The sequence below is a fragment of the Monodelphis domestica genome, chromosome 4, assembly GCF_027887165.1.
Source record: "Monodelphis domestica isolate mMonDom1 chromosome 4, mMonDom1.pri, whole genome shotgun sequence".
NCBI classification, from domain to species: domain Eukaryota; kingdom Metazoa; phylum Chordata; class Mammalia; order Didelphimorphia; family Didelphidae; genus Monodelphis; species Monodelphis domestica.
The window spans coordinates 454,348,844-454,489,984 of NC_077230.1; the positions used below are offsets into that span (position 1 = coordinate 454,348,844).

General features: G+C 46.9%; 4 protein-coding genes across 9 annotated transcripts in view; 1 reads left to right on the forward strand and 3 right to left on the reverse strand.

Moving 5' to 3' along the window:
- Nucleotides 1–41,560: 41,560 nt before the first annotated feature.
- Nucleotides 41,561–70,495, reverse strand: ATP1A3 (ATPase Na+/K+ transporting subunit alpha 3). 2 transcript variants are annotated; one of them, XM_056797024.1, is made up of 23 exons: nt 70,205–70,495; nt 62,742–62,831; nt 62,331–62,390; nt 61,948–62,151; nt 61,203–61,316; nt 60,763–60,897; nt 60,451–60,568; nt 54,295–54,563; nt 53,538–53,736; nt 53,273–53,382; nt 52,539–52,673; nt 51,773–51,965; nt 48,248–48,423; nt 47,984–48,120; nt 46,938–47,088; nt 46,467–46,635; nt 45,975–46,129; nt 45,591–45,714; nt 44,745–44,890; nt 44,347–44,477; nt 43,372–43,473; nt 42,676–42,767; nt 41,561–42,005 (listed from the first exon to the last, which is right to left on the reverse strand). In XM_056797024.1, the coding sequence occupies exons 1-23, from the start codon at nt 70,208–70,210 to the stop codon at nt 41,977–41,979; spliced, it is 3,045 nt and encodes a 1,014-aa protein (XP_056653002.1). In that variant the 5' UTR covers nt 70,211–70,495; the 3' UTR covers nt 41,561–41,976. The 2 variants fall into 2 exon arrangements, with proteins under 2 accessions (XP_056653002.1, XP_056653001.1); XM_056797023.1 differs by having other exon boundaries at nt 62,742–62,870; nt 70,205–70,412.
- Nucleotides 70,496–76,360: 5,865 nt separating this feature from the next.
- Nucleotides 76,361–110,775, reverse strand: GRIK5 (glutamate ionotropic receptor kainate type subunit 5). 4 transcript variants are annotated; one of them, XM_056797027.1, is made up of 20 exons: nt 109,472–110,768; nt 102,912–103,041; nt 102,426–102,590; nt 101,928–102,025; nt 101,688–101,853; nt 101,230–101,408; nt 97,207–97,260; nt 96,761–96,922; nt 95,465–95,617; nt 94,302–94,406; nt 94,018–94,125; nt 93,325–93,528; nt 92,385–92,501; nt 92,095–92,204; nt 91,127–91,300; nt 90,140–90,305; nt 88,577–88,802; nt 85,468–85,596; nt 85,248–85,369; nt 76,361–77,511 (listed from the first exon to the last, which is right to left on the reverse strand). In XM_056797027.1, exons 2-20 carry the CDS (start codon nt 102,988–102,990, stop codon nt 77,080–77,082), a joined length of 2,949 nt encoding a protein of 982 aa, XP_056653005.1. In that variant the 5' UTR covers nt 102,991–103,041; nt 109,472–110,768; the 3' UTR covers nt 76,361–77,079. The 4 variants fall into 4 exon arrangements, with proteins under 4 accessions (XP_056653005.1, XP_056653006.1, XP_056653003.1 ...); XM_056797028.1 differs by having other exon boundaries at nt 92,385–92,498; nt 109,472–110,765; XM_056797025.1 differs by having other exon boundaries at nt 102,426–103,041; nt 109,472–110,775.
- Nucleotides 110,776–120,509: 9,734 nt separating this feature from the next.
- Nucleotides 120,510–129,284, forward strand: ZNF574 (zinc finger protein 574). Of its 2 annotated transcripts, none has more exons than XM_056797029.1 (2): nt 120,510–120,893; nt 123,431–129,284. In XM_056797029.1, exon 2 carries the CDS (start codon nt 123,443–123,445, stop codon nt 126,077–126,079), a length of 2,637 nt encoding a protein of 878 aa, XP_056653007.1. In that variant the 5' UTR covers nt 120,510–120,893; nt 123,431–123,442; the 3' UTR covers nt 126,080–129,284. The 2 variants fall into 2 exon arrangements, with proteins under 2 accessions (XP_056653007.1, XP_056653009.1); XM_056797031.1 differs by lacking the exon at nt 120,510–120,893 and adding an exon at nt 120,956–123,267.
- An 11,374-nt stretch (nt 129,285–140,658) lies between these two features.
- The window catches only part of POU2F2 (POU class 2 homeobox 2), a 61,345-nt gene continuing 60,862 nt past the window's right edge, over nt 140,659–141,141 (reverse strand). The window contains 4 exon segments of the mRNA XM_056797032.1: nt 140,659–140,839; nt 140,842–140,908; nt 140,911–141,005; nt 141,008–141,141. The exon segment at nt 141,008–141,141 is cut by the window's right edge and continues 10 nt beyond it. Of these exon segments, the coding sequence (XP_056653010.1) occupies nt 140,802–140,839; nt 140,842–140,908; nt 140,911–141,005; nt 141,008–141,141 (334 nt within the window). The 3' untranslated portion in view covers nt 140,659–140,801.

Here is a 141,141-nt window from a genome sequence, read left to right on the forward strand (position 1 = left end):
GAAGATAAAGGTGCTCCTGGAATATGAGTTGCTCCTTTTCCTCCTTTCTGTACATCGAGGGGCATAAGATTCTCAGCCATGTGAAGTCTGGGACTCTCAGACTTGGTGGGTGCCCCAAACCACCTGAGTCATCATATCCTAATGACTTCTGATGTACTTCCAGGGGCCTTCCAAATGGGGGCAAGTGGAAGGTTAGGATCTTGTTCTTCCATTAGGGTGAGGGAATCCCATCGTGAGCTCTCCCTACCATCAACCGTAGATCCAACACTCATGCTATTTAACAGATAAGTCTGAGGGAACTGCTTGAGGCAATTCAAGACATTTGAGTTAAGGTCTTGCCTAGGGTCACATGTGTAGTCATCTGAACTCAGATCTTTTTAACCCAAAGCACTGGCTTATTGTTAATAATACCAATAATGAAATGTTAAAAATAATACTAGATATAATTTTCATAATAGCTAACCTTTATATAACATAATAATAAAATCTTTATGCAATTCACTTATGTAAATAATTATATAATATAACCTTTATACAATATATACATATTATAGAATATATTATATATAATAGCTAACTTTTATATAACATATACAATATATTCTATATATAATAGCTAACCATTATATAATATATAATAACATAACAACTTTATATAATAAAACCTTTATATAATATATAATGTAATTATGTGATATATAATATATAATATATAATAAGACTTTAAGGTTTGCAGAGATTTTTTAAGCCCTTACTTTCTGTCTTCGTAATAACTGTAAGACAGAAGGGCAAGGGATAAGTAAATGAGGTTAAGTGACTTGCCCAGGGTCACACAGCTAGGAAGAATCTGTGGACATATTTGAACCCAGGTCCTTCTGACTCCAGGCTTGATGTTTTATCCACCATGCCACTTAGCCACCCTCCAAAGATCTTTTCAAATATTGTCTCATTAAATCCTTTCAGCAACCCTGAGAGGTGGATGCTATTATCATATCCATTTTACAGATGAGGAAACTGAGGTAAGTAGATTGGATAACTTACCCAAGGTCACACGGCTGAGAGTATTTGAGATTCTCTCTTCCTTATATTCACCATAAATCTACCTCCTAGTTCTGTTTTCTGGAATCAAGATGAACAATAGAACTTTTTTCCTCATACTAGTCCTTTACATCCTTACAGACATTGGCCTGATGGCAGTTAAATAGCACAGTAGCTAGAATACTGGTCCTCAGGTCAGGAAGATCTTGAGTTCAAATCCCATTCAGACACTTCTTAGCAGTTACTTCAAGAATCAGAATCACAGAATCTTTACCTTGCTAACTAGCCAGGAGCAAGATGGATGTGGGAATTTCTTCTTTCTCCCGTGAAAGTTAGAAATCTGGGTGCTGAGAAAGGCTTTCCTAAAAAGTCATTCAGGAGCATCACCTTATGATCCTGGGTATGGACTTTTCTCTGGTTTGCCTTTTCCAATCTCCTTTAATTCTAGTGCTTCCCTTTTGTCATTTCCCATTTATCCTATGTGAGAACCAATTTTTCATACATGGTATTAATTCCTATACACTATGGACAATTACTGTGTATTCCTGTGTCTGGGATCTTGGTTAGAGATACCACCCAGGCTGCTGCTTTTTGCATTTTCTTTGTCCTTGGGAATTCCAAGAAATGTTTTCCTTTTTTAACAGAATTTGATTAATAGATGAAAGGGAGAAGGGTCCTTTTCTGGCCCATGTGACCCTTCTACCTATAGGAATGGGAAAGGATGGATAGGTTGATGAACCACCTCTTAGTTAGCTATTCACCAATTAAAGTTATCTTAGGATAGTCAGGGGAGGGGCTGAACAATGAGATCCTAAAATCTATTTATCAGGCTGCTTGACCCAGCTCAGGTTGTCCCTGGTTATGAAAAATAGTGTGGAGACCTTTGTCACTTTATCATTTATGATGCTGACCTAACCAATAAATCTTATCTAATCAATAGACTTCTATTCTTATCCAAAAACTTTTCATAATATCTATATATAATTTGTTTGTACATAGTACTTGGCATATTATCTTCCCCATTAAATTGCGAACTCCTTGAGGGCAAGGACTATCATTTATCTTTGGAGCTTTAGTGCAACAGCATAGCAATTATATATATAATATTATTTATATATTATATATACGTATATATGGCATTCTTAGCATAGCAATCTGTGTGGCACTTTAAGAAATACTGAGAAGGGGTGTTGGATGAGTCTTCTTAGGTTCCTTCCAGCTCTGGAGCTATCTATGGTCCTGAACTTAAAGTTAGTCCTTTGAGAACTAACATGGAAAACAAGCCAGGCAGAGTTGAAATACAAGTACAATGCAAGTGTTACTTCCTATTTTACTTCTACATTAGCACCAGAAAAGTATTATAATTGCTTGTGAATGAATAATCCTTTTAGGTCAAGGGAAGCTGGGAAGATTAGAAATTCAGTGGAATGGGTGGCAAACTTGAGCTATGAGTTTAAAAAATGATGAGTTTAGTAAATGAAGAGTTATTGTTGGGTGGAAGGTCCCAGGATTCTGTCAGTGTCTGCCTTGACCACCAATCAATATGAGGCCAGTGATCTGACCTGAAGCCTTCTCTTCCCCACTCCAGGCTTCCATTACTCACTTAGAGATGGAGAATCAAACCAATATTGCCATTTCTTCTATGAAAGTCACAAGTGACTTTCTCATTCACTCAAAATCTCTGTAATTCAGCCTAGGCTTCAGCTCCTTTTCCCTCTCCACCCTTCCTTTCTCCCACATAATAATAGCTAGTATTTATATCACATGCTTTCAGTTTTGCAAAGCATTTTACAAATGTCTCATTTGATCCTTACAATAACCCTGGGATGTAGGTGCTAGTATTTGTCCCATCTTACATATGAGAAAACTGAGGCAGAAAGCAGTTAAAGGATTTGCCCAGGGTCATACAGCTGGTAAGTGTCTAAGGCTGAGTTTGAACTCAGTTCTTATTGATTACAACTCCATCCTTCTATCTACTCCTCTACCTGTCAGCTTCCCTCCTGTGTATTTATCCCATACTACTCTTCCATTGTGTCCTCAGGAGCTCTTATTCTGTTGTGAACCCTTTGTAATGAATGAATGTATTTATTTTATTTTTTTAAACCCTTACCTTTTATCTTAGAATCAATACTGTGTATTGGTTCCAAGGCAGAAAACTGGTAAGGGCTAGGCAATGAGGGTTAAGTGACTTGCCCAGGGTCACACATCTAGGAAGATCTGAGGCCAGATTTGAAGCCCAGGACCTCCCATCTCTAGGCCTGGATCTCCATCCATTGAGCTACTTGACTGCCTGAATTAATTTTTAAATGTATTTATTAGGCCATTACAATGCATAAAGCAATCAGTTAAAAAATTGGATGCATGGCCTCAATGAAGATCTAGCCAAAGAGACTGAGAAAGAGGGAAGGAGTCAGAGAGGAAGAGAGCCAGGAGAGAAAGAATTGTGCTAAGCACAGGGGATATCAGTGGAAAATAGGAGAGTCTGCTCTCAAGGAGCTCAAATTCTCAGGGGAGAAAAAACACATACAAGAGATTCAATTGCAAGTCAGATGGAAAGGACTAGTGGTCCTTAGGGCGCAGCAGCAAAGCAGATGGTAATGAATCCTCTTTAATGTCATTTCCAAGGATAAAAAGCTATCTAGCTCTGCTGTTGATTCATTTGTCAGTGTCGAGGACTTTGGTGGTGGGAACTTTCTTTTCCTGGACTCTAGTAGCTGTGACTACTAAGGAAGTGAGGGCTGCAGCATCTGCCCATTGATGGCAATTGGTCAGTAGTTGAAGTTGGTTATTATTTTTTCTTCCCCATTGAAATAATTTTTTATATTGTTGTTCAGTTGTTTCAATAGTGCCTGACTTTTCATGACCCCATTTGGGGTTTTCTTGGCAAAGAGTAATTTGCCATTACTTTCTCCAACTCATTTTACAGAGGAGGAAACCAAAGCCAAGAGAGTTTTTGATTTGTCCAGGATCACCCAACAAAAAGTATCTGAATCTGGATTGAAACTCGGGTTTCCTGACTCCAGGTCTAGAGCTCTATCCACTTTATGTACCCACTTTTCCCCAAATAAAATATAAGCTGCTTCTGTTCAAAGAGTATTTCTTTCTTTTTTTCTTTGAGTCCCTAACAAGTAGCAGTATGGCTAGTACACAGTAGGTTCATCATCCATGTCAAGCCCATTAACCAAAGATGTGTCCTCAGTCCTCTTTTCTTCTCCCTTTATACTTTATCATTTAATGACTTCCTCAGTTCCCATTGGTTCAATGATCATCTTTATGAGCATGCTTCTTAGATCTACCTACCTACCTACCTACCTATCCATCCATCCATCCATCCATCCATCTATCTATCTATCTATCTATCTATCTATCTATCTATCTATCTATCTATCTATCTCTATCCATCCATCTGTCTGTCCATCTATCTATCAATCTTTCTATCTATCCATCCATCCATCCATCTATCTATATCTATCTGTCCATCCATCTTTCCGTCTTTCCATCCATCTATCCAGCTCTGTCTCTCTCTCCATCTATCCATCCATCTACCCATCTATCTATCTCTGTCCATCCATCCATCCATCTATCTATATCTATCCATCCATCCATCTGTCCATCCATCTATCCAGCTCTGTTTCTCTATCCATCTATTCATCTATCTATCTATCTATCTATCTATCTATCTATCTATCTATCTATCTATCTATCTACCTGTCTATCTTTCCATCCATCTGCCCATCTGTCCATCCATCTCTTGCTCTATCTCCATCTATCCATCCATTCATCTATCTATCTATCTATCTATCTATCTATCTATCTACCTGTCTATCTTTCCATCCATCTGCCCATCTGTCCATCCATCTCTTGCTCTATCTCCATCTATCCATCCATTCATCTATCTATCTATCTATCTATCTATCTATCTATCTATCTATCTATCTATCCATCCATCTATCCATCCATTCATCCATTGATCTATCTGTCTATATCCATCCATCCATCTATCCATCTCTCTAGTCTCTTTCCTGAGCTCTAGTACCACATCACCAACTGGCTTTTGGACATCTCAAACTGGATGTCTTCTGTAGCATCTCCAGTTTAAGATATCCAAAATAGAACTTGTATCTCTTCTCCCCCCAGACCTCCAACTCTTCCCTTGTTCCTAACTTGCTTATTATTGTCTGGGGGTGCTACTCCTCTGTCCCCTGATCTCGTCACCCAAGTTCCTGTCCCACGAGTCATCTGTACATCCTTATTCTCATCCATCCCACATATCTAATCTGTTATTAAAGCATGTTGTTTCTGCCCCCACAGCCTCTCTTGGCTCTATCTCCTTTCTCTCCATGCCTACCAGTACTCTTTCAGGTTTTCATCACTTCTTGCCTGAACTCTTGTAATAGTCTCCTAGTTGCCTCCCTGCTCTAAGTCTCTTCCCATTCTAATCCATTCTCCACAAGCTACCAAAGTGACTTCACGAAAGCACATCTGATCTAGCCACATTCCCCTCTCTACTTAACCACCTCCATTCAATAAACATCAATGGCTCCCTGTGACCTCTAGGAACAAAACCAAAACTTCTATCTGAAATTTAAGGTTTTTTAAACTTTCTGTATTTCCAGTCTTCTTATATCTTGCTTCTTTCCACAAACGTTACCTCCAGCCATCCTGATATGTGAATTAAAAAAAAAAAAATTAAAACCTTTACCTTTCATCTTAGAATCAATACTGTGTATTGGTTCCAAGGTGGAAGAGTGGTAAGGGCTAGGCAATAGAGGTTAAATGACTTGTCCAGGATCACCCAGCTAGGAAGTGTCTGAAGCAAGATTTGAACCCAGGACCTTCTGTCTCTGGGCCTGGCTCTCCATCCACTGAGCTACCCATCTGGCTCCCTGATATATGAATTCTTAACACATCCCTCCATCTAGGTGCCTTTGCCCAGGCTGTCCCTTCAAACTAGAATGCTGTCTTTCCTCTCTCCCACCTCCTAGAATCTCCTGCTTCCTTCAAGTCTCAGTTTAAACAGCATCTGTCCTGGGGGGTCTTTTCTTCCAAGGCTGCTTTGTAAGACTTGGATCGGTATATATCCCCGTGTATAAATGCCGCCTGCCCCCTTAGAGCAGAAGCCCCTTGAGACCCAGAGCTGTTCCTCTCTTGTCTCTGCATTCCCAGAACTTTACAAATGCCAGCACATGGCAGGTTGGAAATAAATGAAATTGAATACAGGAGGAGCCCCCGCTGGAGCAATAACAAAAAATAAAAATAAAAATGGTGGTATGTGCAGGACCCATGTAAGTTCTAGCCTCAGACAAACAGAAACTGCTATGTGGTCCTGAAGTCAGAAAGCCCTGAGTTCAAATTCAGACTCAAACAGAAGTCACTTAAGTTTTGTCTACTCAGTTTCCTTATTTGTAAAATTGGAGGTAGCAAGAGAACCTTCCTTCCAGGACTGCTGAATCAAAGGAGGTAATTGTGGTAAAGTGTTTGGTCCAATTCCGGGCACAGAGTAAGCACAACGTAAATATTATTGTTATTACAGAAGAACCTGGGGAACCACTCATGGAAGAGAGGAGCTGGCTCAGCTCAAGCTTGGAGTGCCATCTGGAGGTAGAAGCAGAGATGACACCCTAACTAGATTTTTTTTTCTCCCTCAGGCACTAAAATAGGTAGGCAGGTACCCCTGAGAATGAGAGCTATAAAGTGCATTGACTAGCCCGGCCCAAAGTCCTCAGGTGCGCCACAGGGTAGAGGCTTTGCCAATTGCTTGGAAATTATTTAGGTCAGCCCCGCCCGTCTTCCCGTGGACCAGACTTGCAGGGATACCCCGTGTGGAGATCCCCTCCCAGCGGGCGCCTTCTCTGGCCAGACAGCTGCTCGGAGCCCCGTGAGGTTACTGAGGACCTACTATATGCCGGGCCCTGGGCTAATCAATGGAGATATTGTGGGTTAGAAGGAGGTCTTGAACTCAGGTCTTGCGGATGCTGATCCTCAATGTCTAGCCAGAACACCAAACGGCTCACAACCCATCCGCCCCCCCACCCCTCCACCGATGCGCGTAACGAAATACCCTGGGAGTACGCCCACCCCGCCTGTAGGGGTCGCGCCGCAGCTTCTTTCACCCTCTTCTTTTATCATCCAATCAATAGTAAGGGCTGCCTAGCCGCCCCACTCCCACCCCGCCTCGTGCCACTTCTTGCCAGAGATGTCCTCTGACTCGGGCGAGAACGCGGAAAGACGAAGCTCGCGAGACCCTGGAACCGTCCGGGCATCCAGCATCGTCTGCTGCTTCCTCGAGTCCCAGCGTCCCTAGAACTCGTGCTGCCAGCCCAGAGTCCGCCCTGCTGTGCAAGCGAGTTTTTCCACGTGTCCTGGCGGCGCCGGGATCGCTTTCTGGCAGATCCCCAATGTTGGAAGGTCTAAGAGAATTGGAGTTCAGCCACTCCTACTGCGCAGTCAGAGAAAGCGCCATCTGAAACCTGGGCACGGCTAGGCTCCAGGCAGTCTATTCCTGCCCCTTTCCCTTGTGCCTCCGGGGCATGGGCGTCACCTTCTGGTAAGAAGCTGCGGAGCGGGCTGGCCCCAAGAGCGCCGGGGGAAGTGACTTTCCTCCGGCCCAGGGAAGTCAAGCCAGGCCCCTCCACACCTCTTCTAAAGGGGCATTTGCATGCGGAGACTGAAGGCGTGCCTAGATTAGGAAGTGCGGCACGGCACCCGAGACGTGAGATCTCCCGTACCCTTATGTTTGGAAAGTGCGCCGTCAACCTTCTTGTGGTATTAAAACGTTAGATCTAACGATGATGCAAGAAGTTCTCTCTCTCTCTCTCTCTCTCTCTCTCTCTCCCTCCTTTCCTCTTTTCTTTCTTTCTTTCTTTCTTTCTTTCTTTCTTTCTTTCTTTCTTTCTTTCTTTCTTTCTTTCTTTCTTTCTTTCTTTCTTTCTTCCTTCCTTCCTTCCTTCCTTCCTTCCTTCCTTCCTTCCTTCCTTCCTTCCGCTCATCAATAACTAGGGTGCCTCCTGATTGACTGAAAATTCTGGGAATTCGAATTCCTGAAAGCCCTCAAGTGGAAAGACATACATGAGTGCCACGGTGGGAAGCAAGATGACACGTATCTTTGAAAGTGGTGGGAGGTTCTGGGAGAAATCTAGGCAGTGTTTAAAAAAAGGGGGGGGACAATAGAATCTTTAAAAAACATTTTACCTGGGGACTGCTGCCTTTCCCAATATAGAGCCTATCTCCCTCTCTCAGACAGCAGCAATCCCTTACAACAAAGAATAAGAGAGGAAAAAACTGCTCAACAGAACTTACAAACGACGGGCCAAATGTGACATTAATATGCAGTGAACTTTGTTTCTTAATAGTCGGGCAACTCGCCTGAAAAAAAATAAGAAATGAGACTTCTAGACTTTCCATCTCTACAGCTCCCCCTCGTGGTGATCTGCCGCGTATGCATCAGGAAAATTTTTCCAGGTCTGGATTTTTGTCCGAGTTTGGATGTCCCTGGAAAATATTGACTATTGAAGGTCTTTTTCTTCTTTTCCTATTAAGGATCCTCTTCATACAGTAATAGCTAACCTTTATATACCTTTTATCTCAAGTGAGATAATTGTAAAGCACTTAGCACAGTGTCCAGTGCATAGTGTAAAGGGGAAATTTAGGTCTCTGGGAGAGGGTTATAATATTGTAATGGCTAAAATGTGGCTACAGGATTTATGTAATATTGAACAATGGCCGCCAAGGAATTTACTTATGAAATTCCTAAAATGAACACTCAAGTCAGAATGGAGTTTATGGAGGTTTAATCACACTGGGAGTAGGGAAAAGGAGAGGGAGAGAAGGAGAGAAGAGAAAAGGGAAAAGGGGCTACTCAACCTCTGACCAAGGCAGAGGGAGTTTAGGCCTAAAGGCCCAGGTGGAAAGAACCAGTCCTTAACTCACGTGACCGATCTGAAGGAAAGCTGTCTGCGGGCGTCCTCTCTCTCCAAGCTCCTAACCCCAACTCCCCCTAGCTCTCTCCACAGGAAGTTCCGCGAATTCCAGAGGCTGTTCCCTACCTCACTTCCTGTGTCTCACAAATCCAATGGTTGGTTCTAGCTTGGCTTAGGACAGCCCAGGTGGGCAGTTAATTATTTCTGATTAGTCATTGACTAGCGCATGCCCGTGTAGGTGGGTGTGCACAATTTTTGGGTGCTAGACCAAGATGGAGACTTTTAAAATTCACAATCCCCCCTGATGATGATTGGGAGACTAGTCTCCCCAATTGATCACTAAACATAAGCATACTGCACCCCAAAAATTTCTAACTATAAGTGTATACAAATTTTTTCCACTAAGAGGACAATTATAATAGTTGTAAATATGGGGAAATAGAGGAGAGAGAAAGACAGCAAAAACCAATGTTTTGCTGGGCGCATTGACAAAAGCCAATTAGGGGGCAGTCCCCTTTGGCATAAGAGTGTACATTCAAAAATGTTCAATCAACCACACCCCAAGGTTCATTCTGGATCTTCCTGTAGTGAAAAGGTTTAGATATCTTTCTGCAAACAGTTCATTCTCTGGATTCAGTTAGTTAGCAAGCTTCTTCTCTGAAGATTTCTCTCGAACAAAATTTAAATCTTGGATTTTATGAAATACAATCCCCCCTGAAGAAAGTGTTGAAAAAAACACTGAGTCCAGCTGAGGATTCAAGTTTTAGTTGTGGGGGTGTGTGAGTTAATTCAAAAGAAAAACAAAAAAATATGAAAATAAAATCAAAAATCAAAATCAAAAGAAGAAAAAGGGAAAAAATTAAGGGAAAAATATATAAACCCTTTTTATATGCATATTTATATTAAAGAAGAATTCAAATTCAGTATCAAAATTCAAAAAAAAATCTATGTATACAAAATTTGAGAAAGCAAGAATAAAAAAAAATTTTTTTTTTTTAATTTTTCCACAGGCCCCTGTATTAGGGTCCAGTTAAGTAATTTCTAATCCCACAAGTCTGTAGGACAGAATGTAGCATATTTTACTTCCCCATTTGCAGCCAAGGCTACAGGAAGTTGCCATACTATAGGAGAGAAAAAAGAGGACCAGATTTTTTTTTTTTTTTTAGTATCTAGGGAAGTGTCATTCCCTCGTCTGATTTTACCTTCGTTCTCAGGGATGGATGGAGCCAGGACGGTAGCCAACCTTAGGTACTTGTCTGTAGGTACTTTCACGAAGAGTGTGGATACAGGGAAGGCCTACATCTTAACGTCTGTCAAGTGTCGCAACCCCGAGTCTCACACTAGGTTCAAGTCCTTAGTATTGGCTTAGAAATGCATTAATCCTACCTGGATTGGTCTTTTGATTTTTAGACCTGTGAGCTCTTTTGGCATTATCCAGGTTATCTCTGTGCTCCTTTTTTGATCTCGTTCCAAGAATCAGACACAAACACTAATCATAGTCCCACAACAATTATCAATAAATGGCAGGTTCCCATAGTCTAAAGCTGTTTGGGTGCGTATTAATAATAACAGCAAGTATATATATTTAAACTAATATTGTAGAATAAAAATTAATATTGATCATATGTACCTTAAGTACATAGAAATGAGAAAAAGGGAAAAAATAAAATAATGTAAAAATAATAATAATAATAAAATAAGGAAAAGAGAAAAAAAAAGGAAAAAAGGAAAAAAACTAAATTTAGGAATTCAATGTGTCAAAAGCAGAATAAAACATTTCCACTTGTCAATGGGTAGTTATCTCCAATGCATGTATAGGATAGAGTCAATCAGTCTCAACAGAAGATGCTCTCTTTACATGAGAACAGTGAATCCAAGAGTCCTTTTCTCCAACCTTTATGGATGTTGGAGTAGTTAACAATATTTGGAATGGTCCTTCCCAGGAAGGCTCAGTTGCTCCAGTACGCTTGAAATTCTTTATATACACGTTGTCTCCTGGGTTCAGGTCGTGAAGTGAGAAGTCTAGTGGTCCAGCTTGTACTGCAGCTCCGGATTCATGTAGCTCACGCAGTTTGTGCTGTAATTCCTGTATATAGGAAGCAATAGTAGTATCTCCCCCTAATAGCGATGTATAAGCCGGGGAGAAAGGCTTAGCCTGTATAGGCGGATGTCCAAAAAGCATCTCAAATGGTGAAATATGTAAGTCTCCTCTAGGCCTGCTTCTAAGATAAAATAGGGCCAGAGGGAGAATTTCAGGCCATTTTAAATGGGTCTCAGTGCATAATTTGCCAATCATAGTCTTAAGTTCTTTATTCATCCTCTCCACTTGGCCTGAGCTCTGGGGGTGATATGGAACATGGAATTTGGGAGTTATCCCCAAGCAAGAATATATCTGGTTTAGAACAGAATCAGTAAAATGACTCCCCCTATCGGAGTCAATACGTGCTGGTAGGCCAAAGCGAGGAATAATTTCTTTTAAAAGCACCTTAGCAACAAAATCTGCTGTGGCTCGGGCTGTAGGAAATGCTTCCAGCCATCTGGTCAGTTGGTCTACTATGACCAAACAAAATTTATATTGTCCAGCCTTTGGCATCGTTATAAAATCTATCTGCAGGTGCTCAAAAGGTGTGTAAGCCAGAGGACGTCCACCAAAGGCTTTACCACGAAAGGCATGTTGGTTATATGCCTGGCAGGTAGAGCAGGATGAACACACTTTAGAGGCTATGGTAGTTATGCCAGGGGCTATCCATACTCTCTTAACAGAGTCCACGATGCCCTGGGTGCCAAAATGACCATTATTATGAACAGATTGGCAAATTTGGTGATAGAAACTTCTAGGGAGCAGGGGTTTTCCTTCAGATGACACCCATACTCCATTAATCTGTTTTGCTTTAAATTTTTGTTTCCATTTTTCCACTTCCTTTTCCTTATAGGAGAGTGATAAATTTAAATTATCAGTGGTTGTTAATGTTAAAATTAATCCAGGTCCTTCTATGGCTGCTAGTTTTGCAGCGGCATCTGCTCGGTCATTTCCTCTAGAGACAGGGTCAGAGCCACCTGTATGGGCAGAGCAATGAACTACAGCTAAGGCTTTAGGCAGTTTGAGAGCAGAAAGAACTTCATTAATAATTTCTGCATTAGCTATGGATTTTCCAGCTGAGGTTAAAAATCCTCTTTGGAGCCATAGCATCCCGACTGAGTGACAAATGCCAAAAGCATATCTAGAATCTGTATAAATTGTTGCCTTTTTATCCTTGGCAATTATACAGGCATGTTTCAGAGCTATGAGCTCTGCTCCTTGAGCGCTAATGTTAGAGGGCAGTGAAGCTGACCATTCAGTGGCAAATTCTGAGACTACGGCAGCTCCAGTGTAACGTATGCCATCCCTCATAAAAGAGGAACCATCGGTAAATAAGATCAGATCTGCATTGTCTAAGGGAGTGTCCAAGAGATTATCTCGAGGCTTTTCTGCCATGGACACTAATGTTTCACAGTTATGTAATGGTTCTCCTGAAGTAGGTAAATCTGGAAGCAAGGTGGCAGGGTTAAGAGTTGAACAGCGTTTCAAGGTAATATTTTCACTATTTAATAAGGTTATTTCATACCTTGTAATTCTCTGATCCGAGAATGCCTGTGTTCTATGTTTTACCAATAATGCTTCAATCTCATGTGGGCACATTATTGTTAATGGACATCCCAATACTAAATCAACGGTTTTTGTTACTAGTAAGGCTGTAGCAGCTACTCCTCTAAGGCATGGTGGTGCTCCTGCTGCTACTGGGTCTAGTTGGGCTGAATAATAAGCAATTGGACGCTGAGAAGGTCCCAAAGTCTGAGTTAAAACGCCTGAGGCTACTCCTCTTCGTTCATGTACATACAAAGTAAATGGCTTGTTGTAATCTGGGATGCCTAGAGCAGGGGCAGACATGATAGCCTTTTTTAGCTCTGATAGAGCTGACAGGTGTTCAGGCTCTAATTTGAGGGGTTCAGGGACTGCATCCCTTGTTAGTGCTATAAGAGGTTTAGTAATTTCCCCATAACAAGGAATCCATTGTCTGCAAAACCCTGTTGCTCCCAGAATTGCTCTTAACTGTTTTTTAGTAGTAGGAGCACTCAATTTTTGAATATTCTCAATTCGCTTGGGAGAAATAGAGCGGGCACCAGCTGTCAGAATGAACCCCAAATATTCTACTTTGGGGAGACACCACTGGACTTTGTCCTTCGAGATCTTATGACCTCTTTTGTGCAATTCCAAAAGAAGGTGTTTGCTATCTTCTTGACATGTTTTTGCATCTGTTGAAGCCAAGAGTAGGTCATCTACATATTTGATTAATTTGCTATTTTTAAATGTTATATTGTCTGTGTCTTGGCTCAAAATTTGCTCAAATAAGCTCGGACTTTCGACATAACCCTGTGGCAGCCGACACCAGGTATATTGTGAGCCCTTCCAGGTGAAAGCAAAAATATGTCTGGAGTTTTCATGTATTGGTATGGAAAAAAAGGCTGAACACAAGTCTACTACTGTAAAGTATGTAGCTGTGCTAGGAATAGATGAAATAATAGTATGTATGTTAGAAACTACGGAGTGTCTTTTTATAACGTGATTATTTACTGCCCTTAGATCCTGTATAAATCTATAGATGTGCTTGCCATCGGGCCCTTTTTTTGGTTTTTTAATTGGTAGGATGGGCGTGTTGTATTCAGATTTGCAAGGGATTATTATTCCCTGTTCTATTAATGAGTTAATAACTGGTGTAATACCCTCAATTGCCTCCTTTGAGAGGGGATACTGAGGGATAGAAGGAGGTGGGCTAGATTTAGTTTTTATCTGCACAGGAACAGCAGATTTAAGTAATCCTACATCAGAAGAAGATGTGGCCCAAAGAGACTCAGGTATATCTTTAGGTATTTCGAAAATGGAAGGCTCTTTTGCGTCCTGGTTTTCCGAGAGAAGTACAGGGAGTAATTTTAAAGATTCCTCTGGTATTTCTAATGATAATGAGCCATCTGGGGAGCAGGTTATTGTGGCTCTGAGTTTGCATAGAAGGTCCCTCCCCAGCAAATTTAAAGGGGAGTCAGGCATCAAAAGGAAAGAGTGTTGTACCTCTAGGGGTCCTACAGACACCATTCTAGGAGGAAGTCTTTTAACTCTTTGGGTTATTCCTGATACTCCCATTACATTCTCTGAGCCAATAGAATAACATTGTAAATCAGGTTTTCTCTTTAATACAGACCAGGAAGCTCCGGTGTCTAATAGACAATCATAATAGGTGTTACCCACCTTTAAGGTAACATGGGGTTCATTAGTATGGGGAGGGCAGTGGATAGGGACAACGGGTAGTAGGACATCAGGGTCCGGGAAATCAAAGGTTGTATCCTCTGATTCCTGTGCCCCAGCCCCCCCCGGGCACCATCATTGTTTTTGGGATATTCCTTGGGCACCCCCCTGAAGGGCACCTCTCTGAGGGTCATTAGTACCTCGAGTAGTTTTTGGACGAGCGCCATTTCTCATATATTGTTGAGTATTATCATTAAAATTTTCTTCAATTTGAGCATTGTCATTAATTTCCCAATTCCTATTTCTATAGTTCTGGTTTCTAAAATTCTTATTTCTATATTCATTATAGTTATTATTTCTAAAACTATTATTAAACTGTGTATTCCTCCCAAACATCTTAAGAAAGGTTCTACATTCCATCATTTTGTGGCCCTTCTTCTCACAGAAGTGGCAAGTAATGGATTGATAATTGGATTTCTGGAGAGGGGCAATTGTCGTTGGTTCATTATCATGCCCACTTTCTAATTTAGTTATCCTATCTATTAAATATTTCATTTTTTTCTTCATTTCCTCCATGTCATCATTATTTTCTATCTCCTTTTCTTCGTTTCCCTTTAAAACATATATAGCTGTTTTTCGCAATTCTTCAAGGTCCATATCTGACCATCTTGGGCATTGTGTTTTGAAGTAATTTTTAATTGCTTTGCAAGAATTGTTTACAAAGATTCTTCTAACTTGTCTTATACTACTCTCTTTAGTTAAGTCCCAATCTAAGTATCTGTCCCCAAACTCGATAATTCTGTCCATAAATCTGGAGGGGTTTCTTCGGCCTTTTGCTTAATTTTTTCCAGTTCCATCCACTTATCTGTATTGTCTGCACATTCCTTCATGGACGTGAGGATGGCCTCTCTACAACGGTATAGTTGTAGATAATCCTCAGGATTGTTATAGTCCCATTCGGGATCCTGAGATGGCCAATGTGCTGCATTACGCCCCCTGGTTTTGTTGACATGAGCAATTATTTTATTTTTTTCACGTTCACTTAAAAAAGCCTGTAGTAAGCTCTCAACGTCCTTGTAAGACGGATTATACTGAAAAAATATGTCTCCCATCTTTTTTGTTACTAGAAAAGGATCTTGTTCATATGTGGGGATATTTCGTGTAAATTCATTTATTTCTTGGGGAGTAAACGGTATCCTATGTCTTAAAGTCACCACATCCCCATTTCGTCCTATTTCAGGTACTTCTCTTAGAGGAAACAGGCCTCTAGTTGAATTTTGCACCTGTGGGTCAGTTTGACAAGAACGGGTTTCTCTAGGAGGACAAGATCTCTCTTGCATTGGAATTTGGTTTTCTGTAGGAGAAGGAACATGAGAAGCTGGGATTGCAGGGGAAAGGTTTTGGGGATTAAATTCAGACAAGATTTGCACTGCACGAGAGAAGCAGTCTGTTAACTGGGCTATAGGGAAGGTGCTTTCCATCTCTATTTCAGGGAAGGAAATTTCCTCATTCAAAGGTTCAGAAACAGGTCTGTTTCTGGTAGAGTGGTTGTTTTCCACTTGATCTTGTAAGAGACTTTTTAGATCTTCTAATTGGGCTTGCATTTTATCCTCAATTTTTTTTATTTTTTCATCTCTAAATATAGTATTGAGGATTACAAAAATGACAGTACCTATTAATATAAAAATTTGGAGGTATCCTTCATTCCTCAATGCCCCTACTTCTTCAGCTGCCATATAATTGTCAAAGAATATAGTAGTCATTTTTATATGTATATTTTGTAATTTCACAAAGCAAGTGGGGAGCAGGGCAAAGCAGCAAACTTTCCACAGGCTTTTTCTTTTTACAGTAGGTGGCTCTGAGATACAGGCTAAGGGCCTATTGTATTGTAAATTCTCCTTCTTTACAAAGTGTATGTGGGTGGGTCCCAGCAATCTTCTTTGGCCCTCAGGCTAAAGCCTCTAGGACCATGTGCTATCTTCCTTGAGCAAAGCCCACTTAAATTTTTAAGACTAGAAAGGCCAGGAAACAGAAAAAAAAATGGGTTTTAAGTTAGCTCCCTAGCTGTATTCAGCTGTTTTTTGCGGGCTAGGAGCTCCTAAGAGCTCCTTCTCCTGAGGTTCCTCGTTGCTTAGTTGATTAGGTAAGCCTGGCCTGCCTCTCTCTACTGAGCCACCTCCTTAAAGTAAAAGGAGACGGAAATGAGAGACAAAGAGGAGAAGGAAAAAAAAAATCCTGTTGACCCCAATTTAACTTAAGGGGTAAAGGGAAAAGAGAAAAGGTGTTTTATACTCACCTGTTCTGGCAGCTGTGTCTTTAAGCCAAGGTATTTGGTAACAGGGCTGACGGAGTGAGCAATAAGTGGGTTGAAAAGGCAAGAAAATTCAGGAAATTTATTGAGGTTCTAGAAACCTTCCAAGCACTAAGGCAGGGCCAAGAGCCAGAGGGGGTAGCCGGGGTGGGATTTCTCCCAGGTGATAGTAAGGAGATCAGAAGACTGATAAGGTTCAGGAGCTGGAGAGGCTGCGGGGGTGGGCAAGGCCGGGACCAGGTACCAGGTGAGGATGATCAGGGCTGCAGGCTGCAGGCAGGAAGCGGCGGGGCCGAGCCAGGTGGGGTGGGCAGCAGGTCCGGAGCCTGTAGCAGCTTTGCGAGGGTAGAAAACCTTGGCCAAGAGAGATATGGCTCAAAAAAAAAATTTCTAGGTACTAGCTATTAAAACTGAATTTAAGATCAGAAAAGAAATCAGAAGACTGAAAGTTCTTTTTCCCGTAGTGGTTGCCAAACTGTAAAGGGGAAATTTAGGTCTCTGGGAGAGGGTTATAATATTGTAATGGCTAAAATGTGGCTACAGGATTTATGTAATATTGAACAATGGCCGCCAAGGAATTTACTTATGAAATTCCTAAAATGAACACTCAAGTCAGAATGGAGTTTATGGAGGTTTAATCACACTGGGAGTAGGGAAAAGGAGAGGGAGAGAAGGAGAGAAGAGAAAAGGGAAAAGGGGCTACTCAACCTCTGACCAAGGCAGAGGGAGTTTAGGCCTAAAGGCCCAGGTGGAAAGAACCAGTCCTTAACTCACGTGACCGATCTGAAGGAAAGCTGTCTGCGGGCGTCCTCTCTCTCCAAGCTCCTAACCCCAACTCCCCCTAGCTCTCTCCACAGGAAGTTCCGCGAATTCCAGAGGCTGTTCCCTACCTCACTTCCTGTGTCTCACAAATCCAATGGTTGGTTCTAGCTTGGCTTAGGACAGCCCAGGTGGGCAGTTAATTATTTCTGATTAGTCATTGACTAGCGCATGCCCGTGTAGGTGGGTGTGCACAATTTTTGGGTGCTAGACCAAGATGGAGACTTTTAAAATTCACAATAGTAAGTGTTTAATAAATACTTGTTTCTAGGCAGCTGCGTGGCTCAGTGCATGGAAAGCCAGGCCTGGAGATAGGAGGACCTGGGTTAAAATCTCTTCCTGGCAGATCCCCAATGTTGGGACGTCTGAGAGAATTGGAGTCCAGACACTTCCTAGCTGTGTGACCCTGGGAAAGTCATTTAACCCCATTTACGTAGCCCTTGCCCTTCTGTTCTACAGTTGTTACCAAGATAGGAAGTATGGGTTTTAAATGAATACTTATTTCCTCCCCTCTTTAAAGTTTCCAAAACACTTCACAGATGTCATTAAAAAAAAAAAACCCTCACCTTCCATCTTAGAATTAATACTGTGTAATAGTTCTAAGGCAGAAGAGTGGTAAGGGCTAGGCAATGGGGGTCAAGTGAGGATAGTGTTTGCAAGGTAAAGGAGAAAAGAATCAGCCTAAACTCTGAGAGAGCTCAGTGAAAATGCCTCACCTGAACTAGACTAATGAGCTTCTCCCAGTATAGTATCAAGGAAAATTCACAGGGAACCCTGGACAATAGCTGCCACCACACCAAGATGCCAAAACACTCAGGAAGCTGCCACCAGAGCCACCTCTCCACGGAAAGAGACCGGAGAGAGGAAGAGATGCGAAATATATAAATGGTTTTCACATCACTTTCCTGCCTCTCACATGTACCAATGATAGCTTAAGCTTGACTTAGAACAGCCCAGGGGTCTGTCAGTTGTTTCTGATTTGTCATTTGCTAGCACATGTCTGTCATAGGCCATCTTCCTAAATACTTAATCCTTAAGTATGGGTGTAGACATTCCTGTTTTTGTTAGACTAAGTAGGGTGGAGTAATCTAAAGTTCACACCATCAGGAGAGGAGCCATCTCTATCCAGGACAGGTCATGCCCCAGACCATGCCACAACAGAAACATAACAGGGCAGGGGACTGAGATGGAGAAAAATAAGAGAAGGTGGATGGTAAGTCTCAGAAGCCTGAAGTTTGACATGGTACATGTTCTACAATTAGAGGACCCCTTGGAATGCTTAGAAAATGTAGAGAAGCAATTCACATCTATATCCTTCATTTCTCAGTATATCCCTTGTCCTCTGGCCTCCTCCCTGTGTGTCAAGGAAGTTTATCCCCTCCCTTTCCTGAGTAATTTTACCTGCCTATCAAACATTCCTGACATACCACAGTTGTGCCAGGGTTGTGTCAGTGTACATTCTGTAAGTCAATAAAAGTTAAGGTTTGGGGCAGGATCAGGGGAGACCAATGAGAGGACCATGAGAGAACCATGAGGAGAAGAGACAGTGCAGGAGGTGAGGGGGAATGAGGTAGAGACTGGCAGGCTAGGCCCCACACAGTCAGGTTACTTAGGAATGATTGTCTACCCTGCCTAATAAACTTTAAAAAAAAAAAAAAATATATATATATATATATATATATCTGGGTAGAAATATTATTTTTTTTTAATTATTAGAGATGGCAACCAATGTAGGTTTTTTAGAACTTTAATTTTCTTCTGAGAGAAGTTTTGAGTTTTAGGTAAAGCTTAGGTAAGATAGAAGCTGCTTCAGTTAGCTGGCCTGACTTCATATGCAAAAGGAGAGAGGGAACAGGCTGCAGTTTTCCCCTGATCAGATCTCATTGGACTGGTGAGAAAAACTCCCTTCCCTGGGTTTCCACCCCATTCTCTTATGTTAGAAGCCTAGCCCCAATCCAACTTCCCTGGGCATGTGAAACCGCTGGCCCATACTGCCTCTTTGCTCAGCCAGGCCTTAAATTAATCTTGGGGTATAGTTTAGGGGTTCCCTGGGGCAGTAGAGAAGGGAAAGGAGGCTTTTTGCCCAAAGCAGAACCAGGGACCCAGGCAGGGGAGCAGCTGTTTTATATTAAAGGGCAGGATCCCTCACCCTCCAACTTTGCTCAATAGACTGCCTTCCTTCCTTTGCATATCTAAAGCCACATTTTACTTGGGAGTGCCAGTCTTCATTAGCATTTTAAAAGTCACTCCAAGCTTTCCTGGAAGACTGCCTGTCTTTCTTTAGCATATTAAAAAGACAATTTTTTTTGGCCTTCTCTTTAGCTGACTCCTTGCTTAGATAGGTCCACTCACAGGTGCCTTCCACTCTACATGCAATTATAGCACTACCCACTGTCGATAATTGAAACTACAGGAAAATTAAAAAATTCCTTTGCTACTGCTATTAGTGATCTAAAATAATGCTATTAAATTGAATACATTTAAATAAAAGGATTATTACTAGGAAATATTAATAATATTGAATTTAAATTAAAACCAAATTTCTAAATTTGAACAAAGTCAACATTAAACCAAATTAATTACATGCAATATTAAGGAATAATTTTAGAACACAATAGTATTAATATGATCAATAATAACAATCATTAATTTCCAATAACTATTATTAGTAACTATTATTAATTTCTAATTGTTATTCTTGATTATTGATACTTGTTTATGGTGTATGGTTTATAGTTGTTAGTTATTAATAACAATAATTATAATAAATGCATATTATTAATTATGATAACATCATCAATAATTATAAGTGTATATTATTACTAATAACATAATTAATAATGACAACAAATGCATATTGTTATTAATTATTAATAGCAGCAATTATTAAAGTAAACACACATTCATTATTAATACTATTGCTGTGCAACAATAACTGTTTTCTTACATTAGCCTTTTGTTTTAAACCTCTTATGGCTTTCCACAATAACATTGAAGAACTTTGTGTCTCCCTTTTTTATGTTTTAGGAACTTTTCATTGTTTTAGCTGATCATTTAGCAATACTCAAACTAGCTTAAATAGAACATAAAGACTAGACAATATGAGAAATACTGCAACACATCAAAGGAAATCAGGAAATATTCCTCCTGATTCAGCCCTGTATAAACTTTTAAATTCCTGATGATCTAAATTTGCCTAAGGAGAATTGGATGACAAAGAAAGAAGCTAGAAAGCTTTGTAAGGCATGGATGGACATACCTTTTATCTGGTCAAAAGATGACTCTTTTGACTTCAAGATCTTAAAAGATTTGAAGTTAGCCATTAAAAACAAAGAGTCCAAAGATTATAAATACTGGTAGTTATGGGCATATTTTGTGGATAAATCAACCATTCCCTCCAGTAAGGAAATCTTTCTTTCTTTGGAACCAAACCATTCTACCTTGACTCCTTCAGTAAAATCTAGCAAGAAACATGCTCTGTCATCACCTGACCTGTGAGGAGGTTTCTCCTCATATTGACCAAAATGAGAGAACAATGAGGAGAAGAGACAGTGCAGGAGGTGAGAGGGAATGAGGTAGAGACTGGCAGACTAGGCCCCACACAGTCAGGTTACTTAGGAATGATTGTCTACCCTTCCTAATAAACTTCAAAAAACATATATCTCTGGGTAGAAATATTATTATTATTTTTAATTATTACACCTGAAAGCTAGTCCTCATAATGGAGAATACCAAAGAGACAAAAACTACCCAATTCTGTGAAAATCACCCATATAGCAAACAAGCCTATATGCTCCACACCCATGGCTCTCCATATCTACCAAGAGACCCTCATATCTTAACATGATTGCATGATTCAACTGGAAAATGAAGGGATTAGGCTAGATGACTTCAGTCAGCCACAACGAGCCTACACTCAATTCCTTGACACATCAGTGCCAAGGGTGGAATCCCTTCAATTTTGGGCTACAGGTGGATGGATGTCAGCAGATACTAGTAATCAAAGGACCACAGAGGGCAGGGCAAGTAAATTGTCCCTAATTGTTAGGGGTAACCTGTGGTTTACTAGTTACATCTGAAGATGCTCCTAACTGGGGATGGCCATTAGATTGGGTGATTAAGTGTTTCAGAGAATAAGTGATACTGATGTGGACAAGGCAACTTAGGTCTCATCCAAAGAATTGATGGATGGCTCAGACTGACTCCAAGGTGAGGAGCTTTATTAAAAGAGAATATAGTAACAAGAGTGGCTATAGACAATTAGCTAGGTAGTATAGTAAGTAAGGTAAGCAAAGATAAAGGTGTGTAAAGGGTTGTCAGGAATGCTTTTTATCTGGATTAGTCACTAAGGAAGGGAATTGTTAGCTTTGAAGAGAGCCATCATTGAGATATTCCACAACATCCTGTGTTGAAGGAGTTCAGTTTTAAGTATGTACTAATGTGCTTTGTGGTGGCAAAAAAATTGGAAAATGAGGGGTTGCCCTTCAATTGGGGAATGGCTGAACAGATTATGGTATCTGATGGTGATGGAATACTATTGTGCCCAAAAGAGTAATAAACTGGAGGGATTCCATGTGGACTGGAATGACCTCAATGAACTGATGCAGAGTGAAAGGAGAACCAGGAAAACATTATGCACAGAGACTGATACACAATTGAATGTAATAGACTTCTCCAATAGCAGCAATGCAATGATCCAGGACAGTTCTGAGGGACTTATGAGAAAGAACACCATTCACATTTAGAGGAAGAACTGTGGGAATAGAAACATGGAAGAAAAACAACTATTTGATCACATGGGTCGATGGGGATATGACTGGGTATGTAGACTCTAAACAATCATCCTAGTGCAATTATCAATAATATGGAAATAGGTCATGATCAATGACACATGTAAAACCCAGTGGAATTGTGTGTCAGCTATGAGGGGGTGTGAGGAGGGGAGGGAAAGAACATGAATCATGTAACCATGGAAAATATTCTAAATTAATTAAATTAAAATTTTCAATTCAAAAAGAAATTTAAAAAAATAAATAAAATGACGCACGACATATTAAGTATGGGCTAACAAGCCACATTGATCAGGCATCCTTTGGATGATGTCTGCTAATCTAACACTAGCCAACAATGAATTCAGCATGCCTTATTAGCCAGCAAGGATGAACTTGAATGCTCTATCCCATGGGCATCTTGAATCTGGATCTATAGTAATTCCTAAAGAAAGTTAGATAGAGGAACTACAATTTGTGATTTTACTGGTATAGAGAAATCCCGTGGGAAGAGGATCCTTTCTTTCCATTCAGAGTCACCCTGGGCGTCTGAAAATTAAAGTGATTTGTCTAGGAGTCCATAGCCAGTACATATCATGAGACTTCAATCCAGTTTTTCTTGGCTTTCCATATCAGTTCCCTATGAGCTAGGTCATTCTGCTTCTCCATCACTAAGGAAGACATGGCATCAATCTAAGACATACAGAGAGATGGTTCCCTGGTCCCACAAAAGTGTTACTGGGACCCTGAGATTTTCATCATAGGGTGGCATTAGTATTGGTGCATTTTTTTTGCCACCTCTTCACCTTGTTTGTCCCAGGATGGATGGCAGTTGGGATGCTGAAAGGCAGAGATAAGACAAGAAATGAAAGAATGGTTCCTGGGGAGCAAATGTCATTACCCAGAGGGTACCTTACAGTGAAGAAACAGCAGAGAGTATGAAGCTAGGCCCCACTGATGGGGTGTGCTAAGGAACTGGAACTGATTTCATACATGTGCCCCTAAAGCAACTGGCATTTGGATTGTGGCCATGGCAACTTTACACCATGATTTAAGATACCCTTTTCAAGAGAGAACTCTCAGACCAGTAAGAAAGAAATTCTCTTGGCCTGTCAAATCATTGAATATTGGGAAAAAGTTTGAGATATGCCAAAAGATAGAGACAACACTTGGAATTCTATAGGGTCATTAGAGTTAAAGGGGACCTCAGAGACCATTTGATTCAACTACTTTTTTTGTTGTTTTTTTTACTTTATTTTATTTTATGTTTTTATTACTGAAACATTTTATTTCACTTCAGATAGCCCTTTTTAGACAAGGCAGAATGGCAGACATGGGAGGGGGACCTTCAGGATCATTTAGCAAAGGCCTTTCCTTTTTTTATTGTCAAGATCATTTTCTTTCTTTCTTTTGTTTTGGAATTTTTATTTTTAATTTCAAACATTGTTCCTTGGTTGCAAAAATCATTTTCTTTTCCTCCCTCCCCTTCCCCCACCCCTCCCATAGCCAATGTGCAGTTTGACTGGGTTTCACATGTGTTCTTGATCAGAACCTCTTTCCATGATGTTGGTATTTGCAATAGGATGTTGATTTAGAGTCTATTTCCCCATTCATATCCCCTTCGACCATGTCATTAAGCAGTAGTTTTTCTTTAGTGTTTTTACTCCCACAGTTTTTCCTCTGGATGTGGGTAGTGTTTTTTTCTCCTGTAACCCTCTGGGTTGTTCAGGATCGATGCATTACCACCAATGAAGGAGTCCATTACATTTGATTGTACCACAGTGTATCAGTCTCTGTGTACAATGTTCTCCTGGTTCTGCTCCTCTCACTCTGCATCACTTCCTGGAGGTTGTTCCAGTTCACATGGAATCCCTCCAGTTCATTATTCCTTTGAGCACAATAGTATTCCATCAGCATCATATACCACAATTTGTTCAGCCATTCCCCAATTGAAGGGCATCCCCTCATTTTCCAATTTTTTGCCACTACAAAGAGCACAGCTATGAATATTCTTGTACAAGTCTTTTTCCTAATTATCTCTTTGGGATACAGACCCAGCAATGTTATGGCTGGATCAAAGGGCAGACAGTCTTTTATTGCCCTTTGGGCATAGTTCCAAATTGCCCTCCAGAATGGTTAGATCAGTTCACAACTCCACCAGCAATGAATTAGTGTCCCCACTTTGCCACATCCCCTCCAGCATTCATTACTTTGCATAGCTGTCATGTTAGCCAATCTGCTAGGTGTGAGGTGATACCTCAGCAACTGCTTTGTTTTATATATGAGGAAACTGAGGTCCAGAGAGAGTGACTTGCCCAAAGATACATAGGTAGTAAGCATTAGAGGCAGAATTTGAACCTAGGTCTTCTGATTCCAGATACAGTCCCTTCCCCCTGCACTGTGCCATGTTGCTTCTTCTGTTTAGAGAGTATACACATCAGCAAGCCTTTGGAAGTTGTGGTTTCAGTTTTTTATCATTAGGAATAAAGAGAAAAAGTGGTGACAGGTCATCCCATCCCTAATGGACAGGCAGAATCATCTGGGGGTGAGAAAGCTTTGATAATTGCTCAGAGGTCGTAGAATCAGCATTTCTCCTTCTGTGGCTCCTGGGTCCACTCCAACCAAAGTGGAGATTTGAAGAGGAAGCACAGTGGCATTGACTGTCCTCAAGAAGTCTACAAAGTTGTGAGGGAGACTCATGGCTGGCTCTTTCAAGTTCATGAAGTTGAACATTCTGGAGAACTTGAGACCAAGGAGAAGGCTCCAAGGTCTCCATACCTTGAGTTTCTTATGTATTCATAAATGCATGGAATGCTAGCAGGATTACAAGCTGGTCTTTGGGTGAGAGCCATGTTTGCCGATCAGCAATTTAAAGTCTCATGATCAGCGTGCCTCTTAGTGGAAAGAGCAACCGGAGAAAGACGACCTCCTAATGGCGACCTCAGCTCAGAAGAGTTGAGAGCAACAAGGGACAGATGGATGGCCAAGTTCATTGTTTAGCTTTTCAGCAAGCTAATAGAGTCTTGCTAAGATATTTTAGAATGCAGGGAACACACAAAATTGCAGACCAATAGAAAGCCATCCCATAACAAGTAATTGAAAGACTGGGCAACCTGCCAGTCTAGAAGATGGACCCAGTGTGCTGATAATAGCTCAAAAGTCAATGTTTTGGATGAGAAAGAAATAGAATATTTGGAATCCCTTTGAAGGTCAAGGGAATCAGTTTGGACATGAGCTGAAAGCTGAACCCCCCAGTCGGTCTCTTTTCAACCTAGTACTCTCGATAGAGAGATACCTTGGGATGAGAGCATAGAGGGTGTGAGAGCCACCCTGTGGAATCCTCAAGCTCAGGACTGGGACGACAAGCCATCAGGTTCTGGGATTCTGATCATTCTACATCTGGGCCATAGAATTAGTCAGTCATTAGGTCAACAAAGCAATTACTAAGCATTTATTATGTGCCATTCACAATGGCAGGAGGTCAAAATAGCCCTGGTAGCCCAATGCCCAAGTTTACTTAGTACTCTTTTGACTGATGAGTGATCCAATGGAGCCAGGAAGACCTGAGTTTGAATCCTGCCTTAGGTATTTCCTAGCTATGTATCCATGGAAAAGTTATTTAACCACCGTCTGCCTCAGTTTCCTTATGTATTAAGAGCACTTATTCCATAGGGTTGTCATGAGGCTCAAATGAGGGTGAGTTGTGGGAAGCATCTTGCAGATCCTAAGGCACCATAAAAATGTTAGCCATGATCATCACCATTACTATTTAAGAGAAATGGAAGAAGGGGTTCTGTGGCCACGCAATGCCTTTTATTGGCATGCATGTGATATGTGCTTGGCAGGTCTTGGTCATTACCTGTGTTTCCTATACAATGGACTTTTATTGGCATATTAAAGCTTCTCTGTCATTTCAGTCCTGCTTCTGACATATCCTAGCTCTGTGACAGAGCAACTCACTCACTTTCTCAGTGATCTAGGCCAGCAGTGTTACACAGGGGACTTGTGGGCCAGAGCCATGCCCCCAAATGCCAGGTGGAACCAAGTTAAAATGTATTTTTTTTTGAGTCTTGAAAAAATTTTATTTAATTTAGAATATTTTTTCATGGTTCCATGATTCATGTTAAAATATAATTTTTTGTCTTAAAAACTTTATTTCATTAATTTAGAATATTTTCCCATGGTTACATGATTCATGTTAAAATATATATTTCTTAGTCTTAATTTAGAATATTTTCCCATGGCTATATGATTCATGTTAAAATGTAATTTTTTTTAGTCTTAAAAAATGTATCTAATTAATTTAGAATATTTTCCCATGGTTCCATGATTTATGTTAAAATGTAATTTTTTTTTTGCTGGGGAGGCAGCTGGGTAGTTCAGTGGATTGAGAGCCATGTCCAGAAGATGGTTCCAATTTGACCTCAGACACTTCCTAGCTGTGTGACCCTGGGCAAGTCACTTCATCCCCATTGCCTAGCCCTTACCACACTTCTGCCTTAGAACTAATACTCAGTATTGATTCTAAGATGGAAGATGAGGGTTTAAAAAATAAAATCAAATGTAATTTGTGTTAATGATTAAAAATATTCAAGAGGCTAATTTTGGGGCAAGAATATCAATTTATTGATTAGTCTAGCATTTAGTCAATAAACTGGTGGTCTACAATCCTCTCAAAATCAAAGATAAGGGAAGTTCCCTCCCACAGGTCTAGCTATACCATTTGGGAGCTCATTAGCCAGTCCTTCCCTTGGACATCCCAAGATATCTCTGATTGTGAATCGTGAATGAGAAGGTGGACTTAGCAACCTCCAGTCCTCCCTCAGGAATTCATCATAGGGAAGGTGGGTCTTTGCCTGCATGTGGAAGGTGCTGGCACACCTTCCCTAATCAGGGGACTGACAGGTCCAGCTTATTTTCAATGGGTCAGAGTTCACTATGGCTGATCGGCTCCATTTTTAATCCTTTGAAGGTCCTATCAAAAGCCCAAAGATCCCAGGCCAAGTTGGTAGCGTGCCAGAGCAGTTTGAGAGCATGGAAGCAGGCTCTTTCAGCTTGATCTTGGGAGTTAAGGGGGAAATTATTTCACATAGAAACATCACTAAGAAATACTATAATTCAACGTGAATTTCCTCATTGGAGAATTGTTAACCAAATAATAAAAATAGAAGAAAGCATAGAAAATCGGAATATGTGGTTTGGGGATCCTTCCATTCGGGCAAGTGGGTTTCCATTTGCCTTTGACACCATCCTTCTAGACAACCCTGTGAATTGCAGGGAAGGTGCTAACTGACTTTGGGAAGGGAGTTTCCTCACCTGGGAGATCCCCTCTATCAGGGAAATAGCAGATCACAGTCTACTGAGAGCTCCTCGATGGCAGAGACCATCTCTTTGTCTTTCTCTGTGTCCCCCTAGGCACAGAGCCTATATAATTAATGTTAGCTATTACTGCTCTTCTAATAAGTGCCTAACAAATGCTCGCAGCTTTGACTTAACCCAAAGCCCCCTCTTCAGCAGCCAGAGTTGTTGGGAACCCAGAAGAGAAAGTTCTCAGCATCAAAGACCCTCAGCATTGATGAAGGCTTGCGTCTCAAGAACTAGTCTGCACCTGAGGAGATTTATTTCATAGATTGAATTATTTCTGTTTCTGGGGTTTGAAATTCAGGTTTGCCCCCTCAGACATCTTTACTGGTTCCTCTGTTCTTGGCATATTCAAGGCTCCCCCCCCCCCCAAGTATCTCCCATTATAGGGTAAGCGAAAAGTGAGATGATGGGTTCTAGCTCATCCTGCACATCAAAATCAGCTTAGGCCAGGTGGGTTGGTGAGTAGCAGGACAGAGTCCTTGACTCGCCATTGGTTTCTTATTTATTTTAATTTTTAAATATTTTTCCATGGTTCCATGATTCTTGTTCTCTCCCTTCTCTCTTCCCTTCCTCTTCCTGGAGTTGACAAAGAATTCCATTGGGTTATCCATGTATTATCACTGGAAACCCATTTCCATAGTATTCATTTTTGCAATAGAGCAATATTTTAAAACCAACCCCCAAGTCGTGTACCCATATAAACAAGGGATAAGTCACATGTCTTCATCTGCATTTCTGCTCCCACAGTTCTTTTTCTAGAGGTGGAGGGCATTCTCGGGGTTGTCCTGGGCTGTCGCATTACTATTAGTAGCAACTTGACTCTCAATTGGGGTGAATGGAGAATGCCACACTGAACCGAATGGGGCTTGACCATAGAGTCTGGCCATGGGATTTTCGACCATCAATCAAGGAATTAAGGATGGACTGTGGCATTTAAAAGAGTGGATGCCATAAACTGTAAGAGTTAAAATGGTTGAGGGACTTAAACTGTAGTGATTAAAATAGTGGAAGATATAAATTGTGATAAATATAAGAGTGTGTTAGTAAATTGTGACCACAGAAAATATGTTTTCACTACAGTGTCTTGTTTTAAATCAAATATAAGGTGGTCGCCAGGGAAATATTCCCAATTATGAATATACTCAAGTCAACTGGGTTTTATAGAGAATTTAATTAACAATACAATGAGGAACCAGAGAAAGAGAGAAAGAGAGAAAAAGGAAATAATGAGAAAGGGATAGACCGGCCCAGGGTAGCACTGGCCAACCCAGGCCCAAGTCCTAAAAGAAAAGATCAGTCAGTCAGTTATCACTCACCATAAGATCTTGTCCAAGCGAGGATTCAGAGGGACAGAGTCTCCCCAGAGGGAGTTCCAGCCAGAGTCAGCCTCCCTTGAGAGACCTCCTTAGAGATTGTCCTTCAAGAGATTTTTCTCAAGAGACCCTCCTTAGAGCCTGTCTCTCCAGAGAGATCCCTTCTCAAGAGATCCTTTTTCTTATATAGGGCGTTTTCTCCTATGTTACCTCCCCTAAGTTCTTCCATCTACCAATCACAGTAGACGTTTTCCAAAGGACAGCCCATTCTGAATTCACAGCTGAGTCGACTAATCCCTTTAGTAAGTTTGAACCAGAAAAAACTTCTGAATAAGTTTTCACCTCTTTGCTCCTTGTAAATTCACAAGTTGCCTGACCTTTATAGGTACTTAGCACCCCATTGTATTAATTCTAAAAATAGGCATGGCTTAAAGAACTTTTTGCCTCATTATAAGTATGGGTTTAAGTACTTTCATTGTTTAGCAAGGAGTTTTCTCCCCTAAAGTAGTCTTAAGTATGGGTGGAGTAGAGGTCCTCCCATTTCGGATCCAAGTAGAGTTCTCATATTTCAAATGGGGAATGGTCCCAGTAGGGAATTGTTCCAATGGAGAATTCTCCAAAGGGGAAATTGTTAACATTCACAAGTCTGAGAAATTTCAAGATTCACAGGACCGAGAGAAGGATGGACCACCTCCTCACTGGCTATTCACCAATTAGAGATGTTTTGAGGCGTCTAGGGGAGGGCTGAGTAATGAGCTCCCCAAATTGTATTTAAGGATCCATGGGGCTTTCTTTCAGGGTCTTAATCATGGAGAAAAATCATAGACTGATTAATTTATTAGTTAGTGGTAACCTGATCAACAAATTGATTTTACTTCTGAGAAACAAGTCTCTTGGAATTTTTAATTGCCACACACTCCAAGGACCATGGGATATTTCCATCTGACTTCCTCTATGTCTTGTTTCCCTGCTCCTTAGAGTATATGTTTCTTGAGGGTAAGAATTATCTTTCTTTGCTGTTTGTATCCTCAGGGCTTAACACAGTGCTTTGCACATGAGTGCTTAGTAAGTTTGCATTCATTCATTCATGCTCTATGTCAGGGCTTCTTAACCTTGTTTCTATAAAGGGCCCCTTTGGCAGACTGGCAAATTCTATGGACCCTTCATAAACTCATACTTTCAAGTGCATCAAATAAATGCACAAGATTAAAAAGAAAACCACTATATTGAAATATAGCTATCAAAATATTAAAATAAAAACAATATCATGAATTCAGGTTAAGAACCTCTATCTATCATCTATCCATCCATCCTTCTATTCATCCGTCTATCTATCTATCTGTCTATCTGTGTGAGATAAAAATGAGGACAAATGGGGGCAACTGGGTAACTCAGTGGATTGAGAGCCAGGCCTAGAGATGGGAGGTCTTGGGTTCAAATTTGACCACAGATACTTCCTAGCTGTGTGACCCTGGGCAAGTCACTTAACCCCCATTGCCTAGCCCTTACCACTCTTCTGCCTTGGAACCAATACACAGTGTTGATTCTAAGATGGAAGATGAGGGTTAAAAAAATGATGACAAATGCCCTAATTTTTGAGTGGGTTACTTGTCATCTCTTTTATCTCACACAAATATATCTATCTATTTATTGATCCATCTGTCTGTTTATCTGTCTGTGTGCTTATCTATCTGTCTATCTATCAATAATTCATCCATCTATTGATCTATCTGTCTATTTATCTGTTTATCTATCTGTCTGCCTATTTGTCTGTCTATCTGTTTATCTATTTATCTATCTATCTATCTGTCTATTTATCTGTTTATCTATCTGCCTATCTATCTGTTTATCTATTTCTCTGTCTGTCTACCTATCTATCTGTCTGTCTGTGTATTTATCTGTTTATCTGTCTGTCTGCCTATTTATTTATCTGTTTATCTATTTGTCTTTCTATCTATCTATCTGTCTGTCTGTTTGTCTGTCTGCCTATCCATCTATCTATCTATCTCATTTTGTCATATGAACTTTATTTATGGAATCCTAAAGTGAACACCCTATATTAGGTACATCCATGTGAATTATACTGTGAAACTGGGATGTTTCCTGAGATTACAGAATGTGTCAATTCATGTTGGGGTTTTTTTTTGTCATAAATGTCCACAGGTGTTCAGTTGCACACCAGGTAATTTTCAGGGACTGCATTTTTTCCCCATTGGGGAAATAGTTTAAACTATCCAGGCTGAAACACAGCACTGATCTGGTCAGAGACATGCCCAAACGATTAAAGACGATGATCCTGCTCCCTAAATCTTCTCTTCTACAGGCTAAACACCCCCATTTCCTTCAACTTCTCCTTGTGTGACTCAATCCTGAGACCCCTTCTCAATCTAGTCACTCTCCTCTGGACATGCTCCAATTTCTCAGTGTCCTTCCTGTGCTCTCTCCTGCCATCTCCTTGACAACCACCCTGATCCCTGGACCATGTAAGACCATGCCCTGGAGGATGTAGACCTTTTGTCACCCAGCCAAGACTTACCAGGTTTTCATTGTCCAGTGAAGTGGGAATAAGAATGCTAATTCAGCATGAGCAACTCCATTTAGTTTTTAATTTGTGATTAAGCAGTTGCTGGGTGGGTTGTTTTTCTGCAACAAGCACTTCCATATAGTTTGGGAATAGAGTGGGTGTCCCCGAGTCTGGTCAGCAATTATGAAGGAAATGTATGTGTCCCCCAAGTCTGATAAACAACTGATAAACACTTGTTAATGATGTTAGTTAATTCAAGTTTTAGTGGTGAGATCCTTTCATTGTAGGAACATTTTAGATCTTGGAACTTAGATGTAAACGTTTCAGCTCTCTTAGCCAGAACCATAGGAGGTCCCAGCTATTGATTTTCCTTTGGATGGATATAAGAACTGACTCGTCCATTTTCTGCTTTCCCCAGTTGGTCAAGAGCAGTTGCTGAATGACACCAGAATATCCCCTTGGATGGAGACAAACTGCCCATCCCTGAGCAGAGAAGGAATATTCCAAGTCTCAAGTTCTATGTTCTAAGTTCCTAAAAGTTCTAAGTTTGAGACACACTTACAGGACTAGTTAGTGCTTTGTTCCTCCCAGTTGATGTTTGTACTATTGAATAGATAATTGAATGCTGCTAATTAATAAAGAATTATTGCCTACATTGGTGATTGTGCGCCTGATTTAAAGTTTCTGTCCGCATAAAGGGAAGGACAGACCCATATTTAGCCAAGAATAGAGCTGTCTGAGCTTAGGAAAGGAAATTAGAAGAGAAAATGTCTTGCTAAACCCATCTCTCCAGGGAGGAGAAGCTTATAAGCAGATACAGAGACAGACTATAGGATGGGAAGAGCTCCAAGAAGTGTGGGTGACAAAGATAAGGATTCTAGACCAGTGGTCAGGCTATCCGACTTGGATAAAGTCAAAAGCACCAGAACAAAGATTTAATAACACTCCTTCAAAAGACATTAAGGACTTGATACTTGGGAAATGGGAGAAAAGGATGAACCTGATTTTACAGGGCTATGGAAATGGAAAGTGGGTTAAGTATAAAAACAATGAACAGACGACTTGTGATTTTATTAGACGTTGTTCCAAGTAGCCTTCAGACCTAGGAAGCCGGAACAGACAACAGAAAGCAGAGAGAACGATGATCCATTTGAATGAAGGTGGTTCAAATGGCCCATTGTGGGAGGGAAGAGGGAGATATGAGGATATAGAGGATTTCTTGTACCTCTTTCACCCTTCATCAACTAGCAAGATTGTTAAGGTTAGAGAGGAAACAGCCACTAACTCAGTACCTAGAGCCAATAAGAGAATCAAGCTGGGTGAGACTTTATAAAAGAGACAGAAGCTGCCTAGTTATTAAGCATCTAATAATCAGCTAATGATTCCTTCAGGTTAAATTGAAGTGAGGTTAAACATTTAGGAACAATTAGTGAGGACAAAAAGTTGACCCAAACTATTCAGAAAGAAGTAGCAAAAGCTAGAGGTTAGCAGAAGATCCTCTCCTGCATTGAACTCCTTGGGCTTGGAGGAAGTGATGACCCACCAATTAAAGGACAGCTAAGTCTTAGAAAACTATGCCTGAGGCAGTACAACTGTTATTTTAAATGGCCATCCTAGAATGGGGATATAAGGATTTGAAGTAATATATCAAAAGATCAGGACTAATATATTGCATTGAGTAGATGAAGGGAATCTTGAGTAGAACAGGTCTGAATAATGATAAAACTTGACTCTTTTCCCTTTATAGGGTGAGCAGAAACTGGATAACAAGCCATAAGTGTTGAGTCTAGTTTAGTCTCAAAAACAAAATATGGGTAGCCATGGAAAAATATTCTAAAATCAACTAATTAAATAAAAAATTCCAAAAAAAAATAGATTCCTTTTGCAAAATAGGAAACCCACCCAAGGTAAATAATATCTTTAGGGGAGGGCAAAATAATAGGAACCAAAGCAATCTTGGGAGTTTTGGGAAGAGCTAGATGGGTTATGAAATGAATAACATTCTAGGAGGGGATAGCTATGATACCAGTGAAGACAAAGAAGAGCTCTTTTTTAATCTATTATTATCTTCCATTTATCCTGCCTGTATCTTTTTTTTTTTGTAGCTAGTTTGCATGTTGCCTCCCCCATTAAATTGTGAACTCCTTGAGGGCAGGGACTACCTTCTGCCTTTTGCATCATCTTCTGAGGCAGGAAATAATAGAGTAGTGAGTCTGGAGCCAGGAAGACCTGAGTTTAAATAATTAAATATAGTAAATCATATACTTACTGTGTGACTGTGTGCAAGTCACTTAACCTGTTTTCTCAATCATAAAATGGATAATGATGGCATCTACTCCCCAAAGTTGTTGTGAAGATCAAATAGGATAATATTTATAAAATGAAAATAAAGGGGATTACAAAGTAACAAGAAGGATCTTTAATCAGGGTGGAAGAACTGCAATTCTGCCTGGACACTGGGATATGTTGAAGTGGCCACTAGAATGGGGAAATGATGGTTAAAAATAAATTTCACTGGGGGAAGAGTGATTAAAGGATGCAAGAAGGGGAAATGTGATTAACATTTGAGAGATCAAAGGTTCTAGAATGGGATTAAGTGGCAGCTAGGAAGAGTGATGATAAAAATCTGATTAAATCAAAGGCTCTAGAGTGGTCACTTTCCAGAGCTTTCACAAAGATCTGCTCCAACCATGAGGTCAGTGGGGTGAAGGTAGCCTCTTCTGATAGCTACATTTAACACATAGTAGGTACTTAGTAAATGCCCCATTTCAAGAACTAATTATTTGGCACAATAAAGGATGGGGACTCTCAGTGTTGACAGTTAGATCCTGGCTCACAAGTGACCAGACTCAGTAAGAGAAAATGGAAAACAACAAATGAAAACTGACTTGGATAAATGGTTCGGAGACTCCAAAATCTCAGGTTGGGAAGTATATAGAAAGTTTACAATTGCAGACTGGTCTAAGGACTATCTATAGTTGTGCTATCCTAGGATTAGGAGATGCAATAATCACACTCAATGAATTGTGTAAACATTACTTGATGGATGAAATAAAAAATTAATATTCAGTTATTGATAGGACAAGTCTTAAGGGTTTCTGGAGTCTTGCTGCCTTGAAGCAATTTGCAAATACCCCAAAGCAGAGAATCAAAGGAAGAGATAAAGAAATTATCTTGAAGGAATTGGAAGGGAGCAGTAGAAGTAATCAGATACTCTAGTGAGTTACATGTGACCCATTCACTGCTCCAGCCATACTTGACTACTCATCAGCTGCCATTGTGGACATAGATTTTCCCTCAGCCCACTCCCATTTCCAGTTCTGGAAGTATAATCGATCAATGAGTAAGTTATTAGGCTCTTACTACAAGACAAGGGCCATTGAGTGACACAGTGAGTAGAATGCCATGCCTGGAATCAGGAAGACTTATCTTCCTTAATTCAAATCTGACTTCAAATATTTATTAGTTTTGTGACCCTGGGCAGGTCATTTAACCCTGATTACCTCAGTTTCCTGATCAGTAAAATGGGCTGGAGAAGTAAATGGCAATATCTTTGCCAAGAAAACCCCAAATGGGGTCATGGAGAGTCAGACATGACTGAACAACAAAAAGTTACAGATGAGAGGGGTCAGAGAGACAGAAAAAAAAAAAGATGTAAAGAAAAGGCACCATCAGAAGTGATATAGTCAGTCTATATCTAATAAAAGATCTCAATCTTAAAAGAATCTCATTTGAATACAAAAAAGCCAACAGAAATAACAATATAGTCCCTAGGGTTTAGGTTGACCAACAGAAGAGACAGATTTTTAAGAATGTGGTGAACCCCTTGAACCCCTCTCCCCAGATGTATTTGGTGATATTAGGACAATGTCTATTGCCTACCCTATTGAGATGAAGATTTGGGAAATGAACATTTATTGGTCGACGTATATTAGTGTGAGATCTCTCACTGAAAGAACCTACCTCTGAAATAAGGGAGGGTTATCAAAAGGAAAGTAAAAAAGGGGCACAGTAGAGAGAGGGTGTAAAAAGGGTAAAGGGAGCTCAGCGGAGTCAAGAAAACCTGGATTTAACTCTGGTCTCAGACACTGCCTAACTGTGTGATGCTGGACAAGCCACTTGATGCTGTAAGAGCAGGATGCAAGGGAGAGGATGGAATGTTGAGAAAAAAACTTGATTGACCGTTGGAAGGAGAGGAGCATGGGACAAGAACAATGACCTGGGAGAGTTCCCAGGAGAAGGAAGGGCTTTGGGGACCAAGATCTCAGGGTGGAAGGAGGCTTTTTGCCTTGTTCGAGATTGTCCAAGAGCCAGCAGAGAGATTAGCCAAGAGAATCAGCCTTGGGACTCCTCAAGAAGAGATTCAGTGTTGCCTGATACCATCAACAACATTAGAAGAAAGATTCAGGTCCCGTTGCCTAACCCTTCCTGCTCTTCTGTCTCAGAATTGATACTAAGCCATAAGGTAAGGGTTTAAAAAAAAGGAAAGCTTAAACCTCTTCCAAAGAGATCTTGAAGCTCTAACAAGCTTTATACATAAGCATCAGTGCTAGGCTACAACAGTGCTAGGTATGTTTTTGTCATTCCTAGGGCAAGCTTCTGAAAGGGCATAGAAGTGTCTTAGCTGATGATCACAGTCATGGGGGTCAAAACTCTTCCACCTCATCATCAAAGAACGAGTTTGGTGGTATCTCTAAAAAGGGTATTAAAGCCCTGCAATGCCAAGATTATTGTTATTTTGATTCTCTGGATCCCTTCTATGTGCCTTGCTATCACATTATTTTAAGCTTGTACCTACTTTCACAACTGAAATGTACCTTAGCTTATGAGGAGGATTTTTTTTGTAACTATTCTTCCCATGGCATTCGAAATGCCTTTGCTAAAAGCTAATGAATTCTACTGCCTAGCTATTCATGAGAGGCAACCTAGTGGGGGCTCGGGAGCTGTAGAAAGAGCAGCCATACCCAGGATTATCCCTAGAAATCAAGGTGGCAGCCAGCTCTTTTTTTTTTAAAAGATCTTCTGTCTTGTAATCAATACTGTGCCTTGGTTCCAAGATAGAAGAGTAGTAAGGGCTACATGATAGGGATTAAGTGACAGGGTCACCAAGCTAGGAAGTGTCTGAAACCAAAGTTGAACCCAGGACCTCTCATTCACTAAGCCTGGCTCTCAATGCACTGAGCCCCTTCTTGGGGACCCAACCTATGAATATAAATTGAGGGGAAATCCCAGAAAGCACCACATGTGGATAAGATGACTGAGTCTAGAGAAGGACATTGACTTGCCCTAAGTCAGAGCTGATAGAAGCCAGGATTTAAACTCTGGTACTCTGACCCAATTCAGGGTTCTTTGTTCTTCAATCAGGCCCCCTAGGAAAGGGCCAAGGACCCACTATCTCCCCAGCATCAGAGCAGAGATCCCTGGAGGGCACTGATCTCTTCAGTGATCTCCCCCTTAGAGGGATGCAGCCTCCTTGGGACTAGAGGCTCCAGGAAGAGCTCTAAGTTAGTGTTGAGAATGAATCACAGAGCAATTATGAATTCCCTTAGGTTCAAGGGAGTTCAGGAGTTGTGGTTGCTTAAGGAGAGGCTGGAAAGTACTTGGGGAAAGGGAAGACAGGTGGTTCAGTGGGTAGAGAGACAGGCCTAGAGATTTGGAGTCCTGGGTTCAAATTTGACTTCAGACACTTCTTAACTGTGTGGCCCTGGGCAAGTCACTTTACCTCCATTCCTTAGCCCTTACCATTCTTCTGCCTTGGAATCAATACACAGTATTATTTTTAAAGACCCAGAAAGGTATAAAAAATATTCTAAGGCAGAAGGTTAAGAAAAATATTTAGGAAGGGCCAGATGGGAGGGGAAACTAAGGGGAGACATAATTCTGGGACTGGAGGACTTGGAAGTCAGAGTCATCTGGGAGAAGAGAATAGTGGAGGATGTAGTTGGAGCAAAGGAATCATCTAAAATGGAGCTTCCAGGAGTGAGGGATTGTGGGAGATGGAGTCCCCCCATAAGAGCTGATTGTTGCTCATCTAAAGACTAAAGGATTGTGGGAGATGAATTCTCCAGGAAGGGGATTCTAGCAAATGGAGTAATTGAATAAGAGAGATTATGGGAGGTTCAATTCTCCAGGACAAAAGGATTATGAGGAAGAGAGGTTGGTGCTAAAGGAATTGTGGGAGATGGTGGAATTGTGGGAGGTAGTGTCTCCAGGATTTCGGTTTTATGGAAGAAAGACTTCTTGAAGACATTAACTGTGGGATAGGGGGACCAAGTATTTTATCTCTGTGATGAAGGCCTAAGGCAGATGTGTTTTGGAAGATGGCTTCAGGAAGGAAGGGGCCAAAAGAAAAGTAGAGAAGAGAGAGGAGGGATTTTTGTTAGGCTCACTTCTTGCTTTGCCTTTGACGTTTTCTGGAGCCAAATGGTGGTCCAGAGGCCAAGATGGCGGCAGAAAAACTGAGCTCCAGGGCAGGTTCTGTCAGCTCAGTCAAGGCCCTTACCTTCTCTGGACCTCCATTTCCCCTTCTGTTAAAAAAAAATGGAGGTTGGTCTACCTGGTCATTAAGGGCTAATTGCTGTTTTAACATTATATTCTCTATTTTAAGACACCTTCCTGGTCTGACATTTCTTTCTTCCTTCCTTCCTTCCTTCCTTCCTTCCTTCCTTCCTTCCTTCCTTCCTTCCTTCCTTCCTTCCTTCCTTCCTTCCTTCCTTCCTTCCTTCCTTCCTTCCTTCCTTCCTTCCTCCCTCCCTCCCTCTCTCTCTTTTTCTTTCTCTCTCTTTTTCTTTCTTTCTTTCTTTCTTTCTTGTTTCTTCCTTCCTTCCTTCCTTTTTTCTTTCTTTCTTCCTTTCTTCTCTCTCTTTCTTCCTTTCTTTCTCTCTTTCTTTGTTTCTTCCTTTCTTCCTTCCTCCCTTCCTTCCTCCCTTCCTTCCTTCCTTCCTTCCATTCCTTCCTTCCTTCCTTCCTTCCTTCCTTCCTTCCTTCCTTCCTTCCTTCCTTCCTTCTTTCTTTCTTTCTTTCTTCTTTCTTGTCTTTCTTTCTTTTCTTTCTTTCTTGACATTCTTTCTTTCTTTCTTTCTTTCTTTCTTTCTTTCTTTCTTTCTTTCTTTCTTTTCTTTCTTTCTTTCTTTCTTCTTTCTTTCTTTCTTCTCTCTCTTTCTTTCTTTCTTTCTTTCTCTCTTTCTTTCTCTCTCTCTCTTTCTCTCTCTCTCTTTCTTTCTTTCTTTCTTTCTCTTTCTTTCTTTCCTTCTTTCTCTTTCTTTCTCTCTTTCTCTTTCTTTCTTTCTTTCTTTCTTTCTTTCTTTTCTTTTCTTTCTTTCTTTCTTTCTTTCTTCTTTCTTTCTTTCTTTCTTTCTTTCTTTCTTTCTTTCTTTCTTTCTTTCTTTCTTTCTTTCTTTCTTCTTTCTTCCTTCCTTCTTCCTTCCTTCCTTCCTTTCTCTTTCTTTCTTTCTTTCTTTCTTTCTTTCTTTCTTTCTTTCTTTCTTTTCTTTCTTTCTTTCTTTCTTTCTTTCTTCTTTCTTTCTTCTTTCTTTCTTTCTCTTTCTTTCTTTCTTTCTTTCTTCTTCTCTCTCTCTCTCTTTCTTTCTTTCTCTCTTTCTTTCTCTCTCTCTCTTTCTCTCTCTCTCTTTCTTTCTTTCCTTTCTTTCTTTCTTTCTTTCTTTCTTTCTTTCTTTCTCTTTCTTCTTTCTTTCTTTCTTTCTTTCTTTCTTTCTTTCTTTCTTTCTTTCTTTCTTTCTTTCTTTCTTTCTTTCTTTCTTTCTTTCTTTCTTTCTTTCTTTCTTTCTCTTTCTTTCTTTCTTTCTTTCTTTCTTTCTTTCTTTCTTTCTCTCTTTCTTTCTCTCTCTTTCTTTCTTTCTTTCTCTCTTTCTTTCTCTCTCTCTCTTTCTCTCTCTCTCTTTCTTTCTTTCCTTTCTTTCTTTCTTTCTTTCTCTCTTCTTTCTCTCTTTCTCTCTCTTTCTTCTCTCTTTCTCTCTTCTCTTTCTTTCTTTCTTTCTTTCTTTCTTCTTTCTTTCTTCTTTCTTTCTTTCTTTCTTTCTTTCTTTCTTTCTTTCTTTCTTTCTTTCTTTCTTTCTTTCTTTCTTTCTTTCTTTCTTTCTTTCTTTCTTTCTTTCTTTCTTTCTTTCTTTCTTTCTTTCTTTCTTTCTTTCTTTCTTTCTTTCTTTCTTTCTTTCTTTCTTTCTTTCTTTCTTTCTTTCTTTCTTTCTTTCTTTCTTTCTTTTTTCTTCTTTCCTAACAGATACTAAGTATCCATTCCAAGGCAGAAGAGTGGTAAGGGCTAAGCAGTGGGGGTAAGTGATTTGCCCAGGGTCACCCAGTTAGGAAGTGTCTGAAGCCAGTTTTGAACCCCAAATCTCTAGACCTGGCACTCTAGCCACTGAGCCTCCTAGCTGCCCCCATTATTCCCTGTTCTTAGAGCCCTCCCAGCTCTGAGCTTTCTCCTAGACACGGCCATCTTTTTTTCACTTTTGTAGTTTCTCTTCGAGAAGATCCAGGGTTTTCTTGGGACCAAGAAGCTGCCATTTTGCTCTTCATTCATTGCCCAGCATGCTCATACACTCAATGTAGCCCATCCTGTGTGTGTCCTCTCAGAGTGACCACTACAGGGCTGCCCCGTCCTGCCTTCACCACTCGACTTTGGGCGAGATATTTGCTCTCTTGGGTTCCCCAGGTGTCACAGAAACCGAGCTCCAGGAAGAAAAAGTCACCCTAGCCATAACCAGCATTTACGTGGTGCTTTGAGGTGGGCAAAGCCCTTCCCTGATCCCTCCCAATACGATTCCTGGCCTCAGTTTCCCTCGTGAGGTCCCAAGCAGAGTTCGAGCTCCTCAAGGACAGAAAGTCTTTATCTCCTTTTATCTTGTGTCCCCATTGCGTGTGGCTGCGCTATGGGGCTGCACTAAAATTCTGGCTTTCTAAAGCTTGAGGCTATCGGATTCTTGGGGAGTGTCAAATGTAGAGGCGGAACAGATGGCAGATGCCATCAAGTCAAGCCCATCACTTTACAGAGGAGGAAATGCACACCTTTGGAGAGGAAATGACTTGTTTAAAGTCACTCAGCTGATAGTGACAGGTTGGCAAAACACAATGAATACAAATCACTGGAGTCTCACAATGGCCTTGGGATGGAAATACTATGATCATGCCCATTTTATCAATGAGAAAACTGAGGCAGACAAAGGTTAACTGACCTGCCTGGATCACATAACCAGTAAGATCTGAAGCTAAACTTGAACTCAGATCTTCCTGACTCTTCTCCCAAATGCTTTATCCTCTATACCACATGATTTCTGGCAAGTAGCAGAGACAGGAACACAACCCCAGTCCTCTAATTCCCATTCCAGGGTTCTTTCTCTGATATCATGCTGTCTTTGAATATTCTTATACCCATTTTACAAATGATGAAACTGGAGCATTGAAAAGTTATGGTGGGGTAGCTGGGTGGCTCAGTGAGCCAGGTCTAGAGACGGGAGGTCCTGGGTTCAAATCTGACCTCAGACACTTCCCAGCTGTGTGACTCTGGGCAAGTCACCTAGCCCCCATTGCCTAGCCCTTACCACTCTTCTGCGTTAGAACCAATACTCAGTATTGATTCCAAGACAGAAGGTAAGGGTTTAAAAAAAAAAAGTTAGGAGTCCAAGTCCAAGACTAAGACAGGATTTGAACCCCAAATCCTTGCTTTGTCTACCATATCCCAATGCCCCTATTCAAGTTTTCTTCTTGTTGTTCAGTCCTTTTAGTTCTGTCCAACTTTTCATGACCCCAGAAGGGTTTTTTGGGCAAAGACACTGGAGTGTTTGCCATTTCCTTCTCCAGCTCAATTTAGAGACAAGAAAACGGAGGCAAACAGGGTTAAGGGACTTGCCTAGGGTCACACGACTAGTCAGCATCTGAGGACACCTTTGAACTTAGGTCTTCCTGACTCCAGACTTGGTGCTTTATCCGCTGTCGCCCCAGGTGCCCCCAACTCAATTCTAGGAGTCTAGAGTTCTCAGAGTCTAGAATCTGGGATTCCAAGAATCTAGGAGTCCAGAATAAAAGCATCAGAGAATCCTGTGGTGTAGGAGGCGGCAATGTGAAGATTCTAATAGGTTCTGCCAATGTGTCCCAGTAACACCCCAGAACTCATCAACCCATGCCCGGGAAGCGCCAACATTCATGCCAATGCCACCCCCTCCCCTCTCTTCAGGGTCTCCGAAAGCAATGACCACACGGAGTCGGTCTCTTCTCTCTCTCCACCAATATATTTTATACTTGTCCAGAACCAGAGAGATGGAGTCGGCCAATGGGAGATAAAAAAAGAGGGACAGGGAGAGAGAGCCAGAAAATGGAGAGAGGGAGACAAGGACGCTGGGGAAGAGGAGAGAGAGGTCCAGAGACAGGAGGGCGAGGAGAGAGAGAGACAGAGACACAGAGAGAGAGGGACTATGGGGAGGAGAAACCAGGGAGAGAAAGCAAGCCAGGGAGGGCCAGGAGCGGGGCATAAGAACTTGGGGGGTGGGGGAGGCCGGGGGGCCGAAACCCGGCTAAGGGAAGAGAAGGCCCCTCCCCCCAGAATACAAAATGAGGGTTGGAGAGCTGAGGGATGGTTCTCTCCTGGGGTGGGGGGTGAGACAGGATGGGGCAGTGCTGGGAATGAGGTCAGTAATAGGTCTCCTTCTCCACCCAGCCTGGAAGAGAAGAAACAGAGAGACAGAGACAGAGACAGAGACAGAGAGACAGAGACATAGAGAGAAAGAGAGAGAGGAGAGACAGACAGAGACAGAGAGACAGACAGAGAGAAAGGGAGAGAGGAGAGAGAGACAGAGAGAGAAAGAGAGAGAGACAGAGAAAAAGAGAGAGAGAGAAAAGAGAGACAGAGAGAGAGAGAGAAGAGAGACAGAGAGAGAAAGAGAGAGAGACAGAGAAAAAGAGAGAGAGAGAAGAGAGACAGAGAGAGAAAGAGAGAGAGAGAGAGAGAAAGAGAGAGAGAGAATGAGAGAGTGAAAGACAGAGTGAGAGATAGAGACGGAAAGAGAAACACAGAGAGAGACAAAGAGAATGAGAGAGAGACAGAGACAGTGAGAGAGAATGGCACAGAGGCAGAAAGGGAGGGAGGGAGAGAGGGGACAGAAGAGACAGAGAGAGAGGGAGGAAGAGAAAGAATCAAAATTAGAGAAGAAAGGGCAGGGAAAATAGAAATGAGTCAAGTGAATAATTGGCTAAGTCTTTCCATGTCCATCCCCTAGACTCCTCCCCCAGATCCCGATGCCTGTCCTGGACCATTCCCAGCCCTTGGTCTAGTGCCAGTCATTTCCCTGAGGCTCCCTGCCCCAGCCCCAGCCCAGCCCCAGCTCTCACCTCCAGGGTTCCTGCGCAGGATGAGTTTTCGGATTTCATCATAGACAAAGATGAGGAAGCTATAGGGGAAGGCACAGAACCACCAGCTGGGCCTGCAGAGCCATCAGGGAAATCCAGAGAGGGGAAAGAGAGAAAGAGGCAGACCCAGAGCAAGGAGAAGAGACAGGTGGAAAGGCAAAAGGCAATATGGGAAGTGATAGAGACAGAAGAGGGTGGAAGACATGGACATGGAGAAGATTAAGGTTGAGATATTGAGAGGCAGAAATGGAGGAGGAGGAGGAGAGAGAGGTGTGTGTGTGTGGGAGAGAGAGACAGAGACAGAGACAGAGAGGGAGACAGAGAGGGAGAAAGAGGGAGGGAGAAATACAGAGAGAGAGAGAGGGAGAGAGAGAGAGAGAGAGAGAGAGAGGGGAGGGAAGGAAGGAGGGAGGGAGAGACAGAGAGAGACATATATTAGTGCCTGGTCTAATTGTATTGTTCTTACATCCAGAGGGATCCCGGGCCTGGGAAGAGGCAGGGGGCTTGGGCTCTTGAGGCTGGGACCAGTCCTGTAGGGGACTGGAGATTCCAGAGGCTGAGAAGGAAGAGGTGATACCTCCCTCCCCCATTGGGCCTGAGAGCCCCAGGCTGGGTGGTGTTATCCAGAGCGGGAAGCCAAGGCCAGGGAAGCACCAAGGGTGGGAGGCAGACACTCACTTGAGTGGGTACATGCGTAGGGCCACGTCCATGCCGGGGCAGTAGGACAGGAAGGCGGCCAGCGCTGTCTCTTCAAACAACCCGAAAATCAGAATCTTGTTCCTGGGCAGGGGCAGAAGGAGCTGGGGAGCCGGGCAGGCACAGCCGCTCGGGGCCCCAACACTCAGACACAGAGACAGAGAATCAGGGAGGCAGACAGAGACACAGAAAGGGACCACGACTGAGAAACAAGGAACATAGAGCTCGACAGAGATGCACTAGACAGAGACCCTGTGAGAGGGACAGCAAAGGGAAGGAGGAAAAAAGAGAAAGATCCCGGGATGCACTTGGAGCCAGACATGCTGACACAGAGATGCGGGGGACACAGACGCTCTCAGAGACAGGTACCATGGCATCTCTACAGATAGTTCTTGCCATCTTATTATAGAGAGAGGGCAGCAAAAGTATGGAGTCGTGGAGAGAAACTGTGGGATTTTTTTTTCTAAGGAGAGAAGGAAGGGGAGAAGAAAGAAAAAAATGGAAGGGCAGCTCAGTGGATAGAGAGCCAGGCCTAGAGACGGGAGGTCCTGGATTCAAATCTGGCCTCAGACACTTCCTGGGTGACCTTGGGCAAGTCACTTGACCCCCATTGCCCAGCCCTTACGGCTCTTCTGCCTTGGGACCAACACACAGCATTGATCCTAAGGCAGGCGGTAAGGGTTTATTTAAAAAGAAAAGAAAAATGGAGGGGGTGGATCAAGAAAGATGACCAAGACAACAGCTAAGTACGAGCTCAGGAGACCCAGAGCTAAACATCCTCAGAGAAAGAGACAAACGGAGAGATCCTCCAGAAGATGGAGATCCCCAGAGATATACCCAGAGACAGAGAAGGAAAGAAATGTGGGGACTGAGAGATGCCGAGGGAGAGCCGGGGAAGGAGCCAACTAGAGAGTGATAAGGACCAAGACAGACAAAGAGAAGGGACGGAGCCCTCACTTCATGCCCTGCTGGAAAACCGAGTTCCTTCTGGTCTTGCAAATGATGAGATCTGCCCACTGCACCACCACGATGCTGACGAAGAAGGCTGTGTGACAAGTGAACTCCACCGACTTCCGCTGCTCATAGGTCTGGGGGAGAGACGCGGGGAAGAGGGTTAGCCTCCCCCCCACTTCTCTCCCTCCTCCAAGAAGCTCTCCCAGAGTAACTGCATACCGAGGGCTTGCTCTCTTGCCCACCTCAGGGAGTCCCTCCAACCTTGGCTCCCCAGGGTGGACTCTCTGGGGGAAGCTCTATTTTGTCCTCTACAGAGGATTCTCCAGCATCAGTATTCCTCTCTGCTCCAGGGGCTCCCACAGCTCTCCAGCCCAGGCCTTTGGAGGCCCCTCTTTGCTCACCCATTGCTGCCCGTAGCTATCCTCAAGGTCATTGACGGTTCGGTCATCCCAGTTGAGCCGAATGCCCACGAGGTTGGAAGGCAGGAAGCCGTTCTCCGCCAGGATCACAAAGTAGGCAAAGAAACCGCCCAGGGCCTGGATCATCCCTGCATGGAACAGGGGGAGGAGGGTTCGGTTTGGACAGAAACCCCAGGTTTCGAGGGAAAGGGCTCCTTAAACCCCATCTGTCTTAGGACAGGGACTACTAACCCTAGAATAACCTCCTCATCTTGCCGAGGAGGAAACTGAGGTTCAGAGAAGTCAGGCAACTTCTCTGAAGCATGCCAGGGGCCTTGGTGCCCTGAGATCACACAGAGAGAAAGACTTGTGCCGGGGATAAACTATCCAACGTCATCTTAAATGGGCTATCTGGGAGGAGAGGGTCTCACCTGAGATGGGCCACCTGAGGGACCTCACCTGAGATGGGTCACCTGAAGGACCTCACCTGAGATGGGTCACCTGAGGGACCTCACCTGAGATGGGTCACCTGAGGGACCTCACCTGAGATGGGTCACCTGAGGGGTCTCACCTGAGAAGGGTCACCTGAGGGGTCTCACCTGAGGGTTCTCACCTGAGAAAGGTCACCTGAGGGACCTCACCTGAGATGGGTCACCTGAGGGGTCTCACCTGAGAAGGGTCACCTGAGGGGTCTCACCTAAAGGATCTCACCTGAGATGGGCCACCTGAGGGGTCTGATCTGAGAAGAGTCACCTGAAGGGGCCTCTTGCCTAAGATGAACAACCTGAGATAGTACCCCAGGAGCTTTAGATGCCTTGAGCCTGACACCCAGACAGACTAACCCCTTACCTATCTGCCCATATGCCATACTAATGAGCCTCTCGTTCACCAGCTTGTCTGTCCTTGGGTTTCGGGGCTGCCGCTTCATGATGTCACTCTCAGCGGCCTCGTAGGCCAGGGAGATGGCAGGCACCTGTCCAAGAGAGACCAGGAAGCCACCTCAATGAGGTCCCACCTGAGATGGGTTACCTGAGAGGAGCAGCCTCAGTTGAGACCACTTATCAGATGATAATGTCTCCCCTAATTGGGGTGACTCAAAGGGCTCCCTCCCTGAGGAGGTGATTTGGTGTTGACTACCCTGGCGCCTTGGAAGGACTTTGAGGCAGCCCTTCCCCTAACTGATGGGTCTGAGCTTCCCCCAGTCCCTTGAGGAAGCTGAACAGAGGTTCTCACCATGTCCGTGCCCAGGTCAATGCAGAGGATGGTGATGGTTCCTAGGGGCAGGGGGATGTTTGCCATGATGAAAAGCAGGAAAGGGGTAATCTCAGGGATATTGCTGGTCAGAGTGTAGGCAATAGATTTCTTCAGGTTGTCGAAGATCAGTCGGCCTGAGGGAAAGAAGTCACGGGGGGTCCAACCAGGCAATCCCAGTGGGGCCATCCCTTTCCTCATGGAGGAGGGGAGGTAGGGAGGAGGCAGATGAGGGAGGCTGAAGCTCCTCTGGACCCCAGCTCACACAGAACCTCAGAATAGAAGGGTGCTTATAGATCATTTAGTGCTCCCCACTCCCTTTTCAAGGAAGGGAAGAGATTCAATTTGTCCAAGGGCCCCTGAGAGTTCAGAATTATGGAACATCAGAGTGGGAGAAGACCTCAGAGACCATCTAGTCCAACCCTTTTGTTTTGTAGACAGGGAAATCCAGTGAGTCAGTGGGCCTCTCCTTACCCTCCTCCACACCAGTGACGATGGAAGCAAAGTTATCATCCAACAAAATCATGTCGGCTGCCTGCTTGGAGACGTCAGAGCCAGCAATGCCCATAGCCACGCCAATATCCGCCTTCTTAAGGGCAGGGGAGTCATTCACACCATCCCCAGTTACTGCTACAATAGCACCCTGTGGGAAATAGGGGGAGGGAAGGGAGAGGGAGGCAGGGACTCAGGCTGCTGGGCTCTGGGCTTTGGTCTCTCTTCTGGACCCACTGAACATACACCATGGATTTCACTATTGAACCTCCCCATCCATTACCTCAGGAATGCAGAATTCTGTTCTCCCAGCCCAGGTAGAGAGATCCCCATCCCCTTGTATTCACAGACTTTGCCTGTCTCAGAGACTCAGTCATTTGTGCCCCCAGCCCATGCTCCCTTGGTGACTCAGGAGTCTGGATCTCCCCAAGACCCAGGTGTCTAAGCTTTCACCTGTCTCTGGCAGCCTTCCACAATGATGAGTTTCTGTTGGGGGGAGGTTCGGGCAAACACAATCTCTGTGTGGTTCTGCAAGATTTCATCAATCTGCTCTGAGGAGAAATCCTTCAGGTCTGTGCCATGGATCACGCAGGCTTTGGCGTCCCTGCATAGGCACAGAAGGCTGGTGAGGGATGGCCCAAGTCTTGAGCAAGAGTAAAAGAGGAGAAAGGGTGGAAGAGAAAGATTGACAGACAATATATAATGAGGGAGACCAAGAAAGGGAGTGAGGGACAGGGAGAGACAGACAGACAGCAAGAGGGAGACAGACACAGAGAAGAGGAAGGACAGATGAAGAGAGATTGAAATCCACAGAAAGATAAAGAGAGGAGAAGAGAAGGCAGACGAGGACAAAAAGGAGGAGGACTGGAAAGGACAGAAATAGAGGGAAACAAAGAGCATAAACTTAGAGCTGGAAACCTCCTCAAAGACCATCTAGTCCAGCCTCATATTCTGGACAAGAAGCTGAGGCCCAAAGAAGCTAAATCACTTGGCCAAGTTAACACAAACTAGTAAGTCACCATATGAATTTGAGCCCAGATCCTCTGAGAGAGGGAGAGGAGAGAGAGAAAGAGAGAGGTGGGTGGGATGGGGAGACATAACGGGGAGGGGGGACAGACAGAGAGAGAGAGAGACATACACACAGAGGAAGAGAAAAGGAAAGGGGAAGAGAGAGGGGGAGAGAAGAGAAGGATAGGGAAAGACAGAGAGCATAGACAGAGAAACAAAGGGGAAGAAAGGGAGAGAGATAGGAACAGAGACAGAGACAGAGACATGTACAGAAAAATATGCAGCAATGAAAGATTTGGAGAAAATACCATTTAGAGAAGAAGCAGAAGGGATACTCAGCAGACCAAACTGGATAGAGAGAGACATGAGGAGGATTCAGCAACAGAGTGAGTTGGAGAGACAGAGGGAGATCAAAGGGATATGACAGAGAAAAGGGAAACAGGGTAGAATTGGGCAGGGGCAGTGGGTCCAGGATGAGGTGACTTCCTCACCTGGGATTGACCTGGCTCACAGGGATGTTGAGCCTGGCAGCAATGTCCTCCACAGTTTCATTGCCCTCAGAGATGATCCCTACACCCTTGGCAATAGCTTTGGCTGTGATGGGGTGGTCACCAGTCACCATGATCACCTACATAGCAAAAGAGGAAACAAAGATTATGTCTGCACCTCTTTCCCTTTACTCTGCCCCTCATCCCACAGAAACACAAGTATCTTGATTCCCTTCACCCTCAGAAACCCAGGCATCCAGACTCCACCTTGATGCCAGCACTTCGACATTTGCCCACAGCATCTGGGACAGCAGCTCTGGGTGGGTCAATCATGGACATGAGGCCAACGAAGCAGAGATTGTCAGTGGTGAAGTTGACATCATCACAGTCAAAAGCAAAGCCCTTGGGGAACTGTTCCTCAGGCAAGTAGTAGTGGCAGAACCCTAGCAGTAACCCAGGAGAGATGGTTAGAATTTAGGATTTGGACCCACCTCCCCTACCCTAAGACCTACATCCCCAACATGCCACTTATTCCCAGGGTCCCAGTCACTAATCTCACAAGCTTTCAGTCTCTAAACTCCCAGAATCCAAGACTTTCTCCCCACTTTCCAGCCCTGTGACTTCCAAGACCTTATCTCACTCTGGTCCTCAATATTCCCATTTCCCATTCCTCTATCCCCATCTCACACTCCTATAATTTTAAGGTTTGCAAAGCTCCTTCCTCATAGCCACCTTGTGAAACTGCCTGCAGGTATTATCATCTTGATTTTGTAGATGGAAAAACTGAGGATAAAGTGTTTTTCCCAAAGGAACATAGCTAGTAAAATGCCAGAACCAGAAGACAAAGCCAGGACTCCTGACTCTAATGTGCTGATTCCCTGTTTCTAGTTTCCAAATCTCTAATGCCCAACACTTCAGTATTCTCTTCCTCTGATCTTCAACTCCTCATATTCCTACTCTTTCAGCTCCCCAACTATCCTATTCCTATAGACCCCTAATGTCCCAGTCTCTCGTTTCCCCAACTATGCAGTATTACCAGCCAGCTATCTCCTCAGCCCCTCCATACCAGAGATACTACCCCTCCCTGAACACCCCATATGCCCCACCACTATCTCCTCAGCCCCTAAGTTCAAAAGCTCTTTCCCTTATTCACTCAGATTCCCCCAGTTTTCTAATTTTTTATACCTCAGGCCCCCAACTCCCCAACTTCCCAATTCTCCATCCACATAGATTTTTAATCCTTTAAATTCTAATTTCCCAGACTCTCAACTTCTCTAATTCCAACTCCACATTTCCTCAAATCCTTTCACCCAGATACCTAACACTCTGCCTCTCAAATCTTTCTCCCAATCCCCAACTTCCTCATCTCCAACATCCCAGTTTCCCCATCCCCATAATCCTTTAGTTCCACATTCTCTAATTCCCTAAGTTTATCTTTCCATTCTTCCAGTCCCTATCTCTCCACATCTAATTTATCCTCTCAGTCTCTAATTCTCTTTCCCAACCTCTCACTCTCCCATTCTTTCAATACATACACTATTCCTTGGTCCTTCAACCCCCTAATACCAATTCCTCCAAGTCCATGACACCTCAGCTTCCAAATCATCATTTTGTCAGTCTTATGGCCCCCCTATTATTGTTCAGCCTCCCAGTTCCCTATACACCCAATGACCTACCTCCTCATCCTTCTGGTCTCTCATTCTCTCATCTCACATTCTAATGTTCCATTCTTCAGTCCCTCAAGTGCCTATCCTCCAGTCCTCCAACTCTAGCCCCCTGTTCCTCAATCTTCTACTACCTTGTCCCCCAATCTTCTATCCTTCACCTTCATATTTTGCCTCTTCTTCCTCTGTTCTCATTCCTTCACCTCCCAAATTCATTGCTCAACTGGAACTATTCTTTCCAACATTACCAGTGATCAGTTAAGTGCCATATCCAATAGTCTCATATTAGTCCTTGTACTTCTCAATCTATCTGCAGTATTTTATTTTGTTGAAACTGCTCTCCCTCCTGGATATTCCCTTCTCTTTGATATTTCTTGACACTACATGCTCCTGTCTCTCTGCTCAGTTTTTCTCTCTTTGGCTGAATTATCATCCAACACCACTAACTATTGGTGTCCCCTAAGGCTTTGTATTGGGGCACCTCTTTCCTATGTATAATCTCTTTTGATGATCTCACTAACAACAGTGGGTTTAACGATCATCTTCATGTATATAACTAACTCCCAGATCTATATATCCAACTCCAATCTTTTCCCTGAGTTTCAGTCCCACATTGTCAATTGTCCAATAGATATTTGGGATGTCCCAAAGACATGTCAAATGCCCCAAACAGAATCCTTTGTTCCCACCACCAATCTCTCTTCCAGAGTTTCCCAATTTCTGTCACACATAGCCATTTTTCTAGCCACCTAGGCTCATAACCTTTTTTTTGCTTCAACTCTTTACCTTCCTTATCCTACACTATCCAATTAGTTGTCAAATCTTGTATTTCTGCCACTGCAGCTCCCATCTCTTCCCTTCTATCCACTCACATAACTAGCATTCTTGTTCAAGCCCTCACCATCTGTCCCCTAAATTATTGAAAATACTTCCTAGTTCACCATCTTGCTTCACATCTCTCCCCATGCTAGCCCACCCTCCACCCTGCTGCTAAAGTGATTTTCCATAAGGGTAGAGCTGACTGTGACTTCCCTACTTTACAAACTCCTGTGCTTTCCTGTTGCATCCAGAATCAAATACAAGCACATTTGTTAAGCTTTAAAGTTTTGCAACCTGATCCCAACCTATCCTTTTAATTTCATTTAGCATCACTTCCCACCCAGATTCTGCAATCAAGCCAAGCTTGCCTTCCTTCTGCTCTTCATACACAACAATCCATCTCTCATCTCCATTGTTTCTGGTGCTAGCTGTCCCCATGCCTAGAATATGTTCCCTCCTTACCTTTAACTTGAAGAATCTCTTTCTTTCTTTCTTTCTTTCTTTCTTTCTTTCTTTCTTTCTTTCTTTCTTTCTTTCTTTCTTTCTTTCTTTCTTTCTTTCTTTCTTTCTTTCTTTCTTTCTTTCTTTCTTTCTTTCTTTCTTTCTTCAAGATTCAGCTCAAGTATGACCTTCTACACGAAGCCTGTTTCGGACCTTCAATCTGCTTAATGCCTCCCCTCCCTAGCTACCTTGTATTTATTTAATTTGTATTCATTCTCTTTATAATGTGGACTTGTCTCCCTTGTTGGAATGTAAGCTCCTTGAGAATAGGGGTTATATCAGTCTGTATTTTCAGGTCTCAGCATGATCATTGGAACAAAGTTTGTTGATTGATTGATTGATTGACCTTCCACTCCCCGGTCCCCCAAATCCCCTTCTCCTAGTCCCCACTTCTTAAAAACCATTTCTCTAGTCTCCTGACCTGTATGCCTCAGTCTTTTGTTGAATATCTCCAATTTGTCTTGTTTATATCTTGTTAGTGCATGGTTGTTTGCATGCTGTCTCTCCCCCTGCCCTAGTTAGATGGGGAGCTCCTGAGGACCAAGAGCTCTTTCCCCCATTTACTTTGCATCTCCAGTGCTTCCTTCACACAGTGCTTGGCACATAGTAGGTACATACTAAATACTTGTTAATAATATTCCAATTCCCAAACCTTTAAGTTCCCTTTTCATCCAATTCTCCATTCTCCCCAGTTCCCCAACTCTGTTTCCCCAGGCTCTCAGTAATAAAGAATTCCTTCCTCCACCCCCATCCCCATTCCCTTGGTGCTGAACGAAGAAGTGAAGATGTGGGCCAGGCTGAGCCATACCAAGTACTCGTTCTCCCAGTCCACCCAGCTCCAAGTAGGCATTCTGGAAAGCCTCCTTGAGTTCATCATCCAGGGTCTGCTCTTTGCCCTGCAGCAGAATGGTGGAGCATCTGTCCAAGATCCTCTCAGGGGCACCCTTCATCACCAGCAGATATCGATTGTCATTGGGGTCCTCTGTCTCGTGAATGGAGAGCTGGGAAGGTCCATTGAACAAGTCAGGACTGGCCTTCTCTGCATCATTTATACCTCCCTTCTCCAAATATCTCTCACTGGATCTTTCCAACCATCTCTTTTTCAACCTTAGTCATCTTCTAGTCTGTGTCTCCCTCACTCTCCCATCTCCCCATCTCTACATCTTTGTCTCTCTCCACCTTCCTGACTCTGTACCTGTCAATGCTGCTCTTCCTGGCTCTGTATGACTTTTGTGTATTTCCACCTCCCCAATTCTGAACCTGTGCCTATATATCACCCCCTCTTATGCTTGCATCTGCTTAGAAGTATGTTCTTCTCTCTACCACGATGGTACAAAAAACCCTGGACTGCTTAGAGAGGGAGTCAGGACACCCGTGTTTCAGGCTTACTTCTTTTCCCTTGACTGAATGTGACTTGAAACAAGACAACTCCCATTTTGGGTCCCTGTTTCTCTATCTGTTTAATAGTTCTCCACTCAATCTCCCCCTTTCATCATGGATGAAGTCAGAGGGGGCTCCTTCCATCATGCCTGGTCATTGTTGGTGGTGCTGAAGTGAATCAATTCCTCACGTACCTGGTATTTGTTGGTAGAGTTGAAGGGTATCTCAGCCACTTTTTTGTTCCTTTCCCGCATCAGTTTAACAGAGCCAGATGACAATTCAATGCATTTCAGAAGGGCTGACTCAGAAGCATCTCCTGCCACATCCCTCTGGGGAGACAGATAAAGGGGAAAGCCATTGGCCATAGTCTCTTGGTTAGCCTGGGGTTGTTGACGATCAAAGCAAGAAATGAGGAAAGGGGCTCAATCTAAGGAAATGTGGATGATTCTGAGCCAATTCGTGGCTGAAAATTAAGTCCTTGAAAGGGAAACCACAGCTGGGCAGGCATAGGTGAGCACAGTGAAAGGGAGGTGAGAGGGGACACAAAGGGAAGGGGATGAAGTGGGGGAGGAAAAGATTGACTAGAAAAATAAAGGTCATACCCAGAAGGGAATTGGGGTCAGTGAGAAACAGTGCAAAGAACTCTCAATTTGGAGTGCTGAACTGGAAATCGTAGGACCTTAGTTTAAGTCTTAATTCTGTCACTTACTAGCAAATCACTTAACTTCTCTGGACCTCAGTTTCCTTAGCTGTAAAATGAGGAAGGTTGGACTAGATGACCTCTAAGGTCAGTTCCAGTTATTTGCCTATGAATCTCTGAATAGTCACAATCTAAGCCAAGCTGTATGGTCTGGGGTTGGGAAATGGACCTGATAACCTCTAGGGGGCTGAAGATGCTGGGAAGAGACAGTCACTAGCCCAGCCCCACCTTGAGCACAGGTATGTTGTCTTGGCCTCCCTTGAAGACAGCTCGGTTGCAGAGGCCGGCAATATGGGACAGTGCCACCCAGGTGTGGGAGCTCTTATCAAATGAAGTTCCTGTCAGGGGTGTAAGGACAGATGTGGAGTCAGGGTAGGGCTCATTCCAGGTTCCACAACTTGACAGCCTCCCTCCTGGTACACCCATTGCCCCAACATTCCCTTGATATTTCCCCAGTCTCTCTGTTTCCCCTCCGGCAAGGGATCACAATCACCAGATTGATCCTCAGTGGTGTCTGCCTCATGGATCTGGTTGTCAAACCACATGTGGGCAACTGTCATCCTGTTCTGGGTCAGGGTTCCGGTCTTATCTGAGCAGATGGTGGAGGTAGAGCCCAGGGTCTCCACAGCCTCTAGATTCTTTACCAAACAGTTCTTCCGGGCCATGCGCTTGGCTGTCAGTGTCAGGCACACCTAGAAGGGAGGGAAATGTTGGTGTCCAGCTTCCCAGCCCCAACCCTCTGAAGGACCTAGGTAGATGGCTCCACAACTCCTGTCCTTTTGGGGGACACCAGTGTTTTGCATGCCAGATTATTCCCCTTTCAAGGAAGACATCTTTTCCTCTCAAAAAGGTGTTCTTATTTTTATTCTACCAAGGGACACTGTCCCCCTTAACAAGGGAAAGGTCTTTCCCCTTCGGGGGCCAAACTGTACCACTTGGGTCCGAGACACCCTATTTCCTACCCTTTCAGTTCTCTCCAGGGCTCTGGCATAGTTGCCTAGATCCAGACCTTCTTGAGGATCCAGGCATTTTGTCCTCCCAACTCCTAGGACTTGGAGATCCAGGGTTCTAGCTAGCTGGTCTGACCCTTTTCAAGTACCTGAGATGTCTGTTCCCCAAGTGATCCTCTAGCCCTTAGTCTTCATGACTCCAGTCATCGAACCTTCTAGTCCCCACCCTAGGAGGAAGCCAGGGGCCCTAGTCCTCCATCCCCCACCCTTTCAGGGACCCAGGTGCCCCAGAGCCCTTACAGTGACAGTAGCCAGCAAGCCCTCGGGCACATTGGCCACAATGATGCCAATGAGGAAGATGACAGCTTCGAGCCAGGTGTAGCCCAGGATAAGGGAAAGGATGAAGAAGGAAACACCCAGAAAGACAGCCACGCCTGTGATCAGCTGGATGAAGTGTTCAATCTCGATGGCAATTGGAGTCTTGCCCACCTCCAGACCGGAGGCTAGAGTTGCAATTCGGCCCATGACAGTCCGGTCACCTGTGGCCACCACCACACCTCGAGCTGTGCCTGAAGTACAAACCAATCAGTGAGAAAATGCATGAACAGAGGCAGGAGGACCCAGTAGGAAGAAATGGGGCTCTACTAAGGGAGGCAGAGTCTCAGTAAAGGGAGAATGGAGTGGGGTCAGGAAGGGGGAAATGGTTCATTGTTGGGATAGGGGCTCAGGGAGGATACAAGAGGTTCAGGGAGAGGAAGATTGCATTTGGGAAAAGGTATGGAGGCATTTAGGGAAGGGGTAAAGACTCAATTAAGAAATAGGAACATGAGAGCAGTTATGTGGTTGAGTGGATTGAGAGTCAAGTCTAGAGATAGGAGGTCCTGAGTTCAAATTTGACCTCAGAGGCTTCCTAGCTTTGGTACTACAGGGAAAACATTTAATCCCCCATTGCCTAGTCCTTATTGCTCTTTTACCTTGGAACCAATACACAGTATTGACTCTAAGATGTAAAGTGAGGGTTTTTTTTAAGAGATAAAGGAATCAATGAGGCGTTGGGGCAAAGGGTTTCAATGAGATAATGAGTCTTTATGAGAGCTTAATAGGGTAATGGAAGACAGTGAGGATAACAGAGCTCTGATGAGCAAAACAAGGCTCAGGAATGTGGGGCAGTTTAGAGACAGGGACTCCATGAGGAAACGGGGCTATTCAATAAAAGGAGGGGAATTCAGTGGGGATATGATGAGTGTCCAAAGTGGGCTGAGAATCCAGTGAGGAAATGGAGAGTTCAGTGAAGAGGATGTCATTTAGTGAAAGGTAGAATGAGGCAATGGTGAGGCTCATTGGGAAGATTCAGTAGGAGAGCTAAGGGAACTCAGTGAAAAGGATGTGTTCAGTGAGGTGATGGTGTTCAGTTGGGCAATAATGAAGCTTGGTGGTATGCTGTGACTTAATGAGGGAATAGGGGCCCGGTGATGGGTTGGGGATTTAGTAGGGGAATGGGAGGTTCAGTGAAGAAGAGGAGGTTCAGTAAGATGATAGGGGGTTCAGTGAAGAGTACTAGAAAATAGTAGGGAATCAGAGGGTCCGTGTTTGACTGGGGACTTGGTGGGGAAGTTGGGACTTAATCTTGGGTTGAGAATTTAGCAAGGGAATAGGTGACTCACTGAAGAGTTTCAGTGAGAGTGATGAAGGTGTAGTTAAAAGATGGGCATGGAACAATGGGGTTTCAGTGGGAGGATGGGTCTTCGTGAATGTCTGAGTGGGGCTAAATAGGGGGATGGGGCTTTGTGAAGGTATGAATCATCAGTGAGTGGGATGTTAGCTTAATTTGAGTAACAAGGACTCAATGAGGGGGATGGTGGAGAAAGTGAGAGGGATGGAGACTCAATAGGGAAAACAGGGAATAAGTCAGAGGGGTTAAGGGCTTAGTGAAGAAATAGAGACTGATGATAAGAGTGATTGTTTAGTGAGTGAGGATAAGGGTTTAGTTGAGGCATCAGTGGAATAAGGGCTTAATTGAGGGATAGGAGATCAGTGAGAAGGCAAGTCATCAATAAGTCATAAATAAGATAAAGGCTTAGTGAGGGGGATGAGGGCTCATGAGAGAAAAGATTTCAAGAAAACATGGGGGTTCAGTGGGGAAGATGGGAGCACAACTGAAGAATGAGAACTCAGTAAAAGGTAGAGATTCAAAGGGCATGGGGCCTTTGAGAAAATGAGGGTTCAATGAACAAAATAATGGTTCAATTTGTGTTAGGGTTCAGGGGTTAGGAGCAGATAAGGAGAAAAGGTGACTAGGTAAGGGAAGAGGAACTTAATCATATAACTGGAGGCTCTGTAAGTAAGCTAAGGAACCACTAGGGAGATGATTGCTCAGAAAGGAGATAGGGACTCAGTGAATAAGACACTAGACCAATGGGCCATAAAAGTCCAGTGAGTAAGATGGAGAGCTCAGGGACATGATGGGGGCTCAATAAATATTGAATTGAAAGAGTAATTTAGGGGGGCATATGCTCTGCAAGAGGGTGGGATGTCATTAAACAGATGAACAGTTTAATGAAGAAGATAAAGGTTCTTGGAAGGCCTCAATGAAAGCATGGGAATAAGGGGATCTAGGGTTACAGGAATGGTAAATGGAAGAGTGGTTTAATGACTGAGTCCACAGGAGCTCATCATGGAGTTCAGAGAGAGGGGGAAGACTCAGTGAGTTGATGGGTATTCAGTGAAGGAATGTGAAGCTCAGATAAGGGAATGGGGAACTCAGCAATGGGAATTTAGGGGCTCAATAAGAAGCATGGGGATCCTAGTAAGGGAATGAGTGTTCAGTCAGGGTTAATTTTGGTGGAAGTATGGAGGCACAGTGACAATGATGAGTACTAAGAGAAGTACTTATCTGATGGACTCAGAGAGGGGTTCAAAGGTTCTGTAGAGGTTGAATGAGAGAAATGTGGACTTATTTAAGGAATGAGGAATTTATGGAGTAATAAGAGAGGGTTAGCAAATATATGGATCAGGGTCCTCTTCATGCCCTAGAATAGAGTGAGTTGGATGGGGCCTCAGTGATGAAAATATTGCCTCAGTGAGGGTTTTAAGGGCTCAGTGAGAAGGATGAGGTCTCAGAAAGGGAATTAAGCTTAATCAAAGGGATTAGGGGCTCACAAAGGGAATGAAGGAATCACTGATAAGGGTCAGGTTCAGTGAGAAAACTGGTGGCTCACTGATAGGGATGGAAAGTTCAGTAAGGAAAAAGAATCTAAATGAAAGGAATGAAGACTCAGTGAGAGTTTCTTGGCTCAATTAGATAATGGGAAACACAGTTAGAGTTCCCTCAGGGAAATTCAATGACTTACATATGGGTTGATTGGAGCTATTGTTACATAGATAAAGGCTCCTTAAAGGAAATGGGTTCTCCATGAGAAGAATGTGGTATTTAATGAGGGATATGGGAAAGGGTGCTCAGTGGAGGGATCAGGAACTCAGCAAAGTGGCAGGGAGAACAATGAGGTGAGATGAAGTTTCATCAGGAAGGAAGACAATGTCAGGCTCAGTGAGAAGGGCAGGGATTGATGGATAGTTGTGATTGGATGAGGGGATGGAGTCTTGGTGAAGATGATGAAGGTACAGTGAGGGGTTGGTGGGGTTGTGCGAGTGGTGACTGAGTAGAGGGCTCTGAGAAGAAAATGGGTCTCAGTGGTACATATGTAGGCTCAGTGAGGGGAATGAGGGGATTCAGCCAAAGGAATGAATGATTTATTCATTGGATGAAGAGAACACAAATAGGAATGGACTTTCATTTTGGGGAATAGAGAGGCTCAATGAGAGAATAAAAAACTAAAAAGATGTGGATGCAGTGAAGGAAAAATCATCTCAGTGCATGGAATTAGGGCTTAAGGAGTGAAGTCAGAGAACCAGAGTTCAAATCCCAACTCTGACATTTAGTAAATGTGTGACCTTATAAATGTAACTTTGCTTTCCTGGGTCTCAAACTCCTTATCAGTAAAACAAGAGACTTAGATCTCTTGAATCTTGGTTTCTGAGATTTTTTTTAATCATCTATGGTCCCCTGTTCTCAAGATTTCAGAGAACAGGATAAAGTCCTAATGAGGGAAGGTTGAGGCTCCAGGAGGAAATGAGAACTCAGTGGACACTGGGTCTCAATGAGAGTTATGGAACTCTAAAGGTATTAGGATTCAGTGAATGGAATGAATGTTAAATGAGAGGGATGGGGGACTTGGTAAAGGGATGAGGAGTTTTGGAAGGCCTGGGCAAAAGTGGAGCTCATGAAAGTGTTGGAAACCAAAAGAAGATAAAAGTACACTGTCAGAATATGGGCTCAAAATTTAAGGTGCTAATGGGGGGATGCAAAATTAGGGAGTAAGTGGTATCATTAGAGGCATTGGGGGCTTAGTGGGAACATGGGAGACTCAGTGAGGGAGATGAGGGCTTGGGGACCTGATAGAGGGCTCAGTATTAAAAATGGGCTCAATGGTGGAGAGATAGATTTTTATGATAGGATTGAGGCTCAATGAGAAGCATGGGGAACTCACTGAGGGAGATGTGGGGTTCAGGAATTCAAGGATGGTGACAAGAGTCCATTGAGGCTTAGCTGGGAGGATGAGAAATACAGAGAACAGATCAAAGCAGAGAGGAGAGATAGGAGGTCAGCTGAAGGAATGGTTGAAGATGACCAAAGTAGAAGAACTAGAGTTCAGTGAGCAGCATGGGAGTTGAGTAGTGCAAGTAAGAAAAAAAGGATTCATGGTAGAAATGCAAACTTAGTAGTCAAATTTAGGGCTCAGGGAGAGTTATGGGGACTCATTGAGGGGATGAGAACTGAAGTGATAGGGTGTTGAAGACAGGATAATTGAGGAGGTGAGAACTTAGTGAAGGGCTTTGTAGAGAAATGGGGGCTCAATGGAGATGGTCTCAGTAAGAGAGACTAGAAATGGGGGCTTAAAAGCAGATAGTAAAAACTCACAAAAGTGATAGGGAAAGGAGTGATGGCAGTAGAGATGACAGTAGGGATCAGTGAGTTAGGGACCTAAATTAGAGGAATTATTGGGGGAGTGGGGGATCAGAGGGGGTGACAGGGGCTCAGGGAAGAAATGGGGGACTCAGGAGTACAAGAACTAAATGCAAGGATGGGATACTCAGGAAGGGGGCAAAGAGATCAGTGATAGGATAGATGTTTAGGATTGTAGGGGAAAGAGTTGAAAATCGGGGCTCAATGAGAGGAACGAGGGTTTGGTGAGAAATATGGGACCCATGTGAGGATGATGAAGACTTAGTAATGAAATGTGGAGCTCAGTAAGGGGAGATCATTGAGCAAGTCATTTGGGGGTCTATATAGGAAATGGAAAATTGACAAGGGAATAAGGGATTCTATCTGGCAATGAGCTCTCAGTCAACGGATGGGGGAGCTAAGTGAGACCACTGGAGTGAGGGGGTGAAGGTTTAGGGAGGATGCTCAGGGCCTCAGAAGGCTACTGGATTAGGGCTTAGTGAGATCATTGAGGGCGGTGGAGGGCTGGGGACTTAGCAAGGGAAAAGAGGGACTTGGTGAAAGGGATGGGATCCAGGGAAGAGGAGGGGGTGCAGGAAGCTCCATAGGCTCAGAGAGGAGGATGAGGCTTCACTTAGGGTGGGACATCATGAAGTAGTAGCTATGGTTCTGGACTTGGAGTCAATAAGCCCTGGGTTCATACTGCATTTCAGACACTAGCTGCATGACCCTGAAGAAGTTATTCAATCTCTCTGAAGCTCAGTTTTCTTATCTATTAAATGGGTATAATAATATCACCTACTTCACAGGGTTGTTGTGAGCATCAAGTTAGGTTATGTGTGTAAAGTGATATAGAAATGAGTCATTACTGTTATTATCAGTGATCAGAGAGAAGGCTCAGTGAAGAAGGAAGATGGGAGCTTGAGTGAGATGAGGGCTCAATAAGAGAAGCAGGGTGGTTGATGAGGAGGATGAGACCTCAGGAACAGACTAGGAACTCAGAAGGGGTGGTAATGAGGAATAGCAGGCTCAGTGAAGTGGATAGGTTTGGGGGGCTAAGTGAGGGGCTCAGACAGGGTTTGAGGGCTCTGTAAGGTTCAGTGAAAGGATATAGTCTCAGTAAAGGAGATGAGGGTTCAGTGAGGGGAACTGGGCCACAGAGGAGGGATAGGGACTCCATGAAAACATAAAGGTGGGGCTTAGTGAGAGGATGGCACATCAGTTAGGGGATAGGGACACAGGAAATAGAAATAGGGGTCCATTGGGGGATGGTGGCACAGTGAAGATTCTGAGGGCTCAGAAAAGGAATTAGGGTTCAGTGAATGAGATGGGGGTTCAGTGTATTGGATGACAGTTTAGTCAGGAGTTAGGATGTCCTGCCTATGCCAGTCCCATCTGCCTCCCTTTCCTCCCCTTATTATTCCATGCCTCAGTTTCCCCTGGGATGTTCCCACCTTCCACACAATTGGTGGAAAAGAAGGTGATGTTCCTGGTCTCCAAGGGGTTGTCATGTGTACAGTCTGGAGATCGTGTCTGGGGCTCAGACTCGCCAGTCAGAGAGGAGTTATCCACCTGGAGAGAAAAGTGCAGTAAATGAGGCAGGGGTTGTCAAGCTAAGACCATAGGTGCAGGAGCTGTCCCTGAAGAGGCAGGGATGTCTGCTTCCTCAAACCCGAGTCCCTGAGGGACCAGCCTCAGGGGCCTTTGAGTCCATGGGGGCATCCGGAGTGAGGACAAGCTGGGAAGGTGGACAGAGTCTGACTTACCTTGCAACCATGTGCCGAGATGATCCTGAGGTCAGCCGGGACTCGGTCTCCACCCTTGATCTCAATGAGGTCTCCAACTACCACCTCTTCTGCGTTCACCTGCATCTTCTCCCCTTCTCGGATCACCAGGGCTTGCTGCAGGAGACATGGGGGAAGGAGAGGGAGGTAGAAGTCAAAACTGTGTCCTCTCTGGTCCTGCCCTCACTTATGGCCTCCTAGTGTCTGCCTAGTTCTCTGGTGGTCCCCCAGCCTCCAGCAAGAGCCTTCCCTCGTCTTCTAAGCTCCTTCTGCCTCTAGCCACCACTTCAAGGTTATCTCAGAGCAGGCTCACGGTTCAGCTTCTGGTTCTTCTCAGCCCCAAAGCCCAAAGACCCCACTCAGTCCCCAGCTCTATGGCCCCAACCTTCCCATGCCTGGGTCCCAGCCCCAGGGCTCCTGACCTGAGGGACCATGTTCTTGAAGGATTCCATGATTTTGGAGCTTTTCGCTTCCTGGTAGTAGGAGAAGCAACCGGTGATGATGACCACAGCAGCCAAGACGATACCCAGATACAGCTGAGGGAAGGAAGCCAGCAGGGCTCAGAGACTGTGTAAATGAGCATCCCAGCCTCCTGTGCATCCCACACATGTCCCAGTCACATCCTCAGACCTGGAGCAGGAAGGGACCCAGGGCCTCCCTCTTCCAACTCCCTCATTTTAAAGAGGAGAAAACTCAAGCCTCAATAGCAGCAGGAATTGACCTGTTATCACTTTGTCTGAGCAGCAGGACTGAGATTTGAACTCCGGTCTTCGGACTCCAGATTCACTAGGCTCACTTATCCTACACACAGATGTCCGTGTCCTATATCCGGGGCATGTACCATGTGTGCCTACAACATGTCTGTCCTGTGTGTATTCAGGTCTGCGTATCATGGCTCAACTTGCCCCACAGGAGAATCTGTTCCGGGGCGGGTGGGTCTCCCGATTAAATATGGCCTCCATTCCCTCTCTGGCTCCTGAGCCCCACGTTCTCTGTCTGCTCCATCTCCTAACCCACGAAGTTTGCCACACGCACCCGGCATGGTCCTATCTCCCTCAGGTCTCTCTTGTACGTGTCTCCCACGGATCCACCGATCGCTGCGCCCCACGTCGTGTTTGCCCCTCGCCCATCCAGCCCTCCTAAATGTTCCAGCCGCCCCTCACTCACATTGTCTCCTGCCGGGTCGTCCTCAGTGCCTGCCTGGATACCGTAGGCGAGGAAGCACAGAATGGCCCCGATCCACAGCAGGATGGAGAAGCCTCCGAAGAGCTGGCGGCAGAACTTGACCCACTCGGGGGTGGTGGGGGGCGGCGTGAGGGCGTTGGGCCCGTCTCGGGCCAGGATCTCCTGGGCTTTGCTGTGGGTCAGACCCTACAGGACACGTATCTCAGACAGAGCCACCCGGCCTGAGGGTCTCCCGGGGTCCAGATCCCCAGGCACGCCAGCCACTGGGGGCCTCCAGCTTCTGCCCTCCCTCCCCACGCCCCCTTTCCGGGGCAGCTGCCCTTCTTCCCCAAGTAGTCCAAGGGCCCCAGGAGTCCAAGTCTTACCTGCACACAGTCTGTGTTGTATTTCCGACAGACCTCTTCCACTGACATCTTGTGCTCGGTCTAGCGGATGGGAGAGGGGAAGGGCTCAATCAGGCAGAGCCGGCCCAATGGGGCTGGGGCAGGGAGGAGGGCTAACAGATAAGGGGAGGGGCGATGAGGTCATGGGGAGGACCAGAGCCTTACAAAGGGCGGGAAAGGCAAGGGGAAATCATGGACTTAGAGATTCAGATCTGGAAGCCCAGCTCCTTATTTTACAGATGTGGAAACTGAGGCTCACGGAGGGAACAGGTCTCAAGATCACACAGATCAGTTAGTGGTGGGTTCAGGTGAACTATCCAGGTCTTCTGACGCCACAGCAGAGCTGGGGAGGGGGGGGTGACTTGGGAAGGGGATCCTGGGGACAGGGCTCACCATGGCCACCTCCTTCTTGAGGTCATCCAGGTCCCGGCGTTCCTTGGGCGCCTTGCCCTTCTTGGGCGAGCCCTTATCATCTTTCTTGTCCTGCGAGGTGGCGACACGATAGCTGTCAGAGTGACCACGCTGCAGGCAAGAGGAGGTGACAGGGAGGGACGCCCCCACAGTGCCGGGGCCTCGCTCCCGCCAGCCTCAGCTCTGCCCCTCAGACCGGTGTTATCTTGACATCTCTCAAACTGTCTCACTCATCTCTCCTGTTGTGTGTGTGTGTGTCTGTCCTGGTTCTGTACCTCTCTCTCTTTTTCTTTCTCTCTACCTTCTTCAGCCTGTTTCTGTCTCTTCTATTGTGCTTCACTGTTTCCATCTATCTCTCTGTCTCTTATCTTGGCCTCTCTGTGTTCCTATCCATCTGTCTTTGTTTCTGTATCTTATCTCTCTTCTCTTGGTCTCTGTTTCTTTTCCTCTGGGTCTCTCTCTCTCTCTCTCTCTCTCTCTCTCTCTCTCTCTCTCTCTCTCTCTCTCTCTCTCTCTCTCTCTCTCTCTGTGTTTCTCTCCCTCTGATGTTCTCTCTTCCTCCCTCCCTCTCCCTCTGTCCCCCTCCCCCCTCTCTCTGTCTGTGTCCTTGTCTCTTTCTCTCTGTCTCTGTGTCTGTGTCTGTCTCTGTGCTCCTGTTTCTCTGTCTCTTTCTGTCTCTGTGTCTCTTTTTTTTCCTGGTCTCTTTGTGTTTCTCTCCCTCTGATGTTCTCTCTTCCTCCCTCCCTCTCCCTCTGCCCCTCTCTCCCACTCTCTGTCTCTGTCTCTCTCTCTTCTCTCTGTCTGTCTCTGTGTCTGTGTTCCTGTATCTCTCTCTGTCTCTGTGTCCCTGTCTCTCTCTTTCTCTCTGCCTCTGTCTCTGTGTCCTGTCTCTGTGCTCCTGTTTCTCTGTCTCTGTGTCCCTCTATCTCTGCCTCTCTCTGTTTCTGTGTTCCTGTGTCTCTGTCTCTGTGTTTGTGTCCCTGTCTCTCTCCCTCTCTGTTTCTGTCTCTCTCTCTCTCTTTCTCTCTGTCTCTATATCTGTCTCTGTGCTCCTGTTTCTCTGTCTCTTTCTGTCTCTGTGTCTCTTTTTTTCCTGGTCTCTTTGTGTTTCTCTCCTTCTGATGTTCTCTCTTCCTCCCTCCCTCTCCCTCTGCCCCCCTCTCCCACTCTCTGTCTCTGTCTCTTCTCTCTGTCTGTCTCTGTGTCTGTGTTCCTGTATCTCTCTCTGTCTCTGTGTCCCTGTCTCTCTCTTTCTCTCTGCCTCTGTCTCTGTGTCCTGTCTCTGTGCTCCTGTTTCTCTGTCTCTGTGTCCCTCTATCTCTGCCTCTCTCTGTTTCTGTGTTCCTGTGTCTCTGTCTCTGTGTTTGTGTCCCTGTCTCTCTCCCTCTCTGTTTCTGTCTCTCTCTCTCTGTCTCTATATCTGTCTCTGTGTTCCTGTGTCTCTATCTCTCTTTCTCTCTGTGTCTTTATCTGTGTCCCTGTGTCTCTGTCTCTCTCTGTCTCTGTGTCTCTGTGTCTTTGTCTCTGTGTGTCTCTGTCTCTGTCTCTCTTTCTGTCTCACTGTTTCTGTCTGTGTCTCTCTGTCTGTAGCTCTCCTGTATGTGTATGTTTCTCCTCTAGCTATTTCTTTTCTCTGTGTATTTCTCTGCCCCCCCTCCCTGCCTCTGTGCATCCTTGCTTCTCAGTATATCACTCCCTTTCAGCTTCTGTGTCTCTTTCTGTCTCTCTCTCTTTTTCTGTCTCTCATCTCTCTCTGTATTCTTCCGTATGTGTATGTATGTCTCCTCCCTTGGCTATTTCTCTTCCCTGTCTCTCTCTGCCCTTTTCTCTCTCTCTTGCTGTATCTCTCTCTTTTGGTCTCTCATTCCCCACCCCACCCCCATGTCTGTATGTTGCTTATTTCCTCAGTATATCACTCTCTTTCAGCTTCTGTGTCTCTTTCTGTCTCTCTGTCTGTCTCTTCTCTGTCTGTATTCCCTTGTATGTGTATGTGTCTCCTTCTTTGGCTATTTCTCTCTGTGTGTGTCTCTCTCTGCCCTTTTCTCTCTCTCTTGCTGTATCTCTCTCTTTTGGTCTCTCATTTCCCCCCTATATCTGTATGTCCCTGCCTCTCAGTATATCATTCCCTTTCAGTTTCTATGTCTCTTTCTGTCTCTCTGTCTGTCTCTGCTCTGTCTATATTCCCTTGTATGTGTATGTGTCTCCTTCTTTGGCTCTCTCTCTCTCTCTCTCTCTCTCTCTCTCTCTCTCTCTCTCTCTCTCTCTCTCTCTCCCCCCACCCCCCCTCCTGTCTGTGCATCCCTGCCTCTGAGATTATTCCCTTTCAGATTCGGTGTCTCTTTCTGTATGTTTGTCTGTCTGTCTGTCTGTCTCTGTCTCCCCTCTCTCTGGGCTTGGCTTCCTTTCAATAGCTCTTTCTTGTGTCTTGTTTGCTGTGTCTCTGTCTTTCCCTTGCCCCCACCCCTTCCTTGCTGTTTGTGTCTCTGCCTCTAGCTTGCATGCACATACATGCCTGTGCCTCTCCCTTTTCTCTCCCAGACCAACATTCTTGGTCACATTGCCCCATCTTTACCCTTGGGACTCTGTTTCCCCATCTGGTGACCCTCCCGGATCTTCCATTATTTAACATTCCACCCTCCCCAGCTCTGGCCCTCCTCCTCCTTGAGGAGTATATGAAAAGCTAGTCTGCAAGATAGAGAAAGACAAATAAGGGACATAAAGAAAGGCAGATGATCAGAGAGACAGAGGCAGAAAGACTGAGGAGGATAGAGAGGGGCTGGGAAAATAAAGGAGGGGGGTAGATCCTGTCCTCTCCTCTCCAGCTGGACAGTATCCCTAAGCCCAGCCCAGTCCTCAGGCCAGCTCATCTGCTTCAGGGATGCTAATCCCCTGGTGACCTTGCAAAGAGAAATAGGGAGAGGGAAAGTGACCCACTCTCCCAACACACACATCTAACCTTCTCCAGACCCTCAGGTGCTGGGATGGGGGCTGCTGACTGACCAGGGGCATTTGCCAGGTCTGCTCAGTGGCTTAATAACCTTATCTGTGAAATGGGGTCAGTGGTTAGAGCAGATGGACTCTGACATTGTATGAGAGACATAGAATGACAAGAAAGGACAGAGAAAAAGAGTCATAAGAGAAGACAGGGAGAGTCTGACAAGAAGAAGCAGAAATATAGTGAGGAAGGGAAGTAAAGGGAGGGGCAAGGAAGCAGATAGAGACAGAAGGAGATAGAAAGAACAGGGGAGGCAAAAACAAGAAAAGGGAGAGATATGAAATACAGATGGACAGGAGAGACAAAGAGTAAGAAGGATAAAGGTAAAAACTGAGGACACAGAAAGAATGCAAAAGAGGAAAAGACAGAGAAACAGCTAGCAAGAGAAATAAATGGAAAGGAAAACAAATAGACAGGGACAGAGAGACGGAGAGAGAGACAGAGAGAGAGGTAGTCAGAAACACAGGGAGAAACAGGAAGGAAGAAACAGAGAGAGGGAGGAAAATAGAGCCAGAGCCAGATCAAGAAAGAAGAGGTGGAGATGGAATATATCCATATTTATATAGTGCTTTACAGGAAAATGGAGGCACAAAGGAAGACAGAGGAGGAAAAATAGGAGGGAGAAGGCAGCCATCAGAGTGCAGGGAAGAGGAGAATGAAGAGGTCCTAGAAGGAGGGGAGACCTGGCCACTGGCCAACCCTGCAGCAATACTGCGCTCTAGGAGAATAGGGGCACTGGAGTTGGGTATTAATGATATCGGTGGACTCTAGAGGTCCCACAATACATAAGGAGAGACACAGAGATGTTGGAAGAATGAAACCAGGATGGGGTAGATCTCTGAAAGATGGAAAGACAGAAAGATATGGGGAGAGAGAGGATTCAGATGCCAAAACTGACTGTGAGAGGGAGAAACAGATGCTGAGAGGCAGAAATAGAGAAGTACAAAAGAGATGGAGAGATCGAGAGGAAAATAAACCTTGGGAGTCAGAGACCTATACTGTAGAGGAAAAGATAAGGGCATGGGTGATGGGAGATAGAAGACAGATCCTGAATTCCAGTGTTTCACACCCCAGCCCCAGCCCCCTAAACCCAGGAGCAAAATTACAGAGGGTCTAAATGCTTAGATCTCTGAGGTGAAGGGCCAGAGGGATAAGTGCATCTTTGAAGTCTCCTTGAACAGGGGGCATCTGACCCTGGAGTCAAGACTGGAGGGAGATGGGATGCCTACTCAGTCTGAGAAAAAGACACAGATGGAGACACAGCAGGGCACAAGGAGAGAGTGAGGAGGGGGAGGAGGTGAAGAGATGGGGAACATGGCAAAGGAAAGCCCAGGGGATGCCCAGCTCTATGGCTCCTGCCTCTGTGTGTGTTTTTCTATTTGGTTGTATTACTGTTTCTCCTTTACTTTTCCTGTCTTTATACCTATCTCTGAACCTCTCCATTATGTCTGTCTGTTGTTATCCCACCTCCCTCTGTCTCCCCACCCTTTGACCTTCAGATTTCCTTTCCCCTTTCTTAATTTCCTAATCTCTGCCCTTCAGTCTTTCCCATCTCCTTGGTAGAAATTCGACTGGAGGCAGAGAGACTGAGAGACAGATGGTGAGAGAGATGGAAAGACAAAAAAGAGGCAAGCTGATAGGTGCAGAAAGATGGGAACTGCAGAGAAGCAATGCGGGAGATGGGGGGGGGGAGCTATTAAGACACAAGGACACAGAGGTGGAAAAAAAAGGACACTGTCCTAGAGTGAGAAGGCAACAGAAACTGAGGGACACAGGGAGACCAAGTTAGGGATACACTTAGTGATGGAGAGACTGAAATATAGGAAAGCAAGACAGAGATAGAAAGGACTGTGGAACAAGATAAGAGAGACTGAGGTATAGAGATATATGTTGGGTAGGGGTGAAATCTGCTCTCTCTGTCCACACACCCCCACTCCACCCTCTGACCCAATCTTCATCTGTATCTCTCTAGCATTTAGAATCTCTTCCTTCTTTGTTATCCTATCTCTCTCTCCTTATGACTCCCTCCCTACCATGTAGTACCATTGTTCTAAAGCCTTGCTGTGCCTCTCTGCTTGCCTCTTTCTTCATGTTCTTTCTCTTACACTCTCTCTTTGTCTCTGTGTCTCTGTCTATCTCTATCTCTCTCTTTTCAACTTCACATCCCTAGATTTGCTAGTTCTCTGAATCTCTCTTGTAATTATTTATCTTTTCCTTTCAGTCTATATCCCATGTTCCCATATCAATTTCTTTTTTCCATTACATTTTAGTTTCATTTTATCCAATTCTGTCTTTCCAGCTCTACCTACTTGTGTCTCTCTGAATCAGTGTCTCTCTCAGACTCAGACTCTCTGTCTCACTCTTACATTTCCCTTCTTTTATTTCTAAGCATCTTAGATCACATGCCTTTGACCTTATATTTTCTCTAGTGTATGTCTCTGGGCTCCCCCCCCCCTCCCAATTATCTCTGGGATATTCTCTCTGTGTTATATCTATCTGGTCTCCCTCATCCCATTCCCATTTTTGTCTTTCTTAAAATCCCATAATCAATTTATTTCTTAACCATTCTCCCAATCTCCCTGTATTGTCTCCCCTCTCAGGCTTTCTCTTCCCTTATTGTCCCCCTCCCCAGGCTTCCTTCCCCAATATTCCTGAGACATTGGCATTCCCCAACCCAACTTACCTGGAAGTCAAAAGCCCTCATTCCCTTCTCCTCCCTCCCCAGATTCATGTTCATCATTATTTTATCCTCTTCACCCCAGTCCCATCTATCTTCAAGCTCTTTTCCACCCTTCATCTTTATCCCACCCTCATTCCTGTCCCCATCCTCCATCTTTATTTCAATCATGGTGCAGTGAAAAAAGGACTGAAGAGGATGGCAAACCAAATTGGGTCCAAATTCCAGGTCTGCTCCCTACTTCTCTTGGTGACCTTGGGCAGGTCCCTTCACCTCTGTGGGCCCAGTTTTCTCATCTATAAACTGAAAAGGCTTCAACTGAAAAGGCTAAAAGACCTCCAAGGTACCTTTCTGTTCTAAATGTCTAATTTTCATTGCCTGGGCCCCATTTAGGCTTAACCTTTCTGCTTTCCTCTTTCTTTGTGCTTCTCATAGTGTCACCCACCTCCAAGCTTTCATCTTTACCCCCATCCCCATCCTCTATATTTGTCTGCATTCCTAACCCACATTTACATAGCCCTTTAGGGTGTGCAGAATACTTTCCACACAAAGACCCTGGGAGCTGGGTCCTGCAGGTATTACATATTACAGATGGGGAAACTGAGGATTCCAGAAGTGATATGCCCAATCCAGGCACACCCAGGGACAGAGCTGAGATTTGACCCTTGTGTCTCCTGACTCCAGGGCTAGACTCTCCCTTACACTATGTCACCATCCCTGTCTTCAACCCATTCTCCCTCGTCCTCCATTTGTAATTCCATCTCCATCCCCCATCTTTATTCTCAAGCCCATCCAGACCCTTATGCCCTGTTCTCATGCTCCACTCCTGTCTCCTCCCCATCCTCCATCTTTGTCCCAGTCCCCATCCCCTTCCTCTTGAAGGCCATTTTCCCCAGAGCCCCCGGGCTGAGGATCAGACAGAATGGGATCCGGGTCTGCGGAGGGGGTCAGGAAACCGGAGCGACAGCATCTGGTGGAGAGACCCACGGACAGAGGCAAGGACACACAGACAAGGGCACGGGGACACGCAGCTCCAGCTTTCTCGGGCTCAGATGCTGATTTGCTTCCTCCCTCCCCCCACCGCAGGGGCCTAGAGCTCCCCCCTCCTGTCAAGTCCCCCAGGGCTGGGCAGCTCAGGCACGCACGGACACACACACACCTAGCAGCAGCGGCGGTGGCGGCGGCGCACTGCGGGGGCCTCCCACCCTGATGGGCCAGGCCTCAAAGGAGAGAGGGAGGTTATCTCTGATCCTTCCCCCTATCTCCCCCACTTTGCAGTTGGAGGGGCATCTCACACACACGTCCACAAGGTCACCCAGACACAGTCACACCCGCAATCCCAGCCACGGATCACGAGTACGTGAGCTGCGGGCTTTGGGGATCGCCAGTCACAGAGCGGAGGCACCAGCCACACTCTCACCCAGGCACCCGGAGGACAGCTCCCCACCTGAGCTCCCTGTGCCACGCACAGATACACAAGGCATGGCACAGCCCCGCAATGTCCTCCCCAGACCGCCAATGACACCCAGAGACACGCGACATCACACGGTCTCCCAATGTCACTCAGACGCGGATGCCCAGGGTCCCCTGCGAGCAGCCGCACACTGGCACACAGACCTCCGTCTCCACCACAAGCATGCATCATCACACACTCGTACCCACAGCATCGTCCCGGTCCCAAATCCCAGCCCATGGACACCCAGCATTGGCCCACCACCCCACAATGTCACACACACATGCACCCTCCGCCCCCCTCCCGGTCCGGGCACCTACCCCCATCCTGGCGGCTTCGCTAGGCCGGGGATCGGGGAACGGGGGCGGGGGCTGGGCTAGGGACTGGGGGCTCGGGACTCAGGGCTTGGGGTTCTGGAGCTGGGGCTCCGGATGCCGGGTGCGGGGCTGGGCTCGGGGTTGGGTCCGCGCGTCCGCTGCTCGGTCCGCAGAAGAGGCCGCCCGCCCCCCGCCTCCGCCTCCTCATATGGCCGGGTGCGAGGGGGGGGCAGGAGTCGGCCAATCGGAGGATCCGGAGTGATGAGTGGCATCCTGGGCCCCGCCCCTGGCACTGCAGCTGTCGTGGCGGCCTCCGCAGGAGGGGCAGGGAGGAGGGGGGACAGCGCTGCGGAGCCCCCGCCTCAGGCGCCTGGGATGCCAGGCTCCCCGGCCCCCGCCTCTCTTTCTCCCTCCCAAACTCACCCCCCCTTCCCGCCCAAGGGGCAGCCCCGGGAACCCTCTGCAGTGCGGGGAGACACTGATCAGGCCTGACAGTCACTTGGGGCAGACAAGCACAGACACAGAGACCTCGACAAGACATGCAGAGATACAGAGACAACTAAAGATAGAGAGATTCAGGGTCAAAGAGATAAGGAGATTCACAGGGACAGTGATGGAGACATGCAGGGAAGAAGTGACAACACAAAGGGAGAAAGAGACACGGAGTAAGAGAGACAGTCAAAAGTAGAGACACAGAAGCCAGAGGAAACAAAGACTCAGACTAGACAGAGACAGAGAGAGACAAAGAGAATTGCAGAGACCTAGAGAAACAAGAAGAAATGGGCAGAATTCAAGAGACAGAGACAGAGAAAAGAAAGACCAAGGGAGGCAAGAGGGAGACCAAGATAGTGAGAGAGACAGAGAGAGATGCAGAAACCCAGGGCAACAAGGAAAGACAGAACCAAGGAGACAGACACAGAGGGAGGCAGAACTAAGGAGGGGGTCAGAGACAGAAATAAAGAGAGGTAAAGAGACAGACACATCAAACAGAGACAAATCAGCACCTTGGATGATAGATAATATCTGGCAAACTCTTTTTGAACCCTTACTTTCCATCTTAGAACCAATGCTGTGTATTGGTCCCAAGACAGAAGAATAGAAAGGGCTAGGCAATGGGGGTTAAGTGACTTGACCAGGGTCTCACACAGCTAGGAAGCATTGGAGGCCAGATTTGAAAGCAGAACCTCCTGTCTCCAAGCCTGTTCCCACTGAGCCACCTAGTTGCCTCCTAGCAATTTTTTTCTATGGGTCCATTATGGGCAGGGCCCTTGGCTCAGCACCTTACAGAAAGAGAAAGGTGTGAGACTTTGTCCCTTGCCTTCTGAAGTATTACAGTTCTAGAATGAAGGATAAGAGGTAAACTACCAAGCAGGCTGTGTTGCCCTTAACCCCACCTCTACCCAGAAATGTTGTTCTCCCTCATCTACTCTTGCTCTCCACTCCCATATCCATTCCTCTCCAGTGAAACTTGTCATGTAAGAGGAACATAGATGGCAAATCAGAATAAGTCAATCATTGATTGATTGAACATTAGATCAGGAAGGGATAGCAGAACTTAGAATAGAACAGAGAATGACAGAGAATGCTTAGAGTATACGCCTTAGAACATGAAACCAGAAATTTGCAATAGTATTTAGCAAATGCTGGAAGAGTCCTTAGAACAAAGAATTCAGTAGCTCATTGTTGGAAGGGATCTCAAAAGTCAGTTTAGTCCAGCTAATACCTGAGAGAGCATTGAATCCTCTCTACAACATCCCACCAATGGTCATCCATCCCGGTGATGCTCAAAGATTTCCAATGAAGAGTGATCCAACTATCTCCTGAGGCAATCCATTCCATTTTAAGAGATGTCAGAATATTAAGCCTAAACTTGCCCCTATTCAGCTTCTGTTTATTCACCTCTGCCCTTTGAGGACAAACAGTACCAGTCTAGTCTTTCTTCTATAATAGCCCTCCAAGTATTTGAAGAGAACTATAATGTCTTCTCTTTTACAGGCAAAACATGCCCAATTCCTTCAACCAGTCACACATGGCATGATCTTTGGGATCTTGACTTTCTTGGTACCTTCTAGTCTCCTAATTATCGTCAACTTTCCTGAAATCCAGTGCCCAGCACTGAGCCCAGTTCTCCAAATATGGCCTTCCCAGAACAACAATGATCTTGCCTTCTGGTCCTGGTGACTGCCCCTCTCCATGAAGCCAGAGATGACCTTAGTTTTCTTGGCTGCCATTACATTATCCTGTTAAATGAAAACAGAAATGAACAAACACAAAGAACCCCTAGTTACAACTGGGATGAACAGTTTTTTTTTTCATCTGAGAATACAGCTATTCTTACTGTTCTCCCTAATTCCATCAGGTAGAAGACATAGTGGGAGAAGAAGTGTTTGCTCTACTGGAGAAGGCATAGAAGGGATGGCGGAATCGAGCCCCAAGATATAGACTGGGAGAGAGAGAAAAGGAGATGGCAACAGAGATAGAGACACAGCCAACCAAAGGCAGAAAAACAAAGATAGAGCACCCAGAGAAAGATACAGATAGGCAGAAGCAGAGACAGAGAGAGGCAGACAAAGACACACAGGCTGGATGGAGACATTCAGAGCACCCCCATTCCCAGAAAAGGCATGGGTGCTGCTGGTTGCCCAGGTAACAGTAGGCAGGCTACATTGAAGGGGTAGAAGGTTGTGAAGTGCTGTTACTATGGAAACCCAGAGACCTCTGTGGTCCAGTTCCAGGAAGCCCTATGCCTATCTTCCCCTAGTTGTTTTAGGAGGGTGGGAAGAAGAGGCAAGAATCTCCAACATGGCTTCTCCCTGCTTCTCATGTTGGGTCCAAAACATAAATAAATGAATAAATAAATAAATAAATATATATATATATGTGTGTGTGTGTGTGTGTGTGTGTGTGAGAGAGAGAGAGAGAGAGAGAGAGAGAGAGAGAGAGAGAGAGAGAGAGAGAATCAAATGAATTGCATATTTTGAACTGAATTGGAAGACTGAGTCGACTACTTGCTATCAATGCCACTATGAGCAAACCAACTCCCTTATCTGGGTCTCAGTTTCCACATCTGTAAAATGAATGAATTATACACAAGTCTTCAAAGGCCAGCTCTAAGGCTTTTGACTCATGGTGCCAAAAGAGAAGAGGGGCTGAGAAGTCTAGGTCTCTAAAAGAGTGGGGATGAGGGGGTAAATGCACCTAGGTACTAAGGAAGTTAAGGACTAGGTTGTCTACATTCCTGAAGGGAAGAAAACTGGAACTTTGCTTGGGGAAAATAAAAGGCAAAGCTAAATCCCTAGGCAAGGGAAGAAAGGCAAGAAGCATGGTGCAATGCAAATTTTATTTCAAGTCAGAAGGTCTAGTTGCTGCCCATTTAGCTTTGGGCAAGTCATTTCTTGAAAGGCCTCAGTCTCTTAATTGCAAAATCAGAAGGACAGACTAAGAGATCTCTATAAATCCTATGCCCCTATAATAATCCTAGCTTCATGTAAATCCTATGATTAAAATCACGTGGCCTACATACTCATGTTATTCACCTAAGATGGGATGTTCATATAGAATATCCACATGATCACAAGTCCAGAATATAGATGTGGTAAGCTCTCACACACATGCAGAAATACATGGTGATAAACCATAGAATACAATCCCATTTATATAGTCACAGGAGCACTCACTGACACCAGACTACAAAAGGACTGATGACTCTGCAGCCTCTCTCCTCTTTATGCAGAAGCTGCGGTGACACAGAGAGAAGAGAAGGTCACAGGGACAAAGCTGGGGATTTCTAAGGAGCTAGAGACCCTGGGGGAGACAGAGGGCAGCCACTGGCCCCAAGACAGAAACAGGTACTCAAAAGAGACAGTGGCTAAAAAAAAGAGGCACACAAGAGACATGAACAGGATCCCTACAGGATCAGATTAGGGAAAAGCAAGGAGACCTTGTGGTTCAGGACATGAATCAGGATAGTGGCTGCTCAGAGTGAGAACCCATTGCGTATGCAGTATCCCATCCAATCTAGCTGAGGGTTCTAATGCTTATAATGTTGGAGTGGAAGAGATTTATAGTGTGCAGGGGGAAGTAGTATGAGGAATGTGGTGTGTGGTTGTGGGATGTAAGATGGAAGGAATGGAGTACTCTAGTATGGCATGAAATACAGTGGTAGAGGGATAGAGAATGTGCTGTGGAGTCTATGCTGGGTAGGAAGCGTGAGGTTTGTAGGATGCTAAGTGGGGCAAGTCATGTGCGAAATTCAAGAATGTATAGTTTGTTGGGGGAGACATATGTCGTGAGGAGTGTGTGTGTTGTGGAGTGTGTGGGTGATGTGACAAGTGTAGGCTGAAGGGTCCAGATGTCTAGTGAATAAGATAAAAATGTCTGGGTGGGGTGAATGTATTTATATTGTATATAGGTGATGGATATATAGTGGGAGTTATGGGAGGTGTATAGTAGACCCACTCACTCCCAAGGCTTACATTCTCTGCAAATTCTGGCCCCTAACCTTGAAGTTGTTTCTGTCAGATGTGGTGCTGAATGGACAGCGACCTAGGTCCGGGGCCTGAGCCAAGATGGTTTGTCTTTTTGTTCATTCTCTTCTGCTCTTTCATTTAGCTTGTCCTCTTGGTCCTTCAGCTCACCCTTTCTCTTTCCATCATTCTCTTCCTTCCTGTCCCTCAGTCCCCCCCCATCTGTTTCTCAGTGTCTTCCTCCCAGTCCTTCCCTTGGTTCTGCTGTCTGTGTCCATTGGTTTTCCTTCCTTCTCCATATCTCTCTCTTCCTCCCTGTGTCTTGGACTCTGTCTACATCGGTTTCTGTCTTTTCACTTCTCCTTGTTCCCGACTCTAGCCTCTCTCTCTTTTCTCCTCAATATGACCTTCACTTGTCCTTTCTTTACTGCAGTTAAGTTTTCACAGAAAAATACTAGAGAGTTCTGGGGATGGAGGCGGGGCCCACAGAGATCTCCCTCCACCCACCGCCAACTGGGGAAATTATGATCTCGCTCCTCTCCACCCCACCTCCTTTGCTCTCAAGACACATAGAGACAGTCACACTCACATGAAGCACACAGAATTGCACAATCTCACAACAAGCCATTGTCACCAGTCTCACAAAAGGAGCACAACACACACACACACACACACACACACACACACACACACACACACGGGCCAGCACATATCCAGGTACATCTGGCCCAAACTTTATAAATGCCTGTGTTCATAACACAAAGTCACCCTCACACCAAATAGCAAAAGCAGAGCCCACATGGACCCCAAAAGCCCCACAATATATTACACACATCATAAAAAAATCATACATGTCACAAGTCACCCCCAGTCACACCCCAAACCATAGTTATTCCCAATAAATATTACACAACCACACTCAGGTGTACAAAATATTGTGGATCCGGTGGACTTGAATGGACGCCCACATACCGCCTTCAATGATTAATACCTCTGGGGCAAGTTTATTTGCTTTTTATTTCCCTGGCCTCAGTTTTCTTCTCTGTAAAATGAGGGAGTTGAACCAAAACAATTCTGAGGTACGATCTAGCTCCAAATCTGTGTGATCTCCCTCTCTCCACCCCTAACACAGCTCTGTTCCATCAAAGACCCCAGACGGTAATTTAGCTCTGTCTTTCTGATTCTGTGTGCCTGTCTACGTTCCCTCCAGCATCGGCCCTTTTTTCGGTGTCTATGGGCACTCAGCACCAGGGACAGTAGAGAAGGGCGGGGCGGAAGAGCCAGAATCTCGGTTGCCTACGAGACCGAAGCCCCTCCCCGCGCGCACGCGCACTCACACACTCACGCACGCAGGATAGAAAAGACAGGTTCTGCAGCGCGACTGCGCAGGGAGAAGATTTGACCCTACAACTCCGCCCTTCTTCTCCTGCTACTCGGAAAAGAATATGGGGCTGAGGGGACTGCGGCCGGAGGAACCTTCATCTGATCGCCTGCAGCCCGGGACTTTAGTCCTGGCCCTGCTACCCTCCCGAACCCGGGCGTCTTGATCTGACCCACAAACTCTTAGGCGCCCCCCACTCCCTTCCCCAGACACTCTGATCTCCCATTCTCCATCTTCCCAGAGTTCCGGGAGTCCATCTGCTCCACCAGTCCCCGCCCCTCTCAGCAAATGAGGCCTAGGCGTCCCCAGGGGTTGAGGTTTTCTTTGATTTTTTTATTCCAACGGGGACAGGGGGCTCGGGAGGGGGAGGGACAAGGGAGCCGCCGACCCCCTCCCTAAGGAGTGTCATAGAAATCCGGGGGATTCTCCCCAAAAATAGAGAAAGAGACAGAGACAGAGACAGAAAGCTTAGCCGGAGGTCCTCCCCCTCCTGCCCCAGGTTAGGTGGGGCGCTCAGTTCAGAGGGTATTTGGAAGTGGGGCCCCCGGGCATCCCCCAACCCTGCGGAGGGATTCAAGCATCCAGGCTCAGGGCCTCCACCTCCAAGACCCGCTCCTGCTCTCTGCTACGCCTTGACTAGTACACCCGGTGAAGGAAAGGGGGGGGGGAGGGTCCAGAGGGCAGGAGGGCTGCCCACTCCCCCAACCCCCAACCCCGCCCCCGACTGCCAAAGGGCGGTCTTGGGAGTCCGCAGTCGAAAATTCTCTTTCCGAGATGCTCCCTCCAGTGAAGAGAGGATGGGGACTCAACCACTTGGGTTCGCCTCCAGTCGGACCGCCCGGTCTCCCAGGTCACTTTCGCGAGAGGGACCGCCAGGCTCCTTGATCTCCCTCTAGTCCAGGTTGCACCTCTTGGGGTCAGGGGACCGGAGGCCTAGGTTCTTCTCAGTCTCGGCTGCCCAGAAGCCTGAGTTCTCCCCGAAGTCTGAGTTCTCGAGCTGGCTGCCAGCCCGCCCCACAGAGGCGGGGCGCTCACTCCTGCTCGGACAGCTCCCGGGGCGCCGGGGGCCCCGGGCGGGGCCTCGGGGGGCTCGTGGTCTCGGTCGGGGGAACCATTCCCCGAGTGGGCCCCCCACCTGCAGCCCGAAGGGCCTGAATGCGCCTACACTCGTGGCAGACGCGGACGTGAGTGCAGCCGGCCGGGGCCGCTGCCGGAGGCCGACCCGGGGGTCCAGGGTCGTCCAGTAGGCGCTGAGGGCCCCCATGCCCTCCGCCCGAATCTCCGCCGCTGGCACCCGCGGAGTAGAGTTTCCCGTTGCTCAAGCGCATCTCCCGGACCGCCCGTAGGGACAGGGCAGCCCGGCCCGGTACCCCCGGGTAGCGGCGACGGCGGCGAGAACGGGAGGTCTTGCGGCAAGACACGGCATGGCGGAGCTCCTGTAGCATCTCCTGGCACACGGAAACCTACGGGACGAGGCCCGATCAGGCTTAGCGCACCCCTTGCCCACCCCTCCTCCCCAACACTCAGCTGCTCCCTGTTCCTCTTTGTCTGCTCCCTTCTTCGTTCTCAGCTCCTACCTCTCTCCTCCCTGAGCCCGCCAGCTCTTGTTGCTCCCCTATAACCTCCCTCACCTTCTGGGTCTCCTCTCTGCCCTCCCTCATCTCCTGCCTCTGCTCCACGACCCCCCCCCATCTCTTCTCAGATCCGTCTGCTTTTCACCCACCCAGAAGCTCTGACTCCCCAGAGCTCTTCGAGGGAAGAAGCACTGTCCTGATGACATTCTTATACTACCAGCTCTAGCACAGTGTCTAGCACAAAGCAAAAATAATCATTGCCAGCATTTAAGCAGCATGTGCTAAGCTCTTATAACAAACGTCATCTCATTTGACCTTCACAATCCCCTCCCTTAAGTGCTATGGTTACCTAGATTTTACAGTCGAGGAAACTGAGGCAAATAATGGCTAAACGACTTGTCCAAGGTCACACAGCTAGTATGTATTTGAACTCGGGCCTTCCTGATTCCATGCCCACCTAGATGCCTCTTATTTATGTAAGCACTGAAAATGATTGTTGATTGATCTTTCGGTTGCCTTATTGGGGATTGTCTCTGTCACATATACAGGGACCTAAAGTCTAGAGTCCATCCTCATTTCACAGATGAAGAAACTGAGGCCCAGAGAAATTGAAGTAACATGCCCAAGATCACAAGCTAATAACAGTAACTTGGGAGGAGTGAATATCCCATGTCTCTACTGTGAGGGGTTTTGGGGGGGACATTCTTTTGGGGGATAAGACAAACTTGAATCTCAGGGGCCTGATCTTTCCCATCCACTCTCATTACCATCCCTTGAGATGGTAGGAAAATTGTAGTGCAAAGAGCAGCTGGGCTCAGCTTCCAGCTGTGTGACCCTTGGGTCTATCCATGGAGCCTCAATTCCATCTGTGGAATGAAAAGGCTAAATTTGCTGGTCTATAATGGGCCTTCTGGCTCAGCAAGGTAGGAATGCACTAGGTCATCAGGCAGCTTTCTGATTGGCTGAGAGGAAGTATGTATATGTGCAGGGGGGAGGGGTTGTAAAACAGACCAATGAATTGGATCCAGAATGCCTACAATGGCTGAATCCCAAATCAACCGGTGTTGGGAATTCGTAGGAAGAGGTGGGACTGAAACATTTGTAAAGGAAAGGTGGAAGGGAGGTGCAGAGTGGGGCTTCTGGAATAGGAAGAGTGAATTGCCTAAATTAGATGGAACTGTGGATAAAGTGTTGAGTTTGCAGATAGAAATTCTTGAATTCAAATCCTGTTACAGACACTTGTATGACCCTAAGCAAATCATGTTTCTCAGCCTCAGTTTCCTCATCTGTAAAATGGGGCTAGCCCAGAAGACAGAAGTATAGTAGCAAGAATATTGGACTTGCAGTCAAAAGAGACCTGGGTTCAAATCTGCCTCCAATACATACTGGCTGGGTAAGTCACTTAACCTATGAGTACCTTCAGCAGCTCTAAGACTATAGGCTGTAGAACAGAAGCATCTTTTAAAAAAAGTAAACCCTTATTTCCTAAGGAACAACTCAGAGATAGAAGAGAGGCGAGGGTTAGGCAACTGGGGTTAAGTGACTTGCCTAGAGTCACACATTGAGGAAGTATGTGGGGCCAAATTTGAACCCAGATCCTCCTGACTCCAGGCCTGGCAGTCTATCCAGTTTGCTATCTAACTGCCTCAGCAGAGGCATCTTGATAGGAGGAATGTTTTAACTGTTAATTTCCTACCAAAATAAAAATATAACCCCCACCATTATTACATGGTGTCCCAAAATTCTCAGTGTAGTTTTAAGCTATGGATAGTTCAAACTGTATATGTATACATGTCCCTATACATTATAGATATTTCTAGCTACTTCAGAAGTGTTTGGGAGGAAAGCATGTGTGTGTATGTGTGAAAGATTGCTAAATATGAAGGCACAGGACCTAAGCTCAAATTCTGCTACCTCTGTGAACTTGAACAAGTCTTGTAAACTCCATGGGATTCAGTTTCCTTACATGTAAAATCAGTGGGTAGCTACGTAATAAAGTGGATAGAGTGCTGGGCTTGGAATCAGGACCTGAGTTCAAATGTGATATCAGATATTCACTATCTGTATGACCCTGGGTAAGTGACTTAACAATGTTGGCCTCAGTTTCCTCATCTATAAAGTGACCTGGAGAAGGACATGGCAAATTACTCCAGTATCTCTGCCAAGAAAACCCCAAATGTGGTCACAAAAAAGTTGGACATGACTCAAAGGGCTGAATAGCATGTAAAACTAAGAGATGGTAGTAGGTAATTTCTAAGGTCCCTTGCAGCTCCAGATCTAGGATCATGAGTAATTTTTCCCTCTCTCTCTTGCCTGATTGAATAGAGAGCTGGTCTTGAAGTAAGTAAGCTGGTCTTGGATTCTTTCTGAGTCTTCTGTTACTCTAGACAAGACACTTAACATCTCAGTGTTCTAGGCAACTATAAGCCTAATTTGCACTAAAGGGTCTGACCCACATTGAAAAAGAGTTTCCTCATCTGAAAGTTCCTTATACCAAGAGAATCAAAGGTTCTGTCCTTATCCCTTTTCTTGTAAAGTGTGAATCAAATGCCACCTCTTCCAAGAAGCCTTCCCTGACCCCACTTCTCTTTCTACAACAAAGACTTCCTACAATATTTTGCTTGCAGCTCTCTGGTAGGCTTTTCTTCTCTCCATCACCAGGTCAGACCTAGGATTTCTCTGCTGAAAGAAATGGTTAAGGAAACTCCATTTTTCAATACAGATAGGTAGCTAGGCTGCAACTTAGAGACTTATTGAGCTGCCTAGAGCCTTGAGGGTTTAAAGGGACTTGCCCAAGGTCATAAAATCAGTTTATCAGAATCAGGATTTGAATCCAGTTCCTCCTGACTGAGGCAAGCTCTCTAGTGGATACACTAGGCTATGACTCTTGGCCAGTCAGCTAAGTGAAGCAGTAAATAACATGCCTTGGAGACCAGAAGACTTGAATTAAAATCCAACCTATACTAGCTATGTGGTCCTGGCCAAGTAATTTAAGTGTTTGCATCAGTTTCCTCAATTGTTGAAATGAAGCTAATAATAGCACCTCCTCTCACTTTCATTGTGAGGATCAAATGAAAAAATATTTGTAAAGCATTCAGCATAGTCCCTGACACATAGTAGGTGCTATATAAATATTTATTTCCTTCCCCTTCTGCCTCTTGGACTTGTGTGACATGTTATATCTTAGGTATCTGTCTGCAGTTCTGCAGAAAAAGGATTAGGTCTTGCCTAAATTCTCCACCTCCCCCCTAACAACTTGTAGCTCCACACCCAGCGGGTGCTTAATAAATGGCCACCATTTGGTATGATTTCCAAGGTCCAGTAAATCTCAAAAGCCCAGAGCCTAAGATTCTCTCAGCATGGCCCCTTCCCTGACTACCCTAGCTTACAACCCTCACTCCTGCCATAGTTTATGGCTTCAAGAATTCCTCGACCAAAAAACTTCTCCCCAGGAGGCTAGTGCTTTGTTGCTGAGCCCTTCTGCCCTTGGCCAGCTTGGTCCACAGACGCCAGACGCACCATCTGTCTCCAGGCCAGTCTTCAGAGCATGTCTAGCTTGGCAGGATCTGCTAGAGTTTCTGCTTCATGAACGGAGCCCTCAAAAACTCAAGGTCACCTCCACATCCCAAGCTATCAGAATAGGACTTTGAGGCTATTTTCTTCCCTAATAGACTGGTCGCCTTATTCTGATGAATTATTTCTGACTTCGTCCCAGTGATGGAGTGGGAAGAAGCACTCGAATTGAGTTGTTGCTTATCCCCTTTTGTTATGACCTTGGGGAAATCCCATCCCCCTCTCTAGCCTTATTTTCCTCACCTGCAAAATGAGGATGATTAAAGCAAAAGTTACTCCCAAGGGGGATAAGAGCTGTATTGAGGGCAACGTTAATGCAAAATTAATTTATAATTAATGTAATTGATTTATGATTAGTGTAGTGCCCTACTTAAAAGTCAGCTATTATTGTCACTCTCTCTTTTCCCTGGTAAATATTTCAACCTCTTGAGGGATCTGGGATTTCATTAGTGTGAGTATTCCCTCCCCTGATTCAGGTGTGAGCCCCTCCAAGCTTTAGTAAATCCCTCTTTATACTTTAGTAAATCCCTTTCAACTGTAAAATGGGGATAATAATAGTACTTCCCAGGGCCAGGGTTGTTGTGAGGATCAAGTGAGATAATATTTGTAAAGCACTTAGCACAGTGCCTGCTTAGTAGGTGTTTAATAAATGCTTCCTTCCTTCCTTCCTTCCTTCCTTCCTTCCTTCCTTCCTTCCTTCCTTCCTTCCTTCCACCCTCCTTCCCTTTCTCCCTCTCTTCCTTCCTCACTCCCTTCCTTCCTTCTTTCCTCTCTTCCTCCCTCCCTCCCTCCCTTCCTTCCTTCCTTCCTTCCTCCCTTCCTCCCTCCCTCCCTTCCTCCCTTCCTTCCTTCCTTCCTTCCTTCCTTCCACCCTCCTTCCCTTTCTCCCTCTCTTCCTTCCTCACTCCCTTCCTTCCTTCTTTCCTCTCTTCCTCCCTCCCTCCCTCCCTTTCTCCCTCCCTCCCTTCCTCCCTCCTTCCCTCCCTCCCTTCCTCCCTCCCTTCCTTCCTTCCTTCCTTCCTTCCTTCCTTCCTTCCTTTCTTTCTTCCTTCCTTCCTTCCTTCCTTCAGTTACAAGAGCATTAGTAGAGGTAGGGAGATAATCAGAGATGAAAGAGGCTGGTTTCTGAAGAAGCAGGCAAATCAGGGGATTTGACCTTGAGTATGTGAGGATATGAAAAAGGTGTCATGGGTCAAAGAAATATAAGGAGATCTATGAAAGGGGGTCTCAAGGCTAAGGTTTCTTGAAAGCAGGATCAGGGTCTGATCAGGGTATGAGATTCAGGGAAGCCTAAGGAAAGAATGACTGTATCCTTGATAGAGCATGATCCAGGACTCATCAAAATGTGTAGAACCCGGGCAGCTGGGTGGCTCAGTGGATAGAGAGCCAGGCTCAAAGGAAAGAGGTCCTGGGTTCAAATCAGACATCAGATACTTCCTAGCTATGTGGCTCTGGTCAAGTCACTTAACCCCAACTGCCTAGTCCTTACTACTCTTCTGTCTTGGAACACGGTATTGATTCCAAGATAGAAGGCAAAGGTTTAAACAAAAAGAAAAATGAATGGGAACTTGGTTATGGAGGCACAGGTGTCTGAGAGCCTGGAGTCTGGTGGGAGAAGCTGGCTCTGAAAGGGAACAGAAATCAAGAGAAAGGTTTTAGTGGAACCTTAAATACAGAAAGAGGAAGTTAGATCAGGATCAGAGAATTTAGAGATGGAAGGTACCTTAGATCAGAGGTTCAAAAATGTAGGTCCGGAAGAAGCTAACTGGTCTTACCCTTTGTTTTTATGATGAGGATTGGAAGCTCAGAGGTTAAGTGACATGACTGAGATCCTATATGGAATAGACACTACAGGGAGATCTGTACCCCAGTCCTCTGCCTCCTCAAGCCACTTCCCTCATTTCAGCAGACCTCCTGCCTCCATGCTGCCTCCAAGATCACTGGATGCCACTCCCTTATATTAAGAATGTGGAAACTAAGACCCATCTGAATAAGTGAGTTCTACAGCACTTCATAGAAGCAGGAAATGCCAAAGACCCTCATTTTATAGAAAGAATTAAGGCTTAAAGAAGTTAGGACAGAATTTAAGCACCTGGAGGACAGGACTATTTCATTTTCTCCTTATGAGACCATTGCCTAGCACAGTGCCTGACCCTGAATAAAAGCTTATGGAATGATTACTTTTCTCATGAGGAAAAGAAATATGAATTTTCTGTTGGATGGCAGGACTCAAACAGTAGTCATTCATAAGTCAATGGTAATATCATCAGGGGTCTCTAGTGGTGGGAACCCAGGGATCTGTGCCTCAACCTACTTAAGATTCTTTTAAACCAATGGCTTGGATGATGGCATGCCTATCAAATTTGCAGAAGGCACCAAGTTGAGAAGGAGAGCTGACACACTAGAAGACACCATTCAGATCCAAAAAAGTCTTGATTAAGTTAGTGCAGTGGGCTGAATTTAATAAGAAGAAATTAAATAAGCTGTAGTCTTAAACAAACAACAAAAACCAAATTCACAAGTACAAAGTGAGAGAGGCTTAGTCAGATAATAATTTATCTGAAAAAGATCTGGGGGATTTAGTGGACCGAAGGCTTAATATGAATCAGGAGTGGAATGTGACTCTCCAAAATGTCCAATATGATCTTGGGCTGAATGAAGAAAATTGCTTATAAGAGTAAAGAAGTGATAATCTCTGTGTACTCTCCCCAGGTCAGACCACACCTTGAGTATTGGGTTTGGTTCTGGGCACAGGAATTTAAAAAAAAAAAAAGGACATTGACAAACTGAGGAATGTCTGGAGCAGGGAAGCCAGAATGCTCAAATGTCTTGAGTCCCTGTCACATGAAGATCAGTTTAGGAAACTGGGAATGCTTCTCCTGGAGAAGAAGGGCAGGGCATAAGAGCTATATTCCCGTAGATGAAAGGCTGTCAAGTGGAAGAGAGATTATACTTGTTCTATTTGACCCCAAAGGGCAGAACTAAGGAGTGGAATAAGAATGGAGATTGCAAAGAGTTTTCCTCTTTGTCACCTGGATGTAAAAAAAAAACAACAAAACCCTTTATAACAATCAGAGATGTTTGAAAGTAGAATGGGCTTCCTCAGGATGTGTTGGGTTCTCCTTCCATGGAGCTTTTAAGTCAGAGCCTGGCTGACTACTTGCTAGGTAAGTCATGGTGGAAATTTCTTTCTAGAAAAGTTTGGGTTAAATGGCCAATAAGGTCCCTCATAACTCTCAAATTCCATGATCCTGTGGATGAGGTGACTTTCCCAAGCCTGCAAAGCTGTTAAATGCCAGAGCCAGGATTTGAACTCAGATTCTCTGAAAGGACAGTTTTTCCACTACATCACAGCTGTGCTGTAGGGTAAGGTTCCTGATCTCTATTACTTGACAATTCTGTGCCTTATACACTTGGCATTCTTTTATTTCTTTCTCTTACTCACTAATAAATACCTACTGAAAATCTCACCCTGTCTCAGGTGACCTTTACATCCTCTCTGAGGATGTAAAAGATCTAGAATGTAAGATTAGAGAAACCAGAGAAGCGCAGGTAGATCCAGACCTAGCTGGTCTACTTTGTACCTTGGGACTGATTTCCTTCCATTTTCTTTGCTCCTCTAACTTCACCTCTGTCTTCTGTCTCTGTCTCTGTTTCTGTCTCTGCCTCTCTCATTGCCAGTTTCTCTCTGTGTGTTTCTCTCTGTCTCTTTTTCTCTATCTCTTTTATTCTTCCTCTTTGTTATTTTCTCTACTCTTTTCCTCTCTGCTCTATTCACCACCTTTGTATTTCCTCCTTCCTTTTGTTCATTTACCTCCTCTCACAATTCACTCTGCAGCCTCCTCAATCCTCTGTCTGTCTTCTTCATCGATTCACTTTCTATTTCTTCTTTCCCCTCCTTTCTCTTCTTTTTTTCCTCTCTTCTGTTCTATCACTTCTATACTTCCATTTTCTTCCTTCTCTCTCCATTCCCATGTCTTATTCTCTGCTCTTACTCTCCGTGTCTCTCCACATACCCTGTCCCCCATCCTCTTGAATCCTTGGGCCCTCACCTCCTCGGACTCTGCCGATCTCCTTGTGGACCACACAAACTCCATGACAGCAACGAAGACCGCGATGATGAGGCCACAGATGAGCACCACAAATATTCCACCAATATTCTCCATTCCCAGCCCTGGAGAAAAATAGATAAGGGCCCAAGGAGACACAGTGGGTTCAAGACAAGGGCAGGGTCTAGGGTGAGGTGACTAGTGGGATGGGGGGAACACAGACCTTTGGCCCGATGATCCTCCTCCTTTGGACACCGGCCCCCTTCCCACCACTTTCGCTTTAGGATCTCCAATCGGTTGTTTTCTTGCAGTTGCAAGATGGCCAGTGTGATCTCATCCCGGAATGGGGAGCCTGGAAAGGGAAAGAAAAGGTGTCTAGGTCCCTTCTGTGTTTACAAATCCTACCAGGGCTCTTGTTTCTGATCCCTAATATTCCTCACCTTCAATGTTCTTCCAAGTTCCTTCCCTCTCTCATTCCCCATCTCTCTAGATTCTTTGGATCCCTATGGTATCTATCCCTTCCTTGGTTCATATTTCTTACACTCTCCATTTTGTCCCTCTCCTTCTCCTTTCTCCTATGTCTATCTCTCCCATCTCCCACAATCCTAATCCTCTAATATGGCATAGCTCCTAACCCTTAAAACTTTCTCTGTATCTCTATTCCTTCAGTTTCTTCTCTTACCCCCATCTCTCCAACCCAAATTCCCCCTGTATCCTTTATCCTTCTATTTTTCATCCCTATTCAAACCATGTGTCTACATCTCTGGTCTAGATGCTGTAAATTCCATCTCTATGTCCTCCATACCTCCATCCTCCATTTCCACATTCCCTATCCTCCTATCTCCATCCAGATTTTCCCATCTAATTCAAGAAATATTTATTAATTGTCCACAATATGCAAGGTCCTGTGCTAGGCTGCCCATCTGTAGGCATCCCACTTGCTATACTGTGTAGTGACATAGGCTATATGGTGTATAGAAGGCATACACACACCCTTTGAGAAGCAGCGTGTGTACCTCTCCACTTGGGAATTCTATATGTGTCTACTCTTCCCACTGCTATTGCATTTATTTATGGGAGAGTACACACAAGAGTTATGGAGGAGTTATTTCATTGCAACTGGTCTTCATATGTCAATTTAATAAGTGTCTGTGCTTTGAGCTAATTGCATCTCAGGTGAATAATGGAAAGGTAAACACAGTTATGGGGACTTGTGAACTAGGATCGTTTTAGGAACATGAAACCACAGAGTACCTTCAACCTGGCTTAGTCAGCCTTCCACTCTCGGGACCCAACCCATGAGGGCGAGTCAGGGCTAATGAGGTAGACTAGAATCAGATTAGAGTGTTCATAGAAAATGGCATTTTCTATGAGGAAAAGTTCAAAATGTCCTCAGGTATTATCACACTGGTCCTCTGGGTTACACCCAGTGAATGTTGTTGTCATTGTTGTCATTGTTGTTCAGTTATGTCCAACTTTTTCCAACTCTTTGTGACCTCATTTTGAGTTTTCTTGGCAAAGAAAAGAAAGCTGCATTTCCTTGTGCAGCTCATTAAACAACAACAACAAACACTTACCTTCCTTCTTAGAATCAATACTATTTATTGATTCCAAAGCAGAAGGGCAGTAAGGGCTAGGCAATGGAGATTAAGTGACTTGCCCAGGGTCACACAGCCAGGAAGTGTCTAAAGCCAGATTTGAACCTGGAATCTCCCATCTCAATTCACTGAGCCACCTAGCTGCCACTTATCTGGCTCATTTTACAGATGAGAAACCAAGGCAACCAGAAGAGATTAAGTGACTTGCCCAGGGTCACACAACCAGTATTTGTCTGAGGTCAGTTCTGAACTCAGGAAGATGAGTCTTCCTGATTCCAAGTTCAGTGCTCTATCTACCTAGCTGCCCCTAGGATTCATTTGGCTACCTTGACACAGAATTCCCATTTTGGAAGAAACCATAGTCTATTTTGCAAATCCCACTACAGCCAGCATGACAAATGACTAGCCAGCCTTTGCTCAAAGACCTCCATTGAGAAAGAACCCAACACCTCCCAAAAGTAGTCTATTTCACTTCTGCATGCCTCTAACTGTTAGCAAGTTTTCCCCTTGCTTCAAGGCCTTATTTTCCTCTTTGCACTCTCCATCCACCCCCTCTGGAACCAAAGAAAATAGGTCAAAGATCTAACAATCATAGATTTAGAGTTGGAAGGGATCTTAGAGGTCATATAGTCCAACACCTTCATTTTACAAATGAGGAGACTGAGGACCTGAAAAGATAAACTTCTTTCTCAATATATGGTAGATGGCAAAGTTGGAACTTGACCTGGGGTTTTCTGACACCAAATCCAGTTCTCATTCTATACTGTCCTTCTGCTTAATAATTTTCCCTCTCTTCTTTTCCATACTAACCATCTCTACTTCTTGATCTCATGTTACTCATACTTCCCCTGTCCCTCCATTCCCCATGTCTTTATCATCTACATATATCCATTTCCCATGACTCTTCTATAATTTCTATCCATATCCTTCATTCACTCTCTGATATCCCCATATTCAGATCTACCCTGCCAGTTTAGTTCAGTTCAATGTTTTAAAGCACCCAGTATGAAAAACACATCATATTAGGAGCTGAGAAAAGAAAGATAAAATGAAAGCCATTCCTGTTCCCAAGGACCTTATATTCCAGGTACTTGCTCTCAATCTCCAAATGTTCATTTCTTAATTCACCCACCTCCCAATCCTATGTCTCTACATTCTTTGCTCTCCCTCTTCACATGACCATCTATCTCCTATCACTCCATGGCCCATCCTCCCCCCAGTAACTAATGTCTCTGGAATCAGAAGACCTATGTTCAAGCCACCTTTGATTATTACTACCTGTGTAACCTTAGGCAAGTCACTCAAACTCTCAAACTCAGTTTTCCTGTATGTAAAACAAGGAAAATTAAATTTAAATTTAAATGCCCTCTAAATTCTAAATCTAGGCATCTATAATGCCCCCTGCCATCTCTAACTCATCTGTCTATCCCCTTGTAACTCCTACAATCTAACTTCTTTCCTTCTATTTTCCTCACAGTTCCTACCCTCCAGTCCCATATTTCAGAATCTCCAGGTATCCCCTATCTTTCTGTCTTCTAATCTCCATTTCCTCCCATATCCATCTTCAATACTCCTCCCATCTGTCAGGACTCCACCTCATTTTCCTGTTTCTCCCACCCCTTAATCTCCCATCTCATTATCCCCCCTATGTTCTTTACCTCCCCAACCCTGTGCCCCTACTTAATGCCCACATTCCTGGGTGGGTCTCCTAAGGCCCATAGGGCCATCACGTACCCAGTGGCATGCCGATGCCATAGCCCTTGGTATCGAGGAGGCCCCCAATCTGAGTGAGGTTGCAATTGAGGCGCCTGTGGTACTCGTTCATGGTGGATTCCAACAAGAAGGCATAGCGGGAGTTGAGGACTCGGGCAATGCCTTCCTCTGTGCTCTTCACAAACACACTGGGCTGCTTGGACTGCATGTAGTTCCACATTCGCTGGTATGTCTGGTATCGAGAGTTCTGGCCAATGTAGAAAGGTGGGGGGAGGAGCATTATAGCAATGCCATGGTCCTCTGGCACCTCTGTGCCCCATTGCCCTGTAGGAGTCTTTTCCTCTGATCTCCCTCTTCCTCTCCAAGCCCTCCTCAATCTCTCCATCCCAGTCCCCTTCCCAAAGAGGAGCCTTCTCTGATTAACCCATTCCTCCATATCACTTTTTGTGTCTGTGAACTTGTTTATACTTTTATAACTTCATTTCAATATAATTTGTTTATTTTTAATCCTATGTTTTATCTTCTACATTAAAAAACACAGACTAGAAAAGGGGTCTGTAGACTTCATCAGACTGATGGTCAAAGGGGTCTTTGATTCAGAAAAAAGTAAGAATTTGCCTTAGTTAGTAGCTTCCAAAAATTTGAAGCACCAGGTCAGACCATTTCTTTCCCATAATACCATCTTCTTCCCAAGGCCACAAATATCCCAGAAACTAGTGAAGATTCCACAGGGTTGTGCTACTTTCCCCAACTTGGACTGAGGGATTTCTAAGAGCTATAATTTCTTCCTCAGCCTTAGAATTCCTAGAGGTCAAGACCCATTCTTCCCCTAACACACCAGTAACCTGAACTGTAGTCTTCTCTCTCAGGCCATAATGTTTGGGCTATATCTTCTCAAACCAGGGCCTCCTTAAGAGCTTCCCTCTTTCTCAGGATGGGAAGGGGTGCTCCCTCAGGGTAGGGTCATGGCTTATTTCTTTGTCCCCTTTGTCTCTTTTCTGGCCTATTGGAGACTTTCTGTCCTTCCTCTTTCCCCTTCTCACTTGACTTGTACTAGGTAAATTGTTGGTCAAGTAAGGGAGAAGCTAAACCTGTCAGAAGTCTCTTAAGGCATCCTCTAAGAGCTATTCTTGGTGCTGAACTCGAGTACCCAACCCAGTGTGATGGACATAATTCCTCTGCTCAGCTTAATTATGTTCATTTTCAGGAGATAAAGAAGATGCTAGGAGATGGGACTAGAGACAATGAGAGTAGGGGACTAGAGGGACACCTATGGAAGTAAACCATTGAGGAAGAAAGACTAGGAGGCACTGAGGGGCCTGAGGAAGACATCAAGGGAAGTGTCTGAGGGAAGCCACTGAGGTATTACTGAGGAAAAGGACTGGGAGACATTGAAAGAGAGAAATGGTAGATCACTAGATGAGAAAAACATGAAAATAATAAGGGGGAGACATGCAGAAAGTGTAAGCCACTGAGAGAAGAGACTGGGAGAGTGGAAAACTAAGGACTGAGGAGAAACTGGGGAGAGTGATGGGGACACATTGGAGGAAGAGGAAGCCTAGAGGCTACTAAAATAAGGAATACCTGGAAAAAGGTCATGGTGGAACCTGCATGGATGGTCCCATACTCAATATTAGTCTGGTCAGCCAAGTCGTCAGCTGACTCCACTGGCACCTCCATTCGCTGCACGGTGAGAAAGGCTGCCAGGTTGGCCGTGTAGGAGGAGATGATGATGAGAGTGAAGGCCCACCTGGTGGGAGGGGGCAGTGACTCGCCCAAGTCCCCCTGTTCTGGAAGCATCAGACCCCAGGCTCCTGGATTCTTAAGTCCCCTACTTGCTCCCCAATCCCCCAGGCCCTGAAGCTTCAGAGATCATGCAAGACCCATCCCAGGGATATCTTCATCCCAACAGGGGTCTTCTAAAGATGTCATTCCTTTGAACTAATGAGGAAAGAGTCGTAGGTTGTAATCCATCTGACTTTCAGCTGGTTGCATTTCTCTGCATCTCAATTTCCTCAACAATTCACTGGATTTCATAAACTCTAAGGTCCCACTCAGCTCTGAAATCCTGTGTTCTGTGTCCTATGGTTCCTCCCAATTCTGACATTCTGTCCCTGTTCTAAGGACCTTATCACCTCTACCATTCTATCTTCTAAGACCCCTTCCAACTCTAACATTCTATGTTACAGGTGCTACTCATTTCTGACATTCTTTGTTTTATGTTCTAAGGTCCTACCCTCATCTGATATTCTCTTTTCTAAGGCTCCCTCCTGGTTCTAACATTGTATGATGGATAATTTTTCTAGATCCCTCCACAATATATAGGAGGAAGATATCAGAAAAGTTGAGTTTTGATCCCAGACATATCTGGGACATATGTCCCTAATATGCTGTGGGTGACCTTGAATGAGTTACTCCCCCCACTTTGGGCTTCATTTTCTCCAAATCTATAAAATGAAGATGCTATAGTTAATGGTCTCTAAGTGCTCAAATGCCCCCAGGATCCCTCCATCCCCAGCCCACCCAGTTTCCCTGGCCCACTCCATCACCCATTGTGATTAGTGCCCTCACCAGACCCCGCTGACACATCGGGTAGAAAGTGCCCGGGGCATGATCTCGGAGCCCTGCTGCATGAATCCCCCGACGGGGAACCACAAGCTGTTGCCCAGGGTATACTGGTTCTCCACCACATGGGGACGTGCTCGGAGGCACGGGTGAGGGTTATACCACTCATAGGGGCTCAGCCTGCAGGAACATGAAGAAATGGGCCATGGCAGAGACAAGGTCTAGCAGCAGACACACAGGTAAGAGGACAGACAGAAAGCTAGGCAGGTAGGGGAGGAGGGGGAACTCTGGAGATGGGGGTGGTGGTGAGTGTTTAGTGACCCAGGAAGAGGAAAGAACCAAGAAGTGATAAGAAGGAAGAGAGACAGGAGGAGAATGATGTAGACCAATAAGGGAAGAGATGAGACAGGGATAAACAAGGGGAATCACAAAAACAGCAAGAAACTGAAAGGGAAAGAAATAAAGAGGAGGGAGAGAGAAAGGTGGGGGAACTCAGGGGATGTAGCTGAAGAAGAAGGAGGAAATGACCAGGGTAGGACAGAGAAGAGGGAGATCAAAAGAAAGACAGCAGACAGTTTGACAGGAGAAATAAGGGGGGAAAGCAGATAGAAATAAAGAGGAGACTGGTGGGAGCAGGGAGTGACAGAGACAAGGAAAGACCAGATTAAGGAAGAAATAGGGGAAAATAGAAGAGCTAGGTAGAGAAAAGAGAAAGGATCAGAGGCAGGAAGAAACCAGGTCAGGGCAGAGATAGAAAGGAAGGGTCTGAGAAAGACCAAGTTGTAGGCAGAAATAGAGGCAGTGGCAATGTGTGTGGTGGGTGGAGGAGAGAAGGGGTGAAAGAGTTAGGTGATGCTTGCTGATATGGGAAGAATCAGGGGAGAGCTAGAGATGGGGGAAGCTTGGGACCAGGGCAAGACACATGAAGGGAGGCCAAGGCAGACAGAGATACAGAAATAGGATCCAGACCTCACCTGGCTGCCAGGAAAAGGACACAGCTAACAGCCAGGTAAGCCAAGAGCATGAAGAGCCATACAGCAGGTGAGAAGGGATCGAGGAAGGAGAAGTAGCCAGGTTTTCGACCCTGAGGTGGGGGGAAAGAGCCAGGTGTCAGTGACCCTCATGCCCATACCTTCAAGGATATATGACCTCTGAGCACCCTCTACTCCCTCTGTAATACCCAGTTCCCAAATCCCCTGGCTTCCATTCCCCAGGAACCCAAGCAACCCAGCCCCCAAGTCTACACCTCTTCAGGGACCCCTACCATGTGCACTCTGTAAAGGATGCTGATCCCAAGGGTCATGAAGGGCTTAGAGAAGTCTATGACCTTCTCCCGCTCAGCTGTGATTGTGAATGCAGCCACTGCCAGATCTGCCTTCTGCTGGGGATGTGGGGGTGAGAGAGAGAGAAACAGAAGACATATAGAAAGACACACAGAGCAAGGAATGGGGGAGATGGAGACAAATAAAGAGAGAGACAGAGGGACAGATAGTCAAAGAGAGATGGGGAAGCATAAATACAGAAATATGTAGGGACACAAAGATAGAGACAGGGAAAGTTAGAAATAGACAGATGTGGGGGAAGGAGACAGAATGTGAGACCAAGAGAAACAACCCAGGATTCAGATGTATTTGGAGGGAGTGAAGGGGGGGGGGGGAGGAATAGCTCAACTGGAGTCCTGGAAGATATTCCCTCTTAAGCCCTGGCTCCCCCTCTGTCTACATTCTAGCCCTAGTCTCCCCTCAGGACTTTGGCCTCTTTCCCTCCCATCTCCCCTGCCCAGACTGCTGGATTCTTCTCCCTACATCTTGTCTCCAGTTAAATCCTCTCCTCATTCCCAGGATCTCTTCAAATCCTTGATATTCACTGTCCTCATCCCGGCACTCAAGACCTCTGAGCTCACTCCTTACCCTTATTTCAGGCTTATCATCTTACCCAGAGCACCCTCACAACTTGTATCTGGAGCTTTGTTGTGATTTCCCCCTCTAAAAACTGAGGGGCTAAATGATAATCAAGGTCCCTCCCAGCTCTGATATTTCCTGTTCTAAGGCCTCTCTCAGCTCCAAAGTTCTCTCTTCTAAGATCCCTTCCATCTTTAACTTTCTTTGTTCCATGGTCCTTTTTGCCCACTCTTCATCCATTTTTGCCTGCACTCTCCCCATCTCCCTCTCTCTGTGGGTCCATGAGGTCCCCCTGTTTCATACCCGGTTGATGAGTTCCCCAACCATTCCAGTCCAGGAGCCATTGGGCTCTGGTGCTCCATATAGCCCATCTTCTACTAGCCGAAGTCGAAAGCGAAAACGGAGCAGCTCAGCCAGCTCTCGAAGCATATCCACACAGAAACCCTCAAACCGCTCATTTCCTGACAGAGACTGAAAGTTGGGCCTTCGCATGACATATGGATTCTCCTGGGGAAGAGGGAGGGAACCAAGGGATGAATGATCAAAGGTCAAAGCTTCTAGATCAAGGATCAGATAAAAGCATGTAAGATCAGAAATAAAAGATCCTACAATTATCCATCAATAATTTAGGATTAGGAGTCAAGGACCTGGGACCAAGATTCAAAGATCAATAATTCAAGAAAGACAAGGATTCAAAATAAATTATGGGGGACTGAAGATTAGAGATCGCAGACTAGACATTACCTAATTAGAGAGACTCAGAAAAAATAAATAGGAAACACTACAGAGGAAAAATAGGAAAGAGCCTCTGATCTGGGTCTCCCAAAGGCAGGACCTATTTCTTTCACAGGACAATTGACTGGAGAAACCAAGGAGTTCTACAATCTTATAGGCATGAGTGCTCCAAGGTCCCTGGGGAGCAGTCCTGACTAGAAATCAAGAGTTCAATCTCTCCCAAATTCTGCTTATCTCCCCTCCCTCTCCTCTGCCCCTCACCAAGATGGTGGTGACCACCAGAGTCTTGTTGGCCAAGGTCTGGGAAAGGTTGATGTCCAAGGTGGTGGAATTCATTGCCAGAGTCCGATTGGAGTACCACACCCCTATCTGGAAGGAGGAGATGAGTTCAGGCCTGACCTTGTAGAGACTGAGGTATCCAACTTCCCTCCCCTAGTCCTGCTTCAGGACTCAGGCATCCAGTTCTAGGTTCTCCCTTCCCAGGAACTCCAGCATTCATCTCCTCCAACCATCCCAGCTCAGGAAACTAAGTCAGCCTCACTTACCTCCCTATGGCCCTCCCGGGACTTCTCTAGGATCCTCAGGGTGTAGTTGGTCCGTTGACCTTTGCTGTTGAACTCAACTCGTCCAGTCAGCCCATCATACTCTACCTAGCCAGGGAGGGGAGGTCGGGGAAGGGACAGGCACGGAGGGAAGAACAGAGGAGGGCAGGAGAGATAGAGACAAATGGAGACAGAAAGACAGAAATATACCCAGAAGAAGAGTCAGAGAAACAGAGACCAGAGGAAGATAGAGAGATGTCCAGAGGTGGAAAGAGAAATAGAGGTATGGAAGGGGGGAGCAGTTCAGATTCAGGCAGAAAGACAGAGGCCAGTATGGAGAGAGCAATACCAAGAGGCAAGAAATTGGGGGGGGGGGGGAAAGCAGAGAGGAAAACCCAGAAGAAGAGCCAGAAATAGTGATATACAACGACCAAGTCAGAGAAATGGAAGGTGGTAGAGGTAGAGGGATATCCAGATGAAGAAACAGGTATACCAGGAAGGAGTGATAGTTAAAAAGGAAAGCAAACCCAGAGACAAATGAACAGAGGAACATGGTAGAAAGGTCCAGCCAAAAAATAAGAGAGATCGATAGAGAAACAGAGAGATACCCAGAGGGAAGTGATTAGATGGAGAAGAGACAGAAGCCCAGAGACACACAGAAAGATGAAGACAGAGACCAATGTAGAAATGGAGAAACAGTGAAAATAAGGGAGATAGAAAGGTGCAGGCAGTTAGATCCAGACAGACAGGTAGATCAAGAGAGTAAGGTAGGATTTACAGAAATCTTCCCTCTCCACCCCTCACCCATAGAGGAACAGAAGGAGGAAGAGACATAAAGACATAGACACCCACAGAAACAGAAATGTTCAGGAAAAAAAAAAGTGATGATGTCAAACATAGACACAGGCCAAGAGGGACAGGAGAGTCCCCCATGGACAAAATTAGAAAAAATAGATGGAGAGAAACAGAAAGAGATCCCCAGAATGAGGTATAGAGAAACATCCCCATGTACACAAATGAGTCAGAGAGGAGATACCCAGAAATCCCAGGACACGGAGAATGGGACGAGCCCAGGGCAGAGAGGAAAGCAGGGATGGGCACACAGGAAGCTTCCCCACCCCTCAGGCCTGCCCAGCCTCCTCTCAGCCCCCAGCCTGCCAGCTCACCATTCGAAGGTAGTTCATGAGGCTGGTCCCATGTGGCCAGATATTGGAGGAAGTGCAGGCCAGGGGTTTCACACCAATCTCCTGGCTCCTGTTCAGCTCCCTCACAGCACTCACGACCACATGAACAGCGTCAAACATCAGGGCTGCAGACAGCTGGAGGGGAGGGGAGAGTGGAGAAAAAGGAGCAAGGGAACTCAGCAAGGGCAAAGCCTGATTGAAGCCCCACTACTCCCTCACCCCAAGCCCACACTCTTCCCAGAGGCTCTTGGAGCCACTCTGTTCATTCTTCCCTCCCTCTTGTTAGCTCTTCTTCCTTCCTCTCATCAATCTCCCTCTATCTCTTTGACTCTCTTTCTCCTTCCCTATAGCCCTCTTTCCCTCTATCCCTTTCTCTGTCTTTCCTTGATTCATCCCTTCCATCTCCTGCCTCCATCACTCTGTATCCTTCCCCTCTCGAGTTTTGCTTATCTATCTCCTTGGCTCTGCCTCTAGCCTTCTCTTTCCCTACATCCCCCTATCCCTCAATCTCTGTCTCCCTTTATCTCTGTCTCTCCTGATATCTCTCTTATCCCTGTGTCTCCATGCCACTAGTTATCTTTATGTTTCTGTTTCTCCCTCTCTTGCTTCGTAGCTCTTCCATCTTTTTTCAAATTAAAATTTATTTTTGTTCAAATAGCAGAAGTGAATTTTCTCTCCCTCCTTCCTACCCTCCCCTTTGGAAAAAGAAAATGAAAAGAAAAAGAAACCCTCATAGCGAATATTCTCCTATCCTTCTGTCTCTCTTTTCTCAGGTTTTTCAGAGCAGCTGTTCCAGAGACTGTAGGGGAGGGCAGGGTTATTTCTGTGTTTCTGGGGAGTATCTAGAGTGTGTGTCCATATATACACATTTGGGTGCCTGCATTTCATGAGGCTGTCTGTATTTGACTATATCTGCATGTCTCCTTCAAGAATTGTGTGTGTGAGACAGAGACAGAAATAGAGACAGAGATATAGAGACAGGGAGACAAAGGCAGAAAGTCAGAGAGGGAGAGAGACAGAGCAGGAGAGAGAGAGAGAGAGAGAGAGAGAGAGAGAGAGAGAGAGAGAGAGAGAGAGAGAGAGAGAGGGAGGGAGAGAGAGAGAGACAGGCAGAAAGACAAAGAGAAGGAGAAAGAAAGGGGGACACACAGAGAGAGAAATAAACAGAAACAGGTGCTGAATGCATCTGAATATTTCTGCATTTGTCTGGTTATCTATGTCTATGTATTAGGGTGTGTGTATATGTGTGTAGAAGAAGGCAGGAAGGCAGAGGCTCACCGCTGGACCAGGGTACATGCTGGCCTCACAATTTTCCCTCCAGGACATGTTGAGGCTCCGAACAAACTCCAAATAGAAGGGGTGAGATGTGTTGAACATGGAGAAGCCCAGGATGTTGGATGAGTCCTCCACGATGCCATCCAGGTGAAGAATAGGGAAATCCTAGGGGCAGGGAGGGGGTAGGGTTCAGGGCCCAAGGAGGGGAAGGCTCAGAGCCTGAGACAGGGAAAAGGGAAGCTCAGAGCCTGAGATGAGGAGAGGAAGGTTATGGCCCAAGGGACCAGGAATAGAAAGGGAAAGAGAGGCTCAAAGCCTGAGACAGAGAGAGGATGCTCAGGGTTTCGAATAGAGGGAAGAGATTGAGGTGCAGTGGGTAGATAACCAAGAAATGCTGGATCAGGGGAATAGGCAGGTAGGCAAAGGCAGGGCATAAAAAGGGGACTCACCATGGTTGTGAGGATGTATTTATAAAATGCTGAGGTCATCCCCAACTCTGAAGCCTGGAGAGAAAAGAGATAGTAGGGGGGTGGGGGTGGGGGGTTGGCCCAGAAGGGGGGGGGGAGATAGGGGAGATGGAGACAAAGACATACACAGAGACACACACACAAGTGGAGACAATAGAATGAATGGAGATACAAAGACAGTAACAAAAACAAGACATAGACAGATAGAAAAAATGAACATTGATGAAGACATGGTGGCAGAGATATAAGGGCAGCAACACATAGGATTAGAAATAAAAGAGAGAGAAAAGTAGACACAGAGAGAATTAAAACCAAAGCCAAAATAAGGGAAAACACCAAATTAGAGAGAAATACCCCCAAAAGAAACACAGGCACAGATTTAGAGACCAAGACAGAGAGCCACACAAAATGATAGGTAGGGTTTGTCAACATGGCAGAGAGAGAGGGTATTGAGATCCATGAGGCAAGCTAAGCAAGCTCTCTCTCCATTGTCTGACCCCACCTCTACCCCTGCACCCCTTTGCAGTTGGAAGACCAAGGAAGAGGAAGCTAGGATGGGGAAGAAGGATTCCAAAGATCCAAAAACATCATCTAGGGAAGATGTAAAGAGAGTGAGTGGAGGCAGGCTTGGGATAAGGGGGCACAAGTGGGGTCCCAGAGAAGTTTCCTCCACCCCTTCCCAGAAAGCCAAGATCAACATTTAACATTTGTACCTTTTTTTTTTTCAATTTGCCAAATGCTCTACAGTTTGAAAAGTACTTAACCATCTGCAAAGTGCTCCATGTCTCCCTTTTACTCTCCATGTCTCTCCAGACTCTTTCTTAGCTATCCCATCTCTGTTCCTCAATAGCTTTTTTCCTCTGCTCCAGTCACTCCTTCATTCCATCCTTCAATCTATCTTCCTCTCTGTCTCCCAGTCTCTTCCATTGTGTCTTTCCTTCATCCTCCCTTCTTCCCTTTAGCTTCCTTTTGTACTTCGGCTCTTTCCCCTTAATACTCCTCTGTCTGTGGCCCTCACTGCTATTCCTGTCTTCCCTTTATTTCTCCCCCTTTTTCGGTCTCTCAGTCTCCCCTTCTCTCTCGGTTTCTTCTCCTCCCATTTTTTTTTTTAAATCTCTGTCTCTCTTTTAACCCTCAGTCTCCACTCTGTCCCTCAAGCATTCCCTCCTTCGCCATCTTCAGCCTTCCCATCTCGGTCCAGTATCCTCCTCCAAGGAATCACAGCATTTCAGAATCTGAAGGTTCTGTAAGGTCATCCAGTCTAACCTGCTCCTGACCAAGAACTCTCTCAGTTCCCATTAAGTGGTCATTCAGCTTCTGCTGGCAGACTTCCAGTGACAGGGAATCCACCACCTCCAGGGGCAGCCAATTCCACTTCAGGACAGCTCTTATTGTTAGGAAATTCTTCCAGCCCAAATCAATCTCTGCAACTTCAACCCTCTGCTTCTGGCTTTCCGCTCTGAGGCCAAAGAAAAGTCTTTTACCGTTGAAAACCCTTGAGGGCAGTGATCTTGGCAAGCCCCCACTCTGGCTTTCACTTCTCTGGCAGTCCAAAGGTGTGGTGGCAAGCTCAAATAGAAATGGAAAACCCTAAACCCCATAGAAGGCTCTCTGCGGGCTGCATGTTGACTCAGAAAACCACACCTTAACATTATCTATGTTCCATTGTATTTTTGTTTTGATAAATATTTTCCAATTACACTTTAATCCACTTCTGACTGACCTCAGGCTTCTGTTTCTTACTTTCTCTGCTTCCTGCTGGCAATGTGTTTGACTTTTCTGGTCTAGAGGACTTTCGCTATCCCAACCACAGCTTGGATGGCTCAGTGAAAAGGTCAACAACTTTCCTAGAATGGGGGACCCAGAACTGAGCACACAATTCCAGAAGACAGGGCAGGGCGCAGTAGGATTATCACAGTACTCATTCTGCACCCTCTGACTTCCAATATAGCCTAAGAATTAACTGACATTCTACACTTGGCTTTCATTTGGTTTGGTAGATTCAAAGAGAGGGGTGGGTCTTCCTGAGTTCAAATCTGGCTGAGACAGTTACTAGCTGTGTAACCCTAGGCAAATCACTTAACCCTGTTGGCCTCAGTTTCCTCATTTTGTAAAATGATCTGGAGAAGGAAATGGCAAATGACTAGTATCTCTGTCAAAAAAACCTTACATAGGGTCACAAGGAGTCAACCATGACCCAAACAACTATAACAACAACAAATTCACAAATCATGAAGTCTGCTATCTAACCATAGTTTGTTCTTGAGTCCTGAGCCTAAAGTCAGGAAGACCCAAGTTCAAAACTTGCCTCAGACACTTATTTGATTGTGACCCTGGGCAAGTCACTTAACCTCTATCTGCTTCAGTTTCTTCATCTGTAAAATGGAGATCATATAGCTCCGGACTCCCAGGGTTGTTGTTGTGAGGATCAAATGAGATCATATTTGCAAACCTTCAAGTGCTGTAGAAATGTTAGCTATTATTCTTATTATCTTGGTTAGATTAAATTAAAATAAATTAAATTAAATCCATTATTATAATCTGCCTTTTTTAATCCAAAATCTATCATTCATTCACTTAGCTCTCCCTCTTAGCTTTTTGTCTTCAACAACTTGGATAAGAATACTAGCTATGGATTTAAAATATTAGTGGACAAAAAAAATGTTATAAACAGCCCAATGTTAAGCACAGATCACTGGCTCACTTCATTAAAGACCCCCTTCCAAGCTGACATTGCGCTCTTAATAGCTATTTTGGGTGCCAGTCTTTCAGCAAGTACTCATTCCCATTTTTCTCTCTTTCTTCATTTCTCTCTGTCCTTCAGTCTTTTTTTTTTTTTTAATCCTTACCTTCTGTCTTAGAATCAACACTATGTATTGGTTCCAAGTTAGAAAAGAGGAGTCCAGGGTCACACAGCCAGGAAGAGATCAGATTTGATTCTAGGACCTCCTGGCTCTAGTCCTGGTTTTCAATCCACAGAGTCATCTACCTGCCCCCTGTGTCCTTCAGTCTTGCTTCTCTATAGTTTATTTTCCCTAAAGAAACTGTCAGATTGTCATAAGAATAGCTAGTTCCCTTTACAAATTGAGCTTTAGGGTTTGCAGAGACCTTTACATAATTTCATCTGATCCTCACAGCAACCTTGTGCTATTATTATCCTAATTTTATAGATGAGAAAACTGAGTCTGAGAGAATGACTTGCCCATTGTCATACAGCTCTCTGGGTCTGAGGCAGGCTTTAAATGCAGGTCTTTTTGATTCTACATGCAGCGCTATCCACTAGGCATCACCCAGCTGCATCGGCAGTCAATTGGCTCACAGATCTCCATTTTGTCCTCAAAAATCTCATGAATTCATCAAATGGTTTGCCCAAATCCAAGTAAATTATTCAACCTTCCCCTATCAATGTAGCAAACCTGCAAAAACTAAGCAAATGAGTTTACTCTGGCATGACCGATTTGTTATGAAGCCATCCTAACTGCTTCCTTTTCTAAGTTGGCACTAACCACCCCTTTAACAAAACATCCTAGAATATAGCCAGGAATTGAAGTCAAGGGTATTCGCCATTAATTTACAGGTTCTACTTTTCCATTTCGAAGGACACTTGCTTTTCTCCATTCTCCTGTTCTTCACAATCTTCCAAATCTCATGCCTCATGATCTCTCTATCCCTCTCTATCCTTCAGTCTCCTCTCTTTCCCCTTTCTGACCTTCAGCTACCCCTCCCTTGATCTTCAATCTGTTTCCCATCTTAGTACATCTATATTATTATCTGCCCCACCTTTAGGGGGAAGGAGACAGCAGGTGTCATCCTTCCTGTTCCTGAGAAGGGAGAGTGACCTATACCAGTGGTCAAACCGGAAGCACAACTCAAGTCTCCTGACTTCTCAATAGGAGTCTTTTTTTTTTAAGAGAGGTGGGTCATGGTTCTGAGGGCAGAAGACCCAGAACAAAGAGAAGGGCCAGAGGGAAGGGAGTCAGAAGTTTGAGGGAGAGCAACACAGACCTTCTTGAGGATGAGATGAGAGATGGAGGCATTGGCATCGATGATGATGGTGGAGACCTTGTCATCCCGAATTTCTTTGAGGAGAGGCGTGGGGTCCCGGCTTTCATCGAGCATCCGAACTGACAGAGTCTCCTTGGAGATTAGGAAGCCTCGAACCAGCTCCTCCAATCTCAGCAGGCCTGGGGGAGAAGAGAGCAGGTTGGAGGTAGGATTCCTGGAGACGGGAAGGGTCAGGAGGCAAAAGATCGGCCGAGAATCTGGACACCTGAGTCCCGAGGGTGGGAATGGGGGGTGGAACTAGACAAAAGCGATCGTCTCCTGAGGGGGAAATGCCTGGGTGCCCGGAGAGGAGCTGGGAGCAAGAAGGCTGGGCCCTCCAGAATGGGAGGAGAAGGGATTACGCTGGGGTTCCCCACGGCGTATCTAGAGGCTTAAACTGCCTGTGTCCCCTCCCTCACACTCCGCCTTGGCACAGATGAGGCTGGCTGAAGGATAGTTGAAGGATTTGAGGATGCGGGAGACAGCCAGACTGACGTCCTCGTTGCTGGGATAGAGGCTGACAGAAGCAAATCGAAGGTACTGGAGTCGGGGGGTCTCCTCGGGGCCCACTTTAATGTGGGGGATCTGGAGAAGGAGACAGAGCCATGGGCACACTTCCCTCGTCAGCCCTGCCCCCTCTGCCTCCAGCTGCCTCTTACCTCCTTCTCCCCACAGATGTGGCTGACAATGGAGGCTGATGCTGGGCTCGAGGAAGGTCCAAGGACCGAAACGACTCCCTTGGGCAGGATCTGGCACACTTCAGAGGGGAGAGGGAGAGTCTCCCGTCAGGCACAAGCCCTGCCTCCTCCCCACTTCAAGCAGAGCCTGGCCCTCCCTTCCCCTCCTCTGCTCTGAGATCCCCCGGCCAAGGACTAAGAAACTGCCAGGCCTTGGGGCCCAGGACAAATGCTGGCTGGGAGCCGTGCAGAACCACAGGATGGTCTCTCTGGGACCCCTGCATGGCTCCTCGGTTATCCCTTCACACTGGAGAGCTCCCTCTCCGCCTCCAACTGGCCCAAAGGGGTTAAAGTTGAGGGAGAGAGGAACCGGAGGACCGAGAAGGACTGAGGGATTAAGGGAGAGCGAGGAAGCCCCAGGGACAAGGAAGGCGAAGTCTGTGGGTCAGGGAAAAGCGGCCCAGCCCAGCCCCTGCTCACTGGTGTCCGTAGTCTCGTACTGGCTGTCCCTCTGGAGCTCAAAGATGTCCACCTCCACTCGGGCCTTGGCTGGGACTTCGATGATGCCGTTGATTTGCTCCCGGGCAAGGGCCAGGGCCAGGCGCTCTCCTCTGCCACACACGGTCTGGTCGTCCAGGATAGCGGCTGTGGGGACAAGAGGCTGGGAGACCAGAGGCCCCTGAGGGATCGGGATGCCTACGGCCCTGGAGGGCAGGGCATGGGGCGTGAGGATTCCTGGGTCCCTCAGGACCTGAGCCCTCCCGAGTCCTTGAGGAGCTGGACCGAGAGACCTGCAGCCCTGGGCTCTGGTGCTTGGGGCCGGAGCTGGGACATCGGGAGGTTTGGGTACGGGGGCAAGAGCTTGTTGGGGAGGGCACGGGGCGCTCAGGGGCCTTTGAGGGAGCGGGAACAGAGGTCTGACGACCCGGGGGTCTCTGCGAGGGTACAGGATGGGGAAGGCCTCACCCATGCGCAGGGAGGACAACACCTGACTGCTAGGGCGGGCGAAGGCGACAATCAGCAGTAGCAGCAGCTCCGCCGGCATCTTCCTCCCCTCCTCATGGAGAAGCTGCTGCCCGAGGCCCCCACGCACCACCTGCAGGGGAAACCGATTCCCGGGACTACTGAGCCAAGCGAAGGGCCCCAGGGCCCTGGGAAGGAAGCCTGGACAGCTCACAGCTTTAAAGAAAGTCCCTATTTGGGGACAGGGGGTTCAGGGGCCCCGGGGCACTGCTCCAGGAGAACCCCCACCCCAGAACGGAGCTGGCAGACAGTTCGTGGGCTGGGGAGAGGGAGGGGACAGCACGCGAAGCCGCAAGGCTAGAAAGAAGCTCGTGGCCTGAGAGCACTGCTGGCCAGCTGAGAGGTGCTCCCAGATCCTGGGGTACTGCCTGGGCCCTGGGAGGGGAGGAGCGCTGATGGGGCTTGCTTCGGGGAGTGGGATGGAAAGTCTGAAAAGAGCTCCTAGCCCAAGAAAACTGCTGGATTGGAGGTGTGGAGAGCTTTCAGCCTGGGGACATTTGGGGGGAGGGCTCAGCCCAGAGAAACAACTCCTGGGAGTGGACAGGGATGGGCCCAGAAGCTCAGCCCAGGGAAGCTCTCAGGCTCACAGCCTCAAGTTTGGGGAGAGATCAGAGGCCCAGGAGAAGAGATCATTGTGTGATAGGGTCACAGAGAGGCTATCCCCACCCCGGAACCAGAATCGGGGCCAGGAAGCAGCCCCCGCCCCTATCTCTGGGCAGGCGCCTATCACTAGGCAACAGGAGGCGGCTAGAGAGGATGCAGCGGTCACCAAGCAACAATATCCCAGCCTAGATCCCTGCCACCTCCCCCCTGACGTCCAGCTTTCCCACAATCCCAGGGGGCTGGGGCCTGACAACTGGGATGTGTGTGTATGTGGAGGGTGGAGAGTGGCAAAGAGAGAGGCACAGACTGAGACTGAGAGTCATAAGAAGTGGGAAGCAGAAAGGTGACAAAGATGAAGAAGGAAAGAATCGGAGAAAGATGGAGAGGGGGGGAGAGACACACAGACAGCGAGAGATTGACAGACAGCAGAGAGAGACAGGGGCAGAGAGTCTAATGAAGAGTGAGCCAGAAGGAGAAAAGGAAAGCTAGGAAGAGAAGAGGCAGAGAAAGGGGGAATAATGCAAGAGGAAAAGCAGAAGGGTCGGCAACCTTTCAAAAGTGATTCATTTGACTCTTGTTCTTCTGGTGTCCAGGGGGACGATGGGAAACTAGAAACAGAGTGACAGGCATTCAAGATAGGAAGGGACCTTTCCATTATACAGAGGAAGAAACTGAGGCCCAGGGAAGATAAAGAATTCATATCATGAGTCAGACAGAGGCAGAGATCCAATCTAGGGTTCTGCCCACCACTGCCTCTCATAAATATCCTCTGTTCCACCCCTACATTCCCCCTTCCCCCATTCCTTCCAATCAAAAAGATCCTGAGGTTCACCAGCAATTTAGGAAAGATAAACTCCCCCAGGGAAAAGGTAAACCCTTAGGTCATTCAAAGAAACACATTCTCACAACTGCCAGGCACCATCAGAAGGCATCGGGTCCCTTGCTAGAAGACTAGCAGTCTCGACAACATCCCAGCCTCTGATGGAAGACCAGAGGTCCAAAACCTGTCCTGCACCCCCTTGTATCTGTGTGACATTAAGCATGTCTCTTAACCTTTTGGGGCCTCAGTTTCCTCATCTGTAAAATGAGGGGTAAAGACAACATGTCCTTCTAGGGTCCCTTCCACCTCAAAATGTGACCTCCAGTCAGAAAGACCTCACTCCCTCTCTATGGCACTCTACTGGAGAATAGGGTTTATATTGACCACATTTTCCCTTTTGCTAAATCAAAATCTGACATCCTATAGCTTCTGCCCATTGCTCTTGGGTTCTGCCCAATAAGAACTAGACTAATCCATTCCCTGCAGGCCAAGCCTCCAGGCATTTGAAGGCAACTGTCATGGTGCCCTTGAGTTTCCTGCCATGGTCTTTCTGTCCCTGCCACCCCATTCAGCCTCTTCTGAATGAATTCTGGCGGGTCACTGCCTCATCTTTACATAGTGCCAGAATGGCATGTTATGCATCCCCACCTATCACAATTTGATCAGAAAGAATTTCATCAGCTAATCCAACACCAGGCTTAGGTCAGCAAAAGGAGGGTAAATGATTTTTGATGGGGGAGCTGCCATTCCCTGAATTTTTCCCCTACCCCTCTCCTATCAGACCTATTACTCAGAGAGTATCAGAATGGGGTGGGTGGCACTCAAGCTGTAGGACAGAGAATGCCAGAACTAGGAGAGATCTTAGGCCTTAGAATGTCAGAGCTGGGAGGGACCCTGGAACATGGAATTTCTGTTCCAAAGGACTCTTGATGAAAATGTGCTATCCACCTCCAGAGAGAGAACTGATGAACTCAGAGTGCAAATTGAGGTATAATTTTCTGATTTTGTTTTTCTTGCCTTTAAAAAGAAAATGTGGCTAACATGGAAATATGTTTTGTATAATTTCACATGTATAATTGATATCCTATAGCTTGCCTTCTCGGTGGATGGAGAAGGGGATGGGAGAGAGAGACCGAATTTGGAACTCAAAATTTCAAAAGAAAAGAATGTTAAAATAAATATGAAATTATTTTTAAATTTTGTAAATGATACATTTTTTCTGTTTAGAAAAATAAAGAACATGGAATGTCAGATCTGGGAAAGACCATAGAACTTGGAATACTCGAGCTGAGAAGAACCTTAGGACAAGAAATGCCTGAGCTTGAAGGGACCTTAGTACAGAGAATGTTAAACCTTTGAACTTTAGAAAGAAGACATTAAGCCTGGAAAGGATCTCAGAAGAGAGAGAGTTAGGATTGGACCATAGAATGTCCTACCTGAAAGGGATGTAAGAATATGGAACATACAGTTTCAGAGGCCATGGGAACCTTCAAAGATAGACTGTCAGAGCTAGAAAGCAGAGAGGCAAAGATGGAAGAGACCTTAAACAGAAACTGTCTCAGATGGCAGAGACTCTAGAGTGTCTTCCATGGAAGAAACATAGAAAACAGAATCTTGGTGCCAGAAGGGATGGTGGAACAGATCCTGTCAAAGCTGGGGATAGACCTTAAAACACAGAGTATCTACAATGGGAAAGACCTTAGGCTAGAAAACCTAGACTGTTAGAACTGGAAGAAATCTAAGAACATAGAACGTCAGTACTGGGAAGAACCTTACTTAGGACAGAAAATTTCTAAGTTTGGAAGTCCTATAATGATTATCTGCTCTCCTATACAGATGGAGAAAGGCCCAGACAGAGGAAGTTAACAAATGAAATAATATCTAGAAATACTTTGTAAACAATAAAGTACTACATAAAAATGTGTTATTATTACTGTTTTTCATGACTATTTTTAGAGTGACTTTTACTAGACTTTCCCAATATTACAGGAACCCAAGTATATCGATTCCCAGTCATTTCACTATCACTACTTTGGGTGACCTAAGGAGATCTGGATGGGGAGGGGTACTGGGAAAGGGAATAAATAAATTTTGGATAGCTCCTGAGAATCAGGAAGAAAATCTGTCACAACCCTGACTCACTGTGTAACCTTGGGCAATTATATTTCCCTCTCTGGGCCTTGGTTTCCACCTGTGTAAAAAAGCAAAAAACTAGTTTGACTCTGAGGGCTGGCCCCATGAGCCCTGCCAATTTGTGCTTTGTGATTCTAGGTCAGACCTTATAAATAGCTAGATCAAGGGTCCCTGAAGGGGAGGGGGGGAGATCAAGGGGAAGGCAGGGGTTACTTGAGTGAGAAACAGAAGCCTGAGTCATGTGTAGGTAAGAACCAGTAAGGAAGAAAGTTGATTGAGTGAAAGAGTGTGTGTGAAGGGAGATGAGAACTCCAAGTGAGAGAGGCATAAAGAGACATGGGAATGGAGACAGAGATGGAAGAGATAGAGATAAATAGAGGAAAGAGATAGCTAGGGGAGAGACAGAGGTAGGTGGGGAAAATTGGAAACAGATGATTGACAAAGATGAAGAAAGGAGGAGAGGGAAAGAAATGACAGAAAGAAAGAGGTAGAGATGGGAAGGAAGAGAAAGGCAGTGGAGAGACAGAGATGAGGAAAGAGATTAGCAGAGGGACATCTCTCTCTGTCTCTGTCTCTGTCTCTGTTTCTGTCTCTCTCTCTCTCTCTGTCTCTCTCTGTCTCTGTCTCTGTGTCTCTGTCTCTCTGTCTCTCTCTCTCTCACACACATACACACCCACACACACACACACACACACACCACAAAATACTCTCTGGAGCAGAGTAGGGGATTTAGGTAAATGGATAAAGTCAAATTCAAAACAACAGTTAGACACAGACAGCCCAAGGCAGGGACAATCAGACACAGCCAGACAAACCAACCAAAATGAGCTAAATAAGAGACAAAGAAGGATAGGGAACACAGTTAAATTAGGTAGAAAAAGGAATATATGGAAAAGAGGTCCCATTAAGAAAACTTAGGGAGAGACAGGGATATAGAGACACACAGAGACAGAGACATGAGGAAAGTAACACATAAGAAGAGAATCAAGGAGGGTCTGGATGAAAAAAGAAAAGCAAAAGGGATGGGGATGAGAGAGAGAGGTGAGAAGAAGGGAATGAAGTAGGTACTGATTAATGAGGCCAGAACAAGACAGAAAGGACAGAGAGATGGAAAGGGAAGAAGGCATTGATACAGAAACAGACTGACAGCCATGGGAGAAAGGGGACACACACACACAGCCAGGTCTGGAGAGAGGAATGGAGAAAAGAAGGACAGACCAACAGACAGAGACATTGCCTAGAAGTGATAGAGATGGAGAGGGAGACAAAGACACCCAGAGAGAATGCTTGAGAAAGACAGAGATGGAAAGAGACAGACAGTCACACAGAGAGAACAAGAGATGATAAAGATGAAGTGGAAGTAGAAGAAAAGCAGAGACAGAGAACGAGAAAGGAAGAGATAGACAAAGTAAGGGAGACAGAGAATGAGGGAGAACATGGTAAGAGAAAAAATATGATTAAGAGCCAGAGGCTCAGAAAATGGGCCAGAAATAAATAAGAAGACAGAAGGAGGGATGCAGAGATACCCAGAGAAACAATATGAGAAAGTACAGGGCTGAGGCACAGAGGGAAGAAGAAATGTGGAAATAAGTGGAGAAGGAACAAAGTGAAAAACAAAAAACAAAAAAACTCCTAACAAGTGGACATAAAGACAGGCAGAGACATAATGAGAGAAAACCAGAGATATACAGAAACACATCTATGGAGGGAAAGAAAGAATAATAAAGCCAGGAGAGGGGAATGGAGAGACTGACGAGAAAGGAATGAGATACATAAAGTTAAAGTGGGAAGAGAAATTAAAACGATAGATGGAGACAGAGATAAGAGAGACACAGAAGATTATAGACACAGAAAAAGAGACATAAAGACAGAGAGAATCAAGGAGAAAAACGAGAAGGAGACCGAAGGAAGAATATAGAGCAAGAAGGAAATAAGGACAATGAGAGAGACAGTATAAGTCTCTAAGAGACTAAGAGAGACTCCAACATGCAGAGTGACAGAGAAAAGAGGGAAGAGATAGTTGAAACAGAGAAAGAAAATTTCAACTAGAAAAGTTAGAGAAAGCAGATGGCTTAAGAAAGAAACAGACATGGAGACAGATAGATACAGAGAAATGAAAAGAGACAGTGAGACAGGAGCCTAGATCAGAGAGAGATAGAGAGAACCAGAAATGAAGACAGTCATAGAAAGCCTGAAACTAGGAGACACTGAAAGACAGGAGACACGAGGAGACAGACAGATACAAAAAGACCAAGAGACTAGAGTGGGGAAATTAAGAGACCGAGAGAGACCCAGAGGCACAGGAAAAGGGACTAATACGGATAGTGATAAAAGGAGATAGAGAAAAAGGAAAATAGCAAAACTGACTGAGAGACTCTGGGAGAAAGAGGCAGAGCTAGGCAGACTGAAAGACACAAGGGAAATAGAGGCAGAGCCTGAGAATAATAGAGAAAAAATAAGATAGAGACTAGGTCATAAAGACAGGACCGAGAGACATAGCAAGACAGGACACAACACTCATTCAAAGAGAGAGGCTGAAGATAAATGAACAGTCGATAATGTGTCCTGAAGGGTGGGAGAGGTTTGGAGGATTGGGGGAAAGGGGAAACAGAGGAGAGAAGCAGCAGATACTGGAAGTGTTTAAAAAGTGATCTGCAGAAAAGAAAGGACGGCAGGATGAAAGACGCCTCCCCCCCTTCACCTCCCCCCCCCCCCCCCCCGCCCCAGGCCCAACCTCAGTCTAAGCCCCCCTGGGGAAGTGAAAGTCCGTGAGGGCATTTAGCCAGGGGCTGTGGAGACTGTGGGCAAATCTATCCTGCTTCTAGGAGTGCCCCCCCAACCCCCCCAATGAGTCTCCCTCCTCTAGCGTGGTTGTGCCCAGCCCCATTCCCCCACCCCGCCCCCACTCCCACCACCCCACCACCCATACACACAGGCAGACACTCACGGATCCTGGTGGGCCAGACGGCTGGGGCTCTCTTGCCGGCTCAGGGGCCAAGAAGGGTGGGGGTGGGGAGGGACACTGAGCTGGGAGTAGGGGGAGAGTCTTCTGGTCCCCAGCTGCTAGAGGAGGGGGGGAGCCAGGTGGAAGGGGCAGGGAGACAGGGAGGGCTGGCGGGTAGGCCTGAGAGGGGAGAGGAGAAGGGGGAATGCAAGGAGAAAATGGAGGAGGAGAAGAAGGGAAGGAGTAATGGAGGGAGGGAGGGAGAAAGCTGGCCCAAATGGGGCTCCCCACCCCCGGCCCCCTCCCCTCAGCCGGGTCGGCCTGGGGGGGCTGCTGGGGGTGAGGAATGGGCCAAGATGTAGCCCGTGGCCATGGGGTGGGGGTGGGGGAGGGGAGGGGCCGGCAGGGGGAGGGGGTTACCCCTTTCTCCCCCCTCCCCCCCAGGCCTTGCCCCTCCCCTGGGGCAGTGGGGGAGAGGGGAGACTAAGGATTTAAGACTTCAGGCCTGACCAAAGGAGCATCAGGCCTGGGGCTAAGGGAGGAGGATGGAAGAGAAAGCGATAGGGGGTGTAAAAGACAGTGGGGGAGATGGTGAGAGTGGATGACGGGAAGGAAGGGGAGATAAAGGCGGCTCAGAGAATGGGGGGATCGGGAAGCTGGTGGCACAGGAAGGATGGAGGGCAAAAGAGGCTGGGGGCACGGAGGATGGGGGACAGGGAGGAAAGTGGGCAATGGGGGAAAGAGGGGTTGGGAAGAGGCTGGGAAACTGGGGAAGGAGAGAGGAGGATGGTAGAGATGGGGATAAGGAAGGAGAGGGAGATGGGGGAAGAGAGGGGAGTAAGGAAGGATGGAGGAGGAGGGAAGGGATGGGGAAGTCGGAGAGACAGAGGAGAGAGAGGGAAGCGGGGAGGAAGGAGAGGGGGAGATGGGGAGGGAACAGAGGAAAGGGGGATGGAGTAAGCCCGGTGGCCCAGAAGAGAGGGGATGGAGGAATCGGGGGAAGGAAGGAAGAGGAGGAGGAGGTGGTGGTGGTGGGAGGGAAGGAAGGGGGGGGGGAGGGATGGAGAGGAAGAGAAGGAAGGATGGAGCGTTCCTGAGTCCCTACTCGGCTGGCCTCCTGGCTCCCCTTCCTGGCTCCCCCTCAGCGCCGAGCCACCGGCCTTCACAGGGCCCTGTCTCAGGCCACCCCTCTCCCTCTCCAGCTGCCGATTCTCCTCCCTTCTCCCCTTCTCTGAATCCGTGTCCTCCCTCTATGGCTGGCGCTGGGGGGAGGAGGGGAAAAAAGAAGAGGGAGGAGGAGGAGGAGGAGGAGGATGGAGGCAAAGAGGAGGGAGGGGAAAGGAGGGAGAGAGGCAAGGGGAGGGGGAGGGAGAGGCTGCTATTGGTTGGCAGCCTGGTGGGGGGGCGAGAGGAGAATACCAATGAGGGGGATGGAGCTGCACTGGGCATCGGGGACCACCCTAGGCGTCCTCTCCACTTGTGCCCTCCCCAACATCCCCCAGAGACCCCCAGAGACCCAGGAGCAGCCAGAGAAAGAAAAGAGGGGGTACAAAGGAGAAGGGAAAGACCCAGAGACAGGCAGAAAAAGATAGGAGAGCCCTGGAGCAAGGAAGAGGCAGAGAAAAAGAGTACTAGAGACAGAGACAGAGGGATGGAGGAGGAAACATGGACAAGGAGGTCTAACCAGACACAGAAGGGACAGCCAGAGAGAGAGAAGACTTGGAGAAGAGAAGCAGAGGCAGAAACAAAGGGAAAAGAGGATAGAGAAACAGCCAGAGATCAGAGAAGGGAACAGGGGAGAGATCTAGAAAGAGGGGCATTCATGAAGAAGGCTAAAAGGAGAGAGAGAAGAGGGACAGGAGAGACCTAGACAGAGACCAAGGGGACAAACAGGAAAGGAGACATGGAGAAGAGAGAGTTCTAGCTAGAGGGGAGGCATGGGAAACAGAGGACAGTCCAAAGGACAGTCAAAGACACACAGAGAGAAAGAAGGCATGAAGAAGAGTAGAGGGCCAAAGAGGCTGGCAGTTTTGAAGAAAGCAAAAGACAGGGCCAGAGAGAAACACCCAGGAAAAACAGAGAGACAGGCACAAGGAAAGACAGAAGGGGGTGGAGGAGGGAGATGGGAGACAGTCCTGGGGGAGTGGTTGGGGGGGGGGACCTAGAACAGACAGTTGGAGCTGGAGGCTGAGGCCCGGTGACTCATCACCGCCCCCATCTATTGCTCGTGACTGGGAGGAGACACACATGAGCTCACGTGTGCCAGCTTCACATGTGACATCACGCCTTACACACGCCTGCCACATGGCATTAAGAGCCTGGCCCAGAGGGGCCTGCACACCTTGCACCCTTCTGACACTCCATACCCCAGGCTTCATGTAACTGTAGCAATGGAGACCAACATGCTTGCCATATATGATACCAGGTCCCTGGGGCTGCCACACACACACACACACACACACACACACACACACACACACACACACCAGGTACAGCAGCCCTCAAAAGCATTCTCTGCCCATCAGACCCAGTATTTGCCAACCAGAGGAACCATAGCCTTCTGTCAAGGGGCATCACCAATGCTCAGCTCAAACCCTTGCACCTCATGACCCTTGAACATCTTGCACAGGCTTGTTCCCATACACCTTCATGCCTCCAACAACTTGTAGGCATGACTCCTATAATAATTCCTCCTTTGTTTCCTCTAGCTTCATCTCACCTTTCTCCTCAACAGACCTACCATATACTGTTGGGCATAGAAGAGCCCATAACCCAGGGTCATGTGATATGAATGAGTTCAGGTGTGGCCCTGAACTTGATATATGACCTCATGCAAGTCCCTTCACCTGTCCAGACCTGCTCCCTCCTTCTAGAAAATGAAGGGTTTGGATTAGACAATGCCAAACAACCCTTCCACAGAAATAGTCTAGGCCAGTGATGGTGAACCTTTTAGAGGGGCATGTAATATGAGAAATGTCCTCAGTGCCCATGGAGAGTGGAAGGGGAGCATCTCGACCCTGCATCCCTCTGGCTTTCTACTATGGCAAACTCTGTACTGGGGTGAGAACATGTGTGCTCACAGAGAGGACTCTGAGTGCTCCCTATGGCACAGGTGCCATAGGTTTACCACTACGAGTCTAGGATAAGGGAAAGTTCCTTGGCCTGGGATTCATTTGCATGGTCCTTGGGTAAGATTACTCTGCCTAGATTCATAGTACCTGGCTTAGAATCCTAATTCAGCCACTTAAAATTCATGTGACCACTTACCCATGTGGAAATTTATTACCAACAAGGTAAGGTAACTGGCCACAACCTTTACAATCCCTTCCTTAGTTTAAAGCTATGATCATGGGATTCTAGCACCAGGTCTGCCTCTGATTCACTGAATGCTCTATGAGTTTTGTTTTCTCCATCTAGAAAGATGAAGCTTAGAATCACCTTGGATTCATAGTTCAAATGGTTCAAATCCTGGCTCTTCTACTTGCTTAATATCATATCCTCAATTTCCTCACCTTAATAAATAAAGGGAGGAGAGTGACTAGATGAATGCTAAGATTTCTTCTAGCTCTAAATGTATAAACCTATTATTATTTTCCTGTCTTACTTGATCTCTACATCACAGATGTTTGAGAATATCCCAAAAGATCCTTGATAAGAAAACGATTTGTAACCTCAATAGTTGTGTAAACATGTTGAAGAGGAGGAAGAAAGATAAGAAAGAGGAGGGGGAGGAGGAGGAAGAAGAAGAATGACCCTCTTCCATTTGCTCATATTGATCTTCTCTCTTCCTAAAATGCTTTTATCTTGCTTCCTTCCTCACCTCAGCTCCATCTATCTCATTCTTCTTTACTTTCAAGGGCCAGCCCAAGTGTTCCCTCTTTAAGGAAGCTGTCACCAATTTTGCCCCTTGCACAAATGACTAGTATTCCTTTCTCCTCTGAATGCCCTTGCCTTCAGCCTTATGCCCACCCTTCTTTCATGGATCTTGTCACATTAACTAGACTTTGAGCTTCTTTTGTACCCCCCCCCCAAGTATTGTACTCACAGTAGACACTTAAAACCTAATTTTGAAATGTACTCATCCAGCTGTCATTTATGAAGAGCCTCCTCACTAGAGGAGAATCAGAGCCCTGGGTGGAGTAGGTGTCATGGCTATATCTACTCCTCCATGATGAGTAACAACCTTTTAGGTAGGTAATACAGGTATCATTATTTCCATTTTACAAATGAGGGAACTGAGCCTCAAAGGTGTGAAAGGAAATTCTTGGTTCTCTTTGTCTATTCTGAGTTTACACTTGTGAAAAGGGAATCCTTTATTCTCTTTGCCTGGTTGGAGTTAATACATCGGAATAGCAATAACTTAAAGTACCCTTACTTAGTACCTCATTAGACCAAAGACAGGATTAACTCTTTTGTCTACTTTTGTAATCAACAAAAGCAAATACACCCATACTTAACCCTAAAGTAGGGGAAGTCCACAATTTCTTACTCCTAGGAGGAGAGTTACTTGGAAGAGCTCCACTCCTTTTTCTAACTCAAACAGTCAGAAACTTGTGAATTCTTTTAAGAGTTCACACCCTTAGAAATTATAAACATTTTTGATGAGAAATTGACCTTCAGAGGCCTTTGATAAGAGTTACCACCTTCAAAGGATGAGAGGTGTAACAATTTTAGAAACTGATTGGCCCCTGTGATGAGGGATGGGGATAGGAAATCACCATAAAAACCACAAAAATCCTTTGGCTGGGAGTCTGGTGAAGTTGAGTCTTGTGGAGAGTGTTTCCTGGAGATGGTCTTCCAGGAAACCTCATTGGAGACTGCAGTGTGGATCCTGACTTCAACTCTGACTCTCCTGAACTACTTGGTTGGGTGAGTGAAAAGGCTGACTCCTTTCCTAGTTTCCTAAGAGACTAGCTTCCATCTTGGAGGAGGCTGAGTGGTTATTCACTACTGGCCCTCCTGGCTGAGGACTAATATAGGCATTTTCTCTAACCTCTCTCACATTTCTCTACTTTATTCTTTCCCCTCTATTTTGATAAATAAGCTAATCCAACCATTGAATTTAACCTTTACAAAAGTCACAAATAATTGCCCAAGGTCACAGATGGGTAGATCCACTCAAAGGGGCAATGAGGACTCAACTTTGGGGATAAACTTGGAGTCCTGAGACTTTGGTCTGGAGTCCTGACACTACCACTGACTGGCTATCTGACACCTGAGGTCTCCGAACCCCTCGTTCTTCTGCTGCCCAATAAGGTGGTGTGACTAGATATCTCTGAGGTCCCTTCAAGCTCTAGAACAATGATCCTATGGGACTCCTGGGGTGAGAGATAGGGCAATATCCACTCAGAGTGTAATATCTATGCTAGCCACCAAGTGGCTGTCTACTGCCTGGAGTACGGCTGGAGTAAGCACTCCGGCTTACCTCTAGTAGGCATGAATGAGAAGCTTTGAGGTTCCAGACTTGAGCAACTGAGCATGCTCACACCACAACTTCCAGTTGCCTTTTCCCAGGTTTCTGTTTATCATAAGGGTATGACTATGCCAAACAATAAATCATTATTGATCAAATGACTCTAGCCCCCATTCCCACAGGATTCTAATCTCCTCTTCAATTCCATTTGCTCTCCAAAAGATTACTTATTTACTCCTAGATTAATAATAGCTAGCCATTATGTAACATTTTGAGGTTTGCAAAGGTTTACAAACATATTTATCTTCACAACAACCCTGGGAGATGGGTGCTATTATGACCTCCATTTTACACAGGTAAGTAGGCAGAGGGTAAGGGATTTGCCCAGGCTCATTCAGTCAGTAAACAGATATTTATTAAATTCCTAGAATTAGAAAGGAAAAGACAGTCACTGCTCTTGAAGAGCTCCCAATCTAATGGAGGAGACAATGTATAAATAATAACTCTGCATGAACAATCCACATATAGTATACATTGGAAATAATCAACAAGAAGAAGGTACTAGAATTAAGAGGGATCAGGAAAGGCTTCCTGTAGAATGTAGGTCACACAGCACATGTCTAAGGGCAGATTTGAACTTGCGTCTTCCCGACTCTTAAGTCCAGAATTCATTTACATTTTCAATGTGGTCAAGAGTCCATTGCCCTGGCACCAGGAAGACCTGAGTTCAAGTCCAGCTTCAGATACCCATCTGGTGGCCGTAAACAAGTTGCTTAACTTCTTCTTGTCTCAGTTTCCTCATTTATAAAACAGGAAGAATAATAGCATCTTTATTACAGAGTTGTGTGGATCAAAAGAGAAAATACTTTGCAAACCTTAAAGTTCTATATGAATGCTAGTTATTATTGAACAAACAGCGCTGAGCTCAAAACTCAGCAGCACCAGGCTACCAGCCACTCCAATTAATATCCGAAACCTCCATACTGTGCCCCTCTATAGTCGTCTGGAGCTGACTTTACTGGCTTACAGATCACCTTTAAAGACTCTTGGTCTCAAGGGTTCTGGGTTTGAGGCACAATCTCTCTCAGTTCACCATGGGCTCCTCTCACTCCCTTGATACTTTGATAACAAATTCTACTCAAGAACTCACCACCTGCTAGGTAGGTCTGACCACTGGACTCCTTTGCCAGCTATCATCTGGAATTTCCTCATGGGGTATCTCAACAGTCCCCTTGCAGTCATCTTTCCTTCTTGCTCTATAGTCTTCCTTTGATCCTCTTCTGTTTCTTTCTCCTTGGTTCTCTCTAGTTCAGGGAAACAGAGACACAAAAGCAAAAGAAAATAGACTGGCCTAGGAGACCCCTGTCCCTTTCCCCACCTCCCTCTATTTGGGGTCTGTTTGTATGAATTATAGGTCCCAACTAGCAAATAACTAAAAAGCAATAGAGATTGGGGCTAGGTGACTCAGTGGATTGAGAGCCAGAGGTCCTGGGTTCAAATATGACCTCAGACCCTTCCTGGCTGTGTGACAGACACTAGGCAACCCCCATTGGCTAGCCCTTACCGGCATTGATATTTAGTGTCAATTCTAAGGCAAAAAGTAAAGTTTTTAATTTTGTTAAGCAATAAATAAGAAAGACCATTGAGTCTGAAACTGTAGAGAAAATATCTACCTTCCTGAGGTCTCCAAGAAGCCTAACCAAGTTCCAGGCCTGTGTAGCACTAGGAAGAGGAAAGGTGATAAAAAGAGGACAAGTTAAACCCTCCTTGGACTCATGTGAGTGGCAAAGGACCTTAGGGATCATCTAGCTCAACCCTTTCATTGCACAGAGATAGCTTCATTGAGGAGCAGGAACTTGCCAAAGGTAAATTCAACTCAACAGACATTTACGGAAGAAATAATCTAGGTGCTTGAGATTCAAAGACAAGATGGAAACACTGAAAAATAGTTCCTGTCCTCAAGTAACTTACATTCTCCTAAAGCTATACAATATGCATGTGTAGCACCCTCTCGGAGTGTCCTCCCAATGTGCTCCTAGGTTGGGTGTCTCCAGAGACTGGCTACTATTATTTTCTCAAAGTTCTAGGGATTAATACAAAAATACTGAGTTTCTAAATCTATTGCTAATGAGCCCCTACCAGTGTACTTCCCATTAACAATTGATAATCTCAGTTTTTAGCAAAGGTATTTACTAAGATAGCATAATAAAAACATTTGGTATAAAACATTGCCCCTAAAAGCCTGGGGCACACTCTCCCATAAACATACATATAATAGTGGATAGAGTGGGCTCAAACTTAGACCACAATGATAAGGAGGCATTCCTGTGAAGAATATATATGATCAAAAAAAAAAAGGCAATTCGTAACTTCTGGAATTTTATGTCATGGATCAAATGAGATAATATTTGTAAAGTGCTTAATATATTTTCTGGGACATAGTAGGCTCTACATAAATGCTAATGATCATCATCATTATCATCTTGAGTTTATAGCCAGAATTCTTCTCTAGTGCAAGGACTTATGATCCTTGAAGTTATCTCCTTCTTTCTAGAACCATAGTTGGCCTCAGTGCATCTTCCTCTGGTTCCAGCTGGAGGTATTGTCTTCTATTCATTTAGTCTCTCTAACATTATGAGGGCATTATAGGGGCAAGTGAGGGGAGAAGTGGGGGAGAGAAAGAAGACGGGAGAAAGAGGAAAAGACAGAGACAAGACAGAGGAGAGAGTCCGATCCTCTCCTCTTTCAAGATCTAGTATCTGAGGGAGCATCTGGGTAGCTCAGTGGATTGAGAGCCAGGCCTAGAGATGGGAGGTCCTAGTACAAATCTGACCTCAGACACTTCCTAGCCATGTGACCCTGGGCAAGTCACTTAATTTCCATTTCCTAGCCCTTACTGCTCTTCTGCCTTAGAAACAATACCCAGTGTTGATTCCAAGACTAAAGGTAAGGGTTTAAAAAAAAAAAGATCTATTATCTGAATTGGTCTTCCATCCACAGAGTGATCTACTGCTCTACTGAGTTCACCTTGGACTAACTGATATTTTTATCTGTAGGCCCATATAATTGATTCTTGAAACAATCAAAAGATATTTCTTATATGCTATCATCTGTCTTCATCCAATGCTCAAAGCACATTAATCCCTTCAAATTAATTAAGGACCTAGTTTATACTTTTGATTTATGGATCGATTCAGTCCAGGTATCCAGACCCTGCCGGATTAATTGGAGTGCAGGCAGCACACACCACTTTTATAAATGCGACTAAGTAAATACAAGGGCATTTGAAGAGGGTGAAGGTACTCAAAACTGAGAAGATCAGGGAAGATTTCTTAGAGAAGGAGGCACCAGAACTGAGCTAGGAAGAGAAGATTAAGGATTTTATTCTCAGCTTTGTCATTAACTTTGCTATGTGACCTAGGGCAAGTCTCCTTCCCTCAAGCTCATTTTCTTCATCTGTAAAGATCTTAGACTAGATGCTGTCTAAGGCTCCTCCCTACCAACAATCTGTTTTGTGCTCCAATTCATTCCAGATCTGATTTTCAGCATTCCAATGTTCCTCCCAGCCCTGACATTTTCCGTTCTAATGTTCTGCCCACTTTTGATTTTCCTTGGGCCAAGGTTTCTCCAGTCTTCCATTTTTCTTTTTTTGTTCCTCCCTTCTCTGTTCTATAGTTCCACTCATTCCCCCCCCCCCCATTCTAAGAGTTCTCCCAGTTCTTACATTCTACGTCTATGAGTTTCAAAGGTTCTTTTTGCAGACACATGGAGTATAGTTCCATGAAAGAGGCCAAGAGTAGAGAGCACAATTAGGCAATAATTGTAGGAGTTCCGGGAAGAGGTGGGCAGCTAGGCTTAGAGAGGGGAAGTTCTGGGTTCAATTCTAGCCACTCAGACACTTCCTAGCTCTGTGAACCTGGCAAATCACTTAACCTTCCTTCTGTAGTTCTGCTTTGGAACCAATACACAGTATTGATTCTAAGATGGAAGGGAGACAGAGAGACAGAAAGAGTGTCCAGGTAAGAGGTGAAGAGGTTCTGCCCAAGATGGTAGCTGTGGGAGTAGAGCAGTGGATAGTTGCAAGAGATGTTCTGGAGGCAGGATCAACATACTTTTGAAACTGATTGGGTTGTGAGGGGGAGCCCTTCACAAACACAAGGAAGTTGTAAGGAGGTTTGGATTTGGAAGGTTTAAGGAAAAACTGGCAGCAAATGTCAGAGTAAGAATTTGAACCCAGATCTTTAGATGTTCTTTCCTCTACAATAACATCCTTTCAGAGACATCTCGACTTGCCTTCTCTCAAAGAAGTAAGCTTCAGAGGGAGTTTGCTCAGGTCAAGGGGACATGTTTCTTTGCTGTCTCTATCCATGTCTCTTTCTTCTCTCTGTTTCTGAGCCTCTATTCTGTCCCCTCACATGTCCTCCTCTCTATTCTTTAGTCTCTTCCTCTCTTTTCCCCTTAGTCTCCCCCAGCATTGTCACTTGGGGTTCCCCTCTCTCTCCCCCATCAGTTTTCCTTCTTTCGGTCCCTCAGTATCCGGAGCTCATCCCTCATTTTTCTTCTGCTTTGCTTTGCCTGGTTCTTTCTGGGCCCCAGACTCCTCCTCTTCTTGGCCCTGAGACTTTCTTTCTGAAGTTCACAGTATCAAAGTCCTTGGCACTGTCAAATAGTTTCAACTTAGGAACAAATATGTATCACTGTCAGCTTTGCTGCTTCATTCTAAGAGTCACGGAAACTTTTCATAAATTGTATGTGTAATTTCCGCTTTGGAAAGAGATCTGTCCCAGAACAGCTTTTTTATCGGGTCCTGAAGCTTAAAAGAGTTTCTATTCATGTGTTAAGCACTTAATGAATACATTTTGCTGCCTACCAGACTTTATTCCCCTGTATTGGTTCTTTCCTTGAACAGAAGGCGAGCTCATTGAGGGCAGGGACTTCTTGGGGGGGAGAGAGGGGAGCAGAGAACTGGACTATAGTAAGGGCTTAATAAATGTTGATTGATGCGTTTAGTTCCTTTTCCACAATAAGCTGTAAGCTTCTTGAGGGCAGGAACTACTCTTGTCTTTGCATTCCCAGACTCCATCACAGCGCCTGGGACAGTGAGAGCTTAATGCATTGAGCCAAAGCTTGCCTAGAACCATATACGTGCCAACTATTATGCATACGGCGCGGAGCCCTGATCTTGGAGTCAGAAGGGTGGGGGGTTGAGCCCGGACTCAGACTTTGCCACACTGGGCAGATTCCTCTCTGAGCCTCAGTTGCCACTTTTGTAAAATGAGAAAAATAATCCTTGTGCTATATCCTCTTAATCCCTCTCATTGAAATGCCAGTAGGAATCCAAACGGGTTTTACAAGGGAGGATTATTATTTTATCATGATCATCGCCCCTTTCTCTAATCGCCACCCTGCTCTCCCTCCATCCCCATGTCCCACAAGATGGCGCCCGCAGCCCCATTGCTGCCTAAGCTGACGTCACTCCTAGCTCACTCTCCGCCCCAACCAGCCCTGAACGTGAGGGGCGTGGCCCGCCGCTAGGCCGAGGGCGGGGCGTGACGACAGCGCGAGCGTCAGGGAGGACCGATGGAGAAACGTCCCTTGCGGATTGGTCGTCGCCGGTAGAGGGGTGGGAAAGGAGGGAGGGCATCTCCGCCCCACGATCCGCCATTGGTCCTGACCCCGGCCTTGCGGTCAGCGGATTGGTCGTCCCGTCCGCCCGCCTACCAGCCGCCGGACGTACGGCCGAGGTGGGAAGGAGGCCGCCGGATCGGCGGAGAGGGGCGGGGCGTTGCTGAGGGCGACTGGCGGCCAGAGCGAGGCTGAGAGCGGAGGGAGAGAGAGGGAGGCCGAAAGGGAGAGAGGCCGGGAAGGAGGGTGAGATTGAAAGCGAGATCGCTGCGGGGGTCGCGCGAGCTGACGGCCGACGCGGGCCGGCCCAGCCCGAGGACGGAGCGAGCTAGAGAAGCCGCGGGCCCGAAGGAGGCGGAGGACGGGCAGGACGCGTGCGCGGGCCCGGTGAGTGCAGGGCGCGAGGCCCCGGGGCCGGGCCCCTTCCCTTCCCCCTCCTCCCCTCCCCCCGGCGCCGCCCGCCACGCACCAGAGCGCCTGCGCAGAGAACGCCACGCGCCGGCCGGGAGGCGGCCGTGAACCCTCGCGCGTGCGCGCGCCAAGCCCTCCCCTTGGGAAAGGAGCAACGGTCGCCCCTTCCCCCGTGCGCGTGCGCGATCGCCCGGTTGATGGGGGAGGACGGGACGAACTGGGGGCAGGGGATGGGTCCTGGGCCTCTGTCTGCCCTGCGGTGCTCTGGTGGGGAGAGGGGCGGGATGAGCATTGATTTATCACCGCCTGTGTATTCGGCCTGCTCCTGGGGTCCACACTAGAGAATTGCCTTCCCTTCTTGAGGGGAGGGGGGGTTGGGACCTCCCTATACCTCTTCTCAAGCATGATCGAGGGAGCCCTTGACCCTTTGGACTTCTCTTGTATCCACCCTCTCCCTCCGCCCCCTTCACCTGTGCCCGAACTGTGGGTGGAGGCCCCCCTTGTCTGCTCCAGACCCCCCTAGCCAAGGCTGAGCCTCCCGCCCTCCACTACTTAGCTGATGCCCACACACGGGTGCGGAGGAGGAGATAGGGTTGTGCTGGGCACTTGCCTGGAGATGGGGCTGGGGTTACCATAGTTGTCCCCATTTTGCAGTGCAGGAAACTGAGGCAGACAGGTCACCACTAGGAGGTACCTGAGGCTGGATTTGAACTCCAGGTTTTCACCTCCTGAAAAGTCCAGGCTTTGACCTTGCCAGTGTCTCAAGCCCTTGAATGAATCTCATCCCAATCGTAGCTAAATTCCCCCCTATTCATCCCCTCTACTTGTTCATTCCCATTGGGATTCCCCCTCTGCCACCCTCCCCAAAGGGCCTGCTGCCCCTTGCTGGCCCTGGCCTTGTTCTCTGTGAAGTTTGGGGGTCTTTTATATTGTTCAGCACGATGGACTGCTCTCTTCCAGATACTCTCTGCTCTCTTTGGCCTGTCCTCCTGGCCTCTCTCCACTCTCCCTCTTGGCCACCTTACCCGTTCCGGTGGGGTAACCACCTCCCCAGATCCATCTACTGGACAGCAGTTCCACATCTCCCTGTCCTTGGTTGTCCTGTGAGCTCTCGGCTCAAGCACAACAGAAACAAATTATCTCTCTGTTCCCAACTTGTCTGCTTTTCTGGTTTGCTTGCTTTCACCCTGACCTTCTGTTTTAGCATCGATACTGAGTATCACTTACAAGGCAGAAGAATGGTAAAGGCTAGGTGGTTGGCATTAAGTGACTTGCCCAGGGTTACACAGCTAGGAAGAAGTGTCTGAAGCCAGATTGGAACCCAGGGAGATGAGCCTTCCTGACTTCAGGCCTGTCACTTTATGTCCGGCACCATCTCTTGTTTGGACAGCTCTAAAAGCCTGCAAACTGATGTCCCTACTGCTGGGGAGCCCAGTGGGTGAGGCACTGAACTTATAGTCAGGAAGTCCTGAGTTCAAATCACACTTCATTTAACTACTCTCTTCAACGCTCAGTTTCCTTTCCTGTAAAAGGGCTTTGCAACCTGAAACACTAAACGTACATGCTAGCTATTATCGTCCTTCAGATAGCTAAGTTATTCCTTTCATTTGGGAAATAAGTAGGGTCCAGCTATGGAGCTCAGAAGCCTTCAGTAGCTCCCTGTTTTCTGGAGGAAAGAATAGACATTGCTCAGTCGGCCGCTTATCAAAGGTCCTTGGTAGCCTTCTTTCCCCACGTTTTCTCAGGGCCCCATCGGTTTCACCTGCCCTCCTGCTCCCATCTCCCCTGCCGGTCCTCCTCCCCCTTCAGGGCTGCTCAGCTGCCTCCTCCTCTGAGGGTCCTCCCTCTCCTTAGTCAGCCTCTCCCTACCCACCCCTCGCTGCAAGGTGTAATCCTCGGAGTGTTTTTTCTGTTAAAATAGAAACTCATTGAGGGCAGGAATTTCATCTCAATTCATCAGGGCCAAGTGCAGAGACTTGGAAATAGAGCTCCTGTGGGAAGGCTCGAGTCAGGGAAAAGATGGGGGGAATCGAGTGGGGAGAGAGTGAGGGGACTACACTGTAAAGGAGGCCTTGGAGCATGGCAGGAGGCGCCGAGAAGTGCAGTGTAAGGATGGAATCGGGAGTGCTGGAGCAATGGCCATGTGAAGAAGTCATTGGAAGGGGCAGCCAGGTGGCTCAGTGGATAGAGAGCCAGGCCTGGAGTTAGGGGGTCCACCATTCCCATCTGGCCTCAGTCATTTCCTAGCCGGGTGACCCTGGGCAAGTCACTTCACCCCCATTGCCCAGCCCTTCCGGCTCTTCTGCCTTGGAACTGATACACAGTATTGATTCTAAGACCGAAGGTGAGGGTAAGTAGCTGCAGATGGGCCTGGGGGATCGGGGGCGAGCAAGCAGAATCACGAGAGGGGAGGGGTCCTCTCGTGGGGGCGGGGGTCTGCTCAGAGCACCCAGAAGGGATGGGGAAGGGCCGGGGGCCGCTCGGACTGACGCCCACCTCGTCTCTGCCCCCAGGGCCCGGCCGCCATGACAGAGGAGTCAGAGGAGACGGTCCTGTACATCGAGCATCGCTATGTGTGCTCCGAGTGTAACCAGCTCTTCAGCTCCCTGGAGGACGTGCTCCTGCACCAGAACTCGCACCTGCCCCAGCAGCACTTTGAGGTGGTGGGCGTCGTGGACCCCGGGGTCTCGGTGGCCGGCGAGGCTGCGAGCAGCTCCGGCCTGTACCAGACCCTGGTGCAGGAGAGCCAGTACCAGTGCCTGGAGTGCGGGCAGCTCCTGCTGTCCCCCGGGCAGCTCCTCGAGCACCAGGAGATGCACCTCAAGCTGCTGAGCACGCAGGAGCCGGCGCCCGCCGAGGCGCCCCCGGCCAAGCCGCCCCCCGCCATCAGCGCCAGCACCATCCACTACGAGTGCGTGGACTGCAAGGCCCTCTTCGCCAGGCAGGAGCTGTGGCTGAGCCACCGCCAGACACACCTCCGGGCCGTGGCCGCCGTGGCTGCCTCCCCCCCCCAGCCCTCTCCCCCTCCGGCCGCGGGGCCCCAGCCCGGCCAAGCCCAGGTGGCCCTGGAGCACTCCTACCGAAAGGCCGAGGAGGCCACCGGAGAGGCGAGCGGCTCCACAGGGGCGGCGGCGGCGGCGGCGGCGGCAGGAGAGGTGGTGGCCGAGGTGGAGCTGCTCCTGTACAAGTGCTCCGAGTGCTCCCAGCTCTTCCACCTGCCCGGGGACTTCCTGGAGCACCAGGCCACCCACTTCGGCCCGGCGGCCGCCGGCCCAGACACCTCCGGGGCCCCCGACCTGCCCCCTGCCTCCGACCACAGCTACGAGCTCCGCAATGGGGAGGGCGGCGGGGCCGGCCGGGAGCGCCGGGGGGGCCGCAAGCCGACAAGGAGAGCCAGCGGCGACCCCCCTGGTGGGGCCTCCCCCGAGCTCTTCTGCCCCACCTGCGACCAGCTCTTCCTGTCGCCCCACCAGCTGCAGCAGCACCTGCGCAGCCACCGGGAGGGGCTCTTCAAGTGCCCCCTGTGCAGCCGGGCCTTCCCCAGCCCCCCCAGCCTAGACCAGCATCTGGGCGAGCACAGCGGGGAGTCCCACTTCCTCTGCGTGGACTGCGGCCTGGCCTTCAGCACCGAGGCCCTCCTCCTGGCGCACCGGCGCACCCACACCCCCAACCCACTGCACGCCTGCCCCTGCGGCAAGACCTTCGTCAACCTCACCAAGTTCCTCTACCACCGGCGCACGCACGGTGCGGGGGGCGTCCCCCTCCCCTCCCCGGCCCCCGCCGCACCCCCCGAGGAGGAGCCCACTCCCCCGCCCGTGGAGGCCGGAGCGGCCCCCGGGCCCCAGGCCACCCCCCCTGCTGGTTCCAGCCCCTACCGCTGCCTCCTGTGCAGCCGGGAATTCAGCAAAGCTCTGCAGCTGGCGCGCCACCAGCGCTTCGTGCACCGGCTGGAGCGGCGCCACAAGTGCGGCGTGTGTGGCAAGATGTTCAAGAAGAAGTCGCACGTGCGCAACCACCTGCGCACCCACACGGGCGAGCGGCCCTTTCCCTGCCCGGACTGTGCCAAGCCCTTCAACTCGCCCGCCAACCTGGCACGGCACCGGCTCACGCACACGGGTGAGCGCCCCTACCGCTGCGGCGACTGCGGCAAGGCCTTCACCCAGAGCTCCACGCTGCGCCAGCACCGCCTGGTGCATGCCCAGCACTTCCCCTACCGCTGCCAGGAGTGCGGGGTGCGCTTCCACCGCCCCTACCGCCTGCTCATGCACCGCTACCACCACACGGGCGAGTACCCTTACAAGTGCCGGGACTGCCCGCGCTCCTTCCTGCTGCGGCGCCTTTTGGAGGTGCACCAGCTGGTGGCCCACGCCGGGCGCCAGCCCCACCGCTGCACGGCCTGCGGCGCCGCCTTCCCCTCTTCCCTACGCCTCCACGAGCACCGCTGCGCCGCCGCCCAGGCCCAGGCCCCCCAGAGGTTCGAGTGCTCCACCTGCGGCAAGAAGGTGGGCTCTGCGGCCCGGCTCCAGGCCCATGAGGCCGCCCACGCCGCCGCCGGCCCTGGGGAGGTCCTGGCCAAGGAGGCCGCTGCGCCCCGGCCCGCCCGGGCTGTGCGCCCGCCCCCTCCTGCTGCCACGCCAGTCGCCACGGCTCCCACGGCCCCCACCCGGCGCCGGGGGCTCGAGTGTAGTGAGTGCAAGAAGCTCTTCAGCACAGAGACCTCCCTGCAGGTGCACCGGCGGATCCACACTGGCGAGCGGCCCTACCCCTGCCCGGACTGTGGCAAGGCCTTCCGCCAGAGCACCCACCTCAAGGACCACCGGCGCCTGCACACTGGCGAGCGGCCCTTTGCCTGTGAGGTGTGTGGGAAGGCCTTCACCATCGCCATGCGCCTGGCCGAGCACCGCCGCATCCACACCGGCGAGAGGCCCTATGCCTGCCCGGACTGCGGCAAGAGCTACCGCTCCTTCTCCAACCTGTGGAAGCACCGCAAGACCCACCAGCAGCAGCACCAGGCCGCCGTCCGCCAGCAGCTGGCCGAGGCCGCCGCTGAGGCTGCCGCCACCCTCACGGTGGTGGAGACGGCCGTGGAGGGTCTGCCCCTGGTCGAGACAATCGAGATCTACCCCCTGGCGGAGGGTGATGGGGTGCAGATCAGCGGGTGACGCCGGCACCCCCCTTGGACTCAAAGGGACGGCGTCACTCTCCCCGCCAGCCCGGGCCGCGACCACCCGGGGTCCTTGAACTCTGTCTGGGCAGGAGCCCCCCTGCCCCGTGTACATACACCTGCCCCCTCCTCTCCTCGTCTTCGGTATTAGTTCCATAACTGAATTTGTCATCAGGTTAAGTCCTCCTTGTCCTGGGGCCCCGCCATTCCCATTTGTCTCCTGCGTCCACAAGCAGTTCCCAACCCTGGGCCGAGGCAGCCAATAAAGACTGAGTTGGACATATGTGGGTGTTTTCTGTGGGGCAGCGGGGCCCAGGGCCTTTGGGGTGCAGCCAAGGGGCCCCCATTTGACTGGGCTCCCCCCCGATCTCCCTCTAGTCAGAGAGGAAGGCCCTTGGTGCCTGTGGCTTGGATCTCCTGGAGAAGCAGGGTAGATGTTAGCCACTAGAGGTCCCCCCGGGGCCTCCAACAGCCCCTGATGAGGCAGAGAGGAAGTGCAAAGAGCCCAGTCACCTATGTACATCCCGGGAAACATTACCTGTCCCTAGGGCAACTCAGGGACTCCCCTTTATGCATTGGAGTGGCTGGATGCCTGGGGATCACAAACGAACCTTCTCGAATGGCAGCCTCTCCATTTCCCTCTGTGCTGCTTCCTGTGCCTGGAGCCAGTTCAGGTCTAACTCAATCCTGTGGGGCCTTCATCCGCCCCCCCCTCCCCCCGCCCCCAGCCAGCTTTTTATTGAAGTAAAGGCCTGATTTAGGGCAATTCCTGAGAAATGTGAGCTTGCCACTTCCATATAGAGGCTTCCCCAAGGCAAAGAAATAGCGGGTCTCTGGGATGGACTCACTTGTCTCTGAAGGCGCACAGATACCTGTTCGATCCGTCCCTGGACCCCCACCCTCACCCTCGAGAAGGAGCCCAGACAGATGGGGAGACAGTCCAGAAATGGGGACACAGAATCTGATGTGACCTGAACAGTGATCTGAGACCTCGGCACTAGTAGAGGATGGGCTGTGCTGTACTGGGAAAGGCTCCGACCAGCTGGGGGTGCACCAAGCAGGGCTACAGAGGGAACCTTCCATTGAGGCCTCTGCCGTTTGGAACCCCATAAAGGCTGTATTTGAGGGTAGGCAGACACAGGCTAGTCTCGGGCTTAGCACAGGATTCCCCAGGCCTCGGCCAGAACGGTCTCTGGTTCCCAAAATGGGCCTGAGGTCGGGGAAGAGAGAGGGGCTGGACTGGCCCTCCTGAGGCCCAGGGTCCAGGCGATGGGGGGTAGATTCCCCAAGGGCCAGCTCCACATGGTGGTATTTGGATTGTTTCTGGACCCACCTGGAGGGGAGGACCACCATTGGCTTCGTTCACCTGTTAAAAGAATAGCGTTTATGGTGTAATTTGTCTTAAAGGACCAGCTGAGACTGCAGTCCAGCTCCCTACGCCCCCCAGGCAACGTCACGAATCGGGTAAGACCTCCTAGACCACCTAGTCTGAGCTGCCCCCCAACATTGTCCTCGCTGACCCCCGTGTGCTTTGGGAGAGGGCTAATTGCTAGCAAGTGCGTCCTTGCTGCCAGTGGAAGCACCTCTTTCCAATTTCCACAGTCCCTGGGTTCAAAACAAATGGTGTTCCTCATGCGTAGGATCCTAGGCTTGAAAGCTAGGAGGATCCAGGAAGGCCTAGGCTGGCCAAGGACTCCTCTGCCACGTTGAGGCCCTCCCTTCTTTCCAGGCTTCTTAGCCGAGGCGCTCGGGGCACCTTCCGATGGTTCTGTGCCCCTCCAGGTCCTTCCCAAGCTGCTCCGTGGTCTCGCCCCCAGAGCATTACCTCTGCTAGTAGAGCTAAACTCCATCGCTTATTAGACCACAAATCCAAACGCCAGTTTTAATCTGTTAAACGTTTCCCGTTACATTTTTTTAAACCACATTGATACGAAGTGTGAATTCCCGAAGCAATAGGGGTCAGGTGATTTACCCAGGGTCACACAGCTAGAAAGTGTCCAAGGCCAGATTTGAACCCAGGATCATTCATCTCCGGGACCGACTGTCCATTGAGGCACCCAGCTGCCCCAACCCCCATTGCTTTTTCTTTTAAACTCATACTTTCCGTCTTAGAATCAGTACTAAGTATTGTTTCCAAGGCAGAAGAGCATGGATGGCTAGGCAATCGGGGTGAAGTGACTTCTCCAAGGTCCCGTAGCTAGGAAACGTCCGAGACCAGATTTGGACACAGGACCTGTGTGTGGTCTCCAGGCCTGGCTCTACTCACTGAGCCATCTAGCTGCCTCCATCCCATTTTCAATTTGATTTAGTGGCTGGCAGGTCCCTACGATTCAGAGGTCCTTTTCACACACAGGGTTTTCTAGTCATTTCTCTTCCCCCATCTTGTTCTTGTGCATGAATTTTGACTTCTGATTTTTACCTTTTGCCAACAGTTTCTGTTTTTACATCACCTTTGCATTTCTGAATGCAGACTGTCCCAAAGGTCTTAGTGCAGTTTTAAGCATGAAGCATCCTCTCATCTTCCGCTCAGTTCTCTTTTTAATCCAAGTGTAGGTTTCTTAACATTTAGCCCCAAAACCCGGTCTGCAGGGATCTCCTGTGGGAGACGGGGGAGAAGAGCTGCTCACCCCCCAGGAGGGTTCTCTTCCAAAGGACTGTTCTGCGTTCTCAGAAGAAAAGAAAATGATTGCTTTCTTTGGGTCCTTAAAGGGCTGCCATACCAAAGGAGGACTTGGCTTGACTGGCTGAGAACAAAAGCTGGAGCGTGGCAGATGTCCGCTAGGCGGGCCCCACGGCTTTTTGTGACAATTCCCAAGTCAAGATTTGCCTCAGTTACTCCCCATGACGAAAGGCCTGCCAGGCTCCTGGAGGCTGGAGGACCATTTTTCTAGGGTCTCGCCACACTCTTCCAACACGATTGGCTCCAAAGTCAGGTGGTCTAAGACGCCTCCTGTCTCTGAACCCCAGGAACCACTGGGGTGGAAGAGGAAAGGTGGCTAATGGCATGATGGGGGAAATGGTGCTTTTTCTCCAAAAAGGGGATCACAGAACCTTTGGGGGAGGGTGTTGTGGCAGATTCCATAGTATGGGGGAGTCAGCCGAGCATCTCCCGTGTTCCAAACAGGCGTCCAAGTTGTGTGTGCAGCCTGAACCAGACGAAAATGTAAATGAGAAACTTAATAAAATTAATTTTAAAAACAGCACACCACAGACGATGTTCATTTGTGGTTTTCTAGGTCGACACGTGGAATTCCTTTCTGTTTGAGTTGGATGCACACTTCATCTTGGGCCTTCAGAAGATCCTGGCCCTGGATGGGCCTGGGAGAGCCCTCTCGAGTCCCGTTACTAAGGGAGCAAACCTGTCCCTTCTGTTCCTGCCACAAATGTTCCCAGAATCATCTGGGAGAAGGCAGACTTAGGAGAAAGGAGCCTTGGCCAGGCCCAGATCTGTATGGACGATGCCACCCCAATAAAATGTCAGATAATGGACCCACATCAAGCTTCTTAAAGGGGTATTTGTTTCACCCTAAAGAAGGCAAAACAGCCCTTTAATATTTGTCCTCGAGGGGCCACTAGGTGGCTCAGTGGCTAGATCCAGGCCTAGAGCTGGGCGTGCTTGACTCTTGTGTATTTAAAATCCTAGTACCAGTTGATCTGGAAGGATTCTTAGAGATCATTTGGTCAAGTTGCTTCTTATCAGTGGGGAAACCTATCCAGAGAAGCCTCTGCCCCTTGGGAAGCCAGTGCCCCTCACCGGTCCTCCTCAGTTTCCTCTTTAATCAGAGAAGGGTAAGGAGTAGTAGACGCCTTCCCACTCCATGGTCACACAGCAGAGCTGGGTCGAACCAGACCTAGAACACAGCAGAATCTCCCAGAAGCCCCTCTTCATTTTCCATAGCCCATGTTAAAACCCTAGTGATGGGGAACCTAGTCTATCCCACATTGGGTTGTTCTAATTGTTAAGTTGTTTTTGTTTTTGTTAAGAATTCCATGAATTCTGTTCATCCCTAGGATTTGGAACTTGGTCGTCGAATCGGAAGACCTGAGTTCAAATCCAACCTCAGACACCTGACTAGCTTGGCAAATCACTTCTTTCTGCCTCCGTTTCCTCAAATGGAAAAGAATACCTATCTTGGCAATATTGTGTGGCTCGAATGAGATAATATTTGTAATTGCTCAGTTCAGTGCCTGGTACATATACGAATGTCATCTATGCATTATCACCATCATCATTATTCTCCACTTTGGGGCCAACCACAACAAAACCTCAATTTCTCTTCTAATACCTGAAAGACGTCCTCCTGTCCCTCCTACATCTGTTTCTCCAGACTGAATCTTCCCAGCTCTTTGACTGATTATCACACCTCAGATCTCATGTCCCCTCCTCCCGCCTTCTTCCTCTGCCTCTCTGTATTCTCCAGCTTATCACCAACCTCAGCACCAAGAAGCAGATGCTCCCTCCTGGATGGGGCCTACCCAGGGCAGAGGAGCCTGGGATGACCCCCTCTGTCATTTTGGTCACCGCGTCTCCATATTCGCTTTGCCAACTCCCTCTGAGGTCTCGGGTCATCCAAATCTCTTTCCCAGGAATTCCTCTCTTCACCAGACATCTGCCACTTGGGACTTGGGAAGCTGATTTTGGGGCCCGTGCTTATCCCCATGAGGCTTCATCGCCCACATTATCCCTAGAGTTCATTGGCTAAAACTCTATCCAGTGGTCTTTCTTCTCTGCCGCTGCCTCTTAATCATTTAGCTGGCCTGTCAGGGACTATGGCCACGAGGGAGGTGACTAGATAAGTTTTGGACTCGAGCACAAAGCTCCCTGTTCCTTTGTGTGCCAGCCTGGACTCCCCATAATCTCCCAGGCTCAGAGTGAAAACGTGGAGGGGCAGGCAAAGATTCTAATTGGCCCCTGACTGTCTCACCACAAGGCTGGGAAATCCTCCAGTCCAGGGCCACATAGCTAGGCAAGGAAGGAGCCCTAGGTCTGAGGTGACCCCCAGAGGTCACACGGGCTAATAATATGAATAATAGCCAGTGTTTATAGAACGCTTTGAGGCTTGCCAAGTATTTTACATGCACTCACAAGTGAGCCTCAGAATCCTGGGAAGCGAGTGCTGACACTGTCCCCATTTTACAGATGAGGTAACTAAGGGGGGTCAGACTCAGAGAAACAGGCCACTGACTCATCTATCAGGGTCCTTGTGGCCATGTAGTGACCCGGTTTTAAAATATAATGACATTTATGTTTTGTTGTAGTTTTTATTCATCTTGTTAAATATTTTCCGATTATATTTTAATGTGGTTCTATGAGCCGGAGGATGTTATAGGCCATGTTTCACAGCTGCTTTAGTGGATAGAGTATTGGACTTGGGGACAAGAAGATCTGAATTTGAAATCCCCTTCATATATTTGCTATGTATCTGAGCTTGGGCAAGTCAATTAACATTTTGGCCTCAGTTTCCGTGTCTGTGAAATGGGGATATCAACACCTACTTTATTGTGAGGGTCAAATGGGATAACATGTAAAGGACTCTGGGAAATTTGAAAGCTTAATAAATGTTAGCTATTATGAATGAACTGAGTCTTCAAGAGATCAAATGAGGGCACAGTGGACAGGGCATCAGGCCTAAAGCCAGCAGGACCTGGGTAAAAATCCGGCCTCAGGCACTTCCTAGCTCTGTGATCCTGGGCAAGTCACTTAATCCCTGTTGCCTACCCCTTGCCCTTTTGTCTTAGAATCAATACTAAGTCAGAAAGAAAGGATTTAAAGTCAAAAAAGAAGAAAGAAAGAGAGAGAGAGAGAGAGAGAGAGAGAGAGAGAGAGAGAGAAAGAAAGAGAGAAAGAAAGAGAGAAAGAAAGAAAGAAAGAAAGAAAGAAAGAGAGAGAGAGAGAGAGAGAAAGAAAGAAAGAAAGAAAGAAAGAAAGAAAGAAAGAAAGAAAGAAAGAAAGAAAGAAAGAAAGAAAGAAAGAAAGAAAGAAAGAAAGAAAGAAAGAAAGAAAGAAAGAAAGAAAGAAAGAAAGAAAGAAAGAAAGAAAGAAAGAAAGAAAGAAAGAACTAGTGGGAAGTTGATGTAATAGAGGGTGTTTTGGTGGTATGGAGGAGAGAGAGAGAATAGAGTCTTCCCTCCCTCCCTCAAAGTCCCTGGATTCTTCCTCTGGGACTTTCCATGTGCTTTGATGCAGCACCCTCCAGGCCACCAGGACCTTTCCATCTGGCTTGCCCCTGGTCTCCCCCCTTAGAATGGGAGCTCTGAGAGGGCTTATTCCTCAGCAAATTAAATGCTTCATTGATGCATTCATCCATTCACTCACTCAAATAGCCCATCAGCCTCCTGGAGCAGGATTCAGACTTGGGTCTCCCTGACTCCAAGTCTAGAATTCTTATCGTCTGGTTCGTGTGGACCAACGAGGCCACAATTACCACGAAGAAAGCCGCCCCTCTCCCAAGTGGGGTCCAAGCGAGATGTGTTCTCTAGGCTTCAAAGGCTTCCCGGAGGAGACTAAAGGTCTTTGAGAGACTCCACACAACGATGACCCGACGCCATGACTTCAGGAATAGCCCAGAGAAGGGGGAGGCAAGTCTGGCGTGAGAATGAAAAGGAAAAGCCAGGAAATCTGTGCATCAGCCTGATGGGAAGGAGGTGAAGCCCACTGATAGGAAGGAAACTCTATTGACAGAAGGATGACCATGCCGGGTTAGCTTGACTCCAAGTGGAGCCACAACAGTCAGAAACTCATTAAAGGATTCTCTCTTATTGGGATTCTGGAGTTTCACACAGTTCTGGAGTTCTGGAGATGAGAAACCCGAAGGATCCATGAGACCATCTTCTTGAAAGAAGCAAGAATTCTTTTAACTACAGAAAAGAACACCCGGGTTGGGTTTCTTATACTGCCTTCAAATCTAAGGGTATTGACTAGGAAAGGGGTGAATACTAACTTAAGGAAGTCATTAATACCCTCTTTTTTTTTTTAATCCTTACCTTCTGTCATAGAGTCAATACTAAGTTTTAGTTCCAAGGCAGAAGAGTGGTAAAGGCTAGGCAATGGCGGTCAAGTGACTCGTCCAGGGTGACACAGTTAAGAAGTATGTGAGGTCAAATTTGAACCCAAGACCTCCCATGTCTAGACTTGGCTCTGTGTTCACTTAACTACCTAACTGCCCTGATACCTTCTTTCAGTTCTTTATTGGTATTGGGCACCTAGGTGGCACAGTGGATAAAATAGTAGACTTGAACTCAAGAAGACTCGTTTTTGTGAATTCAAATCTGGCCTTAAATACTTACTAGCTCTGTGGCCCTAGACAAGTCATTGAACCCTGTTTGCCTCAGTTTCCTCATCTATCAAATGAGCTGGAGAAGCAAATGGCAAACCACACGAGTTTCTTTTTTTAAAAATTATACTACATGGGGGCAGCTGGGTATCTCAGTGGATTGAGAACCAGGCCTAGAGATGGGAGGTCCTAGGTTCAAATATGGCCTCAGCCACTTCCTAGCTGTGTGACCCTGGGCAAGTCACTTGACCCCCATTGCCTAGCCCTTAGCACTCTTCTGCCTTGGAGCCAATACACAGTATTGACTCCAAGACAGAAGGTAAGGGTTTAAAAAAAAAATTATACTACATACCTCAGAGAGTTGTGAACCAAATATTTTGTTAAAGCATAAAGCACTGTTGAATTGTTATCAAATCCAATCCTAGAGGAAACAGATTCACAGAGGAAATGAAGTTGTCAACTCAGCTGTCATTTTTAAAACATGACCTTTGGGGGAACTGGCTTACCACTAGACCCTGAGTACTGAGCAGGGACAAAGTGTCACTGCTGAAAGAAGTAAGAGGAGAACATGACTGAATGATTACAAGAAGACACAAGACCACATCACTGGAGTGTGTTCGGAAAGGAAGTGGATAGTTTGGACCCATGTTGGTGAACCTATGGCACTCGTGCTGGAGGGGGCGCTGCTCCCTTGTGCCTCTTCATGTGTGCCTGAAGACATTTCATCACCTGCTCCTCTGTAAAGCAGCCCAATGAGAGTGCTTCCTGCCTTCCCTGTCTTGGGTAAGGGGGCAACTCACAGGCAGTGTGACAGTTGCAGTTTGGGCACTTGGTCTCTAAAAGGTTCACCATCACTGGTTTAGGCCGTTGGTTGCAGGAATGTTGTCTAGATTTCTAAGCTCAGCATTCTACTCCCACCATCCCTACTGACTTTGCTTTATCATCTTGATGGTCCTCCTCACCTCTGGTGGAGTACATTGGAAGCTGAGGGTCACAAAACTTTAAAAGGTTGTTGGTTGTGAGGAAACAGTTGCAGAATGAGGAAAGCATTAGCAAGGAGTTCACAAAGAGGTCTTCTCAGTCTGAATTGCAGCATTCTATTCATTCTGTTGTTTTTCAGTTACATCCAACTCTTCATGGCCCTAGTTGGGCTATTCTTGGCAAAAATATTAGACTGATTGGCCATGCCTTTCTCCAGCTCATTTTACAGATGGGCAAACTGAGGCAAACAGGGTGAAGTGACTCCCTCAGTGTCACACCGCTAGTAAAAGTCTGAGGCCAGATTTGAACTCATGAAGAAGCGCCTTCCTGGCTCCAGGCCTGGCACTATCCAATGCACCACCTGGTTGTCCCTTTCATTCTACCATTTTGTTAACTTGTAATTCTTGCCCCTCTCAAGGCAGTCCATGAGAACTGTCGTTGCTTATTTTTCACATGTAAACTGATTGTGAGTGTAAGCTCCTCCTGGACCCCCCCAGCCCAAGACAGAATTCTGTGTGGAGGCTTATTGATAAACACCAACTAGGTGATCTCCATCCCCGGGATGAAGGCGAGCAGAGCGTGCCCTCCTCGGAGAGGGCGAGGGTCGCTGCTGCTCCTCTCCGCCCCCTCGGCCTAGCCCATGCAGCCTGGCCTCGATCCCGGGTTGGGGAGCTCTGTGCTGCCCTGTGGCCGGCTTGGCCCTGCGATAGTACAAGTTTTGTTACGCTTGTCCGCCTTCCCCGGAGCCTCTTTGTGGCTTGGAAGAGATCCCAGCTCATGCCTTCCAGCCAATGAATGTCCGAGATAGACCAAGAGGGGCACGAGGCCTACCCAAGTGCCCAGGGGAAGGATGAAAAATGTGGAAAAACAACTGCCGGATCCCATGGGCCGATGGGGCTAGGATTGGGGACGGAGACTCAACGACCACCCTGGTGCAATTATCCATAATATGGAAACAGGTCCTGATCAAGGACACAAGTCAAACCCAGTGGAATTACGTGTCGGCTACGGGAGGAGTGGGGGGAGGGGAAGGAAAGAACAGGAACGGAACTGTGGGAAAATGTTCTAAATTGGCTAATTACATAAAATTTTTAAAAAATTAAAGAAATTTTAAAAAATATTTGGTCCTTGGAAACTCGGAAAACTGTCTACCAAGAGATCTTTTTTTTTTTTTTGCGCTAAGTTATAGGACGAGGCCACAGTGTGCATCAGTGGAGGGAATGACGTCCATTGACGAAATCAAGGCCGCCTTCCATGTTGGAAACGCCATCTTCCCTCCCTCTAAAGCTTTGCTAACTTGGGCTGGAGCAAGGCCTGCTCTGGGCCCAGGAAAGCTCCAAGGCCGCGCTGTGGGTCCTCAAGAGATGAGGCCTCGTCGGATCAGCAGAATGTCCCCGGGGAGCCACCTGTGGGCTCTCCCACCCCCTCCTTCCCCCTCGCTGGACAGACAGACAGAGCCAGGGGGCCAAGGGGAGCGGGCATCGTTTCTCTCTGTACAATCTTTAATTTTTGTCGTTGTTCAGATGAATGACACATTCAAGTTACAAAATTGGGCCTTAAAAGAAGCACATCTTACAATGAACAAGCAGATTGTAATTAACACTGAAACGCTAACCCGCTACCACGAGAAGAGAGACGGGAAGGGGGGGCGGGCTGTGGAGGGAGGGGCGCACAGACACGGGCGGGGATGGGGGGGACACGGGCTCGCTCCTCCCCACTTACGCTGCCTCCCACCTCCAGCGTCCGGAGTGGCCATCCGACTCGTCAGACGGTTCTGGGCTTGGCGGGAGGAGAGGCAGGCCCAGATGGGCTCAGACCACCCCAGGCTTGACGAGACAAGGGCCGCCATCGCTGCAATCGGTTTGGGGAGGTCAGAGCCTTCTCCTGACGTGGACCCGAGCTCAGGAAGGGTGGGGGCGGCAGCGCTGGGCCGAAAGGAATCCTCTGGCCCTGGGTCGGCCGCCTACAAATCGAGCCAACTGGAGGAAAGCAAAGGGAGGAAAAGGGGGGAGACCCAGTCCTTCCAGGCGGCCCAGGAACATCTCCCCTCCCCATAAGGAATGGTGATGCCAACACCCGTGTCACCCTGAAATGGCACAAATAAATAAATAAATACAGGGCCCTTGGGGTGGGAGAAGAGGTGGGTGAGGAGGAGGGAGGAAAAGAGGGAAAGGGGGAGTCACAGACACAGTAAATAGTTGTCTCCATCCCCAGCGACGTTTCTCTGGAAATTTTTTTCTCCTTTTTTTTAAACCAGGAGCTAAAATTTCAAGGACAAATAGTTAAAAATATACATTATTTATTTTTTTTCCCTTCTGTTGTCTTTTCGCTGTCTTTGATGCCTTGTTTCTGGAGACTGCTGAGGTCAAAGTTCAAGCCACGCCAAGGGACCGCGGCTTGGGGTTCGTTCCATTTTTTTATTATCGTTTTTATATTTTTTCGCTTTTTTCTGACGTATAAAAAGGTAGCGGAGTTGTCTGGTTTTTTTGGGGTTTTTTTGGTTTTTGGTTTTTTTTTTGGTTTTTGTTTTTGTTTTTGTTTTTTTTTAATTGTTAAAATCTTTGGTTTGGTTTTTGGTTTTTTCTCTTGGAGGCCTTGTCTCTCTGCACTGGGGCCGGCGGGCCCCGTGTCTCTGTCTCTCGGTCTCTCACGCTCTCTCAGTCTCTCAAGCTTTGGGCAGGAATGTCAGGAGGGATGGGGATTTGGCTTCTCAGGGGGGCGGAAGGAACCAGCTGGGCCAAGGTTGTTCCCTCACCCAGCCAGCCCCTTCGCCCCACTTTCCCGAAAGTCCATCCCAGCTGCCCTGGCTTAGAAACTGACACCACCTTCCGCCCCCAAGCCTCGCCATCCCGTTTTCTCACAGTGGGGGGAAGGGGCTCTGCGAAGACTTTGGTATCTGGACTCAGGCCCCTGTCTGAACTCTACCCATCCTGGGCTGGGGGCCAGGGAGGGTTGCGATGGCCCAAGGAAGAGGGCGACCCTCTCGCACAGCCACCCTGTCCCCAACCCCAACCCCAGCCTCTGCCTTCCCCCTTCCCTCGAGGAGATCACAGAGAGAGGTGGTTTGGTTGGGGGAAGGGACGATTTTTGGCACAGTTACAGGGCCCGCCACTTGGCTGGGGCCCATCTCTGCCCTCACCTGAAAGGGGGGGAGAGGAGAGGCCAGAAGAGAGGGGATTCCCCTTTCTCCTTTCTTCGGTTCACCCACCCACCCCACCCCATCGCTCCTCCCCAGACCACCCCCCACCCCGACATCTAACCTACCCCCAAACCTTCAGGGTCATCCCCCCACCCTCCCACCCCCCACAAAAAATTCCCCGTCTCCCCGATTCTCTCTCGCTCACACACAGACACACGGGCACAGGCCCCCCGCGCAAATCACAAAATAAAAAGGATGAGATAGTTTTGCTTCCCGGAGGCGGGGTGAGGGGGACAGGAGTGGAAGGGGCAGGAGAAGGGGAAGGGGTAGCATGTGGCTACCACCCCCAAGCCTTCCGTGGCCTGGCCCCCAGCCCCTGGCCTCCCTCTTGCTGCCCACCCCTACCCCCACCCCCCCAGCCGGCCCCCTATGCCGACGATATTTGGTTTCTCTTAACATTAAAGTTCTATGAGGTATTTGGTGCCTTATCTCCAGTCCTGGGGGGAGGGGGGGCCCAGGGGGGAGACCTGGGGCTCACCCGCCCCTCCCTCCCCTACCCCTTCCCAAAATATTTGGTTTCACAGCTGTAGTTAAAGCTTGGGAGTTTGTGGGTTGGTTTGTTCTGTTATTTTTTTTGTCTGTTTCTTTGTCTTCTTAAGCCCCCAATTCGAGCCTGGACATTGAGTGAAGATGAGGGTGGGTGCCGCAGGAGGCCCCCTCCTTCCCTGTGCCCTGGCCTTGCCTTCTCTCTCCGTCTCTCCCCATCCGTCCATGTCCCCCGCTGCCCCCAGCAGCCAAGGCAGGGGAGGTACCTGGGGGGGACAGGCCCAGGATGGTCAGAAAGGAGATGATGGAGGCCAGGGTGCCGAGTCCAGAAAGGGGGGGGGGGGTTGTTTTTTTGGTCTAGAATTAAAGTTTTTGTTTTGTTGTTTGTTCCTTCGTTCATTTGTTTTCCAGCAATTCGGAGTGTTCTCAGCAATGCCTTCTCTCGGTTTTGTCCATGGTTTCTTTTTCCCTTTTGTTTCTTGCGGTCTGTCATCCCTGCCCAGGCAAGCAGCCCTTGGCCCCATTGCCCCCCTGCCCCTTGGGGGGTCACACATTCTCCTCCTGGTCCCAGGCCCCCTCCTGTCTCTCTGGGAAACAAAAAGGAAACGCTTGGTAGTAGGGCGAGGGCAGGGGGTCCGGCGGTGGAGAGGAGGAGTACATTCTGCTGGGGGCAGGCATTGAGGGGGGCCCTGCATCCACAGCTTCTCCCCTCCTCAGGAGGAGCAGGGCCTCTGGCACTCCCTGACTGACGGAGGAGGCTTCCTGGGATGGGCTCCCGCAGGCCAGGAAGAGGCAGAGAGGTGGCGGCAGGGGCTGGCGAGGACCGGGAGGGGAGGCAGGGAAATCAAACCGCCAGGGCCCGGCACCCCGGACTCAATCCAGCTCTCCTCTTGTGTCCAGCAGAAAGAGGAAGATCCGAGTGGACGGAGGGCATCCGGGGTCTCTCTAGTGCCCCACGATGCAGGAAAGGGCGCGCACATCACACCAATGGCTCACTTCCTACCCGGCAACACTTTGGTTTGAGGAAGGAGAGAAAGAAAAGGGAAAGAGAGCGAGGAAGACCAACGGGAACCGAAAGGGGGTATTCCGGGCTCCAAACCACTCAGAAATGGTTTTCTTCTTCGGAGATTTCCATCATGGTTTTCCGTCATTTGTTTAAAGCTTTTTTTTCTTTTTCAGTTGATTTGGGGCAGGGGAGGGCGTAGCAGTCAGGGAAAGGGGGCTCCCTCTGGGTCCTGGCCTTGATGTCCTCCCATCCTGCCCCGGCCCATCCTTCCTGGGCGAGAAGCCGTCCCTTCCCCTCCCTCCCAACCCCCGTAGAGGTCCATGAGGTATTTGTGACGAGAAAGAAGTATCTATCCGTCCGGCCGGCCGTCCATCCATCCGCTGCGGAGGCTGAAGACCCTTGCCATCGCCGGGGGGCCCTGGCTTCCCTCCCGGCTCCTCCAGTGTCTTCCTGTAAGAGTCTTGGTTCTCTTCTTCTTTCCCTTAAATATATATCTCTATAGATTTTTTCTATTTTAAAGGTTTTTTTCAGTTTTATTTTTTTTGTGGTACTTTTTTTTTTTTGGTTCAAGAGGTGGCCGGCAGAGGGACAACCCTGACGGCAGCGTTCCCACAGGCCTCCGTCATCTAGACACATCCCAGCGCCCTCCGGGGAGCCGCGGAGAGGCCCGATGGCCTCCCCGCCCCCGAGGCCGACCCTGATTCTGGGAGTGGCCCTCTTGAGGTGGGGGCGGGCGAGGCGGGGCGGGGTTGGAGGAGTGGGACATCTTCCTGTGTGGCGGGGACGGGGCGAGGGAACGATTTTTTGGTTTTTCTGGATAATGTAAAAGAGCGTGAACGATCCCACGGATAGGCACTGGAATATGAGTTTTTTTTTTGTTTTTTTTTTAGTTTGTTTTTAAGAGATGAGGGAGAGGGACGCGGAAGCTGGCAGACAGGAGTGCCCTGCCGTGCTCTGCCACGCCCCCCTCCCAGACCTCACTCCCTAAGCACAGAACCAGAAGGGCCGAGGAGCCCGCGAGTTCGGATTCACGCGGCCAAAGGGCCGGAGGAGGACGCGGGAGGGCTAAAGGGGGAGGGGGAGGGTCTCCCCCTCCCCCTTTCCTCTCTCCGTGTCAAAAAGAAAAGAAGAAAAAAAGAGCGGTTCAAACGCGTCCCCTCCCCCGCCCCCCAGGCCGGGAGAGGGTGGGGGACGACCACGCTACGGGGTCTATACAGGCCTTTGGATGAAGCTACCGGCTATTTGGTGTGAGGTTTCTCGGGCCCTGTCCCTTTTGGTTTCTGGAAAAGAAAAATCCACAGGTTGTGCCCTCCCCCGACCCCCCACCCCCACCCCTTCCTCCCCCACCCTCCGGGGCCCGGCACGTTCTCCTTTTCCACTGGGTAGGTGGGGGCCCCGGAGCCCCTGGGCGTCAGCTGGGAGCGGGAGCGCGGCGGAGGCGGCCCGTCTCCGGGGAGGGAGGGAGACGCGGCTATTTGGTGTTATAGCGGTGAGCGGTGAGCGCACGAAGGTCTGGCTCTGGACTGGGTTTTTGGTTTCGTTTTTTGGTTTCTTCCGTTCGCCCCGGCTCAGTCTGGGCGGCTGGTTATGTCTGTTTCTATTTGGCTTTCCTTTCTTTTTGTTTGGTTTGCTCTTCCGGGGGGGCTTTGGGTGTCTCCTCCGCGCCTTCTCCGGCTCCGGACCCTCACCTCGATCCCCCGCCGCTGTCCCCTGCCGCCAGGGGAGACCAGAGGGGGCCGGGGGGATAGTGGCTGGGAAAGGCGGAGGAGAGGCTTCATTCCGATTTGGCCCCTGCCTCAGGCCCTCCGGGGTCTGTGCTGCTGTCTCGATGCAAGAGGAGGAGGAGGAGGAGGAAGAGGAAGAAGAGGAGGAAGAGGAGGAGGACGAGGACGAGGAGGAGGAGAGGCTGGGGACTTGGTGGAGATGGAGGCTGCCACGGCGGCCGCGGCTGCCGATACGAGGCCCACCCCGGGGGGGCACTGAGCAGGGGCAGCCCGGCATGGTTCAGGAAGAGCGGTGAGGTCACGATGCCTGGACTCCCCGGGGGGCCCCCGGCTGCCCCCAGGACCAGGTTCCCGCTGGCGTCAAGGCTGGTAAGGGGGAGAGTTCCACCA

Excerpts from the sequence above, each read along its gene's own strand:
- ZNF574 (XM_056797029.1), top strand. The coding sequence starts at position 123,443 with ATGACAGAGGAGTCAGAGGAGACGGTCCTGTACATCGAGCATCGCTAT.
- ATP1A3 (XM_056797023.1), bottom strand. Across the intron at positions 62,152-62,330 it reads ACAACACAGACTGTGTGCAG|GGTCTGACCCACAGCAAAGC; the intron begins GTAAGACTTGGA and ends CGTGTCCTGTAG. Across the intron at positions 44,891-45,590 it reads TATGGCATATGGGCAGATAG|GGATGATCCAGGCCCTGGGC; the intron begins GTAAGGGGTTAG and ends TGTTCCATGCAG.
- GRIK5 (XM_056797025.1), bottom strand. The coding sequence starts at position 102,990 with ATGCCGGCGGAGCTGCTGCTACTGCTGATTGTCGCCTTCGCCCGCCCT. Across the intron at positions 97,261-101,229 it reads CTCATCTCATCCTCAAGAAG|GCTTCAGAGTTGGGGATGAC; the intron begins GTCTGTGTTGCT and ends TTTTCTCTCCAG. Across the intron at positions 92,205-92,384 it reads TCCTTTACAGAGTGCACATG|GGTCGAAAACCTGGCTACTT; the intron begins GTAGGGGTCCCT and ends CCCCCACCTCAG.